This window comes from Tauraco erythrolophus, chromosome 2 (genome assembly GCF_009769465.1).
Source record: "Tauraco erythrolophus isolate bTauEry1 chromosome 2, bTauEry1.pri, whole genome shotgun sequence".
Classification (NCBI taxonomy): Eukaryota; Metazoa; Chordata; class Aves; order Musophagiformes; family Musophagidae; genus Tauraco; species Tauraco erythrolophus.
The window spans coordinates 20,157,323-20,301,501 of record NC_141466.1 but is presented as its reverse complement, the minus strand read 5'-3'; the positions used below and the strand labels follow the sequence as shown (position 1 = coordinate 20,301,501).

General features: G+C 40.6%; 2 protein-coding genes across 3 annotated transcripts in view; one reads left to right on the top strand and one right to left on the bottom strand.

The window, feature by feature from the left end:
* Positions 1 to 47,723, top strand: part of ARMC2 (armadillo repeat containing 2) — a 65,560-nt gene extending 17,837 nt beyond the window's left edge. The window contains exons 6-18 of the mRNA XM_086631969.1: positions 2,348 to 2,418; positions 6,181 to 6,273; positions 9,204 to 9,379; positions 10,686 to 10,788; positions 13,132 to 13,352; positions 19,173 to 19,318; positions 21,442 to 21,541; positions 35,026 to 35,347; positions 36,832 to 36,954; positions 38,834 to 38,947; positions 40,204 to 40,336; positions 42,531 to 42,688; positions 47,566 to 47,723. Of these exons, the coding sequence (XP_086488095.1) occupies positions 2,348 to 2,418; positions 6,181 to 6,273; positions 9,204 to 9,379; positions 10,686 to 10,788; positions 13,132 to 13,352; positions 19,173 to 19,318; positions 21,442 to 21,541; positions 35,026 to 35,347; positions 36,832 to 36,954; positions 38,834 to 38,947; positions 40,204 to 40,336; positions 42,531 to 42,688; positions 47,566 to 47,723 (1,918 nt within the window). The remainder of the gene's footprint in view (positions 1 to 2,347; positions 2,419 to 6,180; positions 6,274 to 9,203; positions 9,380 to 10,685; positions 10,789 to 13,131; positions 13,353 to 19,172; positions 19,319 to 21,441; positions 21,542 to 35,025; positions 35,348 to 36,831; positions 36,955 to 38,833; positions 38,948 to 40,203; positions 40,337 to 42,530; positions 42,689 to 47,565) is intronic.
* A 3,882-nt stretch (positions 47,724 to 51,605) lies between these two features.
* SESN1 (sestrin 1) lies at positions 51,606 to 139,547 on the bottom strand. 2 transcript variants are annotated; one of them, XM_086608126.1, is made up of 11 exons: positions 139,266 to 139,547; positions 61,407 to 61,472; positions 60,284 to 60,484; positions 59,155 to 59,337; positions 57,661 to 57,903; positions 56,302 to 56,449; positions 55,346 to 55,458; positions 54,901 to 55,091; positions 54,510 to 54,654; positions 53,196 to 53,249; positions 51,606 to 52,707 (listed from the first exon to the last, which is right to left on the bottom strand). In XM_086608126.1, exons 1-11 carry the CDS (start codon positions 139,545 to 139,547, stop codon positions 52,621 to 52,623), a joined length of 1,713 nt encoding a protein of 570 aa, XP_086464252.1. In that variant the 3' UTR covers positions 51,606 to 52,620. The 2 variants fall into 2 exon arrangements, with proteins under 2 accessions (XP_086464252.1, XP_086464253.1); XM_086608127.1 differs by lacking the exon at positions 53,196 to 53,249.
* Between the last annotated feature and the right edge of the window lie 4,632 nt (positions 139,548 to 144,179).

Sequence of the window (144,179 nt, the reverse complement as noted above, 5' to 3'; positions counted from 1 at the left end):
TTAACTGCATAGTTCTTAACAAGATATTGCTGCTTAAGTTTCAGCCCTTTCATGAAAGTGAAAAGATAACAAGAAGCAAAAGTCTCTGTAACTAAAATGGAGTTGGCAACATGGTAAGGATATGTAAAGGGATTTTGTAATCCCTCACAAAATTCATAAATTGTACCTACTTCCTAAAGATAAGCCTGCCCATCAGTCCTTCTCACTTATGTACGTATTCAGTGTGTTCTTTTTCTGAAAATAATGGGAGTTCCAGTTAGGCTGTTTAACTTATGAGGATGTTTCCCAAAAGTACATAGAGTTCTGTGAAAACCAGCAGGACGGCAATCTTCTTTCCTACTCATGAAGGTCTCTAAACTGGTTGATATTAGTGTTTAAGAAATCATGAATTCCAACTGAACTTTTTTTTTTTTTTACGCAGGTCAAACTTTGACATGGTCTTACCCTTCATCTTGCATATGTGGTGTTTCTCTCTGATAAGTGTTCAGGTTACCACATCTTTTGCTTCAGTGTCTTTTCCGTTCATCTGCTTTTGTTTCCTATGAAACTTGTAGGATTGTCATTGTTGAGGTTTCTTGGATTCATCCTGTGGATTTACATTTTAGCGGAAGAGGCACAGACTGGATATAGTTACAAAACTCTCTTTCTGAGGAAGGGAAACTCATACATCCATATTCATATAGGCAGATAGTGTCATCGTACCTACATATAATTCTGAAGATATTGATTTCTGAATATAGCTGGGTTAGTATTAGGTGATGGAAGTTGTTATTCTCTTGCTTATCCAGTGTCCTTTCAGGTTATAGCCTTCATTTCAGGGATGACTGAACCTCATAGAATCACTTCTTAAACTTTTAGTGTTTGTAGGACAAGGTATTCACATAAATGGAACCAAATTTTGATTTCTTTTAATACACTGAACTGTATTTAATGCATGCTCTAGAAACCCTCTTTCTTATGAATGTTAGTCTATTTTAGAGTATAGGTGCAAGCACTTGTCTTTTTTTTTTTTTTTTTAAAGCATTACTTCCTCAGAGAAGTAGGAATTACCATATATGAGCTGAAATAACTTCAAGATAGTTTGTGTAAGCATTTAGATTTTGGAGCACTTAAATCTTCATGCTGTAAAAAGAAAGCATTATTCACTGTTAGCCATAATGAAACAAATATTCCTCTGTAATGTAATTGCTTGAGAAATTTTTGACTGATCACAGTGAGCTATCCAGTCCCTTTTGTAGGGAAGTGATCTTACAAGAGCTTTGTCTTTTATTCTGTCTCCATCTGTTGATAGGATGACTTACATCTTCTGTCTGGACTGGCAGACAGGATTTAGGCACCAGTCCAGCAAACCGCTTAAACAACAGTTTAGCTTTAAGCCTTACAGCAACTAAATTAACAGGTTTAAAAAAAGGAAATAATATTACTAACAAACTACTGTTATCTTTAGAATGAAATTTAGGAGATTAGGTTGTATTGGTACATGAACTATAAATGGAATAAGAAGTGTTAAATTAAACATACACTGAGAATAGAAAATAGATGAAGACCTTTGTCTTTAGTACAGAATTTGAAGGAGGAAAGATTCCTGTTTATTAGCAAAGAGAGTCTATATCTTGTATATTTCTTTTAGGTCAGTGCTGCTTGAGCATGTAGCTAGGCAAACAGAATAGATTTATCACAGGTGTATGTAGTAGCTTCCTCTGGCCAGAGAAAGACTAATCATACAATCAGGAGGAATTACGGCGTTACTCACTGTTGCTTTACAAAGAAATGATGACATACATGTTTCTTGTACTAGTGACCAATACACAGTTAGCAATAGTTCATAAGCTGACCTGGAAATTCTAGTATTTACATTAAAGGCTACTAAAGTGTTTGTTTCTTTGAAAATTCTACTCATTAAATATTTTAAAAGTGTTAATTCTATCAAGAGAAATCACTCTCCTTGTGAATGTGTGAACTTACAGGTTTAAGCTAGTTGAGCTTATATTCAGTTAATGAAACTGATAATAAAATAAAAATTGGATCTCTCTGAGTTCAGTCTGGTTCAGCTTTGTTTTATCATACAAGTGGAAATGCTTTAGGTTTTGTGTTCCATAATGGTGACCTCTTGTGGTGTGAGTATGTCAGTATTTCTGAAGGAGCTTTCTGTAATACACACTGGAGGAAGTTGTATTTATATGTCATTTCTAATAAGCAGATAACCTACTAACTTAGTAAAATAACTTAGAATCTTTTCTAATTAGTTATTAATGTGCAGATCTCATACTGAGTGTATGTGAAGAAAGAAGCATTTTCAGCATTATTTTCTGATGTACTTTGTGTCTGTCTATACTGTATCTTTTAGTGACCAGATGAAAAAGTCTGGCACGAGTTCATCATGGCCCAGGAGTACAGGCTGGAAGAGAAGAGTAACAGGTACTTCATAAAGCATTTCAATCTCCAGTCAAAAAATGTGAAATACAGTCAAATAGAAATAATACAATTTTTGTGATTTGAAGATCTTTCTTCTCTATTCACTGAACAATATTTTTATTTTCTAGATGTATTGGTTTTTTTTTACTGTTGTTGGTAAAGAGAAACAATATTCAAGAGATCTTCACTCTAAAAATCTGTTGCTATTTTCTCTCTTGTTTCTCCCATATGTAGGCTTAAGAATTTGCCAATCCATTAACACCTTGTTTGCCCATCACTTTTTGTAAACTGGCATAGTTTCACAGAAACTAATAAAGTTGTGCCAAGCTGTGTTAGCCGAAAATACAGATTCTGGCTGCCCTGTAGGGATGCATTTTGGCAATTTTACATAACAGATTTTAATTAATATTTTCTCATAGCTGGCATGTTTCATACATGGCAAGCGCATATTCGAGAGTCTGATATGGAAACCTGAAGTTTCTACTGTGCTATTATTATGCTTTATTGCTATTTTTTTAGAACTGAGAAGTTGCATTATTCTGGATCATTCTGGTGAAGGCCGTGACATGCTCTGCTTTCATTTCCTTCAGAGGAGCTGAGAATATTTACCATGTCATGGGAGTTAGTATTCTGTGGGGCTGTATTTTCTATGTCTATAAGCCTTTTGATTTATTTGTTCTGTTTTATTGGTGCTATTGAAAAAATCGTGTATTATTAGGATTGTTTCTTTATATATCTACTAAAAATTATGTGACTTCTTTAGTTGGTGCATACTTTATCTTTAATCCCAGAATCAACAGTAGGATAGCAGTAGGAATTCTCAATCGTTTCTTCTCTATAGTGAGGTCCTAGAGGGAGTTTTTATTTACAGATTATTTCTATTTTCTGATACGATTTGTGTTTATACTTTCACATTTTACAGAGGAGGTGGACTGTTTTACTATTGATATATTCGTAGCCACTCAGTATTCCATGAAAATATGGCTAAACATGGTAAGTCAGGCAGTACACAGCTTTTGAAAGCTCAGTGTTGCTAAGGCTCTTGTATTTACATGCTAAAAACAGCAACCAATAAATGTAGACTGATTAGTGATTATTTTTTTGACCAGAATGCAAAGCTGTGGTTAAGACCTATGAAAACTGAGACAACGAACTTCAACTTGCTGAATTCTTTTGCTTGAGTTTTTTTGCTGTTGAATCATGATTCGCTCAATTAGAAGGTTCAAGACAGCTTCCGCGGTATTTTAAATACAGCTAGTGCCATAACTTTTTATCAGCACCTTAAAAATCTCCTAGGACTGAGACACATGCCAGTTTACAATTTATTAGTGTTGCTTTTCTTTGTAATAATTTATTTCCTGTTGATTCTTATTTCTAGGATTAATATTGTTTAGTAAAAACTGATTATCTTTTTTTTTTCCGTAGTTGCAAGAGATGTTTCTTTAAAACAAATTATGCTTTTATGACTTTTAGGTTGCTATATTTTTCTGATGAGTGTGAGACAACTGCAGCAGAGTGGCACAAAAAATCAGTTCTTTCTGTTCTGAACTAAAAATTAAATGGGTTTTTAATTTTTTTTCTAGTGACCAGTTTGATCGAATCTGCAAATACATACATGAACTATTCTATTTCTTGCTTAATAAAGCTAAGCATGTGCGTAGTTAGAAAGTCTCATCTTTCAGGCTGAGAGATAGCTACAAATTGGAAAGAAAAGAAGTAATTGAGTCAATATGTGGGTTTTGTGGCAGGAAGAAACAGTGCAAACTATTCTAGTGTTCTCATTTCAGCTGTGTTCTTATATTATCCAGAGCAGAAGTTTCACTTCATTGCAAATGTTGCAGTGTTTCATTAATTAAGCTACTTATTGATCTAAAAAAGACTATTAACTCCTCTGATCTAGAAAATAAAAAAGTTCTGCAAAATAAGTAATATTACCTAAAAACATATACTAATATGTATATATGCACACACCAACAATATATAGTTATTGTAATAACATACTTACAAGTTTGTTACTTATGAAACAGCAGCATTTTGTATGATCTGTTGAAACAGATATAACTGATAGATTCATTCTGTGTAAAATATAGGTAGATAGGTAAAGTTCATACAGATACACAAAGAGAGTCTGGATTTTTTTAAAGAGCAAGCTTTTTAAATAGTCAGGTTTTTAATTGTTTCACTGTTCCATTTAATGTTCAGTAGACAGTCATTTTTTTAAGGTCTGACATGCTGTTCTCATGATGCAAACCTCTTAATATCAGTGTTCCCAGGTAGTACAGTATTTGTTGAGTTTGATAATCATTATGTTAAGATTTTATATTGTCATTTAAGTGCAAGAGCTAGTGAACAGTAGGAGACACTTTCTGACAAATCTGCTACTTAAAAAATGTATGTATTCTAGTCTTAATGGCTTTCTTCATGTTATTTAGTGGAGTTCTGTGACTTCTATTTTATTTAAAAAAACCCAAAACAAAACAAAACAACAAGCCAAACCCCATTGTTATACAAAAAACTTTGGTTGCTTGCAAGATAAGGAGCTTAACCTAATCTCGAACTCCAAAAATATGCCTACGTGCACCTTGTAAGCAGTTGTTAGATCCTTTAAAACTCAAGCTGCGCAGAAACCCTGGCTCTTCAGCTGTAGTGGAGTGGACCAATGGTAAAGACCGGAATTCTGTCACTTCACACAGTGGCAGGTGAATGTGAAAAGGATGTTCAGCAAGTTAGAATAATTCCCAGTGATATTGCATCCATATGAAAGTCAGTCCTGGAATCCATTTTTTAATAAACAGTGTTTCACCAGCTCCTTTGTCCAATCTGAAAACAGATCCACACTCTCACTCTTCTTTCCAGAAGAATTTCAGACTGATGATGTTTTGGACCAATTTTTAACTTGATGTCTGCTGATAGACAGTTTTTGTCTTTTCAAAGCAAAAGTGTAAAAAAAAAAGCTGAAATATGTGGATTGTGAAGTGGGTGAGGTTTCTGATCATGAACAGTAGCTCTTTCTCAGTCACTGTGGAGGCAATTGGTTGAGAGAGGCCGAGAAAACTGAGAGCTGGTTGCCTTCAAGATTTCTGACAAAATTGGAGGCAAAACATCTTTCAGATATCTGTAGTTTGCTGTTCGTTTCCCAAGATGCTGCGTAAGGAATTGTTTAACATAACAAAGAATAGGAGAGAAACATGTGTTTTACAAAAATTTAGTCGAGAAGTCCTCAAAATTAATTGCACAAAGTGGTTAGAATTGCTAACAGGATGTAATAACTAACAAGACTATTCTTCCCTAACTGATCAGTGTCAGTTAACCAAGCTTAGTGTAATACTGTGCATGTGTACTGGATAAAATTGTACAATCCTAGAGAATTGTCTCTAGTACAGATTTTTTTTAACAGAGAATAAGCTGTTACGTGGACACAGAGCTGAAAAATAACAGGGCATGTTAATGTAAAAGTAGTCATTACCTTCCAATTCAGTGATCGATGAAATATTCATGTCAGCATAGAAAAACAAATCTGGCTTTACAGTGCAGCTTTACATATAAAAACATTTATCCTTCTAGTTTTGTTGGGTAGTGTTTTTTTTGAGAAAATGTAAATAAAAACAAAAGCTCGAATGGGTAGAATGACCCAGAATATAGCAAAATGTGACATTTTTAGAGATACCTTTTCTGACTGATGAATAAAGTATTTGTAGCTATTTATTTGCGTAAAAGTTGAAAGCTTGGCTGAATATGTGGTTTTGTTTTGAATGTATTTTGAAGGCTTAGAGGGTGAAACAAGAATAAATGAATCAGAAGAGGAAGAATTTTTTTGGCATGTAAAGATTCTACCAATTCTGCATGAACTGGAAAAAGGTGGGTAACACTGTTCTTGAAAGGGTGTATTTTCTGTACTGTTTCATGCAGGAAATGTAGGACTCGTTTGTGTTTACTACAAAAGAAAAACAGTGGTTGGACTATGTAGCCTCTTATGCTTTGCTTTTTTTCTTATGCTTTTTCATCATTCAGTGACTTTGCCTTGTAAAACTGGCCTGAACAACTGTCTCTAGGTGGCCCAGCTTGAGCACGTGGGTGGTGCCAGATGACCTCCAGAGGCCCCTTCCAACCTCAACCATTCTATGATTCTGTGGAAAAAAAAAAAACCAACCAGTTTAGAGAAGATCTTGTCTGATTAGATTACCTTATTTTAGACAACATAGTTCTGCCAGTTTAGCAGTCAGTGATGAGGCAATAAGAGTAAAGTACTGCACAGATTCACTGTTTTAAGCACAGACTGTACTGAAGGTCTCAATTAATTTCAGAAAACTAAGGAAATCTTAATGAAAATTTCCATTTGTGCTTGAAGTGTTAGGTGTCTCAGAAAATTATGTAGTGACCCAGAATATTGAAGCAAAATTGAGTAAATTAAGTATGACTTGAAAGATTGAACTCTGAAATCCATTTTAATGCTTCATTCGAAAGATTGTCTAGGTGACTTCTATGGACATTATATTTATTTAAATGATGGGAATATAGAAAGTAGATTTGTTTTTATAAGTGGCTAAAAGTGAGTGTCAGATTAGAGGATTGATTCTGTTTTACAGGATCTTTTGCAGTGTTCATACAGATTAGAGTTGGGTTTTTTTTTTTGCATAAAAATCTTGCAGATGTTGATGAGTTTGAAACACCTGTACAGAACTGAGTGATTCCCAAAATACATCATTATTTTAAAAAGACAGGATTCTTATTTCCACATCTGTCACTGATGTGTAGAAAAACAGTGATCAGGAAATTTGAAAACAGATATGCAACTTCAGATTTTCCTTGCTTAATGCTGAGATTGTCAAATATGAGCCTCTGAGTTAAAAGTTTTGCATAGTGAGATGTTCTTTATAGGTAAGGAAAATATTATTTAGAGATAAAATCTAATCATGTCTTTTCCTTGTCATGAATGTAACTAAGGAAAATCAATTTTCATAGCCCTTTTCTTCAGTCTTTACTTGATTTGATTAGTGTGTTGAGGTTTTTTTAGCTTTTTTAAAAACTTGATTATGGCTTAGTTTTTCTAATAATACATGAAATTATTTAGCAATACTTTCTCACCAGTTGATTGAATGTAGTGTTACAAAAGAACCTTAAAGTTCAGAGTTTTTCTGCTTCTTGAATATTCACACAGATTGTAACTGAATTGCATCATTGCCTCCTGCAGCTGCATGTTATATTGCTTTATTTAGGCTGTTTACTGCACAATGGCGGTGCAGTAATTTTTTCCTATCAAAATGAATATTAGAATACTGTAATTTTTACATTGGTAATTCAATATCTTTTAATTTTGTGTGCAGTCACTTGCTTCATACCCTTCAGATAATTCCCTACACATCCATTTAGGTCACGTTTAGGTTCTTCACATATTAATAGAAAAGCCTTTTTCTTCCCCTTTCTCCCTCAAAAATAATTGCAGAAAACTTTCAATTCAAAAACAAAGCTGAGGTTTAACCTGGAACTTACTATCTTATGATATCATGCTCTTGAGATGATTGTTATATGACAAAAACAAATAGAACCCCAAGTCTCTTTTTCTAGAGGAGCAAATACTTTATTTTGTTACATTCCAGTACTCCAGAGAGGATAAGCTTCAAAATGCCCCATGAGTGACGAATAATTTTTGTTGTTGTTAATTTTGATGAAATGGAGCGGAAACCTTTCGATTTTGGTTCCTTGCCACTCCGCTTTCACTGCTTACTGGAGCAAAGGGTTTAAAATCATGCTGAATTTGTTAAATTTTCTGTCATGATGGGAGTAGAAGTGGAATAGTCATTGCCGTTCCTTGAGTAGGATGATTACAAATTGAGAGCTTCCAGGCGCCGCTCAGCATGAGAGGTGAGTCCTTGAATCTGCCTACAGATTTGGGACCTTCGATGGGGTGGTTTTTGTGATGAAATACATATGGACAGGAAATTATGACAAGTGCTTCGTCTACTTGAATATGACTCTTTCAGCTGTCAAGTACATCCTGAATAAATGCAGAGTTTATACAGGCAGTTTAAGTGGGTTTATATGGTGCTTTATTAGTGTCACCTTGTAGACAAAAGGAAATGTAAGAAAAGAAAAAAAAACCCCACACACCTATTTTAAAAATAGGCAAGACTTTTCCTTTTCCCTCTGAAGTAAACATGTACATGGTTCCATTGTGTTGAGATGCAGATTTTGTAATATTTTACTGCAGGTTTTATTTTTGTATTTTTTAATTAGCGTCTGAGGGGCTCAGGTTAGGAGGAAGATGCCTTCTTTGTCAATAGGCTAACAGTCCACTCAAATATATCTTGCACCTCTACTATGCATTGGAGAGTTCTAACGAGTTTTTGCATTTACTTGTTCTTAATCTCAGCAAGGTTTGATACAGTAGGTTATGCATATGGGCAGAAAAAACATTCCTTAACTGTTTCTTTTTCATATGTAATGTTTGGTGGAGCTCTTTAAAGAATACTTTCAGATTCACAGTTTCCTGGTAGACATTTGGTCAGTCTGATTATTAAGCATTAAAGGTGAGTTTCATTTTAGTTTAGGTATTATTTTGGCTCTGTGATTTCTTGGCTTGAGTCACGTCTTTGTGAAAGAGAAGAATAAAACTGTTTCTGAGGATCGCATTATCGTTTTAAGAGATTTATTGGGCGCCGTATTTTTCTTGTTGTGCAACCCATTCTTTATTTTGTTCTCCTGTGTCTTTGTCTATTGAGATGCTCTGAAAAAGGTGACACTGATAATTATTTTGTATTTTTCTCTCCCTTCCCACCCCCTTTAAGTAGAAGACAATATAGAAAATCTTTGTCTGGCTTGCACCAAGCTCTATCAAGCCTTGAATGAAGGAAATATGCTTGGAAAAAGATTTAAACGAAGAAGTGTGCTTCTGAAGACATTATATAAACTTGTAGACATTGATTCAGATCCACTTTGCCTGAAACTGGCAAAGATTATTCTGGCTGTAAGTGTTTTAAAATGCTGTTTGGTAGAATGTGAAGCTCAAAATTGTGAATTACAACTTGCATTTTATTTTTCATTTCATACTTTTAAACTGTGTCTAAACTAACCCTTTCCTAAGCACAGTTTCTGGCTGTACAGATGCTAGTCTCCCATTCATCCAGATCGACACTTGTTGGACCCTATTTTTTGCAGAGAAATTATGTCTGGGGAGGAAGGAAGGACACAAAATAGGATAGCTGGTGTAGGTGGCAGGAATATTGCTTAGGCATGGAAAAGAAACAGTATCCTAAGCTGGGATAAACATGCAGGAATTTAAACCAAAAAAAAATTTTAAAAATTACACATGGTAATTAAGCTTGGGTTTTGAATAACATCTTGACTTTATTAAACATCTTTGAGAATACCAAACCAGTTTTTTTTTTGAAAGTAATCAAGTATATTATCTCTTTCTCTAGTATTTCTGGTCAAAACTCTCAATTAAGTTGGTGCTTTTGAACCTGTTGGTTCAGCTTCTACTAAGAAAATATGGACAGTCACTGATGAAAGGATACCACCTAGCATTGTGTTGTAGCTATTTTAGTAATTAGTGTGTGTGTTGAGGTGGGGGAATGTGGTTCTCCTTTAAGGTAGCGTGTGTTATTTTAATCAGAAGATATAATTATATATTCAGATACTACACAGTAGTGCTTATAAAAAAAAAAAGTTCTATTACAGGCATTTTTCTGTTGAATCTTTTAAAAATCATGAACAAGAGAAGAAATTGCCCTTGAAATGCAGAGGAAAGGAAGAGATTTGTCATTGTATTTTTAACACTTTTACTTCCTTTACTTTTACTTTACTTTCATGATCTCTCAGTGACTATTAGTACATCTTAAGATGTACTTGTTTTGCGGTATTTGAGAAAAAAATTCATTATGACATATACTGTTATACTGGAGTTCTTTGTGGTATGGCCCTAGATGGCAAATCCTGTGCAGAATGTCTTTGTAAGAATAAATTAGAGAAAAACACCTATGCAAGTTATTGATATACTACCTGCAGAAAATACATAAAATTTTTTATGTCATCCGTTCTTTTGAAGTCGATTAGCACAGTTTGCTGAATAGAGCTTAAACTAGCTAGGTTTCAGAGTCCTTTAATTCTGCAGAGTTTTCAGTTTGGCTCGGTGTACTGTCCTGGCTTCAGCTAGAATTTAATAGTTCTGTGAGATTAAGAGTTTGCCATGGTGTCTGATACTTGTTAAATGTTATGGTGCGTTTTTGTATGTAGATTTTAGTTGTGATTTTTGTCTTTTACTTTCTCTGCAGATGAAAGTGGATGGAAAAAATCTTCTCGGTGTTTGCAAGCTTGCATTTAAAATTTGCAAGAATGAAAAAAATGATGACATCATTCAAAATGATAGATTACTGGGTATGTATTCTGTTCTTGCATATAAGTCAGATGTTGGAAGTCAATAGTTAGATTGATCATCTTTCAAGAAACATTCTCAGAGTTACTTTTACACACGTAAAATTGCCTACAAGGTCACACTAACGGTCCATCTAGTCCAGTATTCTGTGTCTTACGATGGTGTTAGGGGAAGTTGTTTGGGGAGAGCATGAAAGCCTACATGTTTTCTGTGATCTGCTTCCTGTGTACTACCCCAGGATCCAGAATTGTTACATTCTGTTAGGGACATTAGATGGTGCATCCCTGCCTAATCTTTTTTAGTCTCTGTTTACAGATTGTTTGTTCATTAATTTGCCTAATTCCTTTTTGAACTTTCCGATTCTGTCTGCTTTTACAATCTCAGGGCAACAAGTTCTGTAAGTTCTCTGTCTGCCGTTTTAAACCTAAATACTTTTTGTCATGCCTCTGCTTGTAGTTTTGCAGAATTTGTAAGAGTTTCTCCAGTCAGCTTACCCTCCACCTTCATGATTTTTTAAACGGCAGTCATATCGCATATCTCTGCCTTCCCCTCTTCAGACTGAAGCATCTCAGCCTTTAAGCTCTGTCTTTGAAAGGATATTGTTATTCTCTCAGTTGTTTTAGTAGCCCCTCTGTATACCTTCTTCAACTCCAGGAGATCCTTCTTGAGAGATACAGAACAAAACTGTCTATGAAATGTCAAGATGTGTCTGCACCAAATTTTATAGAAGCCAAATAATGCTGTCTGTGTTGTTGGCCATCATCAGGAAACCTATTGAGAACGATCATTGACTTCTTTAGCTGCTGCTGCACATTGAGCCAATGGTTTTGGAGAATTGTCAGCAATGACTCTAAGATCTCTTTTGTGATTGTAGCTGTGTTTGTGTCATACACACACACCTTGCAAATATGAGAAATAGGAAGAAAATGTATGAATGATACTCGGTATTGATTGATGGTCATTCCTTTCATTAAAATTGTATTATGTTTTGTTAATGTAGGCCTTGACCTTGCCAGCATTTGTTGCATGTGCATAAGTTAATGCACGTGTGTACATCTGCTTAAACAGATGAGAGTACTCCTGGTTTTAAAATTTAGTATGTGAGTGTTGTCAGAAATAAAGACCAGATAAGCCTTTCCAATAGTAAGATAACAGGAAAGGACTCAGAGAAAAGAGAACAGCTCAGATTGCTCAGTTGAGCAATCTGGGTTGCTGTAGTTTTGTAGAGATTAGCTTTGTATAAAAATCTAGACAAGTTGAGTAGCTGTGTCTGTGTAAGCATTGGGTTTTTTCCTCTCATTTCCATCTTCACTCACTTTTCTTACACTTAATCTTCTTTCCCTGTATTTTAAAAATACAGGGAAACTTTAGGGATAGTTTAAAACCTAGTGAAAGAAAGAACAGTTTTGGTAGGGTTCTTTCTGTTTATTCACTCTTTATGTTTTGGACCCACTGTATCCAGGCTGAAGACATGAACCTGGGTTATCATCATAATCACCCAGATTCCTGTTGCAGTCACTGGGATATAGATTCAATTTCTTTTTCTTCCTCTGTCCCCGTGAACTATTTCTATGCAGTGGAGCTGCTCCAGTAGAAGAATTAAATTCTTCTCCAGTAGAAGGAATAAATGAAGTGGGAAAATGTTTTTATTTAACTGGATGGAGCACAGGAAGTAGAAGTAAATATCAGTTTCAATTGGTTACTAAAAATTGGAAAGTATAAAATTGGTTAGGATTACTTATCATACACCCACTAAATTCAGAATGTCTCAATTCGTCTGTGAAAGATACACCGGGCTTGTGCTAACAACTGTTAATTTTAACATTTCAGGTGTCTGACAGTAGTAGCATAAAGCAATACTTTTACAGTAACTTTACCTACAAAAAAGTAAACCTAAAAAGGCTACGAACAGACTTCAAATGTGAGATTTGAATTAGGCACCTGTGCTTTTTAGTGCTCCATTTGAGACGCTTTGAGACATTTGATTTTTAAGTAGTGGGAATAAACGTCTTTAGAATGTCTCCAGTTTAGTACACAAAATTCCGGACACACACAATCACTTCTGCAAATCTTGACAGAGGATTTCAATGATTACTGCCATGTGTTTACGACTTATGCTGGTTCTTGAAGCCTGGGAGAACAAAAGTCAGGCCCGTTCTCTTATTCATTGATAATTGTTTCTTGGTTTCAATCCAAATACCCAATTTTTCTAGCCCACTTATTAGAAGTGTATTATAAAGAGTTCAATCTGTTTTTTTTCCCCAATTGTTAATCTCTTCAATGACTGGACTGTATCAAATATAAATGTTAATATTAGGCTTTCTGAATAATAATTTTCCTTTTAGATTGTTTGTTGGAGGTCTTGAGAACTGAAGATCTACGCAAAAACAATGAAGCTCTCCTGTATTGCATGGGAGCTGTAAAATTCATGTCTGGAAATGCAGTACTCCTTAATGAAATGGTCAACAAAGGAGCTATTGAAATGTTGCTGCAATTAATGAAGCAGATTAATAATATAAAAGAAAATGACACATATTTCTCCAACTTGGGCCATCTATTAGTCCAGGTTAGCATTTACTTTTATTTACTGTGTATTTATTAAGTACACACTTCAAGGGCAAATTAAAAATTTAATTAGAGGAGATAAGCTAACCCTGTGTGCCACTGACAGAGTTGTACCTATATTTGAATAGACTTCTTTTTAAGAAGTTTACATGAAGTTGTTCAGGACCTAAATTGTTGATATTTTTCTGTAGTCAATTTTAAAGGCTTTAGAAATTCTGAAGCTAACAGAAATATTTTTGGGTACCTTGTAAAACCAGTTTCTTATTATTACTTTATGGGGCTGACAATGTTCTGGATATTATAGTAAACAGATAAAAATGTGTTCCCTGTCTAAATTATTTAAACTGAAATAATAAATAAAAACCAGTTCTGCAATACTCTAGGAAATTACAAAAAGCTTTTTATTACAAGAATAATGCATTTTTTAAAATGCATAGGAAAATATAGCTACATTTCTTTAACAAAATGTTTTTGAAGAACTGTTTGTAAAAGCCAACACTTTTTGAAGCTTTTTGAAGGCAGCGGGCTCAAAACTATTTTCTCATGAGGTACCTTGATGAGTGCTGGCTGTGAAATCAATCCTTTGCCCCACTACTGTTTAAACTTTAGTGTTTAGAAAAAAATGCTTACGTAGCTAAATCTTAAGTTATTCATAGGTTGTGGGGTTTTTGTATTTGTCAAGGATTTGCTAGGTAGTTTCCTGGCATTTGTCCTGGAAATTATTAATGTAATGATTAGTGCATGGTGTAACTCTAAGCTTTTGGGACTTCACAGGAAAATGAATTGGACAATTTTCTGAGGTAGTGTTTACACTAGATTTCTCTACTAATTATGCCAGATTTTTTTAATTCTCTACTAACTTACAAACAAAGGATTTTATTCTACTTGAGATTATATGAGAAAACATAGCTTATATCATCACCTTACTATTACTTGTTTCTGTCAGTTTATTTTAGTGGAGCTGTGAGGTACGTGTCTCTAGAATAGCGTGTGCAATCTTAATACAAACATAAACAGACTGGGAGATGCTATGAAGCACTGAACGAAATGATGCGGCTTAATGCTTACATTTGGCCAAGTGTCTTGGGTTTGTATGATGGAGTTATGTTAGCGCAGGATGGGCTGCAGGGATGGTTCCCGTGAGAAGCTGCTAGAAGCTTCCCCGGCGCCAAGTGGGACCCGCCTCTGGCCAGGAACGAGTGGCAGAAAACAACGTGTGATGAACTGACTGCAACTCCCATTCCCCGTCCCCCTGTGCTGCTGGTGGGGAGGAGGCAGAGAAAATCAGTAGCACACTTGAGCCTGGGAAGAAGGGAGGGGTGAGGGGGAAGTGTTTTTAGGATCTGACTTTGTTTCTCATTATCCTCTCTGATGTGATTGGTAATGAATTAAATTGATTTTTCCCCAAGCTGAGTCTCTTTTGCCCGTGACCATAATTGGTGAGTGATCCCTCCCTGTCTTTGTCTCAACCCTCGAGTCTTTTGCTATGTTTCTCCTCCCTATCCCACTGGGGTGGAGGAGTGGCAGCATGGTGCTTAGTTGCCAAGTGGGCCTAAACTACGACACTAAGGAAGCCCCAAGGTGGCAAATTGCTGAAGACTGGGAGAATATATGATGACACTGGAGATTTTGTCCTTGTTGTGTTCCTGTTTTCTTTCCTGTCTGGTCTTGTCATCATTAAGTTCCTGTATGAATCACAAAATTCTCTTTTATACACTTGTGTCTTTAGAATTGGGAATGTTAACTTTCTTGTGGAACTGTGAATTTCCAAACAATTCTAAAATCATCTGTGCCGTTTTGTTGGTATCATACAATATATTCTTATATTCTATACAAAAATTGTATATGGGATTTCCAGGCCTTCTTTTTCAAGAGAAAGTGTACAAACTTTAGGTCTGCACATAATCAAGATTTTAATGACCATATTTCCCTTGAAAGCTGCTAGTTAGACTTTGTAAGTCCTGATACTACTGCAGTGCTGCCTTAGGCTATCAGTTTATTTAGAAACCCCCTTTTGAAAAGCATTGAAGCTTTCAGGAGGGATTGGATGTCCAGAATAGATGCTGTTCTCAGTGTAATTTGCAAGGTGATAGACAGGACTTAAAAACCTAACTATAAGAAAAGTAAGCTTAGATGAAGAAGTAGAATGTGATGCCTCACATACAGAAGCTGTGCAGTGATTTGAGTGAGTGGCAATTTAGGTTGTAGTTTTGTGTAGGCATTTTAAAACCTAAGTTAGAGATATGTATCCTCTATCTCTTTTCATGTTTATATAGCTTAAAAATATTTCTCCTTCTGAGAGCAGGAAGGGGATGGTTAAAAGCAAAGCATATTACTGATGTTTGCTGGCTACTGTTGGCATTAAGCATAAAATACATACAATGGGAATCCTGTTGGGTAGAAAGAGATGGAAATTTGTGTTAAATAGATACAAAAAGTTGGGTTTTGCCCATTGGGGCATTTAAAAATATCCAATTATGTCCAAATAATAAAACTAATGAATCTGGTTATTTTCAGTTGTTTGACTAGCTGTCTGAACTTCCCCTCAACTTTGCAGAAATGTTTCTTCTTTCATTATTTGTATGTGGATAAATTTAGTTTTTAAATCAAGGGTCTAATTTGCAAATGTGTGAAAGGAAAATGTTACATTTGACACTTGTGTTTTTTATAATTTTTATCTCTGCTGTTTTCAGTATGACTGGAAGTGTAGCAAAACCATGTCGTACGCTTAAATTGACTTGCTGCTTCTAAGAAGGCCTCAAGTATTTTGTGGAAAAGTCAATACTGACAACTGCCTCTTATTGAGGTTGCTGTTTCACTTGTTTGTATTCTCTTCTATGGTAGTGCAGATACTTCATTTTTCTTCCTCTTGTGAGAAAAGTAGTGATTCCTGCTGCTATGGAATTCCTGTGAGACTTTCTCATATCCGTTTCTTCAACAAATCTACGTTAATGGGCACCATTTCTTCCATGTGAGTTAATTGTTCAGTCATCATAGACAGATGTAGGAATATTTCTGTTTTCAGGGATATAGTATCGAAGAAAGTTTCTTCGGTGATTCATGTCTTCAGAATAAAGGCAGGTTTTGTGGCATACTTGAACTTGTAGCAAAAGACCAAATATCCAGCGACATACAGAAATACTTAATAGAGCAAGTTATACTGCAGGAGAAAAACACCTTAAATAGTCACAGTGGTCTCTGAAGGAGGCTCTGCCAGCTTTTACTCCTGACAACTGAAGTACCTCAGTTAACAGGGACCAACTCTTCATTTTTTAACCATATAATTGCACAATCACCAGATGGCAGTGTTATACATAATCTTGCCAAGTCCCTCTCTGATGTCTGTGTTGTTACGCAACGGATTTTATTCAGAAGTCCCACAATACAAGAATAAAAATGTTTGTAATAATTATTTTTCCTTAATAGGAGACATGAAACCAAGATCATATTTGACTCATTTTATGTTGCTTCACCTAATAGTCTGATCATATTTCTATGAAATATGGTAATGCTTAATTCAAAAGCCAAGGCTTTCGAAGTGTCACTGACAAGACTTAACAAGTACTCCATGTTCCTTAATTGAAAAGCACTTAAATGTCTTCTCCATTAAAAATGTCATTTGTGTGCTGTTAAATTTTCTGTTTGGATGAATTTGATCTTTCACATGGCAACATAAGGATTAGGGCTGGTGGGGATTGCTAGAGCCAATTATTAGGCATTTCTCCCTGAATCGTGGTGACTGCTTGAAGCAATCACAGTATCTCTTGAATTCGTCTGCTGTCTGGCTAGCTTCTGTTACCTCTTAATTTGTACTCTTCAAATTTCACTTGTGTACTAACTGTTCTTTTGTGGCTGTATACTTCTGTGAACATCTGAATTCCATTGTCTCACACATTTAAGAGTATACATTATTTTGCATTGCTTTTGCTTTCCAACCTGTCTTTGTATGAGAACGCCTCTTGATAGAATTTACTGCTGGAGGATTTTGAACTATCTGTCTCAGGCAGTGAAAAATTTTACTCTCTTTTTGGAGACCTCAGCACCATTATCTATTGATAAAAATTTTTAATTTTTTTGGTCATGTAATATGTAAGTTTCTTTGCTGCAGTGAAAGCCCTGATCTTTAATATGTCTTTTAGTATGTGGCTTCATTGTCTTGTGAAGTTTAGCTAGAGCTCAACAAATATCATCCTAGGCTGACTGTGAACATCTTGTGTGTGAGCACTGAATGGAGTCTTCTGTGTCTATTCCATTTGGAAGGAATTTTTCCGCCACAATTTTGCATAGCAAAGTATTCGATCAGAATATTTTTATTTTAAATTATTTCTCCAGTATTGATGGAAAGAATGCATATCTGGAAATCTTTGTGTTTTTTTTTTCCAGTTGTTTCATTAAAATAACAAACAACTCCAGGTTTCTTCTTAAAATATGAGGTAAAAGCAAATGGCTTCCATAGGTTCAGTTTCTGTTTATTCTGAATATAGTATACGTTTCATATTTAGTGCTGAAGTTAAATCCATGCACATATTATATTCACATTATCACATTATTTTTTTTTTCCCTCTCTACCATCCTTCTCTGTTTTGATGCATTATTCCTTTTCCTATTGTTCCATTACAGAACATCTTGAATTGCATTTTCGTTCTTCATTCGTGTGGTAACTGAAGACTTGTACACATTTGTGAGATTTGTTGAAGTAGGACAGCAAATTTGAAAGCTGCTGGAGAATGGATAGAGTAGTGCATAGAATCCTATGAGCAAAAGCTCCTCAAACACAACAACTTCACCTGCTCTTTGTCAGATTTTTCTTTAAAATTAGCAATTATATATCACAGGACAAGCAATCTGATTCAGTGATAAAATAGTTAATTTCTAGCGTTTTTTGTGATTACAAACAATATGAACAGATAGTCTTTGGGCCTTATCAAACTATGTTTAAAACCAAATTGAAGTTAAATACCTTACTAAGAATAAGGAAAATTTGAAGAATTCCCATATTCACATTAGATTAAATGTTTTTGCATTGATTTTACAGTAAGTTCTGGGTAAGATCAACAGTTAACTTACATGTCATTGCCTGTCTGGCCTTGGCATTTGAATACCCTTATCTTGGAAGAGAACCAGAGCATTTCAAAATATGCAATAGCTGATTCGTTTTGCATATCTACAAGTGCCAGATATTTTATGCTTAAAACTCCTTGAAATAGAACAGTATCTTCGGAAAATACTTTGGTTTCTCCAGAATAAACTTGAGAACTTAAGCTTTTCATTTTTATACTGTTTGAATTAGTGGATTTCTCTTGATCTTGATTAACTTTTAATTTTTTTTTAAAAGTTTTGTCTTTTAAAACAAATTAATCTTAGTTTGCAACTCATAGTTATTATCGAGATATATATTATGTATCAGGATTAATTTGCAAGACTTAAATGTAAATTTGCAAAATCAGACCTTATGCAAAAAATCACCTTAACTATCCGCAGCATTTCACCTAATTTCCTATTGGTATATGGTTGTATACATGCATGCAAGATTTTAAAACATATGAAAGATCATGTTTCCCTCAAAGGAGGAGACCATATGCAGACAAAGACCAATATCAATCTTTCATTTTCAAACAATTATTTCAATATACACAGTTTTGTTACTCACACATTTTCTGTAGTAATTTATTGGTAGATACATGCCTGCCGAATGCTCACAGGCCGTTCAGGCTGCCTTAGACGTTACCAATGAGATCTGAGCTTTATTAAATTTTCCAAACAGTGTGGATTGTGTCGTAAACGGCTGCGATTAATAAATCTTTGAACGTTCTCTACGCAGCTGACAGCTACTTTGCGAAACTTGGCTGACTTACCTCCGGCAAGGCGCCAGCTCGTTTGCAACGGCGCAGTCTCTGAGCTCTCTGTGGCGCTGGAGCAGCGTGTGGATGATAAGGATGTGTGCACCTATATAGTCAGGATATTCAGGTATGTATAGAACACAACGCTATTTCTGCATGGAGTCATGTCAGTGTTACTGCTTCAAGTGACCTCAAAGAGGGCAGGATCAAGCACTAAGGTTGGAAGATTTACATTGAATTGGTTTTTTTAAAAGCTCTGTCTATTTTTTAATGATTTGGTATAGTAGTTGTGTGTTTACTACTGATAGAATTGTTTAATTTAGTTTAATTGTTTAATTTAATTAGTCCTATTTTAGGCCATGTTTTAAAAAGTGAGTGAGAGAAATTACACAAACTTAAGTTATATTGGGGACTGTGTATTGTGAAATAAAATACAAAAGAGAAAATGCGATCAGTGTTCCTTGTTTTGAGCTGTCTCAGATTGTTTGAGGAGATTAATCTATGGGATCAGGGCTTCAATGTGCAGATGGAAGCGCTGAAAGAACCTCAGTTTTATGAGCAGCTCGGTGCCTGCTTCCCAAGATGTGCTTTTTAGAGGGAGATCACTATAAGTGAATCACCCAGAAAGATCCGTTTGTAGTCTGAATAGTTTCTTAGTCAAAAATCTTCCAATTAGCAAGCATCAGCTTGCAATATCCAATGCTAAATGGATTTGCAAACAATTCAAGGATTTTTGAAAAGGTTGTGAAATTAACTGTTGGTAATTTCAGGAGGAGTTGGGTTATAAGCACAATTTAGGAATGCCGTTCTGGATGAAGAATTTGCCATTGCTGCTTTGTTGTGGTGTTGAGTCATGTTGCCTGTGGCTCTGTGTTCATTGAGATGTCAGTCTGCTATGGACTTCTCTTCCTGTTCAGCCTCTCCAAATTATCCATTGCATTCTCCTTACTAGATGAGATTGGGTTGCACTTGGAGGAGCAGCTACATAAGGAGTATCATTCCTTCCTCTCCACAGCTAAAAGCAGGCAAATCTAGTCCTTTGCCATTTGTGCTACCTGTAAAACATGTGAATTGCTTCACCAATTCCATGCCATATTGCCCACATCTGTCTTTCTAATTTTGTTCCTAAAATGAGTTGAGTTCTAGCAATGATTACAGCACTTAGAGCATATTTACTTCTTCTAAGGAGAGCATTTCTTTTACTTGGGAAATGCCATGAGAAGTGTGGTAATGGTTTTGTAATTAAATGTAATCAATACTTACACTGTAATTCTGACAAGGACATTTACTTGATCTAGAATTCAATATGGAGCAAAAGTATTTTGTCTTATTTAAAGTTTCCTACTGCTTCAATTTCTTTTTTCTTCAGTTTAAGGAACTGCGTGCTCCAAGGATACAAATTAGCCATAAAATCCATTTAATTATCTTCCTGGAAATTGCAGTCACAGAAAAAAAAAAAAATACTATGCAATACAGAGTACAGATTTGAATTTTGTTTTGTCTTCTAGTAATACAGAATGATTATTCTTTCTCTCAATCAGTAACTTTAGGCAGCTTCTTTGTAGAGAATGTGTTCAATCTATTCAGATTATTAATTTCTTGACATCTGTAAGTCTTGATGTAATTGGTTGTAATTGAACATCAACACAGATACTTGCAAAGGAAGTAAGAGGTTATCCTAGATTAACCTCCTATTGCAGTGTTTCTGGGATGACCAAAGCATGTCCAATTCTCTATTTTTGTAATGGTCAAGGTGAGCAGTGTAGGACCAGAGCAGCTGTTAGGGAATACGCAGAGATGGAGTCATGACTGCAAGAAGACACGTTCTCCATATTTGCTGGTGAGAGACGTGTTCTCTTAGTGCTGTCGCTGTGCTCTACAAGACGTGCATTAGGAAGGGACCCTTTATTCCCTCTCCTGTCTGACTTCCCATGTCATCTTGAAATTACAGTTCTCCCGTTTAACACCAAGAAGTGCTAGTGTTAGCATGCTGTGCCCATATGGCAAGCAGGTTGGGAAGCTCCTTATGTTCGCTTCTTCCCGTGATTCACTGTGTCAAGGATAGCTAGACTTCTGTTGTGCTCTTATGTAACTGCCTATGTCTCTGCTCAAAGTCAAAGTATTGGCACTCATTTGGTTTGTTGGAAAACGTGGCTCTGAGAGTCAAAAGCAGAGTGATTTTTTTAAAAGAATCTTTTGTGGAAAAAAAGTACTTCCATTCATTTATGTTTCATTTTTGTACCTTTGTAGCAAACTTTCTTCCTATGATGACTTCTGTGCAGTTTTAGCAGACTGCTCCAGATGTTACGTCTTATTTTTAGCCCTACTAAACAAACACCAGAGGCAGCAGGTCAGTCTGTTCATCTCTTGATTTTTATATATTAATCCTCTGATGTGTCTGTGTATTATTGTGTGTAAGCTTGTTTTCAGTGACCTACTTTTATGCATTTACCAAATAAAAATTTTAAATGGTTGACAGCATTTCTAAGTAGTAAATAATTGAAATGAAATCATTTAGATTAAAAATTCAAAGCAATACAGAAGACAGATAGTTGATTAACTTGTCTATCCTTTGCATCTGTAGTAACAGTCCTTTCCGTACTTCATTATTTTTCTTAGTTTTAAAAGATACTTTTTAAAGCAAGTTGCAACTGAGCAACCTGATCTAGTTGGAGATATCCCTGTTCCTTGCAGGGGGGTTGGACTAGATGACCGTTGAAGGTCCCTTCCAGCCCTAACCATTCTATGATTCTATGATTCTATGATTTGAATATGTAATAATAGGAAATTGTTGGGATTTCTCCTGCCCTCCTCCCCTATAAAAGAAGTGTGAATTTTCCAGAGTTAAGTAATTTGAAAGCAGAGGAAAATTTGTTCCTTGATAACTGCGTAAGATATCAGAATGTTTCTCTCCTCTACCAGAGAAAACCATATGCCTAGAATACCGCATTTGGAACATTCACCTAGAAATAAGTGTTTAGAGTTTGTCAAAATGCCTTGTATTATGAGGTAAATTTATAAGAGTATACTTGCTATACCAGTTTTGTTAGAACTTCAAGGGTCAGGTGTTGCTGTGTTGTCCGGCTGTATCATAGTGATCTTTCCTACATGTACTGGAGCACTGGGATCTGGGATTTTGGTGCAGGATCACAGTTTTAAAAATTGCCACGTTGGTAAGAGTGGAGTGCCCCATGTATGGCAAATTACTCCATTCTATTGCCAGGTAAGATTTAAGAAGAAAATAATGTTTATGTAAAGCATAGGTATTCAAAGGTGGAGCAAGGTTTTCAAAACATAGAACATTAAATCACATTAAGATTATTCTTAGAAGTAAGGAACTTTCTTGGCTGCTCCAGCAGCTAAAGTAGTTTGAGGATATTTAGTTATCCTATACAATTTATCCCAGGGTTAGTAATTCCTGTAGAATTTTTGGAAGGAGTTCTTTTGTGCTGCTATTGTTAAAGGCAGTTAATGAAGGTAACCAGGTCAGCTACGCTGAACAATCTATTCTTTCTCTTGCCAAATACAAGAATAATTTCTCCCTTTCCTGTTTACCTACCTCCCTGTTTTCTGTGATAATACACATGGAAGAGGAACAAATATTAAGTTGTTTCTATTTTTCTAAATGCCTATGTTGATTACCATTTCTGCAGCATGAGAGGGTATTTCTAGATTCAGGATGCTCTTGCATTGTATAGTCTTCAAAGAGACTTTAGTAAAACGCTATGTAAATATGAGAAATAGCAAAGACATGATATTTTACAAGATTTATAGTTATTTTTCCTTGTAAGCACTGTATTAAAAACGCAACAAATGGGAACAAGGAGCTTAAATTGAGTAACATCTTCCTCTCAATCTTGATCTGTTATTTTAAGGGGAACTTTTCTAGGCTCCTGAGATAATAGCTTTGTGTCATAATGAATTGTAGGCTTATATATAAATTCAAATTCTTTGTTGTCAGGTAGTGTTCAGAATTTAGCTTCTCATTTGTCTACTTTATTAAGTGGTCCTAAAAAACATCTTTCTTTACTAGATTAGCATTGCTTTTTGTGTTAAACTGTCAGTTGTTTTATCAAAATACAAATTAGTAAAAAAATAGCTTGTGTATTAAAAAACTTGGTTATTATGTTGTGATGATACATGCAATGTCTTCAGAATAGTTATTTCTTACTGCAGTTTTTAAACAAGCATGCAACTGTCAGTTGTCAGCTTAGTGAAGCCCGGCAGAAACAAGAAGAGGGACACAGATAATGTAATGCACCATTTTTTCTGTAGTGTAAAATAAACACTTGAGCTGTGAGGAGTGCAAATGTTTTTCCTGAGGTGTAGTTGGCACTGCTAATCTTTCTTTTAAAATGCTGACAGCCAGTGAGTTATAGAGTGAGTTGGTATGTGTTAAAAACAAAACAAGTAATAGCAGTGTGAGTAAAATTGTCTGCTGTGGGAAGAAGCAGCAAAGAGGAGGATAAATCATATTATTAACTCAAAGCATTAAAAATCCTCTGGACTAAGAACTGATATGTTAAGAAAGGAAGTGTGTGTGTTTTCCAGATTTTCAGGTTGCAAAGTTTGTGGGATCAGGTTTTTTTACTGGCAGTTATGGCAGCTAGAAACATACTGGGGAAAAAAAAATAAAAGAAAACCAGCATTCAGACTTTCTCAAGTGCTTTCGTAACTGCGACTTTAAAAATAAGCATTAGATATTGTGAAAATAAAAATGTGAGCACTGGAAAGGGGATTAATGACTTGCTCCCACACCACACACTGAATTCCACAGCTGCCACCCCAATAATCTCTGTTCTTCTTAGCACACTGCAGATTCAGCTCTTTTTTTTTTTTTTTTTTTTTCTCAGCTCGTTTTCTCTCTTGGGTAAAAGAGTCAGAAGGAATGGGAGAGTAGTAATTTAACTCTGTGAGAAAGACTTTTGGGGAAATTGAGTTGGCAAGACTTGCTAAATTCCATGTGTCATAGTCATAGGTAAGGAGCGGAGTGCAGAAGATTGAAAAAGATGGATCTGCAAGGTAGGACTGAGGAATTCAGCAAGTGCTTTTCTACGCATCTGCAGTACGTGTTCTGTTGAACTTCACTCGTGGTTGGTTTTGGAGCTTACTTGTGTGGAGTAACAAAAATGTCCTTGGTGGCTGCCAGATGCCGTGAAAGCTGTCAGAAGTGTTCTTATAGAGCCTCTATCTTGCAGGATGAGCTTTACATGCTGCTGTTTCTAGTCAGTGTTGTAGACTTTTGCCCATCGCCAGAAATCTTTTAACAAGATGCTGTTCCCCTTTCTGAGATCATTATAATCTCTAAGCTTCTCAGATAAGCTGTATAAAGGATGACTTTCTCAGGCTGTGGTTAATGTTGTAAGTCATGAGGAGACCATGCTTGTGGAACAGGGAGGTTGCTTAAATAGGGCAGTAGCTTCTGTCAGTAAGTCAGGCACTACCTGAGCTGAGGTGGCCTTTTGGGACTCTGCCAGCTTCCGTGTCATCTTTTATCAGTGCACAGTTACGACTCTATTTTCAATCCTAACTGCACAAACACAGGGTGTGATACTAAAATTTGCACAGAAGAAGTCTTGTGCCTGTTGTGTAGAAAAGTCCCTTTATACTTCACTGTAGCCTGCTTTTTTGATTAGGAAACATTTGTTCAGTATCTGACATCACTGGATGCAGCAGTTGCCTATGCAGCAAAAGAATAATCACATTGGGTCACATGAAAGGTTCATCCAGCCTACAGTCCATACTTGGCAGTGGTGAAAATCAAATGCCTAGAGAACAGTAAAAACAGAGCAAGTATATACTTCCCGTGTATACTTACCAAACCTCCAGCTCTTTCCAATTTGGAAACTTCCTCAGCCAGCTCTGGTCCTCTGTGTATGAAATGAATCTCAGTGGATTTCTTTTCCATGAAATTCTACAGTCTCCCTTCTACCCCATATAAACTTCTAACATCTTAAACATCCATTGGCAGGGAGTTGCTGTAGCAACTACCCATTGCACAAAGAATTCCTTTTGCTTGTTTTGAATTGGCCTTTACTATTGTTATTTGATTCCCTCTGGTTCTTATATTGAAAAGTTGGTGAATATTTAATCCCTAGTCATTCATTTCACACCACTCCTGACTTTCTGGACCTTTATCATATCCTCTTTGAGTGTTCTTTCTTTTCCAAGCAAGGCTGAAGAGTCCTTGCTTACTTAGTCCTTTCTGATGTAGAGACTATTCTATACCACTGTGCATCCATGTTGCTTTTCTCAGAACTTTACGGTCCTGTATCCTGTGTCTTTTTTTGAGATGAGGAAGCCAGAACATGGCAGTTAAGATGTGGCCATATCATAGATTTGCGTGTCTGCGTAAGTTTATTTCCCAGTAATAGCCCAAATTTTATTTGCTTTCTTGACCTCTTGTAATCATTAAACCCCCATGAGAAATCTGTCATTAACCCCAAGATTGCTCTCCAAGTGGTTATGGTTGCTTCAAAAGCTGTAATTTTATACTTGAAGGTATTATTGTTCTGTGTTTTTCCACATCCATCATTTCATGTTTATCTGCATTTAAATTTCATCTGCTATTTTATTACCAGTTGGCTACAAACCCTTTTTCTGCTCTTCAGCCAGCCTTCATCTTTGCTGCTTTGCGTATCTTAGTGTCACTAGCAAACTCTTCCAGCACAGAACTCCGTGGAGAACCACTGGTCATCTTCCACCATTACAGGACCTGCTGATTACTCTATTTTCCATACCCTAATCGTTTATCTATACCAGGACATTCTCCCTTACAGCACGACTGCTTAGTTTCACTAGGATTTTGGTGAGTGACACTGTCAAAAGTCTCCTGGAAAGCCACATGGATTATATCAGTTGGGTCTCCTTTACACATGTTTGTTGATCCCTTCAAAGAACTCAAGAATTGGGTAAGTTAGGACTTAGGAGTCTTCAAACTGATTGCATTTATGCAACTGTCCACTAATTTTAGTGTTCTTTTTTATGGTTTCTTCTAATTTATCTGGTACAGACAGGCTTGAAACTCACTTGGATATTTTTCTAGTAATAGATTTCACATTTGTTACCCTTCCAGTCCTTGGGTGTCAAGGCAGTTTTGAGAGGTCGCACATCACTGTAAGTAATTAAGCGATTTAATTAATTAATTCTTTTAGAACTGTTGGGTGATTACCCTGTCCTGGTGATTTGTTGCTGTTTGTTTTGTCAGTTTGTTCCTTAAAATTGTTTTTGATCACTTCAGTTTTGGACAGATCCTCTGATGAATCTTCAGTGGAGAAGGCTGTAGCATTGAGATCTCCCCAGCTGCTTTCACAGTGGGCATGAATCAATGCAAAGAACTCATTTAGCTTCTCTGCAATAACATTTTCTTCTCTGCATGCTCCTGTTTTATCCTAATCATCAATTAGTTCTGCAGATTCTGGCAAACTTCCTGGTCCTGATAGGTTTGAAAAGATTTGTTATTATTTTTGCATTTCTTGCATCAGCTAGTAGAACTGAACTAATTTACAATTATAATTTGCATGCTGCTTTACCTGTTTGATTTAACAATCAGTTTCTTAGAAACAATTTATTCAATGAACAATAGACTGATGTTGCCTTGTCGTCCTCTCTTAAGGAGTTGCCTGCATTTATGGGCTTCACCGTGCCTGGATCTGCTCAGCTTTCTTCTCAAATACATCTACGAGGTAGCAGGTCCCAAATCAGTTTATGGTCTTCTGTGAGCAAGCAGGCTTCTGCTCTTGAGACTTTTTGTTGACTCTCTCTGAGAAAAAGACTCATTTTGAGGGCTGTTGAATGTCCTTTTTGCTCTTAGAATTGCCGCAGCGGGGAGGATTGTCATAGATGGGGCCTGTAAATGCAGAGAATTTCTCTACTTTGTTTCTGGCTTTATTTATTAGGTGAAGGCTTATCTGCATGCAGTGACGGGCCTTTCTGTCTTGTTTTTTGGTTGGCTTATGGAAAATTCTGTAGTGGCCTCCCAGGAACCCAATATCTGTCTGGTTTGGTCAGTCATATAACATAAGTCATGTAATACCCCAAAGCAACCACAGGCATTTAACTGTAGAGTCTAATGCTGCAGGTGTGTTTAGTTCAGATTTGCATATTTGCCTCTTAAATGCTCAGAGAGTATTATTGGTACTCTGCTCAGTGGCATCATAGTGCAATATTTTGTCTTAGTCTATTGATATTAATTTCTGCAAAAGATGCTGAAAGCTTGGGAACAGTTCTGAAAAGAGCTAAAGGAATGATTAGAGTTAAAAAAACAAACCAAGGTTAAGCAAATGAATTTGTCAATGACAAAGGTCAGTCCATTAGCAAATTGCCTATTAATAGAATCTGCATAAGGAAGACATTTCTGTTAGTAGACCATCCTTTAATCTAGGGAAAGAGACATAATAAGAAATAGTGACTGAAGCTGTACAAATTTAAATGAGTAATAAGAAATCATTGGAACAATACTATGGGAGATATGGTTTTCAGTTTTTTTTCAGTTTGTGATTTCTGAAATGTTCTTTGTTAGACAGTGTTCCCTGCTTTTCATCAAATGTTGTTCTGGTGTCAATATGCTTGCTTTTCTTCGTTACCTTTCCCAGATCTCCAGATGTCCACAAACAAACCTAAGGACATGAGTTCTTTGTTGCTAAAAGTCAGTAAGTGCCAATGAACCCTTTTCTGAAAAGTTTAGTAAACAGATCAGACTTTTGGGTGTAGAAATTATTAGGTAGGGTCCTGTAGCGTGTGATACACAGAAATACAACTACATCTTCTAATGGCCTCTCATTCTCCTCAAATGCATTCATATTTGCAGGGGAAGGGGATTCCTTCTTTACTGACAAAGTACTCCCTGCTCTCACTGTGGCAAAGCTTCTCCTCTGATCCTCATTTCAGGTCCCTCAGTCAAGAACTTCTTCATTTGCTTTTGATGCTTCCAGGGTATTGTACCCCGCCCCCTGCCTGCCTTTTTCTTCTTTAAATCAAGTTTCATTTTGGGTCAGTCGTTATTTCTGGATTTGACCAGGACTCTTCACAAGATGAATCCTTACTGTGTTTGGAAGACATTAGCTCCAGGATGGCATAGCTACTTTTATTTTGTCTATAAGTAGACTATCAGACCTTGCAAGGAAAACTCTCAAATCTTCTTTCCAAGGTACATAATAATGCAGAAATACAAATTTGAAAATGAAGTGTAAATTAGATTTGAAAGAGAATCAGTTCATACTGCTGGACAGGCGGTAGAATTTTGACTACCTCCACTAAAGTTTGTGTAACATGGAAAGCGTATTTCATTTACAGCTGGAAATTCAATATCGACTCAGGTTCATAGATTCATAGATTTCTAGGTTGGAAAAGACCTTATAGATCATCCAGTCCAACCATCCCTAATCCCATTAAACCATATCCTCAAGTAGATCATCCACCCTATTCTTAAACACATCCAGGGATGGGGACTCAACCACCTCCCTGGGCAGCCTATTCCAGTGGCTGACAACCCTTTCAGAGAAGAAATACTTCCTAACATCCAACCTGAATCTCCCCTGACTGAGCTTATGCCCATTTCCTCTTGTCCTATCACCCATCACTAATGTAAAGAGCCCTTCCCCCACCTCCCCACCATCTTTTCTCAAGTATTTATAGGCCGTAATCAGGTCTCCCCTCAGCCTCTTCTTCTCTAGGCTAAACAGCCCCAACTCCCTCAGCCGCTCCTCATAAGTTTTATTTTCCAGCCCCTTGACCAGTTTAGTCGCCCTTCTTTGGACTTGCTCCAGGAGCTCAATATCTCTCTTAAAGCGAGGGGCCCAAAACTGGACACAATATTCCAGGTGCGGCCTCACCAGTGCTGAGTACAGGGGCAGGATCACTTCCCTGCTCCTGCTGGTTACACTATTCTTGATACACGCCAGTATCCCATTGGCCTTTTTGGCCACCTGGGCACACTGCTGGCTCATATCAAGCCGGTAGGCGACTAAGACCCCCAGGTCCTTCTCCGCCAGGCAGCTTTCCAGCCACTCTTCCCCGAGCCTATAGCGATGCTTGGGATTTTTATACCCCAAGTGAAGGACTCTGCACTTGGCCTTATTAAAGCTCATGCCATTGGCCTCAGCCCAACGATCCAGTCTGTTCAAATCCCTCTGAAGGGCCTCCCTACCCTCGAGCAGATCGACACAGCCTCCCAGCTTGGTGTCGTCCGCAAATTTACTGAGGGTACATTCAATCCCCTCATCCAGGTCGTTGATAAAGATGTTAAACAGAACTGGACCCAGCACTGAGCCCTGGGGAACCCCACTGGTGACCGGCCTCCAGCCAGATTTAGCCCCATTGACCACCACTCTTTGGGCCCGGCCGTCCAGCCAGTTTTTAACCCAAAGGAGGGTGTGCCTATCCAGGCCAGCAGTTATCAGTTTCTCAACCAGAACACTATGAGAAACTGTATCAAAGGCTTTACTGAGGTCTAGGAAAACTACATCCACAGCCCTTCCCTCGTCAACCAGGCGAGTCACCCCATCATAGAAGGTGATCGTTTGATTGGCAAGACCTGCCTTTCATAAACCCATGTTGACTGGGCCTGATCACCCAGTTAACCTGTATGTGCTCATTAATAGCACTCAAGATAACCTGTTCCATGACTTTGCCCGTCACCGAGGTCAAACTGACAGACCTGTAGTTCCCTGGATCCTCCTTCTGCCCTTTTTTGTAAATGGGGGTAACATCCGCCAGCCTCCAGTCCAGCGGAACTTCCCCAGTGAGCCAAGACTGCCCAAAGATAATGGACAGGGGTTTGGCAATGACATCCGCCAGCTCTCTCAGGACTCTCGGGTGGATACCATCAGGCCCCATAGACTTGTGGGCATCCAGCCGAAGGAGCAGATCCTTGACCCGTTCCTCTTGGATCACAGGAGCTTCAATTTGCTCTCCCTCCCTGCACTCAGACACCGAAGGCCAGCTCACCTGGGAACTGCTGACCTTATTATTAATGACTGAGGCAAAGAAGGCATTAAGGACCTCAGCCTTGTCCTCATCCCTAGTGACTAACGTACCCCCTGAGTCCAGTAGGGGCTGGAGGTGATCTTTAGCCCTCCTTTTGTTATTAATATATTTATAGAAAGACTTTTTGTTGTCCCTTACGGAGCAGGCTAGTCTAAGTTCCAATTGGGCTTTTGCCCCCCTGATTATTTCCCTGCATGTCCTAACTTCCTCCCTGTATTGATTCCTGGATGCCTGCCCATTCTTCCAAGACTTATAGACATCCCTTTTTCTTTTGAGATGTTCCCAAATCTCCTTTGTCATCCAAGCTGGTTTTCTACCCCGGCGGCTCGACTTCTGGCACACGGGGACAGCTCGCTCCTGTGCCTCCAGAATTTCCTTTTTGAATAGTAACCAGCCCTCCTGCGCCCCCTTACCCTTGAGAGCTGTCTCCCATTGGACTTTGTTAACCAGACTTCTAAACAGCCCAAAGTGAGCTCTCCCAAAGTCCAGCTTGGCCGTTTTAGTGTTCCCCCTCCTAACTTCCCCTAGAATTGAGAATTCTATTATCTCGTGGTCACTATGCCCCAGGCGTCCTCCAACCTTCACATCTCCCACAAGACCTTCTCTGTTCACAAACAGCAGGTCTAGGGGAGCACCTTCTCTAGTCGGTTCACTGACCAGTTGTGATAGGAAGTTGTCCTCCACACTCTGCAGGAACCACCTAGACTGTTTCTTGACTGCCATGTTATACTTCCAACAGACATCAGGCAGGTTAAAGTCACCCATAAGGACAAGGGCTAGTGAGCGCGAGACTTCCCCCAGTTGTTTAAAGAATAGCTCATCAGTCTCACTGTCCTGATAGGGTGGCCTGTAGCAGATTCCCACTACAATATCCGCCTTCATAGGCCCCCCTTTGATTTTCACCCACAGACATTCTACTAGGTCATCCCCAACATTTAACTCTAAACAGTTTAGACCTTCCCTTACATACAGGGCAACCCCACCACCCCTTCTACCTCTCCTATCCCTCCTGAAGAGCTTGTAGCCATCCATGGTAGCACTCCAGTTATACGAGTCATCCCACCATGTTTCAGTGATGGCAACTATGTCATAGTTTCCCCGGATAACAAGAGCTTCCAGTTCCTCTTGTTTATTGCCCATACTGCGTGCGTTCGTATAGAAGTTGGGCTTTCGACCCCACTGCACCCCTAGGGGGGGAAGTTTTATTACCTGAGCTGTTATTTTTGGGATTCTCTTTTACCTCTAGGCAACTTGTGTGTGTTGGCATCTGAATTTGTGTTTCATACTGCCCCTCCCATTCTGAGGGTCCAGACACCAAATAGACTAACAAGAGATACTTGGCTGACATGCACAAACTCTAGAATGGATTCCCCTCCCTTATTTATCTTGTTTTAGTTAGAAGTCACTGACCTAATTGGCTTTCCTTTCCTACTGATAGGTAAACCTGTACTATTTGTACCTCTGATTTGCACTGAAAGGCAGGTACACTTTAATTGCCAAGTTCTGTGTCTCAGCAAGTACATTGAGTACCTTTGCTACTAGGACAGTGCAAGGAATAGATTTATAGAAGTAGATAAGAAATATTTTATATCAGTGATCAAATGAATATGTTCCAGTTGTCAGAAAAATAAGAGTTAAATGCTGACTGAGTATGTGGTGCCATTACCACTTGAAAAACAAATATGTCATAGTTTCTTCTCAGATTGGAAGCAAAGAAAAAGATCAGTTCTCCTCAAACTTTTCTTGATATTTTTCTTCAAATTTGTGTAAGTGAAGCTATGTGGTCTCATATGTAACCTTTCAGTCAGGTTTGGGTATACTCTCTGGACAGCATGTCTCACATGAGTGCCTTGTTACAAAACAGTGAAATAACTGAGTGTAATTCCCGTCTTTAATCTAGTTTGCCTCTAGTGCCATACATGTTAAAACCTCCAATATTATACAAATTAATCTGATAAATGTAATTTTTCTGTAAGTGTGCAAGAATGTCTGAAATTCAATAAGCAGTTAATACTCCAAACATTTGGAGATGCATAACAATCTCATTTATTATAGTGATTTTTTTGATATGTACAGAAGGGCCCATGGGCCTCATACAGGTTTAGTCTTGCAAGCAGTTTCAAAATGCCATTCCTCTTTACATGTATTTCTTTACAAAACAATTGTAAGCTGGTGTTTCTTACTCTTGCAGTGCTTACACCATGAGCATTTAAAACAAAATATAGCCAAAAATCATACAAGCTCTTGAGTATTACATTACTCAGGAGGAGTTGTACTAGCTTTGCTCTTTGACTCTGCTGGTTGAATTTTCACTGAAAGATAACAAAACTTCAGTAATATGCTATTAAAACCAGATGTGCTTAGCTAAAAAGAAGTATTTTCTAAGTTTGTTTTGCTAGCCTGTAGGTGGAAAGCGCAGTTGAGATCACACTTCTCAAAATACCAGTTGATTGCTGTACGGTACCTGTTTGTCTGTTTTCTGATTGGGTAGAGCTGTTGCTGGGCTGATACTGTTTTGACCAAAATTAGAAAGTCAATATAAACGAGTCAAACTAGACTGCCTGCTTTTTTCAGTTCTCTCTTCTGATTCATCAGTTGTTTGTTTCAAATTCTGACAGCCTTTGTGAATTGGGGGTTGTGCCAGCAAAGGTGAAAGCTCTTAGTGGTTAGTCAGTAAGAATATTTGTAAAAATTTGTCTTGATGACATTTAGATGCTAGCAAAAATATGATGCCTAGTTAAAAAAAAAGTGGAAGTGAGTCCTACGGAGTGATCATAATAAATGCGTGGATGCGAGAACGTACTCCTCACTTAGGAGGCTGCCTGCTTCTCATATTCAGGGATGACATCCATCTTCTTGACCCTAAGAGGATGTTATTGCCAGTGTCTCATGGCAGAGGCTTGAGATCTGAAACTTACTGATGAAGGCATGCGCGAAAGAAGGATTCACTGCTTACACACCTTTTTTCATTCAGTATTACTACGTGTACTTGTAACAGGCTGGACTGTGCCTGGTTAATTGACTTTATTAATACCAAGGATTAGAATATCTGTGAATAGAACTATTACATTTGAAGAAAAATGGCATGTGAATTGTTTAGCAAAATTGTAGGTTGGTGCAAGCACAGCAGTTTCACAGCTAAGGGTAGATGGCTGTGCTGTACTTGAAGAAATGCTCTTACTTTACCTGTACAGATAAAGCTACAGACTTTCTTTTTGGAAATGAATAGATTTTGATGCAAGTGACAGAGGCAAATGTTTTAATTAGTTTATACTTGGGCTAGTTCAGACTTTCAGAATTTATTTTTTTTCTTCTTCCATACAGGTGGGTAAGAAAAAGGTGGCGATGTTGTTGAATTCCATTCAGTTAGGATCCACTGATCTTGCCAAAAAAAGGCTATTTCTCAGTATAGAATCATAGAATGGTTAGGGCTGGAAGGGACCTTCAAAGGTCATCTAGTCCAACCCCCCTGCAAGGAACAGGGATATCTCCAACTAGATCAGGTTGCTCAGGGCCTCGTCCAACCTGGCCTTGAACGTCTCCAGGGATGGAGCATCCACCACCTCTCTGGGCAACCTGTTCCAGTGTTCTACAACTCTCATGGTAAAAAATTTTTTCCTAATACCAAAAGGAAGTAGGAAGTATGAAGTATGTCCAAAGTGAAGCAACAAGACATGTAATTCTATATCCCACTGAAGGACAGGGATAGAAAGTGCTCTAAGAGAGCAACTTGGTTAAATCATAAGATCTCAAGATACCGTATAAAAATAGAAAGTAGGTCTCATTTAGCAATGATAAGAATAAATGGGTAGCAAGAACACGTGAAATAGAAAAAAAAAAAACGAAGCACAAAAAGAGATGCAACTAGAAAAGGACATAAAAAGAAACAAGAAAACATTCTAGAGTACATCAATAGTGAGAAGACAATAAGGAAATAATTGCTGCAGTGTTCAGAAGAAGATGAGAATTATTGACAGATGCCACTGTGAATAGTGGAGTGCGGAATGCCTTTTTTTTTTTCTTCTTTTTCTGAAAGGGTTAAGTATGGTCAAATGACTAATCTCTACTTTAGCCTGAGTTCTTCTACTGCTAAAAAATGAGCTGGAGCATATTTAAGTGTCTTCAAACCAGCTAGGCCTGACGAAATTTACCCTTTGGTGCTTACAAAAGGACAGAAAGGGTAATGTCTCTGGGATTCTTGAAAAGTTATATGGATTGCAAGCTTGTAGGGCACCTCTCTTTAAAAGGAGAAAGAGGAGGAATTGGGTAATAACAGACTGGTCAATTTAGATTACATTTCTGGTAAAAATCTGGAACAAATAATTCAGCTATCTGTAAGCGATTAGACTTAACAAAGACATGAGTAAGAGCTAACATGGATTTTACAGTAACAAATCAAGGGGAAGTAGTTTGACCTCTACGACGAGTAACAGGCCTAGGGAAGAAGGGCAGGTGGTGGTCTTTGGCCATCACAAATAACACTTGTTTGCAAGATTAGTAAGCTCTGGCCCATATGATTATTCTAGTTTATATAAAGTGCTGTTTTAAGATGTTTTAAGATTACTGTGGGCCTGGTAAAAATAGATGACCTATACTAAGTATATCACATTAGTAATTACCCCAATGCTATACTAGTTCTGACAGATGCTTTTGATTTCTTCTGTAGACTGAGTTACAAAAAAGAGTAGCTTAAAAAAAGTATTTCTAATTGCTGTATTTGGCATTCCATCAGTTGTTCTGGACCTACTATTAACTGGATTGTGAAGCAAATTAAGTATTATCTTCTTTTTAAGCAGCTAATAGCTTCTGATGTTTTCCGTGTAATATGGTTTGTTTATTTTATTGCAGGATTTGGTTATCCGTATCATCTTCATTCTTGGTAATTTAACAGCAAAGAATAACCAGGCCCGTGAGCAATTTTTTAAAGAAAAAGGAAGTGTTAACACCTTGATATCATTATTCCAAACCTACCATGAACTTGATTTGAATGCACAGAAGTGGTATCATGAAAGAGGAGGGGAAGGACAAAACCACCCAAAGCATCCTTCAGAAGCAGAAGATGTTCTCATAAAACTGTTAAGAGTGCTGGCCAATCTCACCATTCATCCCAGCGTAGGAGCAGCTCTGGCAGCTGCCCATCCTGTTGTAGAATTACTTGTTACGGTACTAGGTAATAAAATCTGTGTTGTGTTTGTTATCTTTATTCAGTCTGTAAGGAGAGTTTAGGATTTTTCTACTTGACCTTCTTATCTAGGTTGAGCCATAACTGAATCAGCTCCATTGCTAAATTGACAAAGTCAGTCTGCTGATATTCATAAACTGTTTTATGTGGAAAGCCTGTGTGAGGCGGTGGAAGCATTGCTGCTTTGGTACTGACTTTGCAGTGTCTGGGGAAAGATGTAGAAGCGTTTAATTCAGTGATCGGATTTGCAGATATAATCAGTAAGGATAAGCAAACAAATTTTATTTTAAATACATCTCACTGAGAGTTCCTATGTAAGGGAAGTCTGTCTTATCAGGTGCTACACAGATGTGTTTGGTGGTGGGTTTTTTTTAAGGTTTGCAGATTTTGTAACTGCTCTGGATTAACTATTCTTTTTGTTCCCTGCACCCTTAACTTTGAGCCTTCTCAAAAAATTTCCTCTTATTTTTTCTTCTTTTTCAAATTTCCAACCTTTATCTCTTTCAAGTGGAGAGTGTCCCTTTGCCTCCAAACTGCAGTTCCTTTACCACTTACTGATCCCTCTGTAAATCTAATTACAGGCTAGGACTGGGCAGTCTATTCTCCCTATAACAGAGTTTAGCAGAGACAAGATACATCTCAGAGAACTCAGTATATTTTAGTGTGTATGAGAACATTAAATATTAGGTGAAGACAATCAACATGATTACATGCTGGCTTACCAGTCCTACCCACCAGCCATGGGGGATTAGAGAAGGCAAACTCACAACTTTGTCCCTTCGGTCTTAAGCCCTGTAGGAGCTTCTTCAGTTGGAACTGTCTTAATCTGTGTGTAAGCGCTTTTGAACCTCAAAGCTCCTCTTTGCCACTCTCCCTTCTTGAGCACTGTATCAGTTGGTTTACTACAAGATGTTCTCTCTCTCTATGAACTTACTCCTCTTTTATTTCCTTTGCTTTTGGTTTCTGAGGCTAGAAACCTCAGATAAATTGGTATACACAACTTTCAGACTTGCTGGTGTAATTTTACACTGGTTAACATTCTCTCAGGAACTCAGAGAGTTGCTAAATAAGTTTGTTTGTTTGTTTTTCCAGTTTTTCGTGGTTCCTTGGTATTTCTCTGTGTCTATCACACACGCCTGTTTCTGCATGTGGATTCTCCTCAGTTTCATCTTAAAACAGCAAATAGGATCTGTAAAATGTCGTAACTAAGTAGATTTTAAACCGTGGCACCTTAATCACAATGATTTCTGTAGATGAAGAGCTGGAAAGAATGACTTTCTACTACCATTTTTAGATCAGCTGTTTCTGTTAGCTTCTGCCATGCTACTGAAAACCAGAATGGTTGTCTGTAATAGCGGCCATCTAAACTGTGATTCAGTTCACTTCTGAGATATAATGCATTGCTGAGTTAGACTCGTGGGTATGTGTATCTACATGTGCATGTGTGGTTCGTTTTGTTTTTTTGCTATCAGAATACAAGTCAGTTGATGACTGTGAGGAGTTGGTCATCAATGCTGCAACAACAATCAACAATTTATCCTACTACAAAGTGAAGGGTTCTGCTGTTCAAGACAAGAAACTACATATTGCTGAAAGTAAGGACTTTTAAACTAGTACTTTCTGAATAGCTTTTTGAAAGTGGGAGTTATTCATGCTATACTTTGACACTACAGAAAATAAAGACACTGGTAGCATTTTGTGGTATCATATTGCAGGAATAAAAGTTCATAGGGCTAAATTCTTTCCATAATGATTTCTCATTCTTTTGGAACATAATTCTATGACTTGTGTGAAAATAGTTAGATTGCTGTCAAACCCCCTTCTTTTCCTCCCGAAAGGAATTTGCCATATTGTTTTCTGTTTAGCAATTTTTTGCTAAACTTGTTTAAAATCCATATGTCTGAGCCAAAATAATCATATTGCTTTTTTCTTCTAATCAGAGTACACTGAGAATATTTTTTAATTCTTAGTACCTTTTCGTCCTGCAAAATCTAATTTGTGTCTGTTTCTGGCTTATAAATCCATTGGTAGTATAGGAGTTGTGTGATTCTCTCCTCTCTGACAGTATGGCAAATTTTGGTGATGAGTAGGAACTCTGAGCTCTGGGACTCACTGTGTCAGTGTTATAAAAAAGGCAGAGTCTGCGTGTTGCATACCTTTCTCTCTAAATAGATAAGACATGGGGGAGAGACGGAGCCTGAAGTTCGCATAACAGGTAGAACAGGGAGTAGGAAGAAAATATTCTGGCTGTCAACCTAGTGCCCTGACTGGTAGACATCATATTCTCTCTAGGTAATAGTTCTACTGTTCTGTCACGAATCATTTTATTACCCATAAGCCAGCTGTCTCTTATTGCTAGTCAGAGAAACGTGAAAACAAGTGACTTCTCTGCCTGTCCCATTCGCTCTCCCTCTCCTGTTTTTATTGCTAGCGTGTAGAACCAGTCCCATCACCTTTCCCCTGCTTGAACTGAGGAAAGAGAAAGCCTTTTGATGGAAGACCAGCAGGCTTCCTCCTCCAGGAGACATTTTGAGAGTATTCGCTGCTTGATAGGAGTGGTGGATCCCAAAGACAAAAAATAATCATTTCAAATGTCTCTTTAAGACAAGTTCAAGGCATGTTCAGTATTGCAACATTCAGAGACGGAAGTAATGGGAATGAGGCCAACCTCTTTTCTCTATTTTTTTCCTCTCACTTTTCTGTGGTAGAAAGGTTAAGGGTTGACTGATACCAGTCCTTTATATGATGGACTGATTTCAGGGGTTCACTTTGTACTCACAGAAGACTGATAGATGTTAACTTCTGTAACATTGTTCCTTTGCCGTGCACTGAAAACCTAAACGATGGTAGCTCTTCCTAGGAAATGCTGAAGGTCTCATTCCATCTGCTGAAGTTACACACTAATCATATGTGAAACTGCTAAGCAGGAAAGCAACAAGCAAGTAGATGCTTCAGACCAGGGGCAATATTAAGTAGCTGTGCAGATAAAATGTGTTTGCTTGTTATAGCAGCACTGAGAGAAAATAGAGCTAATGTCAGAAAATAATAAGCATTTTAAGAGACATCCCACCATAAGACCATCTGTTCAGGATCTAAATCAATTCTCTTACATGTTACAACATTTTTTTCTTCTTTGTTTTCCTAGTTCCACAGGAACCCACTAAAAAGTGTATAGCGAAACTGGCTCCCATTATTACAACGTGCTTAGGCTGTCTTCATAACTCCTCATTTGTTCCTTTGCATTTAGCCCCGTATTGGAGCTCTTTGTCTCATCTTCAAAGCCCTACACAATTTTGCTCTTGTTCCACCATCAGCTCACCCCCTTCACTGCAGCCAGCCAGCCAGACAACTGTTCCCATTTATTACGTTTATTGCCGTTGCTGCTTGCATTCTGATATTTATTGATAAAAAGCCAAGCACATGTTTGTGATGTTCAAGTAATTGTTTTTATTTCATTTCTCTGCAAACCAATAGTGCTTTTAAAGCTGTTAATGAGCAACAACATGGATGGAGTTGTGGAGGCTGTCAGAGTCTTTGGCAATCTTTCCCAGTATCATGAGATCTGTGACTTCATCATACAGAAAAATAGTGAGTTACTTTTGCATTTTAAATGTCTGTAGTTCTAAAAAGGACAGACTGTTAATAAGCTGTCTTGGTTAAGGGGTAGAAGCAATTTTCTCTGATGCTTTGCAAATTAGGCAAATCTTAGAATCCAATCGTAGTCATTATAAACACCGTTTTATTTCCGTTTCATTAAAATGGAAATATTGGAGGAAAAATATGCCATGGTGCCTTCACAAAGATAAATACTACAAAACCTGTGTTTTTCATGAAGATTTTTTGAAATTTGCCTTCACCCTTCAGTTTTTCAAATCTTACAGGTTAGTAGTGATATGATAAAAAATGAAAACCCACCTAAATTCTCATTTAGGTTCATAATCACAGAGTTTTGATTCCCATGTTCGACAGCTTGTTAGCACTTTGCAACATGCATTTAAGATGTTTAACTGCCTCAACAGAGACCTCCTATTTGCCTCTGGGTGAGTATGATACAAGTCTTCTCAAGTCCTTTGCTTTGGGTGTCTAAAGAGCTTTGGGAAAAACGGCAGCTCCTTGCTATCCACAGAAGGTGTGTCATGAGTTTAATTAAACACCAGTTCACTGTAAATTTTCTTTCTGTCTACCTGTCAGTGCTGAAAGTGAGGTGATATGCCACAATATGCAACCCCTTCTTTCCAGGGTGGACATACCACCGCTTTTGGAGGAGAAGGTATCTGCAAAGGGAGAAGTGACACTTAGTAGCTGGTCAGGAAGCGCCACGAGATGCTGCACATCCAGCGTCTGCTTCTTGCCCGTCTCCCGCGGGAGTCCCAAGCTGCAGCAGTTCCAGCTGGACTTGGTGCAGTCTAGGGCAACCCTGCCACTCACAGAGGTAAGAACTTTCCTCTCTGAGTGCCAGATGCCAAATCTTGGAAGTTTCTGCTGACTGTGTGATTGAAAGGAGGGTGATACTTTTAAGAAATAACGTGTAATTCAGTTTGGTCAACTTAACCTCTTCTGATTGGATTTTCACATTACTTTGGTGTATTTTTATAACTAGAATTTTGTTATGTCTCGCTTTGAAGAAAACTGGTGTTCAGCATGATGCAATAATGGCTGTTAACATCTGGGTCACGCACCTACTCTACGAACATCACAGAAAAATGCTACAAGGTTAAATTTTTGGGTAGGGTATCCCGCATTTGACTGCTTTCTAAGTATACATGTTTAATAAGTATGTTGTAATGCCACTTGTATGATAAGTCCATCTTCCTAGTAATATCGTTTCCTTCTTTACAATCCAGTACACAAGTTCGTGATTGCTCTGCTTGATGCCAAGAACCAAGATGTCTGTTTTTCTGCCTGTGGAGTTCTGCTCAATCTCACAGTAGATAAGAACAAACGTGCTCTTCTGATGGAGGAAGGGGGAATCGGAAAGTAAGTTCCTGATTATACTTTGAAAAAGGCAATTTTGAGTAGTAGTAGTTTGGCCAAGAGTTTCAATCAGGTTCTACTTTACTAGAGCCAACGACTTGTAATAAGGATACATACTTAATAGATATTCAGCATCCAATGTTCTTCAAGAAAGAGCCTTTCATATTCTTTTACATGTTTTTTGCAAAAGCATTAGAGTGGTTTAGCCTACTGCAGAACCAAAACCCGTAGCATAACTTCCCAAAGATCCTCCTGATATACACAGCAGAGGAGAGTACCTTACAACCAGGCAACTAAGGCATAGCTTTGCAGGAGCTGCTTAGGCTTGGCTTAGCTGGATCCTGTGTGGGCTACAGTTAATAGGCATCTGTTTATAAGTCTGAAGATTCCTTTAGGAAATGTGATATCCCACATGGTCTCTTGCAATTTTTGTAACGACTTAGCACTGTAGGGAAAACTGTCTGATGGTAGTCACACTCGGCAGAGCATAGCTCCTGAGTCTCCTCTCTCCAAGAGTTCAAGTTTAAGGCACTTGAAATAAAAGTGGTATTAGATCTTGAAAAACCACTGTGGATGCAACACTTGTGGCTTTGATGTTCAGATAATAGCGGACCCAGCTTAATTGGAGCAACATGAAAGATCATGTTCCTGTGCTTGTAAAGCAGTTGATACAACCCACGTTTATGAAACAATATGTCTAACTTTGAATTGCTTTCCTGTTCATACATCATATAATTATTTTTTATACAATGTAAACAATGAGTAGTCTGCTCACCTTTCCTTCCCATGTTCTAGTTAACTTACAAAATATAAAGCGGAAAAAGAATAAAAATAAGTTGCAAGCAAATTGAATAATAATTGTGAGAAAGTTCTATTATATAGAATATAGAATATTCTGTAGAATATAGAATCATGTAGAATTTCCTATACTCTGTCTACAAATTTGTGAGGAAGGAAGGAGAAACAGTAACAGTATGGAATAAATCTAGATAACTTGGAAGTGATTGTTAAGGAGGTCATCCTGACTGTGCCAAACCAGCTCTGTGGATTTTTGGAAATGAGGTTATTGTACCAATATATAGTGGCCCTAATTCTCATCAGAGAGTTAAACTTCAAAAAATTAGGGCAAGTTCTTTTGGCTTTTCATTAGGAGAGAAAAAGCAAACCTCTTTTTGGTTGCTTTTCAGTTACTGCTGTTTTCAGCTATACCTGAATGTAATAGTTATCCCATGTTCCCTTTACTAATCACCAGATTATAAATCTCACAGTGGAGTAGAGAAGTGAGGGAAAAAGGGGGTCGGAGTCGTAGCAGGAAAGGATCACTATTAAGAGAGGTCACTAGGGACAGCAGGTAAAAACCATTTGCTCCTGCTGCCCCAGGACTTGTAAACTCTGCTGTTGGTAGTGGGAACTCTGGAGAGCTGCTGTACATAAGCTGGTGCAGGCAGAAAAGTTACAGCTTAATTTCAGAGTCCTGCTTATGATCCGGCCCGCATTTGGTATCTGCAAGGAAGTGAGAGTGGGAGAAAGGTCAAGATCCTAATGGTCCTTAGTAAAACTGGCATTTCTGAGAGGAGTCCAGTGGGAGTACGGACGGAGGAAATACAAGAAGCGGTGAGATCTGCAAAATAGTCAGACTTCACTGAATGTAAAAGGTAATTCTGTGAGTTACGGAAGCAGCGAATTCCTTTGGATTTGTCTTCTGGTCAGATCCTCTGATGTGCAATAAGGTGGATGTTCCGACTGAAGCTTTTTCTGCATTGATACCATCTTTTCCAGATGAATTCTTGGTGCCTGATAAGGTTTGGCTTGTGTTGCAATCTCTGCTCTAGTGGTAGCCACAGATTCGGGACAGTCACAGATTGTCCTGAAATTTGATGGAATTCTAGTGTCTGTGAGGTGGTTACAGTTGTGACGTACGTGATTGAAATTGGTCAGTTGGGTTAAAAAGCTGCAGGGGATGGACAGGTGCAGGCAGGCATGTGCACATGTGTGACAAGAGGCACATTCACATCCTTAGGGAACTAGACTAAATGAAAAGGGGGACGTTACTGAGGAAGAAAGTAGCATCTTAAGTTTATTAACATTTGCCTGCAAATTTTCATGGAGTCTGCACACATTTCTAGACGGCCAGCTTTTGAAGGGCTCAGGAGAAAACTACGTGGAGCAAACCACTGTTTTTGTTTGATGCTGGCAGGTTAGTTGAGTGTTTACAGGACTTTGGGCCGTCGGACTGGCAGCTGGCTTGTTTGATATGCAAAACCCTGTGGAACTACAGTGAAAACATCGCAAGTGCGGCCTCATGCTTTGGAGAAGATACCGACACGTTGCTGGTGCTGCTCACATCACTCTTAGGTGAGATCCATAATTTTGGTCTCTTTTCCTTAATAAAAGAAATAGAGCAAAATCAAAGCAGTGTTAGTTTGGGTGGGACGTCTGTCACGCAGCTTGAAGTGGTTGGCTGGTACAGACTATCCAACAGCAGAGCGGTCTATTGCCATTCAGCACGTTCCCTCAGATCTTACGGATTGCCAAGGTGGAACTGGCAGCTGTCACTCCCCGCTCCAGTTTGTCTAGTTAGCACGGCACTAATGCTTTTCACCAGCTGCCTCTTTGCCTGCTTGAGCCAACTATCCCATAGACCTTCAGCGCAAAACATACTTTTCACTGGATGTGGGGCCTTCCGGCCTCAAAGGTCACTGCCAGGGACTGACAGAAGCAGGGGCTCAGCTGTGGTGCACCTGGTTACTGCCCGCCACGTGCTGGGCAGTCTGGGGAACGTGGCTTTTCCCGTCAGCCGGAGGGCTCTGCGGTGCACCGGCCTGAGCTTGCTGCTTGTGACCAGAGACCCCTGGCCACCCTTCTTTTCTCATCCTGATCTCCTTGTGGGCGAGGACAACATCCTGACAGTTTCTCACCTGCTCCCTAAAGCTAGGGAGAATGTACTCCTCCACAAATACAGGCGAGAAGGTGCCTACAAGTGAATGTTAAGACCCTGATTCACTTACCCAGTTGGATCTTGTCATCTGCACATTTGTGTTTGCTTCAAATTTTACAGAGCTTGATTCCTATGTGATAGTGCTATAGTCACTATATGTAATTTTCCTCCTGTATTTTATGAGCACTGCTTTGGTTATGATTTTATTCCGGGTAGGTAATTTGCAATTATCTTTAAAAAAAAAAATCTTTAAAATGTAAATGAAGTTGAAGCAAACCTTAACTAATTTGGATTTGGTTTTAATTGGAAATTTGCTAAAGATGTATGCTTGCTGTGGAGAAGGCTGCATGTTAGTCAGACCCAGACAGAAAGTGAGGTCCTCGTGGTCTCTTGTTTTCAGACAATCAGAAAAGTGAGTGGATTTATGAGGATTTTTTTCCACTTACAGCCGGATTACTGTTACTCATTGTTGCAATCAGTCCTGGCATTGCATTCCTTGCTATGATCGGGCATATCTTAATGTGAGCAGTAATTCCATTTATTTATCTGAAAATACTCATTGTTTCAAGATCATTAGAGCACTTTTTAACATTCTGCAAACAGAACTGCTAACTTTACATTTTCTAGTATGAATTTTCTAGTATGCAGCAAGGAATATGTATCTTTCTTTTTTTCCTCTGCATTTAACACTGCTTACTCCAGCAGTTAATTTGACTGCAGAGCCCAGGCTGGGTCGTAATTGGAACTCTCATTAACTAGTACAGCTTTAGTGAACTGGAGTTCATGTACAATTGCAGTTGCAATTGCAATTGTAATTGTAATGCAGCTGTAACGACAATTAATTAAACGTAAGTCAGAGTTAAATCAGAAGGCTCGTCTTTCTTCCCACCATAGTCAGGAGAGTAGCTGTAGAAAAAGCACATCTTATTCGTTGGATCTGGTTCCTCTCTGTGTTAAGAGCCAACAAATTTTAGTAACAGCAGCTGGTTAATATTGTCCTACATCTTCCTCCTCCTATTGTATCCCGTAACAGCCTTGAACCGTCATTGCTCTGATTCTATCATTCAGGAAGCAGGAGGCAACTGCTGACAGTCCGTACTGTACTTCACCATCAGCACGCCCTCAGGAAGCGGAAGAAGTGGAGCATGGCACAGCAGACACCTCACTTCACCTGCTGTGCTTGGCCTCCTCCCCTTTATTTTTCTTTCCCCTACCTGGCACAAGATGACAAAAGATGGGAGGGAGCCAAAAGGGAGTAGAAATAGCCTGAAAAGATGTTGGGCCCGAGAAAGGCTGGTCAAAAGGCATCATTTGTTTTTCTTTATCCCTGCCTGATCCCAGAAGCCTGAGACACAGCAGCTCTGCTTTCCAGTGGCTCTGTCATTTGCCTTCTTTCAGCTGCTCCGGAGTTTCACGTCACTTTACTGGCTCAGAGCTTCTGGAGGCTGGTGTTTCCAGGTCCCTGGCAGCAGCTTTTCCTTGCCCCGGTCCCTCAGGAGCAGCAGTGGAGATGAGCCTCTGTCTTGAGAACGTTCTTCTGTTTGGTGATTCAGTGAAATCTCCTTTCTCCCTCTCTTTTTCCAAACTTCTCTTCTGCTTACCTTTACCTCCACTAGCAATTTGAGGAGGTTATTTTGGAATCTCAGTACACATGAACTCTTACATGGCATGGTCATGGCTTCCAGGGCAGCTGGCCCCTGCCTTGCCGGAGTTACAGGGATGAGTAGCCCCTGCAGACTGCTGTCTGTACTCTAGTTTTCAGCATTCCCCACGGTGTGCTTTGCCTTGTTCCTGGGCTTGCAGCCAGTTCATATGCTGTTTGGCCAGTACCCAATTTTGTTAGTTTTGAGGAGGGTCATGGGAAAATTAGATTATCTGAGGAGGCACGGCTTGCACGTGGGACACTGATCCTCACTGATCCCCAGTGTTACTCACATTCTGCTTTGGGAAATTTACTGGTTTGGTTCAACACTTCAGCTTTTGAACTGGTTCTGACTCTTGTTCTTGTAGGCTGGAATTCCTGACCTCAGAGATTCCATAAACATTCAATTAACTTCTGGGGGGCACAGCTGTATAATAAAAAGGAGAAACGGCTCTTGTGCCGTTAGAAGATAGTTCATTTGGGTAGTAGGATCATATCAGGAGTAGGCAGAGCAATTCTCCCTGAAAACAAAAAACATAATCCCTTATCTTCCTCCTCAGGGTATCTCACTTCTCTGCTGCTGAGATTCATTTTAGATATGTGGGGCTACTGTGCCATTGATAGGACAAGAGCTAATGGGCACAAGTTGCAATAAGAAGAATTCCAATTAAATAATAGGAAAAGAAGTTTCTGCCATAACAGGAGTCAAGCGCTGGAACAGGCTGCCCAGAAAGGCTGTGGAATCTCCATCCTTGGTGATGTTCAGTACTCAATAGTACATGGACCAGAGCAACCTGGTCTACGGTGACTCTGCTCCAGAGGTGCTGTACCAGCAAACACAGATCTGATGTCTGGGGCTGGATTTTACCTCTGGTTACAGGGTTTCTTCCTGCAGAGATATGACATGTCTTCCTTTTTGAACGAATGGGATTTTTTCTCTTTATGTTGTTACAAAAACCTCGAAATGGCACCTTCTCTTTATGCGGAACCCCTTTTGGAATCTACCTCACAATCAGCATCTCTTTGATTTTGGTCATTTAGAAACACTGTAGTGGCACAGAAGTCAAGGGTTGTTTGCAGTTGCCAGTAACTTTCTATGAATTGGAGCCCGTCTTCATGCAAGAGTTGTGTCACCTCATCCGTTGCAGTTGTTGCCGCTCAGGCCGTAGGCTCTGCGCAGGCCCCTCGGCGTTCTTGTAACTGGGAATAGTTGCTGTTTGAGCGTCTCTTTTCTACACAAAGATTGACTCAAAATGAGAGTAACTGAGCTTCCTCTTCAGCTCTAAGTTATCTTTGTCCTGCTGTGAGCGTGCAGTAAGGTCGCTTACGGAGTTAGTTTTTAACAGATTGTGAGTCTCATGCTCTTGCATAGTCTAGGACGAAGGTAAGTCACGCTGCCCATTGCATGCAGGATTGTGTCTTTGGTTTAGGTCTGTTTATGGCCTAAAGGCTGTCAAATATCCTCCTGGTAAACTGTAAGAAAACATTTGTCCAGCATTATCGTTTGTGTTTGCAGGTTCCCGATTCAGGAGCATGCTTCTGGCTGCCGAAGGGTTTGTCTCTTTGCCTCCTCCAATGCCAGGCAAAATGGAGGAGGAAGAAGGAATGATGACTTCCTTTCGTTCCTAACATTGCTTGTCTTTATTCGGAGTGTCCTGTTATTTTATGTATGAAGTTTGTGAGGAAGGGAGGGCATCAGCAATACCGTAACTAGTGTGGTTCAAGTTCTTTAAGTACGACAGCAGATACAGTTTGAGTCTCCATGAACCAGACGAGCAGAGCCATTTGTGACACAAACACACAGTTGTAGTGAGATGAGTCGATTTCTTACACTAGCAGAAGTGCTGTGGGTAATGTTAAGACCCAGAAAGGTTCCAAGCTGACAGTCACAGTAAACGCTTGATCTTGGAGACACAGTTTAGCTACAACCGGTGAGATGTGAGAATAAATGAAGCTGCACTATCCCTTCCACTGTTTTACTGACCTTAACATCCTTTATTAGAAGGACATGGAGCTGCTGGAGCAGGTCCAGAGGAGGGCCACGAAGATGATCCAAGTGCTGGAGCACCTCTGCTATGACGACAGGCTGAGAGAGTTGGGGCTGTTCAGCCTGGAGAAGAGGAGGCTCTAGGGAGACCTTCTAGCAGTCCTCCAGTACTTAAAGGGTGCCTACAGGAAAGCTGGAGAGGGACTTTTGATGAGTTCGTGTAGTGACAAGACAAAGGGCAATGGCTTTAAACTGAAAGAGGGTGATTTAGATTAGATATAAGGAAGAAATTTTTCACTGTGAGGATGGTGAGGCACTGGGACAGGTTGCCCAGAGATGTTGTGGATGCCCCATCCCTGGAGGTGTTCAAGGCCAGGTTGGATGAGGCTTTGGGCAACCTGGTGTAGTGGAGGGTTTCCCTGCCCATGGCAGGGGGGTTGGAACTAGGTGATCTTGAAGGTCCCCTCTAACCCAAACCATTCTATGATTCTATTTTCAATTAAATCTGAGTCCCTCAGGCAGTGATGCTTAGTTTGTCTTAAACATAGAGTTGTTTTTAAGACATCAGCGTACACAACTGACAAGTTTTGTGTGCTGTGGTCATAAAATACATGGTTGGGTGTACTTTTATTCAGAACTGACGGCAATATTTTCCTTGATTACAGATGGAGAGCTAGCATTGGATTACAGCCTCGACGGAGATTTAAGGGACTACCACAAACTATATTGGGAAAGAGAGTTCAAACCTGTGGCAGAAAAACTTCTTGACAGAATTCAAAGCCATCACTCCTTTCTTCCCACTGTGACTATAGCTCCACTTTAATCTGTCATTATTCTCTTTTTGCGGTGTCGATCGTACAGCTTTGTATTTCTAATGTACCTGTACGTTGCCATTGGTAAGCATGTTGGAGAGCATGGGAAGTTAATTTTTAAAAAAGTCAGTAAAGCCTGGCACTTACATACCAGGTACTATCTTTTGAGAAGCTTGTGTGAAGTTTTTGCACGTGTAATTACTTTTTACAATATATTTGAGCTGATCAAGCAGCTGTTTCGTGTGATTTGTCTATTAATTGCTTAGTATCTTGGCTGGGAAAAGGGAAAAAACTATTTGCTGAACTTTTAATTTTTAAAAGGTAAACTACCCCCGAGTACCTGGACCTGTGTGGTACCGAGTGTGCTGTGCGCTATGCAAGTCTGTTACAGGGCAGGAGCCACATCTCACCTGCAAACCTTGACACGCTTTTATGTCACATGAAATTCTGTGACAGAGTAGCCCAAATGTTGGGGAATTCTGTGTTAGAGCATAAGCTTCACCTTCAGACAGGGCTGCCAGTGGGGAGGGGGGAAAGTGTCTCCCTTTTCCTTCGGAGATCCCCCTCGCTTTACCTGGTGCTGTGGGCTAGGGTGTCCCAGCTCCTCCCTTGGTCCTCATGGGGTGTAGGTCCAGCTGTGCTGGAAAGAGGCTTTTCTGAATTGGGACTTAAGGCAAAACACCCCTATCTCTGATGTAAGAGAAGATTTTTAGCTAGTCTGGTGTGTTCTTTCAGCTGTTCCCACGATGCCAGGAGCCGCCTGTGCTTCTCAGACCATCTTGTCCTTCTGTCTCCCCTGGGCTCGAGTCTCTGTCCACGGGGCGAAAGAAAGGCTGTTCATCCTTCACATTCCTTCTCACTGCTGCTGGCTTGTTTATTGCTCAGTTTTCATCCTTTCAGTGTGTAGAAGTCCCTGCTGGTAGCCCATGGATTAGCTCAGCAGATGCACCACTGGCTCAAGCGTGACCAGTCCGATTGGCTACAGGGAGCTCTACAGACCCGACCCATTTCTCTCTTTTCTGACCTCAGATTACTGACAATAAACGGCTGTGCAGGGGCTGCCGGGCTCCCAGCTCCGATCCTGAGGGTCAGCAGCCTCGCACAGTGCTGTGTGCGCCACGGGAGCAAGCCTCCAGCCTGGCAATCCCTGCAGAGAGGCTGGAGGAAGTTGTTTTTCTGCGGCAGCAATGCAGAGCTCCCTCCGGGGCACCGCTGTACTTTCGGCAGTGCCCGACCTCTGCTTCCAGGTGAGATGATGGGAGAAGGCTGGGAAAGAGAGCAGTAGTAGAAGGGCAGGGAAACTGGTTTTCCTCGTGTAGGTCCCTGTTTCTACATTCTTTGGGACTTCTTTACTGTGGATGGGGCAGGGGAGATTTCATGGTCCAGGTTTTGGGAGTGGTGAGGAGGAAACTTCAGTGAAGGTAATGAAATTGGCAACGTTCTTTTGTGCCAGCAGCTCAGGTATTTCTTGTGAGCAGCAAGGCTCAGCCGCACAGCGGATTGCTTAGGAAGCACCTGCGGCAGCCTCCATCGCTGCACCCCACCGGAGAGAACTGCTCCGCAGTTTGGTACGGCTTGGCTCCAGCAGCAGCTCTGCTGAGCTCAGAAAGATCTCGGTTCTCATTCTTTCTTTTGCCATTTCAATTTTAGCTGCAGTTGAGGGGAAGAAAGATAAATAGCTTAAACGCCCCATTTGTTTCTTGAGGAAAAAAAAGAATGGATTTGCTTTGTGGGGGCACTGAAGAAAGGACAATGGATAAGTGCTGCCCTGTGGGGAGGGAGCTGGAGGCATTTGTTTGTTCTTGGCATTCGCATCAAGGCAAAAGGCAGGTGAGCACCAGGCTGCGTAAGGCAGGGTGGAGATGCAGTGGGAAAGGCCTTGCGGCCAGCTCCTGTCAGCAGGAATAATCAGAATTGACCAGCGTCCAGGACCTGTCAGAAGGCAGCCTGAAACTGGTGCTTTGCTCAAGACAAGGTGGGTACGCAGGCAATTAAAATTTGTTCAAAGAAAACACTTGTTATGTTGGTCATTACTGACCAAACTGTGACCTGGAGCACGCCGCTGTGTGCCCCGTGGCGTGGGGCAAATCTGGGCATCCTGTAGCAGGGAGCAAAGCTGGGGCAGCCACTGAGTGTTTGTGGGGTTTTTTTGGTAGTGTGCCACCTGGGCCCACGCAGCAGCCTGCCTGCCATTTAGCCCCCTTTGCTTGTGCTGGCACACACCGTCTCCTTCCATGCCATGCCTGGCCTTTTGGACAGGATCCCCCACCCACATGGTCTCTTGGGGTGCCCACAGCATCTGAGGTGTGTGAGACGCTGCTGAAGCGCACGCAGGAGCTGCTGCACGTTGCAGCCACAGGTGAGGCTCTGCAGGAGCTCCCTGGGAGCCGCTGGGGCTGAGGGCCTGCTGCGACGGAGGGCAGCCCACGCCTGCCAGTGGCAGGCAGCACCCGGGCTCGTTCCTCATGCTCTGGCATGGTGCACGGCTGCTGCTCTCTGCAGCCATCGCCACTTTCAGGGAGGATCGAGAGACTTAACCATTTTCTTGTTTTGAAGGCTAACCCCACCAACGTCTTCGCTTGTTCTCTTCTACTTAGGAACGCCACCGCCTCAGCATTTGTAATGGAAAATCCCGGTACGTTTTCAGGCCTTTTCTCTGAAGTGAGTCGCTTTGTGAGTCGTCGGGATTGTGTGCGTGTTGCAGTTAGCGCTCTGTTTGGAAATGTGACCGTTTCGTGACACAGCTGCAGCGTTCACTGCCTGGGGAGGGAGAGAGTGCCTGCAGGTACCTGCATGTGGCTGGTGAGCGTAGGATGGAAACGGCCAGTTCAGGCTTCGTGGAAAATTTCATGGAGGGGAATCAGGTGCTGCAGAAACTCCACTTACAGACTGGGAAGACACTTCTCTGTGTCCTTTGGCATAGCTTAGCTTTATGATATGCCCTTAGACAGGAAAGTTTTGCTCAGGTTTTGGAACATTAAAAATCCTGTATTTTTAGTGAAGAGGAAATAGCAGATGCTTCCTGTTAGTCACAATTTTTGACAGTTTATTAATCTTTCTCCCCTAGGTCATTTTAGATATTTTAGCTTCTTGGACTGTAAGCTTAAAACTGTTCTCAGAACATTCTGCGGAAAGAGAAACCAGCCTAAGCTAACTGAGAAACAGGCCAGGGGACAGAAGTCCTAATTTAATTCCACCTGTAGGCTTAGGAAAATCCATTTCTTTCCTGCCTTACAAGGAAGGCTCCTGCCTTCCTGTAGGCAGGTAGGGGTCTCTACACTTGGGTGTACTATAACCCCCGTTACAGCCAGCTGTAGGAGCGGGCCCAAAAGGGCATGCCAGTCCCTTGTCACAAATGCCCGTGCCAGTGCCTTTTGCTGTACATTCCTCAGCCTGACAGCGCAGACATCCTTTCGGCACCAGCCTGTGAAAATCAGCAGCCTAATCGGGAAATAAGGTAACTACTGCAGGATTTAACTCTCAAAATAACCTTTAGGCCTAGTTGTTGAAAAGAATTGATTGTATGAACGTACAGCTGGAGGCTCCACTCATACCACACCCCTTGCCTGTGACAAAAGAGAAAACCCTGTAGGACACAGTATTACTTGGAGAGAGGATGGAGATCCATGGGAGGGATGAAAACACCAGGAGTGTATGAGAGGTGTTCCTACTATAATTTTAGTGAAGATCTGAATCTATTTTTTAAACTTTGGTTTCTCCATCATTTTAGACTCAGTTGAAAAAGTCACAGTTTGTCATTTTAAGTACGTTCGCTCAATTACTGTTTCAAACATATTTTAAAATGGTCTTTGAACCAGTAAGTAAACCAGTAAGAACAGAAGCATGAAGTTAAACCACACAAAAACGCCAAGAGAAAAAGTTGTTACCTTTATTTAAAAAATACCCATAATACTGACAAATTTAAAAAGCAATTCACACTCATACAAAAGTATTCATGTGTTCTCCAAAACCACTGGATATTAAACGTCAGCATTTTAATCATGTTTTGATTTACTAAAAATAGATGGTTTTTAGCCTAGTTACTTAAGCAACTGCAAAAATCAGTAAGACCAGCGCTGGGCATGTAATACAGTAGGACTGTTTGGCAGTCTAGAACAACATTCCCACACCTTGTCCTAGCTCCTGACCAGTATCAGATCATCCTTGAAAAACAGGACAAGAAGCTGCTTGACGTAGTTAGATCTCTCAAAAGCTCTGAGGAGGGAAGTCCTCTTCTTTCCATAGGAAGACCATTGCACTTTGGAGCTCACCAAATAATGCTGAATGAATGTCCTGTAGCATTTTAAGGCTAAACTACTTGAGAAAATTGACTGCTATCTTTCAAATTATCAGTGTGGACAGAAGAGGTTTAGTTCTGATTAAAAAAGAAATCTAAATAACAAGGCTTTTTTGAAACGACACACAATAAAGGCTCAGACAACAGCAGTGCTCACTTTCACTTTCAGCTTAACTGGAACAGCCTGTGTCTGTTCACTCCACCAGCACAAATAGCAGCATCAAGATTTTCTAAAATTATTCTCGTAGGGAAAGCAAATGCCATCAAGTCCCACTTCTTTGCTCACTCCAACTCCCGGAGTATTTGCCTTAACGCAGGATCTACGTATCTATCATTTGCTATATTGCCACAAGTTCAGAGTGTCCCGTGCTGGCGAAAGCCGAAATACCATGAGCAGGCAGCGCTTCCGCACAACCCTGTCTTTTCAACTGCCAAGCGTTCACTGCCGAGTGGCAGCAGCGATATTCCAAACACGGAAATAGCTGAAACTAAAGGAGTTATGGCACAATGGGCATCTTAACTTATAGCTACCGTTGGTCCTGAGGCTTCGTATCTTCCTCTGCCATACTGCAGCTGCAGAACATTCCAACGTCGACAGGCAGCCGGAGATATCAGGTCATATAGCGAGTAATAGCTCTCAGAGCGTAAAGTAGTTCGGCTTGCATCCGAGCTTCTACCAGAAGCAAATTTACATGGACCTGCGGGAAAGAAGAGAAGTTACGCTCCAACGGCACGCTCACAACAACAGACTCCAGGGAAAGGAAGCCTGCGGGGCCGCCGTCTTCATACTAGTGTTTGCCACAGCAGTGGGGGAGCTACCGGGTAACGAGTCCTGTCTGTGAAGGCTGCTGGGGGAGGAATGACTGAACACGCACTGTGCGCGGTACTGCAGCGCAGTGCGTCACGGGTACCCCCGAGCAGGGCCAGCTTGGGAGGAACAACTGAACACGCACTGTGAGCAGTACTGCAGCGCAGTGTGTCACAGGTACCCCCGAGCAGGGCCAGCTTCATCGCAAGAGGCTGTCCTCCTTTAGTAGACCAACTGGTTTAGCTGGAAAAAAACTGACAAGCTTTCAAGCACACAAGCCCTTCTTCAGCAGCAGGCTATGTGCCACTTGAAAATAATGGTTCCAATTTAGCTTGTTTAAGTTAATGGATTAGTTAAAGTCAAAAGGGTGGCTGGTACCTGTGGAGCAGAGGGGGTTGTTAGCAAAGGACGAGGTGATAAGGTCATTTGCCCCTGTGAGACAGAGAGAAACACACAGGTCATGATCACCTGAATAACACAGAGTAGTTAGCTCAGGTGAAACACAAGAAAAATTGTAACATGCCATAAAACTATTCTCTTTATTGAGACAGAGGTGTTCAGTAGCTACTGGAGCAAAGAATTTTCATTCCCCAGCTCATCTCCTCAGTGTCTTTACTGTATTTCTTTGAGGATGAGACCAGAAACCACGTAGGGGAGGGGGTGAAAAGTCTCTCACTGACAGCAGGTTAGCTGTGAGTGTGTTCTGGCATGAAAGGGCTGTGTTTGCCGTCATTCGCATGATTTCCATGAGGGTGAATGGTCACTGGATTCAGTGACACAAACATGTGTGATCCATGGATTTTGATGGTTACGGAGATGCAAAGTTTTGGGCTTTAAAGAAGAACATGTGTGCTTGAAAAGCTCGTCTGTATCAGCCTAACCGGAACAACCCTACGTAGGATATACTTGAACAACCTTAAACCAGTTACAGCACCTCTGTTGTCACGGTATCTCTGAACTACCTTCTCAAGGAGTTCAGCAAGAAAGAGAGCCTCTGATAATGGCAATACCAGTTAAGGCACAGTAAAGTTTCAGCACTGTGTCAGCATTCATTTTAAGTGGGGTCTAGAAATATTTTTCCAAAGAATATTGGATATTTTTCCAAATATATTCTTTTCCAAAGAATATCCTCCATCCAACTGGAGAATGTGAACTTGATGGAGCAGCCATCCAAGAGTTAACAGCAAGAAATGTGACTGGAAGGTGCAATTCAGGCTGTAACCCAGCAGCAGGACTTCAGGCTTCAACATGAAGCAACTGCTTTGGGGCCATCTGCACTAAAAATAACTGTAGGACTGCAAGGACTGTGGGCCAACAGGGAAGCTGCTCTGGCTCTGAGGCCAAGGGATGGATCTCACATCGCTCCCTGCCTCTCTGGGGCACAGGCAGTACCAGCCCAGGGCGGAGGAGACAGCTGCCGTTGAGGTGAAGCTGCACCATGTACACATCTGACCTCCCCGTGCAGTTCAGAGCTTGCACAGTCCGTATCAGCTATTCGCCAGCAAACATGCAGTGGGAACAGAAAAATTATTTCAGCCTGGGAAGTCCTACACCTCCTAAAAAATTTACTGAACGTGAGCACAATCCCGGTAACATCAGCTAAAGCCTGATCGCCAGCTGGGGAGCCTGTGGGTGTCAGCGTGGCAAACGGGTCTACCGCCCGAGTCCCTCAGCACATGTGCGAACTGTTACCTTCTCAGAGTGTTCAAACTGCCTCCAGAAGCTATCATACATTCTTTTTGTGGTCTTCTCGGGAGTGCAAACCACAGTCTTGATATAAACTTTAAAGCTGCGGTCCAACAACTGATTAATTTCACCATAGTCGTAATCATCGTATCTGTTCGGAATCGAAAGAAAACACACTTTCATTTTCAAGAGCCAGTTATTTTACGTGCGTCGTTTGTAAGTTCCTATGGCAAAATAAATTATTGGATAATTCATACCACTGCCGGCCTCTCCCCATAACTAAAAATATGTTTCAAAGTGCATGCACGTTTGCTTAATGAACAACTTTGCTTCAGTCTGAGAAAGAAGCCAATGCTAACACGTCTGATGTACATAGAACAAAAGTAGGAAAACTGACCTTATTCCGAACATACAATGAATATAGTTCCAAATAGCTCGTCTTAGCATTGAGGTATCCACATCTTTGTGCATGGCCATTGTGTTGTAAGTCAGATTATAAGCAATATGAAACTTCTCATCAAGTAGTTGTCCCACATCTGGGTAAAGGCGATTAACTAAGGAATAGCCGTGGTCTTCCCAGGAATAATCCTTAGGGAACAAGTAAAAACACAGAAGGGAGCATTTCAGAAACGAACTTCTGAAGGCCTAGTGCTTTAATCTAATTCATCTCGGGGCAGATAACCCAGGGTGGGGGCTAGGCTGGGTGTTGTTCGTTTGCTTGCTTTAAGCTTTCTCATCCATGGGGCAGGAAGTTACAGCACAGCAATTTCCAGGTTTGGCATTTGGCACAACAAACAAATTGTGCATTAAGCCTCCTGATAGCAGCCCCCCATCCTTGTTACCTGAGCACGAAAGGTGGGCACGTGCATTCCATGTCTGGAGAAGTCTTTGTAACCATAGCTGGTATCCTCAAAGTGACGAGACACGTCTCTTGTTGGTGCCGATTCTTCATCTTCTGTTAGTTTCAAACAGAATTTCACACAATTTCAGTAAGAACAAGTTGGAAGCGTACTAGCAGAACTCTTGCAGAAGGATGGGCGTGTCTGTGCTTTTTAAATAAACCGTTTCACTGGACTACTGTATTAAAATTCTTTGATGCAGCTCATATGATTGCAACTATGGTTTTTAGAGGCAACTCCGTGAAAAACACTCAGATACTTTCTCATGGACAAACACCTTCTTCTCCCTTCTTTTGTCTACCAGTCTTCACTCTGCTCCCTAAGACGAGGGAACACTTTGCTCCTAACTCAAGGGGTCTGCAAAAATGTCACGGGAAAATCTGTTTTGCAACAGAGAGCTTATTAAAAAAAGAGACCTCTAAGACTCCCATGCCAAGTTTATTTTAGAGGAAATTCTGCTGAAGAGCCCACAACAACCCTAAGCTTGTAACAGATTAAGTATTACTGCACAGTCACCTGAAAAGTACTGTTTCATACACTTAAATAGCTACGTTTGTTAAAGATTTCATTTTACTATGTCTTGTGAGATTCTTAAATCTCTTGTGAATCTTTTAAATCTCGAGAGAGAGATTCCATTTCTGTTAGAAACTTCTATTAAACATAATATTTGTCAGTGAGTATTATGGTGTGTTTGAGAGAAGTCACAAATCTTGGCACTACTTTGCTTTTAAGTGTTCCAGGAAGAGAACAAGGCAACCCTAATCTTGATCCCTTCAGAGAAACTGTAACGTTTTTGAGACATAACACTTTTTTTCCTCTTGCAGTAGTAAGTATTTCTTCAAGTGATTTGGAAAAGTCTAAACATATGTATACACACACACACAAAAAATATGTTCTACCTGAAGAACACACGAACATGCTTTCTCTCTTCTCTCTTTCAAAACGTGTAGCCATCTCTTCTTGGCTGGCTTCCTCTTCATCTCTACACTCCTGTAGCTGCTTCATTTTCTCCATAAGAGCTTCAACTTCACAGACAGACTCTGCAGACTTGAAAAGGAGAGGAAAAAAAAATAATTTCATTTCCATGTAACAAGAACTGACAATGATGGCAGAAATCATCGAGCCAGAAAATTTAAATGCAAGCTATGTCCTTAATTTACAGCTTTAAATACTGATTTTCTGAGGAACACCGTTCTTGCAAGAAATCTATACTGACCCAACAGTTCACATTTAGTCATCATCTTTTCCCAATTAGATCTCTGGTATTTTTAGCATATTTTAAGACTCACAACTTTTTGGAGCAAGTGGTTCTGACACTAAAATTGAAGTAATTTCTCTTACTTAATCTAAATGTTTAACAACTGAAAACAAGGAGCTGTTAACAGAAATTCTGATAGGGGAAGCAACCACAATTTACTACCCAACTGTATTTTTCCCTTTCTCTGCTCACAGAAAAATATTGAAGGAAAAAGGAAGAGTGAGTGTAAATGCAGGTTTAATGAAGCCTCAAAGGAAAGCTAGTGCAAGATAATCTTGTTTCACAAGAGCTGTTTTAACACCACAACACACTATTAATTCAGGATCTGGTCTTGTCAAAATCCATCAGCATAAGGCAAAATAAAGTTATCTTCAATTTATACAGGTCTGCCCTTTTCCTCTGCCTTTTGCAGTTTGCTCCTTCAGAGAGCTCCATCAAACAAAATTTAAATGCCACCCACACCACTGCAGTAAAGTCTCGCAGGCAAGGAACTGGCACTGAAAATACCCTGGTATCTCTGTTCTTAAACCAACGCTTAGTTCACATCATGCTTTTCACAAAGTGGAAGCAGGTACAGATCAGTGAGCGTAAGCGCTGCAGGCAGGAAACACTGTTTCAGAGACAGAGTCAGAAAATTGTGAATGATCTGTTGTGTGATGTATCACAAACAATTCAAAAGAACAAACACTGAAACCAAAGGAAGGGCCAACTTTCCACTGCACCCGTGAAAAAAAGCATTCTTGGCCACTGCTGCTCAGGACGCGTATCATGAACTAGATGAGGCCAGGAGTCGTCTCCGTTTGCCTTCAGTAACTTCCCTCAGCTTGCCAGTGTCATTTCAGCTTCTCCTAAACGTATCTTTTCAACAGGTTGGCCCTCATCTGGATTAGGCTAATCAATCCCACTGTCACTGAACGAAAAAGGATGGCCATCCTCCACGTATTAAGTTTACAAAGAAACTACTGCTATTGGAAGAGATCTTTTGTTCAGAGATACTTACTGGAACACTTCCAGTTGGGCTGGCGTGAATTTCATCCACCGCATGGTAGCCATTTGTAATATCGCATATGCAGTAGTTGCTGACGGAAGGGGGCCTGAAGGTGTGACCCCCCTCACAGTCAATCTCCGGGCTGATGCCACAACCAAACGTGAAGGAAGCAAGGGAGTGGTAGTGTGTAAGGAGAACAACTGCGTGGATCAGCTCTGCCAGGGACCAGCTGTTCTCTTCAGTCTTCAAAAGTTGCTTTAAAAATAATGCAAGACAAAAGCATTCGTTTAAAAAAGTCATTTGAGTGATTCCACCTTAATGCAGTTTATCAACACATTTCTTTGCCAGATAAAACTATTTTTCTGATGTCCACACTTGCTTCCTAACTCTCTGCTGCCACGAGCGTGTTCACTGTCCTGTTACCAGGTTACACATGGGCTCATGTGGTTGAGGAGACACAGGAGACACCACTTCGCTCCTCCCTCTGGCCCTCAACTTTCAGTCAGTCGGGGTTTCTAGTTCGCACCAGATGGTTTATATTTAGGCCAGACCGACTTGCATGGAAATTTCACACCTCTGATGAAGACGCAACCACAACACAGTCACGTCTTTCTTCAACTGGTCTTCACAGTCTCAGAAAACCCTGGCAACTCCTTGCGCATCAGCTGTGTAAAAACCTGGCATCAAGGCTGGGCTCCCTCCATCTTGTCCCTGTGGGTGGAATGCTCCACATTTGACAAGAAACTTCAAACCCTCAACTTCCCCTTCAGGCAGGAAAAGTGTGGGAGGTTTGGGGCTTTCTGGCAGAGCACACACCCTCCCCCACAGCCCGGCGTCCTGCCTCCCAGCAAGACCTGCCGTTGCCTCTCCACCTGGCAGGCAGCGCCGAGAGAGTCCCAGCACCCACTTCCTCCTTGCTAAGGGTAAAGAGGAGAGCAGAGGAGGAGGAGGAGTTACTCCAGTAACCACAGCCAAGCCCGGAGCAGGCATGCCCCTGCGAGCTGCTGTTGCTGCACACATGCTGCACGCACCCTCGAAGCTGGCTGATTCAGGTAGCCCTCAGAGGAAAGAGCATCAGAAGCACCTTGTACCACCATGGCTCCCCTGGGCTGTTCTGCCAGCCTGAAAACTAAGCGCTTCAACCAGCAGCAATTGGAACAAAAACATGGTGACCAGCATTCAGCCGAACCTCTGGCAGCATCTCGGAAACGCTCAGGGCGTTGGGCTACTGAAAGCAGATGAGTTGAAGCGCACATCTGAGCACATCCTCATCACACCAGTGCGCTGTAAATTAAATTTGTTAGTCATTTAAGACCAGCTATGATCATGTTAGTTTTACAAAGGCACAAGTGCTATTATACCAGGCAGTATCACAGTGGTGTATCGCCGAGATGAAAGTCAGTGATGTAGAAAACCTTTTGCCCTGTCTGGCTCTTAACCCTAAGAATCTGTGATTGCATTTACTGAAAATAAGGGTACATTCACAATACTCCATGAAAGATTTACCTCGATATGTTCCTTGGTGATAAGCCAGGGCCGGTGAGCCAACATTTTGTTCAGTTCTCCTAAATTTTGCAGTTTTTGAGGTGCATTTTCCAGACCATTCAACCACTTACGGTCTCCACCGACATGAAGGAAGTCATTCACATGGAGGTTAACAAGGTAAGAGCACTGATGTCGTGCTGCAGCCTAGAAAGGAAAACACAATTGTGATACAGAAAACAATTACAGTAAGCTAGTGCTTCATGACAAATACCATAAGTCATCATTTCCTCAAAATATTCGAGAACAAGACTTGCAGTGATCAAAGGCTGAAGCAAAAAAAAAAAAAAAAAGAGAGATTAACACATCAGCCTGTTTTGATGATCATTCTCATAACATAAGTACTTCTCATTCATATTCATTATTACTACGCTGGCTACAGGTGCAACATGCCTATATCCAGGGAGAAGGACAGGCATAGATTTATTGTATGTCCCGAAGCAAGTACGTCATACTGCATAGTACTCTCTAGCAAGGAAGAAGCAAGGCTGCCTCTAGGTGAATTTTGATCAGCTAAAGCAAAAGCGGGGTTTAGAACACATATAGCAAAGAACAGACCCAGTATCGTTTGTTCAAAGAGTAATACTTTCCCTATCAAACTAAGACACGGCCCAAAACTGTAAGTAAACTTCAGCAGGCAAAGATCATTGCACTGGCAGATTGAAAATTATGAAATCAACCACTTCTGGCAGAAAACTTGCTTTGCTTAGAATTTTGAGATTCAGAAACGGATGATGGGACTACTGAGTTGGAGGGAGGTGTATTTGACAGGACACACACAGACAAGCTGTCTTGAAAAACAGTTTCTGAGATACTAAGGAAACCAAAAATAAACAGTTGTCTTATTTTTATAACAGATCTTTTTCCCTTCTTTCTCCCAGACCTACCAAAACTAGGAACATGAAGTATTGGTCTTATGAAACAATTTGTAAAGCAGACACAAACAAACCTCTACTCTGCTTTTCCCCTTAGCTCCTGATTAAATGCTTCTCCAACTAGAAACAGCAAAACATGGTAATAACTGCTATTAAACAAGACCAGAGATTGTTGCCAAAGTGGCTGTCTCTGCTTGCTGCTCTGTGTTCCAGCATACCATTATCCCGATGTAGTGCCGGTAATGAAGCGGGAGCGGACCATCCATTTGCAGTAGATAGTGCTGAGTTTTCAGAAAGCTTTCAAGATACTGTGGGTGGAAAACCATCACCAAGGTAACATTGTCCAATCTGCCCAGCGTAGCAAAAGACTCTGCAAACAGCGTGTGCATCATGGCGTCTTCGTTCCCCACTTGAACCGTCTGATTGAACAGAAAGAGCAATTGGCAATATTGTCTAGGAAGTACCGATAAAATAGTACATAAATGTATTACCCACAGCATCCAGAGGCCCCAGTGAAAGGAATTACAAATCTATTAATGGCATTAAATCAGTGCACATAAGGCAGGGCACATAAAATCCCTTTAATATCTGTCATTTAGGAGATCACAAGTGGTTGTATCAGCAAAAGGAGATTTTTGGCTTTACGCTTGCTTCTGTACAACACTGACTTCTAACTTTTAACTCTCACCTTCACTTTCTTGAATGCCTCAAACTGATCTAACTTAGTTTATTATAACAACAAAAAGCTAATTGAATAATTATTTTTCCTAAGGGAACAAAAGGGAAAGGAGTAAAAAGCTAGCTAAGAGGACAAATAAAAGGAGAAATAAAAGGAAGCTGAAACTTAAGGCTCTAAAATTCCTAGAAAACCACAGGCATATTACTAATGTTTCCTCTGCTCCAAATTCTCTTACCAGACAATCAGGAGAGAAGCACCAGAAATGCTCAGCCACAGCACCTTGAAGCTTCTCAGATTATTCATAATGGTAGAGGCAGCTTGAGAAAAAGTAACCACAGACCAGGGGGGCAGATGCCTTGTGGACAAGTAGGAAATTACATCCGGATGTTCACAAGGACACAGACACTCTTACAGAAAACAGTATTGAGTTTCTGTCATGCTAGATAGCAGTGCAGGTGTCATAACTATTCCAAAGCTCCCCAGGGCTGTCACTGCCTTCTGTACTCTACAACAGTGGCCAAAGTCTCACCAGGACTGAATGTCATCACGACTGAAAATGTTTTGCACCTCAGCAGCTGTCCTGAAACTAAACGTGGGTTACTACTGAAAGGGTGTTCCTTAAAAGCATAAAGTTCACTGTGTACTTGAAAACACTACCACACCTCCTTCTCGGGGATGAATCTGCTTGGTCCGTGTCCCAGTGGTCTAGGAATTCTTATTCCAAGTTCCTAGAAAAGAAAATTACACCGTCTCAGCACTTAGTTATAAACAGCTTTTTAGCTGCGCTTGCAAGAAAGGAAAGAATTCTCCATTCAGAGCTGGGCTTCTTTGGGTACTTGTGGTACTCTTACATGGGTACTTTTACCAGCACCATTTGTACAAATGCAAATAATTTTTTTATACAAGTGCTTTATAATTAGCCACACTTGTTTACAGTGTACTGCCCCACTCCAGCAACAAAAAAAAATTCAACAACAAAGGCCCTGCCAACCAAAGAAAACACACACAAATTTCTATGCACACACACACTACAACCTGGTTCGCAGAAAATTCTGCATAAAGCATATTTTGGCAGGGTGTCCAGGACAAGGAGTTCAGTACACAGCCGGCTGCTGTGTGGTTATGCCACTGATACGAAACGAGACTGGTGTGTGTGTACATCCGCAGTACGCCAGCACATAACACTCTGTGCATCTGTCAGGAAATGAAACAGCTGTAACCCTAATCAGATTTCTTTTTCCAAACCTCAAAGAGCTCTTAAACTGCTGAAAGTACCTGATCTACATTTGCATCTGCTTTCTTTTCAAGACAGGATAAATAGCTATTCATGCTGGGACGGAGGGAGGGAGGGAGGGAGGGAGAAGATTTTGTGCAATCAGAACAGCAGCAGCCACGTCCTTGCACATGCTTCTATGGACGTGTTGCCTTGCAGGTAAGAGAGGCCAGATACCCCTCCAGCAGTTCACTACTTGCCCTCTCCCTCAGGTAGATGAAGCTTACTGCCACGACTACGGCACCCAGGGCCTTCCTGCAGCCAAGGAGCAAACTGTCTAAAAGACTTGGATGCGTTTGTGTCCTGCCTTTTAAACTGCTCCCTTTACAAGGGCGGGAGCCATGGGTTCAAGGGCAGCTTCTGCACTTGGCACGGAGCAGCCCTCAGAGAAGGCACGCAGGGTCCACGGGGCACGTACCAGAGCAGGACACGGCCTCACCTTGCATGTTCACAAGAGCCCACCACCCCATCACTACAGAGGCTCGCTCCTCCATGTGTGCACACTCGCTGCAAACCAGCTCTCCTGAGGGGGTTATTCCCCAGCCAGCAGCATGACTTCCCCAGGAAAGATGGGAGCCCTGCCACCCAAAGCAGCTCCCAACAGGGCAGCTGATGGCACAGTGCTCTTCCAGATGAAGGGAGATCTGGGATTAAAGCTGGGGATGGGGCTGAGTATCTAAACACTAGGCTGTATAAAAACTAATGGTTTAGGCTCCTTATCTGTTCCCCCTCCCCCGATCATCTTTTAAAACACATCCATTGCCTCCATTCCATAGCCCAAACCGCTCATTTTCTGATGATACCAACCCAATCCAGGTGCTCCACTGGGTTTATGATGAACAGATAACCATGTATTGAGTCAGTTCAGGCCACACGGAGCGTAGGGGCACCTTCAGCTGTTTTAGGCCTCAAGAGCACATGAAGTCCCTAGGAGCTGCCTGCCAAAGGCAGTTTTTAACTTTGCTACGTTTTACCCACACAGATAAAGGCTGTTACAAACAAGCAATACTGGTCGCACTGGCTATTGCACTTTTTCTGTCTTTAGCTGAGGTTTCTATTTGCACGAGTTCATTGTACAAGAAGCAATTTTATTAATCAGTTACCGTTCCCTGAACTTTCCCCTAAGATTAAAAACCTGCTTCAGAGAGCTGAAAACAATCAGCACAGGTTTAAGTTGGAACTACCAAAGCCCACCAGACTCTGCCAGTCTCCTTAAATCCTAAGTCAGATGCCTTCATATCTCAAGCCTGATTTGGATAAGGTGAGATCAAAGGGCAGCTCTCACTAGTAGTCTTTTCACGTTCTCCCTGGGATGGTAAAGTTTGTCATGTAGCTTCTTCCTGCTGAGGGTCCCAACATTCACAAGTAAATTTGGCCTGTCAGCCAAGTCTCTAGCAACTCCACTTGTAGAATGGAATTTTTATCTTAAAAACGTCTTCTCTCCTCAAAGCTCTAGCACAGCTTCTTATCTCGGCTACAACTACAGTAGCCGAGATAAACATATTTTACATGGTAAAATCATGGAACAGATTCTCTTGGTAGCTGTACTAAGGCACATAAAAAGTAACCAAGTGGTTGGTGACAGCCAACATGGCTTCACTAGGGGTAAGTCGTGCCTGACTAATTTAGTGGCCTTCTAGGACAAAGCTACAGCGCTGGTTGACGTGGGTAAAGCAACAGATGTCGTTTTCCTGGACTTGTGCAAGGCGTTTGAAACTGTCCCACATGACATCCTTGTCTCTAAAATGGAGAGACACGGATTTGACAGATGGTCAGCAGGTCAAGAGAGGTGATTCTCGCCCTCTACTCTGCTCTTGTGAGACCCCACCTCAAATACTGCGTCCTGTTCTGGTGTCCCCACTGTAAGAGAGACATAGATTTGTTGGAGCGTGTTCAGAGGAGGGCCACAAAGATGATCCAGGGGCTGGAGCACCTCTGCTACGAGGACAGGTTGCGGGAGCTGGGATTGTTCAGCCTTGAAAAGAGAAGACTTCAGGGGGACCTAATAGCTGCCTTCCAATACCTGAAGGGAACTTACAGGAAGACTGGGGAGGGACATTTTACAAGAGTGTCCACTGATAGGACAAGGGGAAATGGGTTTAAGTTGAAGGAGAACAGATTTAGATTAGATCTTAGGAAGAAATTCTTCAGTACGAGGGTGGTAAGACTTTGGAATAAATTGCCCAGAGAAGTTGTGGATGCCCCCTTCCCGGAGGTGTTCAAGGCCAGGTTGGACGGAGCCTTGAGTAGCCTGGTCTAGTTGAGAGGCGTCCCTGCTCATGACAGGGAGGTTGGATGAGATGATCTCTGAGGTCCCTTCCAGTCTATGCCATTCTATGATTCTATGATACAGTAGCAAATTAGAGAAACATCTTACATCCAAATGACAGTAAGGAAAAACAGTCTGTATGCATCATTTAACTTAGCATATATCTGCAGCTGTCTGTCAACTCAAGCACTCCAAGAGAAATACCTTGAGGTTTAATGCTTGAACAACTATGTATCAGTCTTCCCTTTTCCCAGAACAGTTACAGGAAGAAGAAAAAACAAGATTTAAGAACCTGAGATCAGCAGGCTGCTAACATTTTTTGCCTCACCATCTAAAATACATCAGTATCAATACACTTTACATTTTTTTCAAACATGCAGAAGTCAAACTACTATGATGACGCTGTATGTAACAGGCTACACTACTTGAGTAACCAAACCCTCTCTGCAAAGTGAGTTAGGGTTTTTTGGAAGACTGAATACGTTGCTTTGTTTTCTCTCAGGAGAGAAAGTATCCCCCTGAAATCATGGCACCAGTCTAGTACTTGAGAAGCCTCGGTTCAAGTTTCTGTTTGGACACAGACATCACAAAGGATTTGTGTAGCTGAGTCTCAGTTTCCCATCTGCAAAATGAGGGTAAATACATTTCTTCCAGCGGATGCTGAGAACAGAAATAAGCTTGTTGTCATTAAGTGCATGGTTACCACAGTCAGGAGAGTTGTACAAATTCTGACCCATCAGAAATCTTCTGAAAATTGTTATTCTTCAGTTACAAGCTACAGCAGACTTTTTAAAAACTGTTTTCCCCTCTTTTTCAGAAGAAGCGTTTAATTGAGTTCTCCTAGTACTTGAGGAATAGCAGACATCTCCAGCTGCTCCCAGTATCCCAGCATTTCAAATACTATATAGACAACACAGTAATAATTCTCAAAACAGTCCTAGAGTATCTTCCCTTCGTTTCAAACATATTTCTGTGCTCCACGGCTGTGTGGAGTTTAGTTGCCGGATCGGCCTAAAACCACTACAACGATGCCCTTCACTAAGCCTCCATCCTCCAAATACAGTCAAGGAGCACTGCTCTGCAGCTTTCCCTCTCAAAGGCAAGAGCTGCATCCTGATCAGCCACACCACCACATCTCTCTCCAGCAACTTCCTCTCAAAACAAGCACCTTACCTGGAACACCGACAAGCACCTGATGAAGCAGCCGGGGCTGGGATGAGCAGCAGTTGCAAGCAACCGATATTTATTTTAGTATTTCAAAAGCATAAGCAACTTTCATGCGATTCCAGACCACCGAGTTGCACACCAAAGTGACCTACTTAGTGTCATGTTTTCTGCATCAAGTTTCTCCTGGCTTCTTTCCTCCTGTTTGTTAATCTTGCCACACCACTTCCATTCAGTCTATAAACTCTCAGCTGAATACAGGTCCAAGCTCAGCAGAAAGCCAACCACAACTGAGGCTTTAGGTGCAAATAATATATTGCCATAATAATAATGCATCGGAGGCACTCCATGTTCAAAGTCAGAACATAAAACTCAGATGGCTGCAAAGCTAAACACCAAGGGTGGAACAGATTTCCCCTTCAACACCCAGAAGCTCACAGCTAATGGCAGGAGGTGGGCCTCGCCAGGTGGCAATCCACTCCGCTGCTCACCTTCCAGACGTATCTTGACAGAGAAGCAAGACTTTAGCCATACAAATGCTGTATCACCATGCTGGCTGAGACGACCTCAGAAATCACAGAAAAGCCTCCTCTTTCCCCTTATGTAATTTGTATTTCTGTACAGCCACTATTATTATTTCCACGGGAACTATGTTCACCAGATACCTACCATTTCTGAATCTACATGTCCCTCAGCACTGCCACATCTGAGCATCTCATCTCATGTGTTTAATTCCTGCAACATTCCTGTGAACTAGGGCAAGTGTATTATCTACCATTTGGAAAAAAAACTGAGAAACAGAAAAGCTGCATGTCTAACAGAGGCTGCTACAGCAGACTGGCAGCTTGAGTTGAGATCTCTCAAGTCACAGGCTAATGCTCTAACCATCAGACTGTGTGCCTTCTCAGAGACTTCTCAACCAGGAAACATGTTTTATGCAAATTTACACCAAGAAACAGCTCTTCAGAGCTGAGACAGAAGAGTTAACGAGACAAGTCTGCAAACTTAATTACATACTTCCCAGCTACCATTCTTTTACCAGTCTGGCCCATTTAGTCCATCCAATTACACAATACCCACCAGACCAAAAATCTGTACCACATGCACATATATGCAGAGAGAGGACCACTCTAAAACCACAAGCATGTATCAATTGACTCTATTCATGGCTTTTCTGTATCTTAAGACTCTGTCAGTCAAGCCCACTTTTAGGCAATTTTTTAAGTGTCTTGTCAAGAACAGCATTCCTATCAAATTTAAGTAAAAGCTTGAGATGGAAAATTGAACTGCAAATGCTTAGAAGAGGTTTTTAATAATTAAAATACAAGGAGCATCACCTCTGTGGTAACAGAGCATCATTTACTTTGGTTCTGAAACCCTTCAAAACATAAGTGAAGAAAAGAAAAAAAAAATCACTTCTAAACAGACACCCGATATCAGAAATTCCACCTAGAGCCACTGAAGCAAAGTTACAAGCTGAGACACAGGGTCTCTGTCTCAAACGGGAACCTAACCTCAGCTAAGGAACCTGACCTCAGCTACAGCTCCTGCTCCACAGTGCGCCTAAACTACTTTTTCAGATCCTTGTTCCTCCCCCAAGTACGGAGACTGTTACCAAACTGTCAATTTTCAGTCATTCAGGATTCAGGAGCTGAGTACTAGCTATGAACTGTCTTCAGACTGCTACCCTGGTGTCAGCACAGTTAGTCACTTTGCTCCCTTCAAGTACAGTCAGTATCAATATAAAATGTTTTACGTCCCAGAGAGACTTATTTACATACTTAAACCTCCTCTAAATGGCAAAAAGAACATTTTATCATAGATAAGCCACAGGCAAAGTGAAAATATAATTATCAATTTACTTCACTAAACCACACTTGGATTAACATCTTCATCTGAGTCATCTGTGTCCTGATTAAGCTCTAAATACTGCTAGATTCAAACAAAACTATATGAAAATCACACACTATTGCAACATAAAACAATCTAAGGGAAGGAACCAGAGAAGGGGAATGAGTTTGAGGTGACCTTTCTTGGAGGTAACATTTTCCTAGACAACCAGTTATCATTTTACATAATCTAAGTGCATTCATACCCAAGATTAGGGTTAAGAAAGGCACAATGAGCTGTGGGTTAAGAACTCTTCAACACAAACTCCTAGTAGAACTAACCCCTCCAACGTGACAGTGCAGAAAATGCAGGTTAGTATAGTATGGTATACATTTGAAGCTGACATTAAAAATACCCATTTAGACCTTTATACTCTTACAGGCTAATGTGCCCCAAAGCATCTAAGTGTCCAAGAAGCCCACGCTGCATTTCCAAGGGAGACTTTGGCACTTACCAGTCTAACAGGGTCTGTGCTGCTGCCGCTTCGGTCACTGCAGTAGTGAAGACAGAACCACTGTCTGGTTCCTCCTTGCCCTTTAAAGGTCACCAACAGCAAAACCTCACTGGTGATGACACTGACTGGCTACAAATGTGGAGTTTCCTTGTTTAGGATCTTAACAACAAGGACTGGCACAACTGGCCTCACAGGTCAAGTTATTTATCATCAAGCTGATACATACTCATCTTAAAAGCCATATTTTCAGTTCTGCTAAATGCAGTAGCTACTGTAGTCTCCTTATCAGATGAGTAGCTCTTGGAAATTAAGGGATTAAGAAACAAAGAGTAGTGATTAAATTATATTCTTTTCCTACAAATACTAAACAAACAAACAAAATCTCATAAATCCTACAGCTTTACTAAATGTAGGGCCAAGCACAACAGCGAGTTTTTCCTATTTTATTCATTTATCTAACCCAGAAGTAGCTGCGATTGTGGTTTTTTCAAACAAACTGCGTTAAAACAACAAAGAAATTATCTTTAAAATGCCCATGTACTCTTAAATTTTTGTGCTGGTTCCGTTTTCTGGGTATCTCAGACTGTCATTCAACTGAAGCACTAGACATGCCTGCACTTGCATGGATTTAAAGAACTGAGAACAAGTACTCCCCCTTTGCTGCTAAGCACTTTGTTCCACAGACCTGCCGCTCTTCACTGGAATTAGAGCACAGCAAATGTTGAACTGCTTCTATCTCCCAGAGACTACATTGGTTTTATATGAACTTAAATACTTAAATTACTTTATTTTAATTTAAATGTTAGTAAGTATTTTCATTGAGTGTCTCAAAGTCCTTTGAAATATCCGATTTTAAAAACATCCCCAACTAGTTTATGCGACTTGATTCAAGAGAGAAATCAAGGCAAGCGAGTATGTGCCTCAGGTCACACACACTGTTCCCATCGGCAGGAATAAAAGCAAAAAAGCCCAGACTCTGCAGTCTCGAGATCTTAACACCTCTTTTCTGGTCACCTTATAGGATCGAAGAGTAAGAGCAGGTCCAACTGGAGTAGTCTCAAGGCACCTAAGTGCTACCTATTCTTCCTCAGCAGTAATAGCTCTTCCTGAAGTGGTTTAGTGACACAACTGCCTAGAGACCACAACCCAATTTAGTTTTGATATGAGCTCACTGAAACCAAGAGGCTGAATTTCAATGATTAGTGCCTAGCTTTTCTATATGCCAGTTCTGTAACATGTACAATGAAACAAAAAGTATTAAAGGGCAAAGGATTTGGAAGGAACATCTGCAGTTCCTATGCTGTAAACGCTGTTTAAATACCAATAAATCAGTGACACAGAAGGAAACAAGTTAAAACGTGACAGTTACCGTTCACATTATGTAGACTGTACTGCTAGATTATGTCAAAGCAAAGCAATTTGTATCCAAGAGGTACTAGATGCGTGCAAACCAGAAAAATATAAAATAGTTTCTGTGGCAACCTGAAGCACTTCGAGGATTTAAAAATTTCCTTTAAAAGAAAAAGCTTAACGTGGTGACACTAAGAAACTTAGAAAAGAGATCCAAAGCAGTGTTTTAAATCCTGTCTAAAATAATGCTGCTGACTTGCAGTTGTTTACAATTACAGCAAGCTCTTCTCTATCAGTAACAGAAGACCAGACTCACTGTTTCAAAAGGATAATTCAAGTCTGTGCAAGAACGAAATAAATACCAGGCAATTCAGAGGCAGAAATTACTCGAATGAGCCTAAAACCCCAGCAGAGACTCCCCACCACCACACACAGAGGCCGTGCACAGCCCTTCTGGGACCCGGTGGTGAAGGGGAGGCTAACGACAACATCTGCGTTGTCACTGTAGGCAGTACCTGGATAACCCTTAGAAGGGAGCTAGGAAAGACCTGCAAATGCCCCAAAGTGACCCTTCAGTAGCTCTGAACGACGTCTTTGCGGGTCGAGCGAGGAGCCCGCAAGCAAGCGTCGCTCCTGCCTCTCCAGCCCCGCAGCCGAGCCGGGACCCGCTCGCTACTCGGGCCCCCGCCTCACCTCCCAGCAGAGATCTCTCCCTGGGGATGCGCCCGGGGAGCAAGACCGCAGCGCCTGGGGAGGGTCAGCCCTGCGGAGGGCGGACGGTGGGGGCTCCCCCCGCAGTCCCAGCCCCTCGCCACCCGCGGGGTACCTGCTGCTGGGGGCCCGGCCTCGCCACCCTCATGCCAGCGCTGCGGGGCCGGTGCCGGACGCGCTCCCCTCGCAGCCCCGCCGCGGCTCTGCCGCAGCGCCCCGCGCCGCCGGGGCGGGCCCTCCCCGCGGCCCGGCCTCCACCCTCCCTCCGCCCCTCCCCGCGGGCGGAGCGGCGGGCCGGGCGCTGCCCCGTCGGGGCGGAGCGGCGGCCGGGGGACAGCCATTGGCTGCGGAGCCCCGGTTGCAACCTCTCCCCGTGCCTCCCAGCCACTGGGAGCACCGACACATGCCCCGGACCGGGCGAGAAGAGGCAGCAGGCGCTGCCGCGGGGAAGCCTCGGCCCCGCGGAAAGTGCCCCCGCAGAACCCCGGGACTCCCCTCCCAGCCCACCCCGCTCCGCTCCTCCGTGCTGCCCCCGGCCCGGCTGGAGGGCACGGCCGCGGTGCAAGGGCCTGTCTCCCCCCGAGCTCCGGTCTCCTCTGCTCCGCTCTCCTCCCCGGCACGGAGAAGCTCTTTGGACAACACTTGCCCCCCGGGTTCCTTATGCAAGAGGTTCTACCTTCTCTTTAAGCAACAAAGTAATTACGGGTTTTAAACGGAGAAATCGCAGGAGGTTAACGTTTTGCAGATATTTGTGTGACTAAGTATGCTGCTGCAGAAGTCTGGCCTCCTGCCTATTCCCAAGATCATAACAGTCCTGGGCAAACATATGTTTTGCAATCACATCAGCAAAACACTCAGCCTTTGTTTGCAGCAGGCTGTACTCCTCTCGTCGACCCCCCAGGGCTGTAAACTCTGCCAGATGCCTTACATCTCCCACCTCTTTTGGTTCGGGATTTTATGGCATCAATTATTTCAAAATAAACAAGTCCTTGGCCCACATGATTATTTTATTTATTTATTTTAGTCTTCCAAAGCAATCTGAGATTGACAAAGCTAAATTCTGTTAGATCCTTTTCCTTGAAATACTTGGAATTAAAATAAAATGACAGACCCTAAAAGGAGAACTTGCACTGCAGTTTTGACGGGAGGAGGCCAGGACAGCTCTGAACCCCTGAACATACTCATCTGGGGGAGGAAGGCTTCCACCTACAATTCAGGCTGCTCAGTTTTGAGTCCTACCGAGCTATCTAACAATCAAGCAGGGAAATTCCATGACACTGAACTTTACACTTCTGTTAAATGTAAAACTGAACACTCAAAAACTGTTCAAGGGCCATTCCTGTTACGGGTGTACGAATCTTGCAGCAAAACTCAGAAAACACCAAGGACAGTGCTGTCAGGAGAATGTGGCAACATGACTCAAGGCAGCAGTTCTGTACATTTCTAATGGTAAAGCTTTAAATGCTTCCTTTCCTCTCCACTTTGGAAATACCACCACCTCTCTGGGCTATGCAATTAAATCTGGAGAGCCTAGGGATACTCTACTTCTGAAGGCTTAGCAGCAGTTATAAGGTTAAATTACCTAGAGATGCCCAGGTACCACAGCTCCTCACTTGGGGCCTTGGCTTTAAGCTGCTAAATTTCTCCAGAAGAAATGAAGTGTGCTTCATGCCTACTTGCACGTCATCAAACGCTCAACAGAAGCATGGAAAAAGAAGAAGAATGCAATATTAGCAAGGAAGGTTGCATTTTGTGAGCTAATAAAATAAACTAATGAAGAACACTGCTTAATTCCCACTGGCTACTTCCTTACTTCAAGCCAAAACATAAAAAAAAAAAAAAAAAAAAAAAGAAGGAATGGGCTCCTCTTGCAACACAGGCAAAGAACTGGCTTGTGCTCAGAAAAATGTTGGAAACGAGAGTTATTACCTGAAAAGCTGAAATGCAAGAAGATGCCTCATCATAAGAGGTCATGCCCTCCAATTAATTTCTTAACACCATTAGAAAAAGGGGGAAGGGGTGGGGGGGAGTAAGGCAGCACTCCTTAGTTCCCTGGAGCGTTTTTCTCTTTCCCCGACTGTGGTGGATTGCCCTGCCTGGATGTTTGTGACTAAGCCTGTTTATGTTAACACTTGTTCCTACACAAAGAACCTTGGCAGATACAGATTTTTCTCTGACATTGTCCAAGGGACATTATCTCTCAAAACAGCCAACATCAGCAGAAAGTAGCAAGTTCTGCCACGTTCTCTGCTTTCTCTAACAGGACAGATGAAGGCAGTGACAGCATGTCAGAAAAAGCATGTACAAAGGGGAAGAGGAAGTAGCACAGCCATAGCAAACAAATAATAATGGTCTTAAAAGCTCTCCCATATGGCCTGAGTACACAAGCTCTGCTCAGGCCCCAGGTATGTCTCTGTCTTAGCAGAGTGTCATCACCCCAGGCTGCTGCGAGCACTTTCTCCACCCCAGCCCTCACACAAGTATTTCCAAAATGCAATTCCCCTCAATTGAAGAACACACAAACCTGGGCCACGTGCTCATCTATAAATCATACGCAATTGTAGACTGAAATTATTTCCATTTGGGGCTAGTAAGACAAGCTATCCCATGTTACATGAGCAATTTCATGAGGGAATATCGTTTGACACTGGCACAAAGCCTGTTTGGGTACTAACAAGTTCAGAACCCAGCGCAGCCAGGGGACACGGGGACAGATCTATGGTACAGTTTGCATAACTTGAGCATTCCCCTGGGGAAACACAACAGTATGTTTGACCATGTATCGACGCAAGTAAACGGAGATCGAGTGAAATGTTCATAAGGGAAAAACAACTGTGTCACATGAAAATATAAAGAGATACCAAGTTTCCTTTCACCCAGAAAAAGTGTATGATCATGAAGTCACCTAAAGCAAACATCACCTGAAGTATGGAAACATACTCCTTCATAGCAAACACTCCCATAAAAGCTGTTTGCGTAAAAGCATGGCATTTAACATCTGTGCTCTCTAGGTTAAGTCATCAGAAATGCAATTTTTCCTTATTGCTACAGTCAAAGAAATGTCCTGGTGAAGCTAAAAGCAGACCAACCAGTTACAATGTGAAAAGCCTTATCCTGCCAACACATATGTCTGCACTTAGCTGCTGTAACTTGGAACAGTTCCACTTCAGTCCAATAGGGCAACTTCTTTGAGTCGAGTTCAGCACAAACAGATGACTCTGAAGAACTGGCAAACCGAGATCTTAAATTCTTTCCATAGAAAAGCTGGCCAAGCAGGAGCACTCAAAATGCCTGTTACTGCAATGCCCTGGACATCAAATGAATACCTCTGAGGATGATCAGATGATTCTTTCCCAGGAATATCCACAAGTAACCAGATAATTCTTCACGGCTCTAAGCTACCTTAGGACCAGCTTTCTCTCTCTTGTGGTTTCACAAGGTAGCACCATCTTTGGCAAGATGCAGCAAGCTTAGCAGAACGCATGTAAATACCAGCATTCAGGTCCAAGTGTCTTTGAACCCCCTGAGACAGGTAACGGCTGCAGATGCATGGTGTCTCCCATCTGCAGCTATACCAGAGGAAGAGGTAACTGCACTAACCCGGGTGTCGCTGCTCCAGGGGGAACGGGTCTCTCTCCTAAGACTTGCCCACCCAGCTGCCGAGAACAGCATTCACTACTGCTTACAGTCAAAGTAAGCGATCAGAGGACTATTTCGGGTTGGAGGGGTTTTGATTGGTTTTTAAAATTCTTTTAGCTCATTTTGACAGACAGAGGTTAGGCATTACGAACAATGACCAGATCTTAGGGGATGTAACTGCTAGTGAAGTAGCAGCAATAAAAGCTTGGGGGCAAGAATCTCTTCAACCAGAACAGCTCGAGCAGCTCCATCTACTCTGGTGCCTTAATGAAGTCACCAGGTGTTTCAGCAATGACTAAGCAGCCCCACACCGCCTGCTCTGAAAGTTTCCCTGTGGATTCCTCTCGTTCCTCATTGTCCACAGCCACTACCCTTTTCGTAACAAATTTCAAATGTATCTCCTAATCTCTTCTGTCCTTTTATTATACATTTGTTATTTCTAAAACAGCAAAAATCTTTATCATGATAACAATATGGGAGGCACAGCAATCAAACCATTCATTACAGTCAGGAAAGAATTTTAATTAAATAGAAGAATACATGATCCTAGCATGTGAGTCAGTCAAGAAAAAACGGTCAGTATTTCAAAGCATTCTTCTTGATTTAACCTTAACAGTCTTCAAAAAACTCACTCTATTATTAGAATTAATGCATAATTCTAGGGAAGTGGATAAACTGTATTCTTTGTAAAATCTAAATTCTTGCTCTACGTGTCAAAAAGGATCAGCCCTTAGGAATGGCATTGCACCCACTACCTTTATAATAATAACAAAAACAAGTTATTTAGGAGAATGGAGGGCTGACAATTGGCCACATCAGGAACTAAGGTTAGACCAATATATAGAAGCTTTCCTTTTGCAGTCTTTAGGATTGCAAAGCTGGCTGAGCCTGAATATTTTACAATATTCAGAGATTGTTTGTTCTTTGAACCTTATCCATCCTTGAAATGCTATTTTTCTATTACTAGCTCTTTCTTAATGGCCACATCTTCAGCTTTACTGGACAGATGACTTGCAAGTAATCAAGGGGTTTTGTGACTAATTACAAATCAAGTGATTCCTACCCCACTGTATCCCCATCGAAAGACCCAGCATATTTTTTCTCAGAGCTGCAAGAGGCTGTGAGACTTGGGTGTTACACCTGAGCTGTTCTCACAGTTGACTGACTTTAACTCACCAGGCTCCAAGAACTCCAGTGGCTTTATCTGTTTGTTCCCTGAACTATTTGGTTTGTCACCCAGGACTCTTATTCCCTCAAAACAGTCATTCTTCTGGTAGTTTCTGCCCTTAAGATTTCTACAGCTCGCTCCCACCTCTAAACCACAAGTTGTTCTGTTTTTTTCTCTCCCCAAAGCTTTTCCAAATTTAACATTCCCTTCTGCAGTTATTAGGTAGCAGAAGTACAAAGTTTAATTTAGGGAGCTGTAAAAAGTTGAGATCGTGAGATTATTTGCGCTTTGGCAAGGACACGAAAACAGACTTATGGTTTCTAAGACTACTACAAATAGGTCGATTAAAGATGCATATCTAAAGCTTAGAAGACTGAAAGAAGGTCTTACCAGACTATTCTTCTCACATTTTATGAGGGTACACAGCTCCTCCTAGGCTGATAAACAGCAGCTAAGCTATAAAAGTTGTTTGTCTGGCTTGCTGTGAATATCCAGCGTCAGAGAAGTGGGTTCTTCTGACACTGTTCTGAGGTTTCTCCAGGCTCTTGCACTATGCAAGAATACTCTGGGGTTAACAACTCCCCCCAGACTCAGCTCTCCCAAAATTAAAGTCCATGTTAACTAGTTTCAAAACTGACCTTACTAACTCACAGGTAACTTCTGAACTTTTGGTGGCTAGAGGGTGTATGGAGAGGAGATCAGTTGGACAGCTGCGGATTGCCACTCTCTGGGGAATGGAATATCTGCAGCCTGACAGCCACTCTGCAGTCTCTTTCAGTACTAAATAAACATTAAGGTTAAAAAAAATCCTAGTTTAACCTTAATAAAAGAATGTATTTGGAGTTCAATCAAGAAAACTAAAATTTAACATAGCTCATAGCTGTCTAGAACTGTTTTGGCCTAAAGAGGTCTCCTCTCTTCCCTTCAGTTAGCAAACTGCTGGGTCACATCAATGCCCAAGACATTTTGCACAGCTCCTTGGAGCTGTGATCCATTTGACTAGCTTTTTCTTAGGCTCTCTCTTCCCAAGATGAATGCTGAAAAGGGACAAATATCCTTTCTCAACTGAGTGAAAATTCACCCTTGGGAACTTCCTGCAAATACTAGTACTCATAACTGATTCAGTTAAGAGCAATGAGACAATGCAGTACCTTCCTTGCTATGCTACCTGGAATGCTGTCTGACTGTGCTTCACCACTAGCATGTAAAGATACTGCTGGATGGCCTGTCCTACATGGATGGAAGTTGCCTTATCACTCTGGGCAATCCACTGCAAACGAAACCTTTTACACAATGCAAATGTGTGCCTTCAAAGCAAGGGAAGGCCAGCTGAACCATCTCCGTGTGAGTTTAAGGCTTCTGGGTTTTTTAAACTGCATTTGACCTCAGAAATAGTCTTTATGTTAAAACAGAAGAAAAAGCAATGAAATGTAGCTCATTATTAGCTTCTGACAGAAATCAGACACAATAGCAAGCACATGGGGAAAAAAAAAAAGCAAGCCTTTAGGAGTACTGGATTGTTATGCCTGGCTTACCAGAATTGTGTGAGACCACGACAGCAAGTGGCCCAGAGCTGCACAGCTGTGGGGTTACAGTGAGCATGCAGGAAATGCTGTGCAAGTGTCCTGTGAAGGAGTTGCAACTAAAACCTACTTTCACACTCTGGTACGTATAGACATGTAATCCAGAAGCTCTTGTCGTCACCAGACGCTTTCTGTCATCTTTACCCTTGGGGGCTCAGGTGTATTTCTGGAAAATTGCTTGAAACTCAGACCCGAGGCTCACGCTTGACTTGATTTTACAGGTACAACAAACAAAAAGCTTATTTCTGTAGAGCCTTTACTAAGGAACAAACTAGCAATTTATAAAATGCTTTGTCAGACTACAAGTCAACCCTTAACCTCACATATATCCACACTACAGCCAAAACCTGAGTGATTTTTTTTTTTAAATAAATTCAATGCTCTACACCATAAAAAGACAAGTAAGAATAATGGAATGCAACAAAAGCATGTCATGTAATTTAATGCATTTCAAGAAGACTCTCAGCTATTTTTCTATAGCTTGATTGTTACAGTGAGATAAAATCAAGTGAAATAGTACTAAACAAATGTGGGAAGTACTGCTAAGAGATTCACCAACCTCTACATCAGTAACTGCTGTTTAGGGAACTGTTTTGTGGCTTTTTTCTTACATTTGCCACTTTCAGGCATATGCTCAGTGTGCCTCAGAGCAGCAGAGAGGAAAAAAAGAAAGAAAAATGAGTTCTTTTATTTTCAGTTTTCACAGTCTAGCTGCAACCCAAATAACACATTATATATCTGAGTTTGTGAGTTTTGGAAAACCATCAAAGTTTTTTTTATTAGGGAAAAAATTCAAACATCTATAAAGCTGTATTCACCTTGCACTTTCTGTGATGACCTATCCTGATGGTAAGGTTGCAAGTTCCTCAAGACTGAATCTCTCTCCATATTTATTTAATAGATAGAGCCAAGCACAATAATATTATAGGATTTATCAACTCCTTTAGAATATTATCTTGGCAAAAAGTTAAGTACAAAAGTAACATCATCCTAGAAGAGTAACCCATATCATTGATTTAACAATAGCAGTTACAAAAACAGATCATCCTCCAGGTACTATTCAACACCTGATTGTTTTAAGGAGATAAGTTAAGGAGATAATACCAGATCTGCCATTTTTGTTTCTTTAACTTTTATATTCAAAGACAAACCCGTGAAGACCTCTGTTTGAGGAGAATCATGAAAACAAGAAACAGATGAATCATATATTTCTTGCCATTTTTGGCAGTTAGTATTGGTGTTTTGTTTAAATTCAGACAGCACTGTATTCTTCATTCTTCCCTATTTGAGAAGATGTGGTGGCTAAGACATCTTGACCCAAATCAGTTTATTGGCCTTTGCTTTCTAAAACAGAAGAACTGAAAAAAACCACTGCTTTCCTGCTGATACAAATCCTAAAAGATCTGGTCTGTCTCCTACTCAGCAATCAAGATCGTTTCCTACAGTGGCTTTTACTATTCTGACACTTGCATTAATATGCCGTTTCTTTCTATTACTGTAAGTTACAAGGACACTGACACCTGCCCAGGAGGCACAGCAGGGAGAAGCAGCCCCTCAGCCCATCAGGGGCCACTCTTGAAATTGCAACCTGAAATGCCACTACCAACACGTGCCCCAAGGACATGGTACACGCGTCCGCATTTAGCACAGTGCAACTTCTGCATCCTCCTAAATCTTAGATTTCTCTGGATCTTGGAGAGCTCCCTCAAATCCTCTGGGACAAGCTGTCCTGCCACCAACCTGCCTGCAGAACCATCTCCTTACCCTCCCACCTCCACTGCCACCTTGGCACTTTTCCACTGGTGACAGAGCCTTTGGGTCCCTGCAGGACAACTGTAAAATTGCAGGGAGATTTCTGCAACTGAGCTGCTTGGGATCTCAATAAACCCACAAACTTTTCTGGGCTTTGCAACGATGCCGTCTGCAATGGTGACATCTAATCAGTGGAACTGTTAATACCCTCCCCCACCTACCTCCTCAAAATCTGCCAGGGGAACTAAGTCAAAGCAGGCTTGAAACCAATTCTAGCACTTTCTGTTCAGATACTGTTACATGTCTGTCTTTGTGGGGTTTTTTGTTTGTTTGTTTGTGCTTGCTTGTTTGTTTTTTTTAAAGTTAACCACAATATTGGAACTCAGTCTTAAATCCACTGTTTGTTAACAATCAATTTTAAATCAATCGCTTGCTATTGTGAGAGAGAAAAGGCCACCTACTGTTGTTGGACCACCCTGATTACTTACTATACAGCATTTTAAACATACAATACTTCAAAAGTCCTGGGAAAGGCCAGCACTCTTGGTGCAGCCCCTCAGATTCAAACACACTGAAATCACACACAAAATACACACACAGACGTGCTGCAGAAAACATGGTGCTCTCAAATTTCCATAGCAGAATCAATATTTTTCAATCAAGCTAGCATTAAAGTCTGATTTACAGCAGTTTTCAAATGTAAAATAAAGTACAAGTAAACAAATAAAAATGCATCCATACCCTACTAAACACACACAAATTTTACTAAGTATTAAAATAGGCACAATGTACTTAAACAAGGAGTTTGGTGTTTACAGTTGACATTTGAGCTTGTAAATCTGTTTTACTGGCTATAAAGCTATAGCATCAAACACCTTCTGTTCCTCACCAGTCTGACAACTGCCCTCTGACTGCTCAGCAGGGATTTCAAGTCAGCAAAACAACACAGCAAAGAAACAGGCAGAACCGCACCACATTTTCACTACCAATGAAGATACAACAGTGATCACTGAAGCCTGGAAACTCAACTACTAGCAAAAAAACTCTGGCTCTTTTGCCGACATGCTTGTATTAATAACAACAGAGAGGATGATTTCTTTTTATCAGGGTGTGTTTGTCATCTTCCTGAGAAGCCCTCCTCTTGAGAGAGACTACCACAAAAATAATTCATTCTATTATTTTTGTAAATGTAAAGATAAATTTCATAAGAGCAGCAAATGATTTATAACAATGTGAAATGTGACTTGAAAGAAATTTACATGTATCATCACACTCTTCTGAAGCTGGTAGGGCTGAGGCTAAACCAAGTTTGGATTGTAGCCAACAAGGGCCAGAGACCAACTCCTAGAGCTGCAGCAAATAAGGAATTACTTGGCAAAGTGTAGGTCTGGAGCAGTCAAGGATCACTGCACGGTGGCTAAAACAAACAAGATTGGGATGAGTCCAGGAGAAATAATTTGTGTGAGCTTACACCTGGGGCTCACAGAGAAACCAGAGCCAGAATCTGTGTTAGGATTTGAACCAGTGGAGACTGGCAAGGCAGAATTTGAGCGTTGGGCTAGGGAAAGAGAGAGGACTCCTAAGGATCATGAGTCTAGATTTAAAACTAAGCCTGGTGGCAGCAATTTTGCTAAGGCAAGATGTTTGCACGTTCACAGCCAGCAGGTGAAGTTTAGAGCTTGCATTAACCAGGATCTAGAAAGGGAGGTTTAGCTGTGGCAAGTGAGAGGGGTCCCCGGGCCTCTCTTGTTGTTTCCAAGAGGCTGATTCTTTGCTCTGTAAGAATACACAAATAAAACCCTGCATCGCTGAATTCATAGTGCAAGATTCATGCAGCATTACACACACAGGCAGGCATTTTCTTAATAGCTGTCCTGCATTAATTCTTTTGTTGAAAAAACAGTCAAGACATTGCTGGGAGGGAATGTTATATACTAGGGCCACTTGAGACTTCAGGTTGTTTCTGGCAGCATGTTGCCCTGGCTGAGGGAAATGGTCTTGTACAAGCAATCAAAATTCATCGTCCAACCACGCCTAAGCTGACCTGAACAGGAAAGAAAGATAACCCCCACATAAACTCGTACAGCAAATACGTTAGGAGTGGAGGACTTTGCCCTGTTCCACATGATACAGCAATTGGACAAATTCTCCTAACGGCTCTGAATCTTTCTCAAACATAGCTGCTCCAAGAGGCAGATGGAAGGAGAAAGAAGCTGGAGGCAAGCTGGGGAGCTGGTTCACAGGGAGAAACTCAATGAAAGAAATCACTGGATAGGAGTCTTACACTTCTGGATGGGAATGTGGGCACAGCCCAGGTGGCCACCACACATCATGTTAGCTCAACAAATTTTGAAAATAGAAAAAACATGAAAAGTAATTGCAGTGCATCCAGAACACATCTAGCTCTCTGGGCATTGTCTGACCATCCAAATACCGCGCGTCACAGGTCTGAATGTGCCTCAGAAATATCAGACACCTGGGTGTATACATGCAGCATTCATTTTACAGAGACTATGTAGCCAGCTACCAGAAGCCTCAAATGACCAAATTCCTTTTTTCCCTTGTCTATACAATCTTCCAGGAGGGGAGGGGAGGGGAGGGCAAGGCAGGGGTGGAAGGGACAGGAATGTGTGTGGGTAATGACAGCGCTATTTATGGGGTCTTAAAAACAGACTAACTCTCTGCATGGGCACTCACGGATGAAAAAAACACCAACACAACTGCCGGCTCTGCCTCATAACAAGACAGACGTTCACATAAAACAAAACATACATTTAGATTTTTGGCTCAATATTCTTGTCTCTGAATTGTTGCTCTACATATCAACAAATGATCCTTTGTTTTAAGAAAGCCTCACCAGCCACAAGTTTCCCAAGAGAGGGACACTACATCCTCAAGCACTGACAGGCCTGCCTGGTAATAAGCAACCAGTGTGTATGGGATTGCTGGCACAAATCCAGGGCTGAGTATAGAGGAATCACAAGAATACTCTCCAAGAGAGAGGGTAAATTAAGAAGGCATATGGATACAAGAATGACAGAAAGGTACTGGCCACATTTACCCTACAACTCTGCTATGCTGCCTTGCGTGCCAGCTTGTTGACCTTTATGTGGCTATTAAAAAAGAGAGAACAACCACAAACAAGTCCACAATGGAAAACTTTTTTCTAAATGTACAACACTAAGGAACATTGGACGCAGAGGTGTCCAAGCCAGTCTTAAAGCAATCAGCTTCATGTTGAGAGTTACTGGCTAACAATTCTCAGTCAACAGAAGCTGAAAACATGCTCAATCCCAAGCACCTAGAGCATGGGAAGAACTGCAGCCTATTTAAAAGTCAGGAATATCAACAAGAGCTGCAGTAGAAACAGAAGTTGGCAAGTAAATGCCTTTTCCACTCCTTTTTAGAAGAAACTCGCTTGATGGAAGTTGTCTATTTTAAAGTAATTGAATTTTGCATGAGTATCCTACTAAATTCTTAACTGAGCTATGTGTGGTTAAAATGTATTTCTTTTTAATAAAATACAAGAATATCATGATAACTGGGGTTTTTTTCTTATGAACAGTTTGTTGACAGAATAGAGCAACAACATTTTACATTATAGTATTCAAACAGTAAATAAAACCTCTAAAAGCAAATTTATTTCATGTTTTCTCTGTCAACTAGCAAAGTATCAACTAAATGTTAATGGCATTTCTCCTGCTATTTTGGTCACCATCAGATTTGAAGGAATACAGCTGTATCCATTTTCCCCATATGTTTTACACAAGTCTCTCCCCTAAATGTGTTTTCCTCCTCTCCTCACGCAAAACTTCCACCAACTGTTGGAGAAGCTATGCAACTGCATTTGACACTAATGTGAACTTCCTGATCAGACCATCTATGACCTTTAGCCCATGCTCCCACACTTGTCTCAGGGGGCAAAGGGAGTGGGCAGCTGCTCAGAAAGTTTGTAACTAACAGTACATTCTGAAAGGTCTTTGAGGTCCCTTCCAACTCTAACCATTCTATGATTCTAAAGGAACATGAAGGGAACTAGAGTCAACAAATTAGATTTGAAAATTTACATGAACTGCCCAGAGAAGCAGCACATATTTTTTAGTCTGGTAACAACCTCAAACATTACATAAGTGGATTGTGTACATTACCCTGGAAAGCATACAGTTCCTGTGGTGGAAGGGCGCTTAATCTCCATGATTTGCTGCTTGTAAACAACAGTTCACATCAAGCAGAGGATCCCATCTTAGGTGCCCTTAAACCAACTTGAAAACATATTAAAGCAGTGTTGCAATTATGTGAAAAGTGGGTGGGGAAACACCCAGAAAGAAAGCTTCCAAGTTTTCAATTAACTTCTAAGCAACACTTATTCTAAGAATCAGCATGTTTGTTCCATACTGTGAAATTATTTTCCAACTTTTTCCTTTGCCCAGTATTTTTGCAAACTGATTAGTACAGCCAAATGCAGATAGGAAACTCAGAGTGCACACATTTCAGCAGGATCCTGGGTTCATGACCCAGTTTATGTAATTGAAATCTTAAATATGAATCAAATGTACACACCAGAACACTTTACATTTAGATGGTATCAACCTATGTGTGTATCCCTTAATACACGCATACTGGTAAGGCTTGCACACCAAGTTCTTCCCTGGTAGGAAGCCCTTTCAACAAACAATCACAATATTCAGAACACAAAAGCCAGCTACTGAAGACAACACCTAAAAGAGATGAGAATGTATAGACAACAGCTGGGCTTTTAGATTCGCATCAGTGCACATTAATCACAATTCAGTCACAAGCTGACTTCCCTCTTCTCAGCCTGGGCTCCCTCCTCCCCACATCATCCATCTTTCCTTTCTCTCACTGTTCCACCTTCCCCACCATTACTTTTCTACTTAACTTCAACAAATCAGAAATTACTGTAGATCAAATCTGATTTTCCTTTTCTTACTACCCTGTCTTGAACTGCTCACTGTTAGCCTGGCTGGGCTGTAATTAAGTGACTTGTGATCTGGATCCGTACAGCAGCCCTGCCTGCTTGCCAAGCTCGAGACACTACTACCACGAGCACTGATGATCACTTAGTGGTGCCATGGGCAGAACAGAGCATGTTCTCCCTTCAGAGCACGTGCTAGTTCCAGCAAGCACAGATATGAAAAGTCACTATGATTTGGGTCATACAAAACCAGCTATTACAGACAGAAATCAGGATAACATGTTACTACTGTTTTATTGTCTTCAGTCTCTCTTGCCCTCACTGCTTCCCAAACTAGGACGTCAGCTCTTCCCTGACACGAGAACTAGAACTGTAAAAGGGATTAGAGTGATGTACTAAGCTGCAAGACAATGCCCCGCAAGCAAAGCAGGCCCCTAGTACTCCTCTAAACCTCCACCTGCAAAGACTTTCTTTCAAGGTATGCAAGACCCTGATTTCCGCTATGCTACAGGTTGCTGCTGTTTCCAAAAGACCTCTAGCTCTGCAAAAGCAGGTTATTACTTTGCTCATGGCTCATTATCAAAGTCACTTGCAGATTGAAAATGTCTGATCTGCCCCAAGAAACACAAACCCTGGCAGAATTTAGCTGGGTTTGAGCTTATTATGAACCTGAAACTGGTTCACTAAATGCAGGCTGAGTTTCAGCTGCTATCACGCCACAACTTCCTTCTGCCTCCAAAGAACTCAGCAGGCAGAGGTTGAAAACTCTCCCTGTACATTATATAAATGTAAAAGTAGAAGAAAACAGGCTGCGCTCCTCCCTAGTGCCTCACAGCTGGATCCACTGGTCATTAAGGACAGGGGAGAGCACAAAGCCAGAAAAGGCAGTTTCTGGAAATGAAAGATGGCAAACCAGAGGCTTAAGTGGGGAGAGTAAGAAAGAGCATCTGGGGACAAGAACTCCTAGGGAAAAGCCTCTCCTCTACTTGTCTGGTTTACGGACAGTCACCTTAATATAGGGACTTACCCAGGGCAGCAGCTTCATAAATTGCTGTGTATTACACCAGCGATGAGCAGAAACCACCTACCTCAGACTAAAAGTAGTTTTCGGGGGGTGAGGTTTGGTATGTGACTCAACTTCATTGAAGTTTCAAACAGTGAAAGTTTAAGATAGTGCAGGCGCTTCACAGAAAACATGGGTCTACCTGAGTCTGTGACCAAACTGCAACAAAATCCTTCCCAATGGCCTGAGATAGTTGCTGTGTAACCTCTGCAGATGGATTCAATTCTTAGAATTGAACTTTCAAGTTTTATTACTAAACAGAGCTGCTAGCCAACAGAAACACACAAATTCGAGGTGGAAACAACAACAAAAAAGCGTATCTATTCCTTCTACTGCAGCTACTGTACTTGTTTTCTCTCTTTGGACAAACACTCACCCAGGCTTGGGACAATTCCAGCTGGTTATGTCAGGGGTTCATACAGCAGCAGTTACATACAACAACTAGTCTTCAGTGTACCTCTATGGACTTTATTACAATTTTCTCCTAAAATCAGTAACATTATTTAGAGACAACCTTATGTGCCATTAAATATGTAGCATCTGACAAAATCCAAATGCCTGCCTTTATTTCTCCTCTTCAGAACGAATACAATAAATCACAGTTACAAAGAGCTTTTAATTATCTACACAGAGTTTCAGAGACATCGAATTATCATCAACTTTGCAATTAACACTATGGGCCAGTGACAAAAGATGTAACAGTACCTGCTAACACAATTTAACAATAACAGTTAAGTCCTAAGATAAAGAGGGACTCAAAGCCTTTCAGCAGGCAAGAAATAGTGGACAGCTGGCAACACTAAGAGATTTAATGAATACAGCAGCATTCAGCAGCAATTTGAAAACTGTCTGCTTGGGTAAGGCTGAGTTATTAAAAAACAGTGTTGATGGGATTTAAACAGCCTGTCGAAGAAGGATTAAAAGTCAATTGAAAAGTCTGTACAGATAAGAAAGCAAAAAGAAACTGTGCCCTTGAATTCTGTACATACTGTTTAACCTTATCTCTGTTTCAGCCCTCTGGCACACAGTGGGGGGGTAAAACAAGCTGCCTTATGCATAGCGGGTGAGGTGGGCTCCGGGTTAGGGCTATTTAATGCTTGTACAGTGCTTTGAGCTATATTGTCCCCTCACTCCCTCTCTTAACACTGTAGACTAAAAATCATTTACGATCCTCATCAGGTACAGCTAGCAGATACCAAAGACAGACATAAATTGCAAAAGTCTGTCCAGGCATGCTATATAATCAGGTGTTTTCCTTCCTTTACATAACTGATGATCTTGCTATTCTCTGTTAGACTTTTATAACTGTACACCTTCAATTAAACTAGAGTAAATATTGACATTGGGGAGGCAAGTGGGGATTTCTGGGAGGAGGAGGAGGAGTGGGTGGGATATGAGAACTAGGCTTTAAGGATTTTTTCCCCATCTTGCCTCCAAAGTATCCTGTAACATTCTGCTTTACACAAAAGTTATTATGGCTTTTAATTTATGTATCACTTCTTAGAAAAAGAAGACAGAAACACACAAGTAGCTCTTTTCATTCATTAATCCCTCCCCTATCCTTTCTCATCTTCTCATCCCATCCAAAATCCAGCCTATTCTGGTAACGTAAGTTGCCTATTTCTGATGTGCCTTTTGTAAGATGGCCAAAGCTAAAGAGCATTCAAGGTGAAAATGTACAATACCACGTCTTGTCTTGGTTTCCCTAGCCTGTAACATAGCCTAACGTTTGATTTGCTTCCTCTGGCCTCGTCCAGGATACAATAAGAGCTTTATGAAAAAGCCCCGTAAGAATCTGGGCCATTGATTTGAACAAGGACTGTTTAGCCATGACACACAGCACCCAAGAGAACTGCTCAATGAGCCAGCTCTGGAAGCAGAATTGCCGTTTCAGGGCAGGGCTCTAACAGCAGTGCAGTGCTAGGCAGCAAAGCTGGACAGCTTCTGGGACCTGAGGTTCTCTCTTGGCATGGTCTTTCACCACACTGTACCAGCCTGTCACAGCTAGTTCAGGTGCGCCCAACATAGCACCACAAAACACCTTGTAAACATTCTGATTACCTATCTGTGATATTTATCAGCCTATTTTTTTCCAAGGGATGGCACAAATCATTACATAAACATAATCAGAATATTACTTGCAGAAGGGAACAGCTATTCCACTGGGAAGTAGAGTTATATTTAAGAAACAAACAAACAAGCCACAGATATTTGGGAGTACATTGACTCCAAGCAAATTTAGGGCGGAAATGAAGAACATCAATATACAATAGCCCCAGGGAAATTCAAATAGCTTACTTGCTGTGTTTGTGTAAACCACACAAAACTCATTCTGTAGATCTACTTTCTTAACTCTAATGGCTGCAAAGTTAATCTTTCAAATGCAGTTTTACTATAAGTCAACAGAATCCCATTTCCACTTGTCTGCTAGAGCGTGAAACTACCACGAGAGCAGCAATCTTCTCACTCTCCCTACCTTCATGTAGGTGAGGAAGCGAAAGCCCTAGTACAAATATTGCTTGATGAACGTCTGCTTCAACAGATTTCATCATGCAGTTGTTATCTGGTTACTGTATACTCTCTGTATTCATGAGCATTACTCCTTGCACTTTGTAATATAGTTTTATATCCTGCAGAGTAAGATTGATATTGTCATTCAAATCGCATTCATGCCTATTCATTTTGCAGGAACATGTTCATGGTCCAGTCCTTACTCTGGATGACATATCCAGGAAATCCACATCAAGGAGATGGAAATAAAAGTAGCGAAAAAAATTCCTCCTTAAAACTCATCACTTTTATGCAGTTCCTACTGCTGAAAAAAGGAGGGCTTATTGGAATTTATTTCTGTTTGTGCTGCAAAATCAGCACAGATAAAATAGCTGGGTCTCCCTATTTATTAGTGCCCTTATCTGCTTATATGACAACAAAAAGGACTGGGCTGCCATTCTATAAGGACTATGCTATGAAAGATGAGGCGAATCTTAAAAACTGAAAGACCACCTTGCATCTGAATGCACTCAGGCACCTGCCTCACTGAAACTCCTCAAAAGCATTAGTCACAGGTCCCCTGCTTCAGTGCACGTAGTTAGAGGATTATGATCTAAAAAAGTGCATCTGGCTCCCTCACTGTAACCTCATGATGTCATTTGGGCATTTATGAATAGCCAAATCTTCATGCAGCAGAGCTGCTAATAGCATGGCATGTACCAATCACACTGCAAAGCAAGTGATCTCACCTAGGTGGCTTGTGTCAACACAGCACAGCCACACAAACATGACAAGCTTCTGAGCATACTTAAGGTTATTCTATGAAGAATATTTACTATATTGCCTGGAAACACGTAAATAGGACTTTGAGGGTTTTCCTCCCCCCTCAAATTTTCCATAAAGAAAATTTACGGAAAAAACAAGGATTCCTTCAAACAAGAGGTTTGCTATTGTGGTAATTTAGTATACCATACTCTGAAGAATAACTTTTCTAAACAGTATTTCCACATACAGCCATTTTCCTTTGAGTACCCATTTCCATTAGGAAGTATTCTGCTGCTGTAGGCAAGAACTGATGGCACTTCAGTGTGCTATACTTGAACAAATGGACACTGCTAGAACAGGACAGATTCTCCCCACAAATGCATTTTAGAGAAGTACTATTTAAAGCTCCCTAGACATGAGAGTGAAACTGAATTTAAATTCTGAAAGAAAAATGAGTTCAAACCCTTTGAAAGAAGTTATTAATATTGGTGTACTTTCTTGCTTTACCCAATAGATGTTACTTACTTGTCAAGCTGTCAGGAAAATTAAGACCTTGATTATCCACAACGTCTACCAGAAAGCCACTAAAAAAACCACGAATAGGTAGATTCAACTGTCTTGTGGTCTCACAAAGAAACAGTTAAGCTCCAGTTCTGCCCAAATTAAATAAGAGTAAATCCTGTTTACTTGTTTTCCGGTTTGGTAAATATTTACCAAAGAATCCTGTATGAAAAATAGGTTTATTTTTAAATAATGTATTTCATTAGATCAATTAATGCAGTTGGAAAACTACAGAGGGTCAGGTCTCCTTCAGATCAGGCTTAAAAGCTTATCTACTTTTATCAATTGGAGGAGCTAGTCTAAGAAAAGCCACTACCTCTCCCCACAAGTCTGATTTCTGTTATCACTGCTACAACACTACACTATTTTTATTTGAAAAAGAAAGAACAAGCTTAAAACATTTGCTAAAACTTTTTAGTTGTTTTTTTTTCTCCCCAACAAAATAGCAATGAATTCTCTCCTTAAAGCCTCCACTCCTACAAATACCAGAGCAGAAGAAATACTGGTCGGGCAACTTATTTTAGAGATACATGCTATGGATTAAGTGGGATTTCAGAGAAAAACTCTGGGCTAAACCTCTTTATCACTTGGCTAGCAAACAGCTTTGCTATTTTTGAAGTAACTTTGTAAAGCGAGCGGGTCTTTAGTTTCAGTACATAGTTATTGAACTCTTCCTGGCTTAACTGATGAGTGTAGAAATGTTTTATGGAAAGTGACAGAAAATTATTACATGTTCCACAATGATTTAATCTGTGTGACCACTAAGAGAAACACATCTGAAATAAATTTGCACAGCACACCATGCAGAATACTTAGGAAACAGTCGCAAGGAAATTACACAATTATCCCAGCTATAGAAAAAGGACAGATGAGACCCTTGAAAGCCTATTCAAGGCTAACCTCCTGCTTCAGCAGAATCAACTACAGCTTTGTCATCCTGACAGATGTTTGCCTAACCTGTTCGAAGGCCTCTAATGACAGACGTGCCATGACTCCCAAGGAAAACAGTGCTCGAGTATCTTTATTATTAAGATCTAAATTTTACCTGGTACCATTATCTGGATTAATCTGTGAACACAGAATAACTCTTCAGTGTTAGACAAAAAAAGTTATCTACTTTTTCTAAAAGCTGAAGAATTTAACACACCACCAGTTCTCACAGAATATATTGCTAAGACAGACTTTTATCTTGCTGTTGCTGTGTGCCTACAACTGTCTTTTCATTCAGATATAAAGTGAAACAAATGCAAGTGTAGGAGCAAATAGCATCAAATATAACGCATGACAGAGTACAGCTGACAGCAGGTATTTCAACTTCAGCATGGCTCAAAGCATTATTGTGCTCAATTCTTTTATGGCCACAGTGGATTTGTGACTGAGAGGCAGAGGGACAAGGATAAAGAAAAGCGTGATTTAAAATTTCCAAAGAACAACTGCTTTGTGATAAACTTTTCAGAGCAGGGGAATGAAGCTACTAGGAAAACCATCAGCACACAACCTTACTGCTCCTGAGAACAATGCTCTGCAGAAGATAAGGGGGGAAAGAAAAATAAAATTAAGAAGAGAGTGCTCTTCCTACTCCCTAATAAAATCAGTTGCAGTACACCACTGCAAAGGGTGCTTCAAAAGGCTCAGATGCCATCTCTACTCACTGCCGCTTCAGCACCAGCTGTTGTTAATTTTTGAGCCTTTCTTGCTCTCCTCCAGCAGCCCCACTACTACTTACTCTAACAGGGAAAGAGGTTACTTCTTCAAGAGACAGATAGGTAATGGCCTTGGACAGCAAGTTAGTTACTTCATCTTTGCCTCAGAAGATGCGGACAAAATGTTCTACTTGTTCTGCACAACCTTCTGCTACCAAAGAAGAGAACGAGTAGTGGCTAACGTACTGCTGCAAACTACTGTTGCAGTTTTAAGAGGGAGAAATTATATTCCCCTCACCCTGGCATCACCGTAGACAGAAAGTCTTCTCTGAGTAATTTTTCTCGATGTCCAGTTCTAGCTGATTGAACAAACCCACTGGTTATCTACTGGAGAATCAGCTCCTACATTTCATATCTTATTCTCCATTCTCAAGCCAGAGACTAGACCTTTCCACACTGAGGAGCAGCAGCAAGAAAAGCCTAGTGAGAAGTCCATCGCTGTGCAGGTTTAACAGTAGCTGAAGTTCAGAAGAAACTTTTCACTTATGGTCTCTTACATTGTTTTTTTCACTGGCAATTTACTGCACTTATGCCCCTAGTCCCTGCTCACACCAACTCTGCAAATAGAAACCAATGCTGTCCTACATCCTGGAAGGCCTGTATTTTTTTTTCCTCACACAACAGTAGTAGCCCTATCATCACATCAAAGAATAGATTATTATCAGCAAGTCTCTCAATGCACACACAAAAAGGAAACAAAAATACATAGCTGTTTAATATAAGTCTTGTTGAGAACCCTCAATATAGATACGAGAATTCACACAAAAGCAAGACCAAGGAGTCTCCAAGCAAGACTTCACCCAAGTGCGTGACATTCACATTACAAAAAACTTGTCACACTTGATTAAGCGAAGGAATGCATGGAAACTCTTTTCAAGTTTCCATAAGTAGAGGTGAAACAGAAGCACCAAAGTACAGATCCCAGCTAGGGTGAGATGTAGGTGAGGGATGGATAACAGTAGGTTTTTGCAGGAGTCTTACAGAGTCAATGTGAAAGGATATTTCTAACTAACTACTGCGGAGGAAATGCAGGGTAGAAGGAAAAGAGCCTCCATCAAACCTGAATGGATAGGAAAGTGAAGAGGATCCCAACCACCTTCTAGATGAAAAGACAAAGAGGAGGATGAGATGGAGAAGGAAAAAAAAAGTCTCTAGTTAAGAGCTGAGCCAGGTGGTTAGACGCAAGCATCTATAAAAGATGGCAAGCACTTGGAACTTATAAAAGCCAAGGTAGGCACAAAGAGAAACAAGACAGCCAAGGGAAGGAAACTGAAGGTGATTCAACTTGACAGAAGCAACACTTCTTGTCAATCAAGACAGCCAGTGCTGCCTTAAAAAGAACCAACTCACACAGTCTGTTCTAAAGGAAACTAAGAGATGTACACGAAGATCCCAGAAGGGCCACTAGCTCTCTTTGCTGCAGTTTGTTTCAACATGCAGCTCTACAGAACATTCTGCTGTGACATTAAAGAAAGGCCTTTTTAAATGTCCCATGATAAGCTCCAGTTGTTTTAGCTGTCACCTCCAGTCTATTCCCAAGGAAGGAATACAGATAGACAGAAACTTGATACATACTGTGCTGGGTATGCTCATTTACATGAATCTTCAAAAATGTCGTGGCTATCTTAGGACAGCCAAGTAGGATACCATTCAGTGTGTCCAGCCATAGCACAGCTACACCTTGCATGCTATCCACCTGCCTATGGTAGCTCAGAGATGCTACTTGTTGCTCACCTTTGGGTGTATGTGACAACAAAAATCAATCCCATAGCTAAAAACAGGAGGAAACAAGGCTGAGTGCAGTTCTGACAGAAAATGGTCTACCTGAGATGAGTACCTTTCCCTCCACTGGAGTCTTGGACTAATTTGTGAACATTTGCTCCAGAGAGAGAATGTGTGTACAATAGCACAGTAAAGATGGGAATTGAATACTGTTGGAAGACTGGAGATCTCTCAACACCCAATGTTACTAGCCCTTTCCTCTCGTCCTACAAGTAACTTAGGACTCTCTGCCTCCTTTCAAGAACTTACACAAAAAACATTGTGCCTGCGCTGCTGTAGTCATGCACATAAGCCCTATTTCCACCTTTATTTGTCAATCAGTGCTAGGTTTTCTTCTCTGTTAAACTGGCTTCTTGTTCATCATTATGGCTCAGGTTGAGGCAATGATCAGGCACTTCAGTCTACATGGAATAATTTCCCATGAAGACAAAGTCTTAGAAAGGCACTTTTTTTTCCCCCCCTACGTACAAGCATACAATTTCATTGGACAACAGCACAAAGAAAACATCATGCTAGAGCAGTTACCACAGTGGGAACCCTGTCAGTGACTATGAGTTCTAGGAGCTGCCATTACCTAATACCAATAAATGAATACCTAGGGAAAAAGACTGAAATCTGTTGTTTGTTAAATTATAATATGAATTAGTACACTAGTCCACCAAGGAAAAAAGCCTACATATGTAATCAAATTCAATGTGAAATCCCACTCTACAAATATCTGATAGAGATTTATTAATATTATTGTCCTCTTTAAACATGTTGATCTTATTTATCCAAGCACTCTACTTATCTGAAACTGAAAGCTTACTTTATCATCAAGAGAGGCAATTCTTTTTCCTCATTTTATGTTTGAAAGAGTTTTTACATCTGCTTTAAAATGTGTGTTCAAGCAGCACTATTAGGTTGCCCTTTCATAAAGAATCACTGAGAGATGGTGCAATACACTTAGTCCATAAACAAATGCATTTTAAAAAAAAAACCCCACTTTTATACAGCTGTACAACTGGGCTTGCAAATTCATCTGGGTCCAAAAGTCTAAAGTACATGTCTAGAGAGTGCAGTCCTACACTTACTGTGCCAGCGCAAGGTGTCCGAACACAAGCCAGTGGCAGTGCAGAAACATACAACCATGACACTGTCATCACCATTTCGGAGCTAATAAACTCTGCCTCTTGATGTGAGAAAGAGGTCTGTGTCTCCTGGAAAACACTCAACCATAAGGAAGGTCAAGTTACATCCCAGCAACGCACTTCAGTATCACTCGGTTCAGATCATGAACAGCCACACAAAACTAAAAATGGTACCAGATTTGAAGCAGCTAGAATGGCTTTGCTGGTGCTGCTCAATCCTGGACGACCACCACATTCATTCTTACTCTACCAGAGAGTTCACCAACCGAACAGGAGGCAGAAGCAGTGAGCATTCATGCAAGTTGTTACGCTCAGCAAATAACTATATTGTGAGAGGAGACAAGATCCGCTGAGCAAGCAGTCTTTTTATAGCCTTAGCTGTATGCTGTATTTGTAGTTAAACTGCTACCGATTATTTACATAATAATGTAAATATTAGAAGCTCAACATGAGCCAGCAATGTGCGCTGGCAGCCCAGAAAGCCAACCATATCCTGGGCTGCATCAAAAGAAGCGTGGCCAGCAGGTCGAGGGAGGTGATTCTGCCCCTCTACTCTGCTCTCGTGAGACCCCACCTGGAATACTGCGTTCAGCTCTGGAGTCCCCAACACAAGAAGGACATGGAGCTGCTGAAGCGGGTACAGAGGAGGGCCACGAAGATGATCCGAGGGCTGGAACATCTGTGCTATGAAGACAGGCTGAGAGACTTGGGGCTGTTCAGCCTGGAGAAGAGAAGGCTCCGGGGTGATCTTACTGCAGCCTTCCAGTACTTAAAGGGGGCCTACAAGAAAGCTGGAGAGGGACTTTTTGCAAGGGTGTGTAGTGATAGGACAAGGGGCAATGGATTTAAACTGAAAGAGGGCAGATTTAGATTGGATATAAGGAAGAAATTTTTCACTGTGAGGGTGGTGAGGCAGTGGAACAGGTTGCCCAGAGAAGTTGTAGATGCCCCATCCCTGGAAGTGTTCAAGGCCAGGTTGGATGAGGCTTTGGGCAACCTGGTGTAGTGGAGGGTTTCCCTGTCCATGGCACGGGGGTTGGAACTAGATGATCTTTGAGGTCCCTTCCAACTCTAACCATTCTATGATTTAAAATGAGTTTGGTTAAAATGTCACAAGCTATGCGTGTACCTTTTAAAACACTGTTTACAGATGGCTTAAACAAGAGATTAAACCAATTCAATAAGAAGCTTTTATAAGCCTGTGTACATTTATTTGCATCAGGACTCAAACCGCTTATATTTTACAGATGAGCTGGGTTATATATGGAACAACATTTGCAAAACAGACTACTGACAAAACTATGTAAAAGTATGCTGTCGTTCTTGCAGTACTGTCAAGTCAGCCTGGGAACAGCCACTGCTGTGGTTTCCTTGTGAAAGTGTAAGCATTTAAGATCTGATAAGAGACACTGTAGGAGTGTATTGCAATAAAGACAGAACTTCAGCTTCCATTCTTCATCCTCATAAATTCACTAGGATAACAGAAGTTCTGTGTGACACACATGCAAGTAATTCTGAGCTTTAAACATAAGAACTGTAAGTTTGAAGCTTAAGTATTTGAACTTGACACTGCCTATAAAATTCTGGATGAGCCAAGCAAGATTCCAAATTTTGGCCCTTTTCAGTTTCAGACAACATAGTTATGGAAAGCTTAATTTCCAAAACAGCAAATTTAAATATGCATAGTCCAAATATCTGCATGTTGGTTACTTGCTATTCAGAATTAGCATACAGTTGTCTGTAACTTCATTCAAAAAATTCTGCTGGATTACTGATGTCAGTTTATTGCTGAAATGCTAATTTCATACAATGAGTATAAATGCAGGAGGACAGAAAAGAAACTCAAAAATCATTCACTCAGTCATTACTTGGGCATCCACAAAGTTTGTATGCTGAAGAAACAGTCTCCTTTATTTCTCAAATAGAGTAATACACTCTCTACAACAAACAACACATTACCTGAACTGTAATAATATGGTTTCAGAGAGATGCATAAGCAAAGCATGAAGGGGAAATGGCACTCTTCACTGTATATCTTCAGGTACAATGAGGAAGTTCTAGAACTGACAAATCCTAAACATCAAAAACAAAGAAACCTGCTTGCTGTATAGCCTCTGTGATAACAGCTCAAAATTATACAGTAAATTTTGGTATATTCATAGAATCACAGAATGCTTTGGGTTGGAAGGGACCTCAAAGATCATCTAGTTCCAACCCCCCTGCCATGGGCAGGGAAACCCTCCACTACATCAGGTTGCCCAAAGCCCCATCCAACTTGGCCTTGAACACTTCCAGGGATGGGGCATCTACAACTTCTCTGGGCAACTTGTTCCAGTGCCTCACCACCCTCACAGTGAAAAATTTCTTCCTTATATCTAATCTAAATCTGCCCTCTTTCAGTTTAAAGCCATTGCCCCTTGTCCTATCACTACACACCCTTTTAAAAAGTCCCTCTCCAGCTTTCCTGTAGGCCCCCTTTTAGGTACTGGAAGGCTGCAATAAGATCACCCCGGAGCCTTCTCTTCTCCAGGCTGAACAGCCCCAACTCTCTCAGCCTGTCTTCATAGCAGAGGTGCTCCAGCCCTCGGATCATCTTCGTGGCCCTCCTCTGGACTCGTTCCAGCAGCTCCATGTCCTTCTTGTGTTGGGGACTCCAGAGCTGAACGCAGTATTCCAGGTGGGGTCTCACGAGAGCAGAGTAGAGGGGCAGAATCACCTCCCTCGACCTGCTGGCCACGCTTCTTTTGATGCGGCCCAGGATATGGTTGGCTTTCTGGGCTGCCAGCACACATTGCCGGCTCATGTTGAGTTTCTCATCCACCAGCACTCCCAAGTCCTTTTCCTCAGGGCTGCTCTCAATCCATTCTTCGCCCAGCCTATACTTGTGCTTGGGATTGCCCCGACCCACATGCAGGACCTTGCACTTGGTCTTGTTGAACTTTATGAGGTTCTCACAGGCCCACCTCTCCAGCCTGTCAGGGTTCCTCTGGATGGCATCCCTTCCCTCCAGCGTGTCCACAACACCACACAACTTAGTGTCATCTGCAAACTTGCTGAGGGTGCACTCGATCCCACTGTCCATGTCTCCAACAAAGATGTTAAATAGCACTGGCCCCAGTACTGACCCCTGAGGAACACCACTCGTCACAGGCCTCCACGTGGACATTGAATCGTTGACCACAACTCTTTGAGTGTGACCATCCAGCCAATTCCTTATCCACCGAGTGGTCCATCCATCAAAACCATGTCTTTCCTGTTTAGAGACAAGGATGTCATGTGGGACAGTATCAAATGCTTTTGATAAGTCCAGGTAGACAATGTCAGTTGCTCTTCCCCTATCCATCAATGCTGTAGCCTCATCATAGAAGGCCACCAAATTAGTCAGGCAGGATTTGCCCTTAGTGAAGCCGTGTTGGCTGTCACCAGTCACCTCCGTATTTTCCATGTGCCTTAGCATAGTCGCCAGGAGGATCTGCTCCATGATCTTGCCAGGCACAGAGGTGAGACTGACTAGCCTGTTAGTTCCCTGGTGGTTCTTTTTTTCCCTTTTTAAAGATTGGGGCTATGTTTCCCCTTTCTAGTCAGTGGGAACTTCACCAGACTGCCACGACTTCTGAAATATGATGGGTAGTGGCTTAGCAACTTCATCTGCCAGTTCCTTCGGGACCCACGGATGCACCTCATCGGGACCCACGGACTTGTCCACCTTCAGGTTCTTTAGATGGTCTCGAACCTGATCTTCTCCTACAGTGGGCAGTTCTTCATTCTTGCTGTCCCTGCCTTTGCCTTCTGTGACTTGGGCTGTGCAGCTGGATCTCTTGACAGTGAAGACTGAGGCAAAGAAGTCATTGCCTTCTCCATATCCTGGGTAGCCAGGTCCCACATTTCCTTCCGGAGAGGGCCTATGTTTTCCCTAGATCTCTTATCACTGACATATCTATAGAAGTTTTCCTTGTTGCCCTTGATGTCCCTGGCCAGATTTAACTCTATTAGGGCTTTAGCTTTCCTAATTAGGGCTTTAGCTTTCCTAATATACTGTAATTAATCTTTAGAAATGCTGTCTATGACAAACACTTGTATAATATGAATACTTCGATGCATACAATTTTTCAAAACACAAATTAGCAAACAGACATTGGTTATATTACTCCAAAAACACATGCTGCATTGCTCAATGAGACTAGCACAAAAGTTTAAATGGATCTGCAACAGTCTTTAAGGTAGTTGAGAAAGCCTGTGTGATATGCTCTTCTTTCCCCTTCAAAAAAACTCAAAATGGTACAGGTAAAGGAAATTTTATTTGCTAAGCTTGGAAATTCAGGCCTTGTCTGCCTGAGCCACTAGTACAGCTACACTGCAATTTTAATTAAGTAAAATGCTGGTCATAAATTACAGTGTACATAGCCAAGCTTGGCATGACTCATTCATTTTGCAACTGTGCTTTGAGATCTAAAAGACCCTGCTATCAGCCTGTCTCCAGGAACACCATCTTTTTTGCACACCTGCCTGAAGGTTTACAAATAGAATTTCATGCTTTTGTTTTCAGCAAAGCAAGCCTGAGCTCTAGCACAGTTCTCCCTTCCAAGACCAGCTGCGTCCAGCCATGACATGGGCATACAAGCGCGAACGTGTCTCTGCTCTAAGTGGCAGCCTTGTTGACAAGGCACTTGCCTCCAGACTCTTTGGTCCTCTGGTCCAGTCTTATGCCACATGACTTGACTGCTACAGAATAATACTCATCTGAGTAAGCACAAGGAGAAAACTGTAATAAAGAGTGGCTACAAAAGGATTTCATGCTGGATGAAAAGGGGATTTACAGAAAATGAAGGAGGAAAGAATCACTGGTAGCCTGCACTCATCTTCTGTTAAGAAAATATTCTTTTGTACTTTATTTAATTAATAGAAATATATTACAAAGATTAGATGCAAAATATACAGTTATATCTCAAAAATTAAATGCATTTACAGTTTTATTCAGAGTTTAAATTAGCGTGATTCAACCATTCCTTTATAAGGGAACTTTTATATTCACTTTGGATAGGACATTTATCTTTTCGTTTTCCACTTAATCAGACAACAATTGTCAAAGTCTATTACCAAGAAAATTTAGCTGTTTTTCAAATTCTGAAACAAAGATTCACCTTTTCGAATACACCTGTGTAAACAAAAAAAATCTAAATCTTTAAACATTTTTAAAGATTCCTATAATTCGTCTGATTGTAAATTACTAAGACTTTGGTAAACGATTCACAGCTATTTGATAAATACAGGGACTACTGCATTGTTTAAGTGCTACTAATAAATTGAGAATATCTACTTCCACAAAAATGTAAACTCAGAGATCTAGCTTTAAAATTTGTGCTATCCATAACATAAGGTGTGAGTATATGTGTACACAATATGTTTTTTTTAAATAAAAGCATTTTCCTGACAAGAAAACTGGTCTCAGCTACAAAAGCCATAGCTGACTTGCTGCTCTTTCATTAGACCTAAATAATAAGTCAAGGTAAATAAAAAGGGAGAGCACACTGCTGCTTCTCTAGGAAAACATTGGTACAAGCCCTTTAAAATTCAGTTAAAGAGTTCAAGCATCAAGGCTAAGCTAACCTGAAACCTTAATAAAAATTCTTGTCTGGATCTTCTGTCCATATTCCAATTAGAAACAACATTATCCTTCCTTGCTTATCGTATTTCGGTCTATATTGTTAATTATCAAAAATAACTTTATTTGCTACAGCTACTATTTCCACTAACATATGCAATTAGGACCTAACAAGATGTTGTGACGTAGGCAACACACGGACATATGGCTGTATCATGGAACTCACACTTACATAGCCCTGAAAGGTGAAAAGACTGCCAAAACCTCAGAAATTCAGAAAGTCCAGTATTTCAGCATCTATTGTCCTCCTAACCTGGAATTAAAAGCAAAAATTTTGAAATTTGGAGATAACAAGAGGAGGAGAAAATAACAAAAAGGTAACACTACTGATACAAAACCATCTGCATTTCCTTTTCTAACCCTCGGAGATCAACATCAACACAAATTGCCAAACTAGAAGACAAAGTCAGGCTAGAGAGAACTGAAGTTACTTTTTAAGTTGGCTGGGCTTCTTTAATGTCACCTTAAACATATAAAGAATTGACTGAAATGGCTAATGTTACTTTCAAGAATTTATGGAGGATGGGTGAAGTATCAAAAAACAGAGAAATAAGAAACAGTGCTTTTATTTAAAGAACGAAATAAAAAAAGAACCAGTTCAGCCAGCTGAACTCCAATTCCTGAAAAAACTGGAACAGAACAAAAACACAAACAAAAATTCGGCAAAAGAGTTTGTAAGTGCCTAGATGATAATATGCAACTGAGTGAAAGCTAAAAATTAGTTTGACATGCATGTTGAGGACAGATCTTCAATAAATCTTTCTAACTTGCCTTCCACAAGAAGATAGTAGGTTTGAAGAAGGGAAGACACTAGTACATGTTACAATTACGACTTTGAGCTAAGGAAACTTTTTGTCAATGAGACTACAACAATATGAGCACAAAAATGTCTTATGCTGAAAGAGCAGCCATCAACCCCTCCCTGCCAGCATGAAAACATGTAGCACATGGGATTCCATAGCAAATGCCCCCTAATCTGGTTCTACACAGAACGGCGACCTGAATTATGTAATCGAGAGCATGCTTACATTAAGGAACCAATAATACAAAGTTTTTAAGGACTGAAGGAATCTGAGTGGACAAACTTGAACTTCTAAAGGTTTTTGACAAGTTGGAGAAATGTTCCAGAATTACCTAAAAAAAGGGAATACAATTCTTAGAGAAGAGATTTAAATTATTACTCTCCAATAGGAATTATCAACTATACAAAGACCGGAAAGGAAAACAAGATGCTAGAGACAATCTGCTTGAAAAGAGTTAAGGTTATAAAGGATTATGGTATCATGAGGTCAACACGAAAAAAACCCCAACAAAATCTTCATGCGATTCATACACGGTAATTTAGCTTGCAAGACAGAGGAAGCAAATCTCTCTGTTCTGCTCAGCAGGAATACCCCATCGTTTTGGTCAATACGTATCAAAGATGTGAACTGCATGCTGTCCTCTCTATTCTTACCAACAAAGTGATCAAATCCCTAGGAAAGACGACTGACAAAGAAAGACTGAGAACAGGGAGTAAAGCTAAAACACCACAAAGACGTTTGACCTAAGAAGGAGGAGAAGAAAGGAGATTCTGTATTCTTGACTGCTGGTAGTCTTTAAAACAGGCAGATAAACATCTCATGCACAGCCTAGATATAATAACTGGTTCTTCCCTGGGGCATCTTGATAGATCTAACAGATCTCTTCAAGTCCTCCCTGCCTTCCCTATTCTGTGGTTCTATGAAAACACGTTTTAATATAGCTAGCTATCCCACACATAAGGACAAAGAAAATAATCAACATGTACACATGGGAAAGTAATTTGGAAAGCACTGTCTCCAAAAAGAACACTGGGAACTGCAGATCAGGCTCCACTATGCATTTGTAGTGTGGTTCAGCTGCCTAGAGGCTAAGTTTGATCTACAATGTATAAAAGTAGGAATATCAGGTAGAACAACCAACCACCTTTCTTTCCTGTATACGCCACGCTGATATGATCTGACTGTTTAAGAATATGATGACTTACCTGCTGTCAAAAATTATTTGGAAATAACCAGAAGGATTTTTATGGCTCCTGTTTGACTTGATAAAGAAAAGAAGCCTCTTAGTATGCAGCTTAAAAACCTCATTACAGTCAAATTATGAAAGACAAAGTTGAGGGATTTTTTTTTTTTTTCAAATATACATACATTTACATATATATTTATACACACAGCCCCCCCCCCCAACTCGTTAAGATGTTTAAAAAGGAGAAAAAGATTGGAAAAAAAAAAAATCAAGATTTTTCAGATTCATAAATTAACTCACAGAAAACTACAATGAATGGAAATTGGCATTATACAAATGTATCTTGCAGAGATATCACTTCCTAGCAGCGAGAACAATTAAACTGTGAAAGCTCTTACTACAGGAAATGGACACCACCGCTTCAATATTTTAAGCAAGATTAGAGATCTTTTAGAAAGATATACTTGTATTCAGCTTCTGGGAGAAAAACAAAACTCCATGATCTACATATACAAGATTATCACAATTCTCTAACCTGGCCTAGCAAGCTAAACACTTCTTTCCCTCAGCTATTCTACTAGATGGTTCCTAGTCTACATGTTTTGCAGCAGAGGAGAGCCAAAGGGACTGAATATCAAAAGTGACCTGATGCAGAAATAGGCAGGAAGAATACTGTTTCAGGTGCCTCAAAGGCAATAGCTGTATAAAAATAATACCTTAAAGTCTACAAAGCAAGTAATTCCACTTTCCCTAAAGGCTGCCTGACATGTTTCACATTAATTGTACCTGAGGCTTTGTGTTGTCCCTCCATAGGCTCAGACTTGCCTGACAAAGCAGTTCCAGAGTCACTTCACTTTCGGGGACGTCACAAAAAGTAAGCATCCATTATATTGTTATTGCTGTACTGATTAATCCCTGTCTAAACCTACACTGTACATTACATATAGTCAGTGTTTACATTTTAATTACTGTATTACCTGTTCCAAAGGAATCTTTCCCTTCCCTATAGTAACAACCAGGAGAAAATTTTCCAATAACAGATTATGTTTCCAAGTGTGGTTATTGTCATAACAATTTAACCTTCAGCCCATCCTAACAACTACTGCTAGAACAAATTCTCCCTTTAGCCAGAAACACATCAAATCATACTCCAAAACACTGTCAAGGCTGCTACTGGATGGATGCTCAGCAGAAGACTGCAGGAATAGAACCAATACATGCTACCTGTCTGCTAAAGAAAATTTAAGATTGCTCATACAGATGAATCTTTTCTGTGACAGCAAAACAGCATATTTGACATGCTTATAACTTACAGTTCCCAGGCTTAAGGCCTCTTTTTTTTTTGTCACAATGTTGTCACAAAAAATTAGCAATAAGGAAATTGCATATGTAAAAAATAAAGTGGTCGGACAACAGAACTTAAGTTAAATAGAACTAGTTTTTTAATTTAAGACATTACTTTAGAAAGGATTCCTAAAAATGTAATGATGAGAAAGATTTATTATGCTGCAAACATGTATGACTCCAGAGTAGCCAGGACAAGATATTCACTCATAATAGAACAGGGGGAACCTTAGGACTTTTTTTGCTGTTTTGGAAGATATGTCAGAGTAAGTTAAGTTAAAAGAGATACAGAATACACTTGTGCTCTATAACCTTCAATAAATTTATTAGTGACATTAAAAGAAATATATACTTATATTAAATGATAGATTAGATGCATACTAGAAATGGGACAAAAGCACTCGGAAAGGAGTCCTAGGGGATGATGACCTGGGGATTGGAAAGTCCCCAAACAGAAGAATGAAAGGATGTTATATTACAGGGTTAAGCTTTTGGAGACTGCTAAGAAATGCACGAGAATGCAGGAGGAACACCCAAAGAAAAGTAGCCACAGACAGGGTTACGTATGATACGTTACACAAGAAATCAACTATGGAATGAACTTCATTATTTGGGGCTGAAGTCATGTGCAGAAAAATAACAGGAGATCCTGAATTTCTTCAGAGTGAAAATGTGATTTCATAATACCAGCTAGGTCTATGGTTTTCTTACATTAATCTCAATAATAAAATAATTAGGATTTGGAATCTTATGTGTATCTACCATGCGTTTCTATAGGAGTGCTCTATGTCCAGGCACCCATGGAGCAGAGGGTGATACAGAGGAAAGGTGCCCTTTAAAAAGTAGTCCTAGAGCAGCTCAACCCCAAAGTCCCATTTCTGCCTGAATGAAACTTTGATACAGAAATACCAGAATGTGGAAGAGTTTAGATATGTGAGGAAATATATGCGTATATATATATAAAATCACAGAAAGCAGAGAAGAAGAAATTATAACATGGCACACATTACGGACTTGAATAACAAAGAGAAGCAAAATGTCACCAGTGAGGCATACAAGAAAAGAACAAGCTGACTATGTTAAAGCACTTCTGGAGCTGAGCCATCTAACAAACATGGGAAAGATTCAGAGGGATAAAACACTCCACGAAGCATACCGAGACAAAGTGTTTGTTTAGGAGACGAGACTTTTTGCAGTATTGTAAGGTAGGTTCTGCTCCTCTTTACAATGTTTTGGTTACTTTATAGCCACCTGAACAACTGGCAATTTAATACTATCATCTTCTAAAACTACTAAGATTATCAAAACCTCTAAAATCCAGATTTTAAGCATTCCTAACATTTGAATTGAACTTCAAATGTCTTATAAACAGTGCTTCCTATGTACAAGAACAATGTAGTATCACTAAAGCAGAAGTCTGAATGACAGTACAGCCAATGACATTAAAACAGAGGCATCACTTTCTATTTTGGAGAATTGCTTTTAATGTAGATTATTAGCTTGTATTTATTGAGCTCCAATTAAATGTTGTAAATATATATATTTTTTCTTTTTTTTTTTTTTTAAAGCCAAAAGTGAAATTTAAAATTCTTGCTGATTTATTACCCAAGCAATACCTCCTTACTGAGCTAGGACTTAGCTATATTACAGAAAAGAATGTGCAAGCCAAACAGGCCAACTCAGAGTTGCCTGCTTTGGTTAATACTTAATTTTCACATAGAAGCTAAGAACATATGTAGCCTTCCAAGGAAGAACAATTCTAAACTTTGCAAAAACAGTCAGGCTATCATTTTATTTTTTTATCCCAGTATCTGTACCAATACTGACAGGAGCATAGTTGTTTCCTAGTCAAACTACCTCACCAGCCAATATAAAATTCCTGGGAGATCAAATACTCAATCCTCCAGAATCCAGAGCAGGTTTGAGTTTTCTACTCAACATTAAATTCATGTTGCAATGCTCCTATTCTGGGAAGCAAACTGCCATTTCCTATCTTTTTTCCTAATTCTGAATCGGTGAACAAAGAAGCAGTACCAATAGGCTTGTATTTTAATTGCTAGTGCAAAACTGTTTGGCTTACCAATTACCAATTCATAATGCTCTGACAGTCCTAGGAAAGGTTGTAACATATTTATATTTATGATTTTCATATGTAAATCATATATTAAAATAGGGCTTAATTACAACTTAAATTCCCCCTCTTCTCTCCATGATGAAGAGATACAGTACAGAGCTTTCACTGTAGGATAAAGCTGATGAAAGTGATGAAAATAGAACTTGCTGTACAGTTGCTCAAAACCACATTCTTGTTTTCTGCAGTTTCAGCATTTCCAGAACTTGCAGGAAGGCATAAATAGACTACAACAATGTAACAGAGCTCCACCAGAGCTCTGAGACAATGTACGCAAATACAGCAACTTCCCTTTTTCAACTCCTGATAGTCTCTGATCCATGCAATATCCTACATCAAAAAGTTGAGGAGATGTAAGAGTTGGACATGGGAAAATGCAAAACCTGCCCTTGACTAAAATTTCAGTTTATATTCTCAGAAGTTAATCTGACAGTGACTGTGGTGAGGATCATGTTTACTATGTAAATGAAGAGAATGTCAGTACTCAAGGGGACAGACTTTAGGTTACATGAATGATTTCAAACACAAACAGCACCCTGCATAAACTGCCACTAAGCGTCAATCCTGGAAACTTTGGCACTGCAGCACAACGCTGGTGCCCCAGGCTACAGGGATAACTTTATTCCCAAGCAGAAGTTTCTTTACAGATCACAAGCTCTCAAGACTCCAGGAATTCTAGTGAACAGAAACATTTATTCCCATTTTCCAACTGTAATGTTCTTCCCCCATTCCAGCTCCACTGGAAAGGAAAATCTACCCTGACCACATGATCAGATTGCAGATTTGTGGGCAGAGCCCAGTTTTACCCTCCTACACCTCCAACCTCACAAGTGATCTGACAGCTCCCTCCTATTCCTAAGCAATGCCTGCAACTGCTGCAAAGTTTTCAGAGGCATGTAACTGCACAAAGGGAAATCCTTCTTTTTAATACTTATACCCCGACAAATCCGAGTGCTAGTCATGGAAAAAAAAGAAAAGGTCTCTTGTGTAGCTCAGCTGCTCCTGCCAAACATCAAAAGAACTGCTGCAAAAAATGGATAGACTCTCTCAAAGAAAAGGTCACAACAATCCTTTCCAAGGAAAAGTCAGGGCATATATATGCAGGTTTTGCACATAATATTCCCTCAGTAATACAAAGCAATACTAATTTAGAAAGAAATACAGGTGTAGCTATAAAACTCACAAAGACATAGCAATGACAAGACACGAGTACTTCTATTGCTACAGTTTATAGCAGTGGATAAAATGGAGAAGAATTTGTTGTGTGGAAATTTCAGACTGACAGAAACATTAAAAAAGCCCTAGAATATGCAAAAACACCACAACTTTTCTTGATGCATGGTGATGTCCATGTTCTATTTGATTTATAAGCCAACCAACCAACTCAAATTTTTGAATCATCCACTTCTTCCTCCCAAATTAAACCATATTCAGTGTTTTCTCCAGCTCTGATTTAGTGACCTCAAACACAGATAGATTGCAAGTGACTAATCTTTTTAAGTCTTTCTTTACTCTTAAGTACATTTACTTTGCGAGATTTCATTCTTTTCCTTCAGTTTTTCAATACAGAGTTTACAGTCACCTGTCTGCATACATAAAGACAGACAGGAGGGGGTTTAAGCTACAGTATCTGGAGCTTTAGTGACTGAACAAACTGTTCACATATTTTTGCCTTAGTTTCCACTTGAAGCAGAATGGTGTAACTCAGTCCAGTCCCTCTGTGTAGAAGGCAATTATTTATCAGCTTCCTTTTGGCAAATATTTCTTTCACCTCTTATTTTAAGGCACTGAGGGTACCAAGGTGTTTCCTGCTCAGCCATTTATCACAGCAGGCTTATGATTTATTTTAACAAGAAACACAAGATAAAAAGGCTATCACAGAAAGTCTATCACCCCACAGTACAGGGAACATAATTCTAATAGCCACCAAAACAGGGTTCCAACTCTGAATAATTCTCCTAGCAAAGTAAGTGCTGTTAATGCATATTTAACCACAGACTGCTGGTATATGCAGGAATTGCTGTCCCCTCTCCATTCTTCCCAGTTAGACTGTTCACAGTATTACAAGCAAGTTATGTCTAAGTGCACAGAGATAACTGACAGGGGTTTATATATACATATATATGTATGTATATATACACACACATATATAGACACACGTACAAACACTCCACACCATGTTACTAGAACTCCAGATTTCTTCTGTCAGATCTCACCTTCTAACAGGTGTATACATGCTGTTCCAAAAACAAGCTTGAAGAAATCAACTTCCATGTGGCTTTCACCTCCATTTCTAGATTAAGATTCATCCTTGTAAGAAATAGCACCAGCTGATGAAGATAATGCTTGGCTGAGCTTTGAAATTAGTACTAAGTTCACATAAACTTTGAAGTCACTATAGATTTGATAAAATCCATTTATTTAGTTTTTAGTTGCTGACACAACAGATATGTTCCTACTTTCTCCAGGAGACATGTAATTTAATTCCAGAATACATTAAATGTATTTGCCTATTCCCTGGGCTGCATGACAAAAGATCTTGGACAAGGGAGCACAATTGAAGCCAAACACTTCCCTCATTCAAGGATAACATTTTGGCCTCTATCTTCTAGGAGAAATCCAAACATTTTTTAAAACTTCACCTTTTCCTTGAAGATTTAAAAGAAATTTACACACAAGAGAACTTTGCACTATTTTTGCTCTTAAATTTACCTTTATTATTTGTCAACTACTGTATCCTTCCAGCACAAGGAATTAATCAGTTCTCTGAGTTACCCAACCAATCCACTTTCCATTTTCCCAGCCAAATGTCTGTACTTGCTCTCCCCCATCTGCTGTTCTTGACCAGTTAGTTTACCATCTCAATCACTGCAACTTCCTTTCAGTTTCACTAGACGATAGATTGGTGCTTTCCTGAATGAGGATGCCTTCCGTCTTTTCTATCGCTCCATCTTTTTCCCTTCACCGAACTGAGGTGATAAGATGAAGCACCACGAGCAGAGGCTCGTCTCCTCTGCTTAAAAAGACAAATCACTTTTGTTTAATTCTTGGTAACTCATACAAGCTAGTTTTTCCAAGATTAAAACTAAGATATTTAATAACAAAAAAAAAAGACAAATGCAAAGACAAGCCAAGAGCAAGGAGTCCAAATACATATATATTAAAAATATATGCTACGTTTGCTCTAAAGCAGACTAGAGAGGCCATTTACAAGAAATGCAAACACATTCTTATGAACTACTGTAACCATTGTTAAACATTTACTTGTTTCTGCCTGCATGCAGCGTTACTCAATTGGCCATTTCAATTTTATTTAATAAAGTAAATGTGATGAGATGCTACAGTACCCAATGTTGTCAATTCATAACATATTTTAGCCATATACGTATTGCCCAGGTTATAAAAACCTCTAAATATAAGAACCTTAAATGAAAAATAAAACTAATCTGTAGTATATGAATCCTACAGGCTGAAGAACCAGAAGGCAAAAAATAAAACCTACAACTTATTTGTGCAAGTCTCACTGTTCTGGGAGGTTGCTGGGAGCCAAGAATGGACTAACGAATCAGACTGAGGAACAGAACTTTCCCCAGCGCAGACTCGAGAGCTTCAAAACCAAACCACTCTATCACTTTATCATATTGATGTACGTTAAAATGTAAGACTTAAAAGAATTTTCTTAGATTGCAGTAAAACAAATTTAAATAATTCCTGGTTTCCTTGCATCTAATGGACATGGCTAACATCTGAAGTGCATTTCCTGGGTATTTTTATTATAATTTGAATGGCGTGTATACAAATGGAACTATAAAACTCAGTAATGGTTAATTCCAGATTGACCTGACTCAAACAAGGGTGCTAAACCATTTCTACACAGACTTTCTGTTCTGCTTTGTGTAGGATCCTCTTTTGCCATTACCAGCACATCAGTGCCTTACACAGCAGTATGCAAAGTGTCATGAAATTTAGCTACTAATAGTCCGTATTCCTCTCTAACCTTTCTCCCAGGAAAAGGGCTGTATGTGTAACATTTTCTTCTCATGTAACTTTTTATTTTTTAAATTAGAAGCAAGCTCAATGTGTCCTTATAGGGAAAAAAACAGGTGGAAATGTCCTTGAATGTACTTGTTTCCCCATGGGCATTTAATTCACAATCTAGAAACATTCACCTACAAAATTAATAACTCTATACTTCTGAAGTCCTCCCTATGCCTCAGGAATACAGTTTTCAACCAGTCTTGGGTTTCAAGCCTTTTGCAATCTAAGGACTCCTTTTACAATGGTAAACCTTGTGCATCTTAAAGGCTTGGAAATAACTGGTGATCTGACAAAACCCAGGACTGTTCTACAAATCAAAAAGAAAAAAATTATGAACTTTTAATAATAGAGACAGATGTTACACTGTTTAGGTCAAATGTTAGGTGACAGCCTCCCTGAGGAAACAAAAAAACTAATCAACGCTACACAGTGTGGCTCACCACAGTTTCTCTGTGTTTCTGAGGGAGCACTAGTCTTATGTTTTGGATGAAGGCACAGTCATCCCTTGGTTAGTGCTAACAGGAATAGCAACCAATACCAGAGACCCAGAGAACAGCAAGAAGTAGAAGTTTCACAGCCCACTTGCTTTATTAATGCACTCCTTGCTTGCCTCCAGCAGCCTGCCCCTCAGACTGGGCCAGAGGTGGGCAGTACATTCAGTACCCTTCCAAAAACGTCTCCTAATTTTTATCTAGTTGTCAGGACCAGTATAAGCTACTGGCAGCCGTACTAGCCTACAGAAATAAAGTTTCAAAGTTTAGTTGTGCCTTATTTAAAAAAAAAAAAAGCCATATCATTTTGCTTGCAACATACTATCCAATAACAATATTGAAAGCTCTTTATTTTTTCATATGAGGATAAAACAGAAATGCTGTTCCCATTCTCTACGCTACTGATTTGAATACGATGCCATACCACTCCTTCACAATGCTATTCCAACCTGATTCTCAGTCTGTTTAAGTATTTTCCATCCTCCTGATCATCCTTGCCTCACTTCTCCATTCACTTTCCTTGTTATTCTATACTTTTGCTTTCTAACTAGACTATACCTTGGATTAATTGCTATGATGTTTATTTCATTCTTTGTCTGCTATTTGACCAAGAATGTGACAGACAGATCTACTGTAATTTCACTGTTTTCTGAGTAGTAACCACAGAGCACAGCCCACCACAGTACATAAAACAAGAATTTGTTTCCCCTTACATGCATGTCTTGCACTTGTCAGGATGGAATGCCATCTGCTATCCAATCACACTTTAAGCTCTGCCACTAGTATTCAGTTTTACTAACCAATTTAGTATCAGCAAATATTTTAGGAGGTTAAGAGAGTGTTACTTAAGATAACAAAATAAGAACTCTTAGAATTTCCTCACTAGCTCTTCTACACCTGAAGAAAGGGAAGAGATTTATTCTGCAAAGGGGCTAAACAGCAACATAACTGATGTAAAGGGAAGGGCTTTGTGTTAAGGCCTGCACTACTCCACATCAGCTCGCCAAGTCTCAGGTTATGCAAGCAGAACTGGTGAACCAACAAAACCCAAAGTTGTTATAGCAGCCCTAAGGCTTAGATACAGAAGGTTCTTCTCAGGACTTCCTATAGCTTAGGAAAGAAAACTAGGGGTGAGGGATGCAGGCAGAGAAGCCCCTTTTTTAACCAGGTCTTCAGCAACCTCTGCATCAGTGAACAAGCTTCCCTCCTTCACACAGCTATCCTTAATTACACTAATTTAAAGATATTCCAGTCACCAGTTAAAGTGAACATAAACAAAGCGAGGTTGCTAGCTCACCTACCCAACAGGAAAAAAGGCTTTCTCTACAGCAAAAGCCACCTTTGCTTGTTACATACCTCGTAACTAACAAAAACAAATTTAGAGATCAACACCACAATTCCCATTCCACTCCCCGCTGTGCAGCTGTTGAATTACAATTTTTAATTATATTTTTTTTTTAACCTTTTGAGAAAGGCTTTCCTCAGCCCCTTTTCTGGGTTAAGAATTTGAACAAACAAAATAAAGAGACTTGTGCATCAGAGAATGTGAAGTATCTTTTGCTGGTAATTCCTCCATAAGTGCAGTTGTTATTTCCTCACCACTTCACTCCAAAGAGCAAGAAATTTTAATGGAATAACGTGAAAGCTTATAAAAATCATCACTGAGGGTGCACAGATTTAAGAGCAGAATGTTTAATGTTGGTTAAGCAACGCCAATAGTGTAGCAAGGCTAGTCTTTTCAAAAATCTTGAATCACTAATTTTAGATAGATAAGGAAAATACGGGTGCTTATTCGAAAGCTGACTGGCAATTTAAGTATTGCCAACTACTGACTTTATCAGTATTTAAACATACCAGAAGCAAAAACAATTATTCAGGTGGAAAAAAAAAAGCTGAACTTGGCTTTAAAGAGCTTTCTGGTGGTCAGCTTCTCTTGCCTTTAATGTTCCCTCTGATACATTTTCCTTCTTATTCTCCTACGTATCTTCGCCTCTACTTCCTGAAGGCAATAACCCCTACAGACAATATTCCTGTATTTAGTGCTTGTCCAAACCCTTGTTATTTCATAAAAAACAACACACCCAAGTTCCTGCTTCACAAGCTAGCTTTTCACAGCCTTCTGGTTCTGTAGGCATCTCATTTGAACCACAATGAAAATCATATGTATTTTCCATATAATTTTCTTCTCTTGAATTCTTTTTTTTTGAGAGGAAGTAGGTTAATGAGTTCTGATGTATTCAGTTATGCCAGATACTTACTCAGCAGGAACATTCACTGCAGTTGATCAAATCTCTCACTCAGTTATGGTCTGAAGTTAATTTACATAGGACTTCACAATGGTTTAAGTCCCGTACTTCCAAAAAAAATTGAAGAAAATTCCAGATCTATTTAAATTTATTTAAATGAATAAAAGAAACCATGGCTCACTAAAACACTATCACAAATAGTAATTCCATATTTACAAAAACAATGAAAGACATTATTGCAAGTGTAAACAAAATTTTACAGAGCAGACATAAAAACTGCTTTAAAAAAATAACTGCTTTCAGTATAACCTGAAGTCAGTACATTATAAAATCTGAAAAACAACTTTCAGCTCTAGTTAAGATGCAGGAAAGTTCTTCAATATCATATATACCTACCCAGAAAAATACAAACAACACATCTAGACAACTCACACAGTCCTCATGGCACTGAGGAGAAACAAAAAAAACCACACAAACCTGAATTCATTCCACTCATTTAGCTCTAGTATTACAGCCACTCCAAAGAGGTTAACTGTGTTTGCTCAGGTTTATTTGGCTATTAAATGCAAGATAAAAGATCCCTAGATGAAATGCAAAAGATTGTATCTTATTTTTAGGAAATAAACAGATTCCAGAGGTGTGTTCCTGCCTGGCCAATCCCGAGGCTGTTGTGCAGCTCTGCCACCTCTCCAAGTCCAATCGCAGCTCTGATGGAAAACTCGTTTTGCTGTTTGTCTCGGCAGTGCTGATGATGAATGGCTGCTTCAGGGGAAAAGATCAAGCTGTGTGGTAAATCTTTCTATTTGTTCCATCTGCTTTTCTATTTTAAACAGCTGCAGTGATCAGCCTAGCACCCTATGTTAAGTACACAAGAATTTCTTAAGAGAACACATTTATGTAAGTGAAAACATGGCTTAGATTTGTCCTCCCATTCTCAAACTAGACACTGGAACTTCTACAAGCAGCTGCAGAAATTTACTATTATTTTGCATCTACCTTCCAGAAAAGGTATGGCCTAACATAGCTCAATTTTACAGTGTTTAGAAGGTCATAGCAGGTTTTGCAGTCATAGCAGGTTTCAAGATGACAGCATGCTCCACCTTTCTTCCTTCTGCTAGCTCCACTTTGCAATATGACGTGTAAGACGGCAGGAGAAGTAATATGCAAGCAGAGCACATCTATTAGAATGTGCCCTTCAAACTCATGAAGGCCTGACATACAAGCCTTAGTTACCTCGCAGTTGCGCAGAGGCTGTGCTAGCACGAGGTACACCGATCTAGCCTGGCTCCAAAGGTATTCCATAAACAGATGCTTTACAGTAAAGCCCACTACTGATTTCTAAGCTGAAGAGAGACTGTAAAACATACTGAGACAAGCAATGGGGTTTGTTTTGTTTTGTTTTCAAACACCGTTCTTGACTTAAGTCCATGCTTTCTGTCCAGATCCCAGTTTGGCAGAATCCTGCTTTCCCTTATACTTTTGGTATGTTGATATTCGTATCCTGACATACTGTGCAGCACTGCTGTGTTCTGATAAACAGCTTCCTTGTTTCTCAAAGCTAGCTACCTACACGTCAATGGCTAGAAAAAAAATCTCAGTGTCTTCATGGAAATATCTATCCTACTGCCAAATTCAAATGTTTTAGGATTCTAAGGAAAGAAAAATGCAAGCACATGTGGATGTAAAGACTGTAAAATAGTTATTTTCACCTCCGTCTATTACTCATGCTTTATTTCTCTCCCCCAACTTAAATTCAGTTTCTTTGAAAGCTTGAACATGTTTAGCTGCTTCCGAATTAAAGCAAATTAAAAGTGAAGTGAAATGGCAATAAAAGGAAATGAAAAGGCAAACACCAGCACTGTAGGTTGCCTGTTCATAGTATTAAAAGAAATTATTACCTTAGATGAGAACTTCCACCATATTCCATTTATATATAATTTTCTTCATATTAATATGTTATGCTATAGGAGTTCTCTAAAGTGTAGTGTATAAAAGTTAACTGAAAGTATTGCAACTTCAACTAAATATATCTCTAACTTTATCCTAGCAGCTTTTCACATAACTTAAAATTACTGTTAAGTTCCATGAGCATTATTTCCATTTTGCAGATAAGCAAACTGAAAGGGGGCTATAACTCATCGAAGATCACACAGCAAATCAGAGAGTGGCAGGGCCAGGAACAGAACTCATCTGTGCTCCCAGGCCAGTCCCAGAACTATTATGCTCGTTTCAATATTACTAAAGAAGCAGAAGGTACATTTTGGGGAGAAACGCCAGAGGAAGATTTCTTAGTAAGGATTCTTGAGAAGTCAAACACTCACGTGCCATATCCTTGAGACATCAAAGTCTCAATTACATTTCTGTCCCCTCCTTACCACAAACCAACACAAAGTACCTTTGAATAGAAGGACACATGAATGTGAATGTAACACCAAGTTGGCAAAGGCTTCAGAAGTTAAGATATGATCTTAAAGGCTACCTACAACAGCTTTGATTAGCAGAATTTGAAGGCAACATGCTCATAGATTCAATGTAAATCTTCACAAATACAATGACTGAATGAAAAAAGAACCATAATCCCAGTGTTAATCTCTTAGGAAGAAATCAAAACTATTTTGTTAGAGAAATGTCTATTTATACTTTACTTAGTTTATATTACTTTGTAAGTTTCATTTTAGAGAAGATTTTAGTCTTTAAATCAGTTTTAAGATTGTTAGAGAAACTTAGCACCTATAAGAATTCCAGGACAGGGATTGTCACCTTCGGTGTTCATACAAACTGGAAATTTGGAATAATATTCTAATGGTAACACAATACACAGTTCAGTCATGCTACCAAGGGGTTTTCTTTTGGTTCCCCAGTAAGCACGGGAAAAACAGTGCAAAAACTCTCTGCACAAACGTCTTGAAAAAGTCATGCCAAAGAAACCTAGAAGGGAAAAAAAACCCACCACAACATACTGCTACGTTTTCATCTCTTAAAGCTGTATCTTAGATTTATGCAGATGCTATCAAGTTGTCTTATTCTGTCAAGCAGCTACAACAGTAAATTGGGACTTCCCACAGGCTGACAGTTTTTCTTTCATTTGGGATTTCAGACGGTTAAACATTGTTTGTTTTATTTCCTCACCTCCCCACCCCCTCATCCTGCCTCAGCAGTATCTTCCTCTATTATGCTATCCTGCGTCAGAGGGATGCATTGCAGCAGACTTGCATCCTGCATGATGCAAGTGTGTGCAATCTGGAAGGACTGTTATTGATATAGGCCCAAAGTTAGAGAGATCCCATCTGTACAGTCAATACAGAAATCAATAGCTTCATGGGGTAAGCACCAGGGAACTACACAGATGTTTTAAAAAACAATGTGCTGATTTCATGATACATCAGTAGGTAGCATGAGATACTGTAGGAAAATAGTAAGATGATGGCAAAGTAGTAAGCAAGAGCAACGAGAAGACTTGCTGAGTTGATGAGAGAGTAGCGAAAGGAAAGGCTGAAAGGAGTTCAGTTTAGGATATGCTAACTCGGTAGTCATCAAGTGCAGACATTAATTTGATCTATGCGCAGCCAGCTGAGACAGAAAATGAAATCTGCAAATCAGACACCAGAGATGGCCCACCTCAAAGAAAATTAATAGGGAAAACAGTGATGAGTTTGCTGGTGTAGAGTAAGTGTAAAAGACGCTACAAGTTTAATTAACATGGACATAGAGAACTTGCACAAAAACACTAGTTAAAAGAAATCTGTAGTTTTTTGAATTTATTCAATACATTTATTCATTTATTGAATGGATTTTACCATTCATGTTGCTTTCATTTCCAGATTCTACCAGTCTAACATTTGCAGGTTCTACTCTTCCCTGCCTGTAGACCTTAGTGAAATGATCAATTGCTAACTGCCAAGTATTCTTGTGCCTTAGCAGGATATATGCTACTTCATTCCAATATGATGTTATTTGGCAGCTGGTACAAAAATACATATGAAGGTTATGATTCATTACTTGGTTGTCTCAACAATCTAACATTCAATGAACTTCTTCCTCCCTGCCATTTGGTAATCAGACCATTAAAAGGCTAAAACGGACAAAAAAGTTTCAGAAACTTTTTCTACAGAAATCTGCATATTCCATGGGGCACTTTTCAAGTACAAGAACGCTAAACAATCAGCTAGAAGTGCTTAAATTCTAAAGCAATATTTGTTACGTGACAATTAGCTATACTTTTTCCTCATACTTTTCCCTACTGCCCCATATAAACACCCACACAAAGCTCTAACTTACTGCAAAATACTGCTTAGTTTTGAATACATTCTCAAAGCTTAATGTTTTTCACAACCTTTATGGAGTATGGAATTTTCATTTGCCTAAGTGTACCAATGAAGGGGAGATAAGACTGAACAAGCTTCAGAAAAATCTTCCTAACTTCACAAGCTACTGTGTTGATCCCCCTCACCAGCCTATACCTCTCTCTTTCCCACTCCAGAAACAGTATCTAGACTTCCTCTCTTGCTTCAGCTCTATCTTCGTAGAAGAAAGCAAGCAACATGCATTACAAACTCTGCTCAGTTCTGAGCACTGGTCCACCAGCACTGCTGGACAAGGCTGTCCCTGGCTCCAAACTCACCTGAAGCAGCCTCTGTCCTCCAAGAGGCTGGATCTCAAGCCAAAGGTGCAAATTACTAGACTATCATTAACTGAAAAACACATCTCAAATTATTCTACCCTAAGAAGGAAGAAAATAAATTACTAGAAGCAATAGGATTGTTAGAGTTGGGACCATCTCCTCATTACAGGAAAGCCTAATGCCAGAGTTGTCTGTTTTCCCCTTCAGCTTATAATGTAATTCTTCTAAAAGTTCGAGCTCACAAACCAGCTCACAAATTTGTACCATGTAAACTGTAAGAGCCCAAAGAGCTTGTTACTTTTTATTTACATCTCTGCTATTCCTGGACTCCATTTGGTCCAGACACAGGTCAAACTACATTCACTCAGGTCTCTGTAGATCAACCCCTTCCCAACCAACTGGGCCTAAAAACCCAGAAGGCCTGGCCGAGTAAGATCTTAAGCCCACAATGGAACAAGCCACTGTGGGATAGATCTGTTTAACACACATACATCGTTTAGGCTGGGGAGATTCCCAGATTTCCAGCAGGGAGACATCAAGCACTAGCACTGGGTCATTACACAAGCACAGTCCCACTAGATTCCACTTTGCACCAACTGCTGCTTTCCCTGGTTCCACACACTAGATGTAATAATCCACAGGAAAGGACCAAATGGAGTCTGTCCCTCCTTTCAAGGTCACTGATAATCTTAAAAGGAAAGCTACTAGTTTTTGTTTTCCTTCAGTTTCGTTGCTTGTTTCCCCATTTGATATTTTGAAGATTAAAACTTCACAGAAGAGGGAAGGAATCACCGCAAAGGAAGCCTACTAATCTGAAATTGGGCCAATCTTCAGTTTTATGCTAGCTGTTCCAGAAACAAAAAAACCCAAACAAAAAAAACTCACACCATTTTGAAGTTCCATATTTATAACTCTAGGCTTCTGATGTTCATAAAAGCTTTTACAACCAGAAGGTCATTAAACAGTCACCCCAGGAATTGTGTAAAGAATTCATGTTATTTGGGGAAGGTGAGGGGGAAAACTATTAGTCTGGTCTTGTGGGAAAACAGAGAAAGAAGTGGCCATCATCTGCCATCTTCTTTAATCTACTGCCAATAGATTAAACCAATAATTGTCTACAGCACCACTTGATGTTTGGCATTTGCTACATTTCCTTCCTTTCCAAAATCTTTTTCTTAAAAGTTTTGAAAATGATAGAATATATGCCTTAGCATGCAGGCATGCTTTAACACAGAAGGCAAAGTAAACATTAATAAGAGCTGTTACCAGAATAAGTTCACACAACTGCAAACAATCAATCTACCAGTCTTGTGAGTTAAATCTTGTCACTTCAGCCACAGCAACTGACAGTACACTCCCTGCTTGACATGTTTTACACAGCAAATCAGACAAGTCAGTTTTTACAGAAGAGCTACTCAGAAGGTCATGGTAATTTAGTTCACATGCAGTCCTGTGAAGTTACCCTAAAATCAGAAGGCCTGAGTATGAAGGGAAGTGTTACAGCACACCCTGTTGAGCTCAGTCACAGAGAAAGGCTCGGTTGCTCTTCAGGTTGCAGATTTCCACAGTACTGTTCACAGAACCTCTGGCATTTCAGGATGCTTGTAGCCATCCACCATGAAATAGATTCAGCTGCACGTAGATCTATGTTTGAATGAAGTTCTATTAAACAGGTTTGAAGCACAGTGTCACTAAAGGGGCATGTATTTCATCTCCTATTCTTTGATACAGTTAGGGGATGGGGAAACAAAAAAGGCCTCTGCACGTTTAATATATGCTATTATGTCATCTAGTTGCATGTTTGCTAGAGGCTTACTTCATTTGGCCTGAATATAAACTTGGAAGAACTTCAGGTTCTTTTAATGGTAATGATCTAGTTCCTGTATAGTACAGTCAAGTGGAAAGGCTTGGCATGGGAAAACTTAAATAGCAAAAAGAGTACACATTTCTCTCCAAGAAGAATTTAAGCTTCACTATGTATTAAACTCTCAGTGTAAAGTACTTGTTGACACTGTTTTGCTCTTCCTCCTGGCTGCCTTGCTGCTTCTGTAACACTATTTCAGCCCCTTAGCTGCAGTCGTGCAGGTTACACACGTTTTACTGCACTTGGGTTTTGAAAGCAAGTTGCAAGTCCACCCGAGACCAATTATTTCCTTTCCGGGTGCCAAATTGTACTACAAAGTCTTATAAAAACAACACTGATATTTTAAAGAACTGCTGTTTTCCTATAATGGAAACATCTAGATCAGAACATTTTTCTCCAAAACTAAAGATAAATAAAGAGAAAACTCAAAAAATAGTTAAGAGACACCCTGTTCTGGTTCAAATCTCCACTAAGAGCTTGTAGAGACATTCAAGTATGAAGGAAGGAAGAACCTACAGTGCCCTCAAGTGTGAGGGGATGTGAAATGGAAGAAGTCTGGAGATCTACTGGAAAAAGAAAAGCTCTCAAGCCTTCAGAAAGGACCATCACTGAAGAAAAACAGGCTTACTTGTACTGGAGCGGGGCGGAGTTGTCTTTATGCATTATGGACAGACTATGTACTATAAACAGGTGCAAGAAACAAATGACAAAACATCTCGACTTTCAACTGCCTTTTCAAATGCTTGTGAGCTGGAAGTTTCGTGTTCATTCTCATCACAGGAACACAACAAAGGCAGTTTAGTTATCTAGTCTAAAAGCCTTTAAATGGTATTTAAAGGAAGAAGTATCTTAGTGGAAGCTCAAATTTTACACTGTAGAGACAAGTCTAATAATGCTCAAGACAACACCACTTCTTCAGTGCCTGAATCTCTTAACAAAGATCACACTCTTCAGCCTATCACCAAGAAATGCAAAAGTTGTATTTATTATAGTTATATAAAAATTGAGGTTGGTAATGAACCTTAACTAGCATTCACAAAACCCTGCAAGTGAAGTCAGAAGTCACCTAAATTAGCCAACAGGAAGCACCGAAGACGGGTGCATCTTCGGTGTCATCTCTCACTGTGCTAGACATTTCTGTCCACTACCCAAAGGCACCTGCATCCATTCAAGACCACAACCTCAAGCGCAGAGACCGGCGCTCTCACCTCAGCAGTTAAATCACTTAAAGCTAGAGGCCAAGTTCAAGTCATTAATATGCCTGAGGTGATTTCAGCTTCTCCTCCCTAAACAACAAAGTTAAACTATTAATGATGGCAACACCATCAGCACTTCCAACTGCACTAGTCCTGCTTTACATGCAATCCTTAAGGTGTTCACTGGCCCAGAAATGAAAGCAAAAGCTAGTCCAATTCTCTCATCTTGGGAGCCCAGGCATGTAAGAGGCATGACTTTGAATTCCCTCAGGCAAAAAGAGTGCTGAAGCTAGACTCCTCACTCTTTGAGAATGCTCTAACCACTAAGCTATTACTCAGGAGTGGGAGGGGAAGCTCTGGTTTGTTTTGTGCAAAGCCCATCTGATAGGTCTCCAATAAACATGCTCCGAGAACACCGTGTTCTGCGAGCTCTAAGAGGAGATAGAAAGGGAAACATTTAATCTCTAGATCCAGAGTTTGAGCATAGGCATGGAACTATTGCCCACTTTCAAAACTGAAACACTCTTATGCATGGCTGAACATCTGATGAGGTTCTGCCTAACCGCTCACTGACTTTACTTACAGGGTTAGAAAGATCCTGAGTTTTGAAGCTCTGAGTTGGGACGTAAACACAAACTGAACTCATCTACAGTCTTCGGGCTGCAGAATCGTCTTTTAGTGACTTAGTGAAAACCAGGACCTTTGTCTTGCTGAATAATTCTCATATAGGACAGAGAAATCCCCATGTTGCTGACCATAAGCGCCACAAATCTTAAGATAACTTATCCCATTTAAAACACCTGTACTATAAAAACATCAAGTCTGAAAAACAAAGCATTCTGGTGCTAGGAACTACCAGAAGTTGAGTCTACCTAGATAATTCAAACTTTCAACTCTAAGTTTACATTCTGCTACAGGGAAAGCTTTTTTCTATTAACATTACCTCCTCCTACAGTGCTGTCTGTTGCAGAACCTCACCTCTTTTGTTGTTACTGTGATCTTTGTATCACAAACAAGCAGGGACAAACTGGTCAATGAAAATACTGCACAGTAAGCTCTGTCACAATCATGATCTAAATGTACACCAAGTGTCTGAATTGCCATTCAAATCATCTGTAAGAGGCCATCCAATGTACACAAAGAGCTCTAAGAAGTAGTACAGTATTACATATGACAACACCTCAAAGATACAAGCTGTGTAATTATTTCAGTTGCATACATATAGTACAGGAGTTGAAACAATTTGAAGAGTATTTTCATCTGACTAAGAGACCACAAGCTCCAACACTTCCCCCCCCTACTCCACAGCCCTTTCTTCTTTAGTTAGAAACACCATCTATGTTCTAATGCATTAGAGCCTGCTAGTAAGACTTCGGGGATACATGCAGTCTGTCGGGTCGTTCCTATTGCCGCAGTTGAAGTAAGTTGAGCACCCTTCCAGCTGGAGAAGGCCTTGCGGTCAATCATACAGCAGGAGAGAAGCTAAAATGCAGCACAGTAGCCAGGAAGTTTCTCCATGCAGGGTCCCTTTTAGCATGCCTGAGCAAGTCCTTTGTAACGCACCACAGTCACTGAGCAAATAATCTAGTTTCTTCTAGCAAGCGTGGACTGCCAATGACAAAGAATTATCTTTTCCACTATCTTTCTTTATAATAGTGCACAATTAACAGTATTTAAATAGATTTTTCCAAAACTCAGCCTGGACAATGCAATAGTTTTACTCTGCTTGTAAAAGGGAAAAAAAAGTAGCAAGCAGCAACATTACCATGCAACACATGATTTTACTGATAACAAGAGTTTAAGCTATCACTAAAATAAAACAAATTTTTCTGCTAAACACATTCATTGGTTAAGTTTTGTTTAATATGAGCTAAAAAGTCCCAAAACATTCGATGTCAGCCCTTTCCCTCCAACTATAATCTACTCTTTTGTGATCTCTCAACTTAAAAAATTAGTTAGCTGCTATATGTTAATTTATAATTCTTCATTGGTAAGCTCCTAATTAAAGTTAAGAGTTATTCGCCTAAGTTCTCTGACAATTTCATTTCCCTGTCTTGCTAGATCCTTCAGAAAAAGAAAACAGACTAATTATAGATTTCATAGATTTAATAGATTTTCTAGGTTGGAAAAGACCTTAGAGATCATCCAGTCTAACCATCCCTAATCTCCCATTAAACCATATCCCTAAGTAGTTCATCCACCCTTTTCTTAAACACATCCAGGGATGGGGACTCAACCACCTCCCTGGGCAGCCTATTCCAGTGGCTGACAACCCTTTCAGAGAAGAAAGACTTTCTAACATCCAACCTGAATCTCCCCTGACTAAGCTTATACCCATTTCCTCTTGTTCTATCACCCATCACTAATGTAAAGAGCCCTTCCCCCATCACCCCACCATCCCTTCTCAAGTATTTGTAGGCTGTAATCAGGTCTCCCCTCAGCCTCCTCTTCTCCAGGCTAAACAGCCCCAACTCCCTCAGCCGCTCTCCATAAGTTTTATTTTCCAGCCCCTTCACCAGTTTAGTCGCCCTTCTTTGGACTCGCTCCAGGAGCTCAATATCTCTCTTAAAGCGAGGGGCCCAAAACTGGACCCAATATTCCAGGTGTGGCCTCACCAGTGCTGAGTACAGGGGCAGGATCACTTCCCTGTTCCTGCTGGTCACACTATTCTTGATACACGCCAGTATCCCATTGGCCTTTTTGGCCACCTGGGCACACTGCTGGCTCATATCAAGCCAGTAGTCAACCAACACCCTCAGGTCCTTCTCCGCCAGGCAGCTCTCCAGCCACTCTTCCCCAAGCCTGTAGCGATGCTTGGGGTTTTTATACCCCAAGTGAAGGACTCTGCACTTGGCCTTATTAAATCTCATGCCATTGGCCTCAGCCCAACGACCCAGTCTGTTCAAATCCCTCTGAAGGGCCTCCCTACCCTCGAGCAGATCGACACAGCCTCCCAGCTTGGTGTTGTCCACAAACTTACTGAGGGTACATTCAATCCCCTCATCCAGGTCATTGATAAAGATGTTAAACAGAACTGGACCCAGCACTGAGCCCTGGGGAACCCCACTGGTGACCGGCCTCCAGCCGGATTTAGCCCCATTTACCATCACTCTTTGGGCCCGGCCATCCAGCCAGTTTTTAACCCAAAGGAGGGTGTGCCTATCCAGGCCAGCAGTAACCAGTTTCTCAACCAGAACACTATGAGAGACTGTATCAAAGGCTTTACTGAGGTCAAGGAAAACTACATCCACAGCCCTTCCCTCGTCAACCAGGCGGGTCACCCTGTCATAGAAGGTGATCAGGTTTGATTGGCAAGACCTGCCTTTCATAAACCCATGTTGACTGGGCCTGATCACCCGGTTAACCTGTACGTGCTCATTAATAGCACTCAGGATAACCTGTTCCATGACTTTGCCCGTCACCGAGGTCAGACTGACAGGCCTGTAGTTCCCCGGATCCTCCTTCTGCCCTTTTTTGTAAATGGGGTAACATCCAGCAGCCTTCAGTCCAGCGGAACTTCCCCAGTGAGCCAAGACTGCCCAAAGATAATGGACAGGGGTTTGGCAATGACATCCGCCAGCTCTCTCAGGACTCTCGGGTGGATGCCATCAGGCCCCATAGACTTGTGGGCATCCAGTTGGCAAAGCAGACCCTTGACCTGTTCCTCTTGGATCACAGGAGCTTCGATTTGCTCTCCCTCCCTGCTCTCAGACACCAAAGGCCAGCTCACCTGGGAACTACTAACCTTATTATTAAAGACTGAGGCAAAGAAGGCATTAAGGACCTCAGCCTTGTCCTCATCCCTAGTGACTAACCTACCCCCTGTGTCCAGTAGGGGCTGGAGGTAATCTTTAGCCCTCCTTTTGTTATTAATGTATTTATAGAAGGACTTTTTGTTGTCCTTTACGGAGCAGGCTAGTCTAAGTTCCAGTTGGGCTTTTGCCCCCCTGATTATCTCCCTACATGCCCTAACTTCCTCCCTGTAGTCCTCCCTGGATGCCTGCCCATTCTTCCAAGACTTATAGACTTCCCTTTTTCTTTTGAGGTGTTCCCAAATCTCCTTGGTCATCCAAGCCAGTTTTCTACCCTGGCGACTCGATTTCCGGCACACAGGGACAGCTCGCTCCTGTGCCTCCAGAATTTCCTTTTTGAGGAGTAACCAGCCTTCCTGTGCTCCCTTACCCTTGAGAGCTGTCTCCCACTGGACTTTATTAACCAGACTTCTAAACAGTCCAAAGTCTGCTCTCCCAAAGTCCAGCTTGGCCGTTTTAGTGCTCTCCCTCCTAACTTCCCCTAGAATCGAGAATTCTATTATCTCATGGTCACTATGCTCAGGCATCCTCCAACCATCACATCTCCCACAAGACCTTCTCTGTTCACAAACAGCAGGTCTAGGGGAAATTAGGGGAATAATTATGACTATTATTTTCCCCTAGCACCTACACTAGTATTTTCTCACTAGATCAGGGAAAGTCTATGCCATGGCCAGCAACAGAAGACACCATCATACATACTCAGAAGACTGATTTCCTTCACAAACCTCAGCTTTTTGACCTCAACTGTTTCAATTATTAAAATGTCACTATAGCTGGGGAGGGTTGGGGTTTTTAATTATTTTTTTGAATATGTAGGAATGTCTTCTGTCTTTAGAAGAGGTGAATTCTTGCTGTATGTGCGTTTGTGTTTGTTTTTTAAAGACATAGTGATGCAAAGTCTTGATTAACACTATAGAGATCAAATTTGGGAAGATAACTTCCCTATAAAACTGAGATACTGAAAATCAAGAGTTAACATAGAAATAGGCATGCAACTTTCATATAATGGTGAGCATTCATAACTAACGTATGAAGTGCTACAATGATCTGGTTCACCTACTATCATATAGCTTCTCACTGATGCATGCTCCTCTTTTCCCTTCCCCACGACTGTATCGCTCATTATTTCTATCTTATCTAGGTAGAGAATTCAGTCAGTTACGATTATATCATTTTTAAAGAAAACTTGCAAGTTATTCTCACCAATAAAAAATACCTAAAAACATGCCCCATCTCAAAAAGCTTTCAGGTTACCGTTCTGTAACCAGAAATAGCACGAGACAGGAAGTTAAGGACAAAAGTTTCATTTTTTGAGAGTTTTAGAATAATAGATCTCAATTCACAGTGACGTTACTTCAAACAAATCAAAAATTCAAAATAAAACATGAGACATGAAGTCTCCCCCAAGCGTTCCTTCAAATTCATTACATCTTTCCCCAGCAAGCGCATCAGCTTCAGCTCATTTATGTCACCTGCACATCAACAAACCTGTGTATGAAACAAAAGGATATGGGTACTAGTCAAAGAGAATTGTTTGCTCCGGTACAGCTGCGGATTTAAAAACTGCTATCCTTGTCTTCAGGAAGCCTGGTAGAGCTGAACTGTAGCGAGTTGTCATCTCAAGACTGCTACCTGCTATCAAACCCTTTCTATGTGAAATTCCGTGAGGCATGTTTGAGTGACAGTTTGCTTAAGCCAATTTAACTGTAAGCACTGGCATGGACTAATCTATTTACTGCTATGGTAACTGGCACACCTGGTAGCCCACAATCAGTGAGCCAATTTGGTTCTGAAAACACTGCAGCTGCATTCATATGACATTACATTTATTTAACCTCCTAGGCCTTGCTAAAAGGTACACCACCACGCGAACAGAGATATGGTGCTTCCAGGCTCAATACGGCACACTCAAAATGTCCTGCCTGCATTTCTCTACTCACAATGTAACTTCTCAGATTAAGAGACAACCATGACTATCAGCTTGGCACAGTGACCACAAACCTTACAGCCACAAAAGATTCAGGAAACCTGAAACCTGTAAGAGGAAACACAATTGTTCATAATAAAAGGAAATACTAATAATGTTTTCAAATGAAATCCTGTAGCAAGGTATAAAGATGCTTTTGGACAAACCAACCAGCACACAGCCTGGATCCTGCAAACACGTGTACGCTTTGCTTTACCACAAATAGGCAGTCCTGTTAATTCAGGGCTGCTCCCAGTAATAACATTAAGCACTTGTGAATTTTTTCAGGATAATGTCAAAATTCTCTGTTGCACACAACATTTTTAATGAAGTGCCTGCTGGTTTATTTTTCATCCATAATTCTTTGAGCGTCAGATAGTAATAATGTAACTACCCTCAGTAAATAGTTCCCATAGCAAATGTGACAGTAGGTGGCCAAAATAGTACTGCCAAGACAACAAATACTCGAATTCAAAATTAAAATCTTAAGGGGGGGGGAAAAAAAAAAACACACCACCAAAAAGCCATCTGCAACAATCTTCTAATTAAACAGATTTGTTTGATATCATAATAAGGGCCATAGGGATACAAACCTTTCATCTGACTAAAGAAAAAATGCTTTGCCCTTATGGTACAAGAAAATTCTGACCTATTTCTGTAGCACATCATCTTCCCCCCCCAAAAAAAAAAGATCCCAGTAGCTGAACTTTAAATAAGCCATATAAACATTTACTTCATCCTAGTTTTCTGAAGTTAACATATTTAGAAATGTTCTAAAAAAGAAACATGAGATAAATACAGAACATTGATTGGTGGAATTATTTTAGCATATTTCAATCTTCACCAAAATCCTTATTCAGCTCACCTCATTAATCTAAAAAAATGTAGTACAGCTACTTAATTGGGTAAAATCCTTCAACCCACCTCAGAGGGCCTTAAACTTCCTCACCACTTTGGCTTTAATATAAAGCATTTTTGCTTTATATTAAATGAATTTCAAAGCAGCTGGACAACAGGTATTTTTTCCTAACTTGAGGAAGTTTTAAGACCTCAGGTACTTATTCCTCCATGCGACCTCATATCCTATTCATGCTTGAATGGGATACTCACACATCCAAGGCAAGTGCTCTAAGATATTTACTACTTTAAAGAAAAATATGCGATTTCTACTGCTTGAGAAGATCTACTTTATCTATTCAACTGGCCTCTCAAGTTGCTCATCTCAGAGAGGCAAAGGACAGACTGGAACGTGAGACCTTCATGCTCACAGTTTTTGGCTATTCTAACCCTATTCTTTCTAGTCTTCATGGGAATTTCACTTGTTACTGAAGAAGCCTTCCCCTGCAAGCCCTTTGTCAAAAGCAGTATATTTTCACAAAAGTGTTTTTGTTTGATATGCCAGTTGTCTTTGAAACAACAAAGCAAACACTGACATCCCAGCAAATTCTAAACTTCACTCTCTAAAAACACACCAAGGAACTAGATGAAATACAGAGCCAAGGGGGTGGGGGAGAATCCATTCTTTAGTAAACAACCTGTCCCACACATTTCCTAGACTTATTTCCACTACAAGAGAGAATAAAAAAGATTGTTGTAAAACCCTTCTAGAGCTTTGTAATTTGCTTCAATAATGACAGTAACCCCTTTAGGATACTCTCCTGCAGATGACTCTGGATTTCCAACTCAGAGTATACTCTGTGAAGAGTCATTATCCTGTCTAATTGAGTGAAGGAAAGCAACTGCCACAAGGACATAAGAGCTGTTTCTCTTCTATGTTTGCTTGTAATAATCAAACTGTTGCAGCAGAATATTATACAGCATGCTGGTTCAATTCTCTAATCATTCTAACCTTCAGAATTGTTAAGAATTCCAGTAACTTCTTAGAACAAGGTTCCCCTTGCCATCTTAAAGTCTCAGGGTTCAATACTTCCCTAACAGAGCTCAATATTCAGAAGTACAAACTGCATAAAAGGTGTTGCTAATTTTGAAGAGGAAGTAGTTTATAGATTCTATTATCCATATTAAGACTGTCTTAATCTCTAAAAGATGGAGTGCTTGATTTCAGGGAGCATCAGAATCTGTTATGAAAACACTCACATGACAATACAGATTTGTATGTTTGTTTGTTACAGAATTAAGAAGGTATATCCTTATAGTTGTCTAAACCAACTACACATAAAGAAAAACCAAAAATCTGAGGTTTTTTGTAATATGATTCAAGTACATAATCTTTTAGAAAAATGATTGCATATTCAGTTTCCTACCAGAACTGTCATCAGATGAACTACTTTCACCATCAGGAAGTGACAGAGGATTTGTCTCGGTAACAAATTTGCCCAGCATTAGACAGCAAGGTAGAGCAAGCCCACTATGAAATCCTATGCTTGACCCTGTATAGTTCCATTTAGTTGAGCACTAGTGCAACCAAGGTGAGACTGTTACATCCAAGGGGCTAATTCACAGCATATTTACCTGGCAAATCCAGAAAATGTGTTGCAGCAACCCAGAAGAAAGCATATTTTTCTCTTTATTCCATCCTTCCACAATAACAAGTTACTTAGTAATAGCACTGAGACAAGTTTTAAACCATTCCAGACAGTGCCAAGTACCAGTATGGCCAGACAGATTTCTGCTTTGGCTGGACTGCTACCGCATGAGAGACTGGGAGAACACAGCGAAGGTCACAATCAGATTACCAGTCTGGCATCTGGCACACTTGATCTCCTGACCAAGGCATATTTCGGCCAACTTCAGTGTGCAAATAGGAAATAAAAGATGCAAAGTATTACCACTGCAGAATCTCCACATACAGACCAGACTTCATCCCACAGGACAGAACCAGACAGGTTACATTTGCAAAGGATGACCTAGGATAAGTTTCCACCAAAGCCATAGCTTCAGCACGAGGTAGTAGACTTTGGCGGAAACATACTGCTTTGACCCTCCCTTGCCAGCATCCCTGAATAAAGAGCAAACACAGTTACAACCGCCAACTGCAACAGGCCATTACAACCTCGGGTGAAACGGGCCTGGCGCTGAAAAGTCGGTTGTCATTGCTGCATTGATGGATTTGCAGCATTAGTCTGGTTTATCAAGACGACATAAGCACTGAGGCATTTAGGTAACCAGCTCTGAATAACAAAGGTCGCAAACAGTCCCCAGAGAGCACACCGTTTAGTCCTGAAATTAAGATGAGATGTTACAAGGATTTGGGGATGTCTACATTTTGACCGTGTACTTCAGAGAAAGCTTCTCAGGTTGTATAATAAGTATTTACAAGGACTCTCAGAAATTTTTGATGGGCTGAACTGAGATGAGCTGGCTGTCTGAATCAACAGGGAAAAGTTCAAGACTTATTTCTGGCATGTCGACACCGAATGGTCCACTTCAAAGCCCTATTTTGTCCGAATTCTTCCTCCATAGTCATGCAAGTCTACAGTAAATTTTTCATTTAGAGTTAACTATTAAGTTTTCTGAGGAAAAGAAATATATCTTGGAACAGTATTTGACCTTAATGACATTTCTGTTTATTTAAAGAACACTGTTACTGATGTACATATGTCACTAAGATCTATTTGCAAGTCTATCGATATGAAAAATTAAAATCCAATTATCTTTCCTTACTGACTGAACACACTAACCAGAAGGAAGGACTTCTTGTCTGGCTTCATATGTAAGTTATTTCTTAAGACAGAATAATTCCTCCATCTGGTCTGCCCCCTACATAAAATCTGATATTATATCTCAGAAGACATGTTTATTCCAGAAGTCATCTTCAAACAGACAATTTGAGTGTACATCTGGAGAAATCCTCAAGTTTCCCAACCCCATCAAGAACTGATTTATAAGATAGTATTAAAGTCTGAATTTATTCTTTGTGAAGTGCTTTGTTTTTTTTAACCTCAGGACATCTTTCCAAGTGTTTTTTAACAACTATTTTTTGAGGGAACGGCAAGTCATTCAGCTTCCACGTGAGATTTTCAGAAGAACCTTCTTAACTATCTTAGCATGTTTTTATGAACCTGCATGAAGATTTATTGCTATAAATGCAGCTACTCTACCCCAGAAGATCTGAGATATAGGAATTGTACCTCCTCCCAAAACATGCAACACATTGCACTGCTGAACTCCCTAATGGAGGCCTCTGGCTCTGAGAGGAGGAACACAGGTGTAAGCCACATAAATGGAAAACACAACACAGCCTATCACTATAAAATTAAATTTTGCACTGGAAGCACCATGAAGCAGCCTGATTTTCCACTGGCCTTAGCAGTAATGATTTGCACCCTGAATTCAGAGTGTATGAAGACTCGACATCCCCCAAGTCTCTTTTACCAGTGTAAGCAAACATACTAGCTAACTCTAAAAAGTGAAAAAACCCACAAAACAGTCTAAGCTTCAGTATCAGGTATTCACTTAATGCATAAGCTATAAAGAGTTAACTACTACTTTTAGAATCTAAAATTTCAAGATATTTTACATTGTGCAGTACAAAAAAAAGTATCTTCTGCATTAAAAACCACAGCTATCATTGCTAGCGAAACCTTACCCAAAAGCTTGAATCCTTTAACAGCAAAGACCTGACACCAAGAGAAGCAACATTTGAACTTCACAGTTTACACATACTCTTCTTCTGACAAATGCCAGACAATATCAGCCAAACAGAGTCGCCATATTCTGAATAGTTAGAGAAGCAGAACACTAGAAGCCAAGATACCAATATGCCTTCTAAAAGCCAGACAAAATCATTTCCATTTGGCTTCTTTTCCTGTGTCCTGGAAAGGACAGTAGCAATAAAAATATCAGAATTAAGCTTCTCTTACAGAGCACTATTTATACGTTAATTTCTAGGTAAATATAAGCAACTGTTATAAACATACCGGCTGTGTTTGTTTTTTTAAAATGTTTCCAAAACCTTTTCTGTAACACAAGTGGGAAGGACAGAACAGACACATATGAAGTCAGGGCAAATATCAAAAGCAATCTTGTCCTGATAAGGACTTATCTTTATAATATGACAAGCTCCAGAAAACATTAAGTGCATGGCAGCTGCCAATTATTTATTACTGTTAGACAGACGCAAGCTTGCACTCAGCATTAATTTGAAATTCAGAGAAATAGAAAGTTTAAGAAAAGCTTCTTCCTCTCTTCAGTCTTTCTTCTACATGGAAATCAGTGCAAATCTAGATTAGAACTAAAATTTCAATAAATGGAAAATCCAAACAAACAGTTTAATCTGAGTGGAATGTGCTGCTGGCAAACAGGCTGCATTTTAAAGCTAAAAGTTTTGTTGCACCAAAACACGAAGAACAGTGGAGGCTCAGCAACAAGCTGCAATGGAAAAAAATATCTTTCAGAAAAGAGGTTCCTCTCCTCCTTCAAAAAAACACAAAAGCACACAGGAAGGGCTTTAGAGCTTCAAGTAAGTTTCCATTTCAAGTTTGTTCCTCCTCTGAACACATATCATAGTATTCCATGTTTACTCTCTAGGACTTAAGGAATCCTTCACTAAAATACCTCTTTTGGAAGAACTGTTTAAGACCAATTCAATAGCAAGCAAGAATATCCCAGGGAGGAAAATTTAACTAAGGTTGTTCACACTTAGAGTCTCAAAATTTAGGCTCACAGAGCCAGTCAGATATTTAGGTAGACAAAGGACTTGCCTGGAAAGACCTGCAACTGAGAAAAATCTTACTGCTGACTCCAGAAAGCACAGAAAAGTGAAGAAAAGTTACAATGTCTAATTAATTTACAGTAAAAAACAATCACGTTTGCAGAAGCACTGTGCTTTACTTTAGCACAATGCCTGGATTGAAAGTAAATTCCTGTAGTTGCACAGAAGGAAAACTTATATCCAGCTACATGACATATGTAGCAGTATGTGTTCTAGCATCACCTTTATTTTTAAGATACCAGCCCAATGCATTTTGGGGTCACATTCAGGCACTAGTACACAACACTGGGTGATACTTTTGACCCAAAATGACTTGAAAGAACAAGTTTGGTTTCTACATAAAGCTGGAGTAAGTAAAATGATTAATTGTTTACTAGGTTTAACTAGAACTAAACCAGTTCACCTTCTCAATCCAACTTTTGGCAGCAATCTAACCTAAGCTTTCCAGAAGAAAACCCAAAGAAAAATAAACTCAAAGTCATTCAAAACACCAAGAAAGCGGTAAATGAGAAAAACCACCACTTACTTTTTGGATTTAATTCATGTATGTAGGTCCAAGTGAAGATTTCCATGTTTCACTTGATTTCTGGAGAGAGAGCTAAGCTTCCCACCCCCTTAAACTGTAAACAACTTACTGGAATAGAAAACCATACTGACAGCAAAACATATTTTTGGAAATTTAAACACTCAGTATCCACAGGAAAATATACTCAAGCTTTCAAAACTATTTTTCTGTCCCACAATGGTATATTCAGTAGTTTTCCACTATGTTTATTTTAAAAGGAGAAACCCTGACCTGAAGAAAAAGTCAAGAGTAAGATGACAAAACAGCAAGTATTTCCTCAATGCTCATTTTGCACTTGTCACAGTAAGATGTGATTTTCTTTTAAACAATGTACTTTGGTTGAGCCAATGGAAGATGTATTGTTTTACATAACCTAGGAGTCCATACCTCTTTTTTACTTAATAGTTTGCATATTATATGCTAATTTCTAAACCTTTCCAAATTTTTAGTGCTTTTTGCTTTGATTGAGCATCTCAAGATGCATAAAATTTCTCCATATGTGAGCAAAAAAGCATCCAAATGCATGCCAACACCCCAAAATGAAGACAGATATTTACATATCAAATGAGGAAAACAAATTGTAGGATTTTATTTTTTTAAAGAAAATAGAAATAAATTTGCTTTTTGGCAACTGAAAGCAGAGCAGAACTTTTAGCAAAATCAATGCAGAGAGGGGAAGGATCACTGCTACCCATACACCATTAGCATCAGAGTGAGAAGAATAATTTAAGATAAAGGACTAAGTTGACACTAGAACACATGGGTGTAGACTGGAAAGGATCATCTCCAGCTATGATGCTAAAAGAACAGTCAACTTCTAGAATTACCTCTCGAAAGAGAAGCAGAAGCAAAAAAAGAAAAAAATCTAAAACAGAGCTCATGTGACTTAGCAACTGCTAGATCAGGAGAACAGATGCTGTTATTTACAGAATGCATTCAAGCTGAAGCATTTCTGGTTTCTACAGATCTCTAGATACTAGCTCCTCTGAAAAAAAAAAATAAAATCAGGAAACAAACCTGTTCTTATGTAAGCCAGCAATGCACTCCTTATGGTTGCTTACCTCATTAGTAAAAAATAAGAGATGAGGAAATGTTTGTGTTCAATTTCTTCAGTTTAATGCATTTCAATGCAGTCAAAAAAAAAAAATGAAGCCAATATTATCAAATGTATGCTTCACTCTTCACTTCTTTTGAAAATAAAAATTTTAGTTATGATGTCCTGAAAGAAATCAATTCAGCAGAATCAGTAAACCCATAAATTTACAGATCAAGTTGTCCCAAACAATTATAAGAAAAAGCTGAATACACAAAGCTCATTTCCATACAAGGATAGCATACAGCTAGCATGGAAAATTATGGAAATGCTCCTCCAAATACAGAAACAGCATTTGAAGTGACCCAGCTATCCTACTTTACATCACTTTGAGAACCTCCACTGTTTTCAAGCCACTCTTTATTGCAGCCAAAGACATTCTCAGGGTCAGGCAATTCTGCAATTGACAAGCTCAACAAAAGAAAATTCCCCTTCCTCTCTCTCAACAAACAGTGTGAAGCCTGCAGAAAGGAGGCAAGTAGGCTGAAGGAGGGAGTCAGACAAGGCAAACTAAGGACTACTGACAATTTAAGTTTTCTAAAAAAATATGTTCACACCCCAGCTCAGAACATTCCCTGACAACTGAAGATTAAGTCTTCTCCCTTAACTTCTCCAGGCAGCCTCACCACACACGTGATACAGACCCGACATGATGTTTACGATAAGTACTGTGGAGGCACAGCTCTTTTCGTAGGCTAGCAGAAGCTGTAAATGAGACTAATCATGTAAGTGCATCATGTCATTACTTCGGTATCTCTCCCAATATTGGGAAGAGCGAGAGTATCTGAACACCACAAAAAGAGCCCTAACAGAGAAATGTTTTCTCAACTAGCAATCTGGCGAAGTGACATGTGGCTTTTGAAGGGAGCACCCTACAATACATAATTAAACCCATTCCACTTAATGGCTGGAAGAGACAGAACATACTTTTGGTCTGAAGTTAACTCAAAAAAATAGGATGTTTTCATTCTCTTTACATAAGAGCACTATGGGAAACAGAAACCGATTTGGGTATTGGCATCGTGCAAGGAGACTAGTCAGCTTCCAGATGGATCAGACTTGCCACCACCAGTGAGGATATTATATTAAAATTTGTAGGCTTGAACAGACTATAAATTTCATCTGAGACACCTTTTCATGGTGACTGACCAATTGCAAGCATCACAGGGGAACATCACTATTATGCAGTAGGACACAGTCAAATTAAGTCAGACAAAAGAGATCCCACAACCTCACAGATCTGCCTAGCTACAGATTTCAAAGTTCACAAGAGGAAGTTACTTCTGTTGTGCAGGAAGGCTAAAAAGACTGAAGACAAAGTTATGAAGTCATTTATCGAAGATAACACCAAAAGTGGATTAAAGATTTGGAAAGCTTGCCAGTCTCTTGTAATACGAGTCATCAGGACAAACCATTTGAGAGCAAGGAGCAAATCTGAGTTTCACTCTTAGTACTCTTAACAAGCATGCACCGAAGAGCTCAGACATAATACACACACGCAAAGCAAAAAGAAAGTGAAGTCTATTGTGAGAAAAATCTAGCAATGGAACAGAAAAGTAACTCCTATTTTATCCTTTATGGACATACATAGGGAAACCACTACTTCCTCTCCTGGCAGAGGCTTTATTTGTCTCACACACTGTGCTGATGGAAGAGGACAGGATGCCTGCTCCGGCTGTAACTAGAAATCTTCCCATCCTTTCTGGAAGCTCATTTAATTTAAACCTGTAAAATTATTTTGCCAGGATTTGGAAAGGTAAGGGTATTCCACTCCACGTCCCCTACCAAGCAAGTCTAGATCACCAAAGGTTTGGATTGGACTAGATGATCCTTTGAGGTCCCTTCTAATCCCTAACATTGTGTGAAAGGTTGGAATATGAGAGGATATATATTGGGTTGCTGACACGAGTCCTCTCTTCTTATGTGCCATACAGCCCTCTGCAAACCATGGGATTCTGTTACATTTGTCCACTAGAGCAGTAGGCCGAAGAAAACAAGGAGGTACTCAAAGTCCTCCCAAGCGCACTTGCTGCTTTTCAGTAAGAGACAGAGGTTCCAGACCACCAGTTCCAGTGCTACCTATCTGGTAAATACTGCCTTGGAGATCAAAGGGAAAGCGCTCAGAGGGTACCCCTCTCCAAGCAGTTACCAACACAAAACACAGAAAAAGAGGCTGGAAGGAAAAATCGTCCCTTTAGTAATGTTCTGCCTTTCCCAGGGAGAGATCAAATAAGGATATCACTCCTGCCTGATGTTTAAGAACAGTTTAGATGAAGAGTTCTAGTTATAAACATGACTGGATAGTCTATGCCATTGCTTTACTATCATAATCCCTGAAATCTTCCCTCAAATGTCTAACTCAAGTCTTGCTGGAATTTAGATCAACTGACCATTCATTCCAGCTCACGTTTCCTTTCTTTTTGCAGCAGTCTCTTCATCCCCTCCATCCCCCATTTATTAGGGAACATACTGTCTTAGCCTCCTTTTTAGCTGACCAATTTCTTCAAGTTTTCTTCACTAAAAAATCAGAGGTCTAGAAGAATACAACACAAGCTCCCACAAACTATTAACATAACTTTAAATTCTATGGCTGCTCTCCAATAGTCTCCTTCCCAGCTTGTAATCTGCAATTCAACAAGCACAAAACTTTGTTAATCAAGATTGTGCTGGACAGGACTTTGCAGAATCTGTACCAAGTACTTGCCACCTGACCTTGCTCACCTCCTGGGGATGATTTTCCAGCTTATTTTACTCACTGCACAGTAGTTTCTACATCATTCTCATTAACAAGCTAGGGAATTATGTGAATATTGAGGGCTCCAGTATATCAACATATTAACATCATAACATCTCTCTGCACCAGAAGGCCTGTTACTCCATTATAGAAGAAGCAGAAATGCTGGATTTAAAATAATTTTATCCTGGCTAAGTCTGTTTGGGCTGTTGCTCAACTTTTTCTAGGCGCTAAAAATGTGTTTCATCACTGCTCCAGTATTTCTCCTTTGCGCTAAAGTTAAAATCCACCAGTTTCCTCTTCATCCCATCCCACTTAGCCGATACTGAAAAGGTGTGCACCATTATTCTTTTTGAGTCTGCTACTTCCAGGTCTGAGATTGCTTCAGCTAGCTGGTTTAGGTTGTTTTTTTTTTTGTTTTTTTTTTTTTTTTTTTAAAGAACCTCAGAATGAATTTCATCAGGCCCTACCAGATTGAAAATCTGTTGCTTATCCAAGCAACCTACAGTTTTTTTCCCCTGCTGGTCTAGGACAATTACTATTTACATTTTTATCATGGCTATTAACTACACTGGCTGGATTAACCATTTCTGAGAATCATAGAATCGTTAGGGCTGGAAGGGACCTTCAAAGGTCATCTAGTCCAACCCCCCTGCAAGGAACAGGGATATCTCCAACTAGATCAGGTTGCTCAGGGCCTCATCCAACCGGGCCTTGAACGTCTCCAGGGATGGAGCATCCACCACCTCTCTGGGCAACCTGTTCCAGTGTTCTACAACTCTCATGGTAAAAAATTTTTTCCTAATATCCAACCTGAATCTACCTCCCTCTATTTTAAAACCATTACCCCTTGTCCTATCACAACTGGCCCTCCTGAACAGCCTCTCCCCATCTTTCTTGTAGGCCCCCTTGAAGTACTGGAAGACTGCTATAAGGTCACCCCGGAGCCTCCTCTTCTCCAGGCTGAACAGCCCCAACTCTTTCAGCCTGTCCTCATAGGAAAGGTGCTCCAGCCCTCTTATCATCTTCGTGGCCCTCCTCTGGACCCTCTCCAACTGGTCCATGTCCTTCTTATGTTGAAGGAAATGAGAACATTTCAATCACCTCAGCATTATCTGTTAATCCATTAATCTATGCATCTTTTATTTCTTTCTTGCTTTCTTCCAATATCCCTTTCAGCTACACCTCATTATGTATTTGATTGTCCCAATTTTATTCATGCATCTCCATGCACTTTGTGTGCATTTTCAACAACATAGTTCTCCCTTTTCTGTGTTTCTTAAATTTACATCAATGAGGAGATCAATACAGAGTCATAGAATCATAGAATGCTTTGGGTTGGAAGGGACCTCAAAGATCATCTAGTTCCAACCCCCCTGCCATGAGCAGGGAAATCCTCCACTACACCAGGTTGCCCAAAGCCTCATCCAACCTGGCCTTGAACATCTCCAGGGATGGGGCATCCACAACTTCTCTGGGCAACCTGTTCCAGTACCTCACCACCCTCAATGTAAAGAATTTCTTTCTTATATCTAACCTAAATCTGCCCTCTTTCAGTTTAAATCCATTGCCCCTTGTCCTGTCACTACACACCCTTGTAAAAAGTCCCTCTCCAGCTTTCCTGTAGGCCCCCTTTAGGTACTGGAAAGCTACTATAAGATCACCCTGGAGCCTTCTCTTCTCCAGGCTGAACAGCCCCAAGTCTCTCAGCCTGTCTTCATAGCAGAGGTGCTCCAGACCTCGAATCATCTTCATGGCCCTCCTCTGGACCCGCTCCAGCAGCTCCATGTCCTTGTGTTGGGGACTCCAGAGCTGACCTCAGTATTCCAGGTTGGGTCTCACAAGAGCAGAGTAGAGGGGCAGAATCACCTCCCTCAATCTGATTGGACACTCAGTCCCACTGTCCATGTCTCCAACAAAGATGTTAAATAGCACTGGTCCCAGTACCGACCCCTGAGGAACACCACTCGTCACTGGCCTCCACGTGGACATTGAACCATTGACCACAATTCTTTGAGAGCAACCATCCAGCCAATTCCTTATCCACTGAGTGGTCCATCCATCAAAAACACGTCTTTCCAGTTTAGAGATAAGGATGTTGTGTGGGACAGTATCAAATGCTTTGGACAAGTCCAGGTAGACGATGTCAGTTGCTCTTCCCCTATCCATCAATGCTGTAACCTCATCATAGAAGGCCACCAAATTAGTCAGGCAGGATTTGCCCTGCCTGAAAAAAAAAAGAGTAAAGTTCTCTTTTTTTTAATTTTAATTATTAATTTTTCTCTTCAATGAAAGTGTGTGGTACTATTACATTACTTCTCAAAAAGTGTGTGGTACTATTACATTACTTCTTAAAGAGGTCAGGACCAGTTTCTTTATTCCTTCCCCCCAGTCAAGATTTACATGCCAAATTCTAAGCTTTTTGACATTTGTGGGTTTTATTCTGCTATTCTGTCATCTTTTATCCTACATAGGCTAATGTCTTGTCACTCCTGCAGAGCCTGCCTCCCATCTATGCATTCTTTGTTAATCTAAAAGACTGGTTTTATGAATTTAGATAGCTCAGCATAGCAGTATGTTCTGCTCAGTCTTTTCCAAAAGACATTGGATGGTTATGAGAGATTTTAACTGGCAAATCTCATACTTTCAATGATTCTTCTCCAGCTCTGACTTACACGTTGTATTTATACTCCAGTCACATAGATCTAATCGATCGGATTGAAGCTGGGCAGGACACTTTTAATGATCACATGTTAAGACCTTCCACTGCTGTTCATCCCCCACATATTCATGTTGGTGTGCAGACACCTAGCACACTAGGTGGGACAACGCACTATTCTGCAAGGTCAGAAGCAATACGCTATAAATACCTGCAAAATACTGCATATGCAAGAAGTCCTCAAAAAGCTATGATATATTTGGGGTTTTATCTCAAAAACCACTCATCAAATATTTTCACACACAAACATTCAAACTCTTTTTGCTTAGTTAAAGCACTGCAAACGAAATAACTTTAAAACATTTAAAAATATATATATTTGGTCAAAGTGAGTTTATCAACCTCTCTTTCATTAATAAAAGCAAGAAAGTCTAAATTAGAAAAGAGGGGATTAGTTTGCTGATACTGTCTGTAATAACTCTGCAAAAACAACTTGTCTAATCTAAATGAGAAATTAGATATATTCTCTTAGGCTAAAAAAAAAGTTATTAAATGTATATAACCTATAATAAGAAACTCATTATCCTGAATACCAGTCAAACCAACAGAAATTTACCTTAAGCAATAATCTATTTTTATAGATTCTGATACAAGCAATACTAATTATTAATAATAGTATTAATAATATTATTTATTAATATTTATTAACAGCAAAGAAGAAAGTTGCACACTTAGGATTCCACCATGTTTCAGAGGAATTTTTCTCCAGAGGACAAAAGAGAAAAAGACCATAACAAAGGCAGACTCAGAGGGATGCCATGCTGACACAGGCTGCTGCCAAGCCTGCAGCTTACACCAGCCATATAATGTATTCTACCAACTTGCTCCAGACACCAAGCTGCAAAAACACCAGCAGCACAGTTGCTCATACCTAAATATTTGTTAATTACCCCAACTGGCAAGAGGGCACTAGCCCCAGAAAGAAATAGCTATCAGACTGCATGGAAAATTCAAATTTTTGATTTCCTCACTGACCTATCATGGATGCAGGGCAGAAAGATGCAGAAAGCATATTTTCCAGTTCTCCATTTCATGGAGGGGGATGGGAACCAAAAAAACGATCTTGTGTTGGACCATCCCACAGGAGAGATAAAGAGGGCAGCAGGAGTTCCCTGGGGAACTTTTGGGTTCAAAATTGCCTTTTCCTGCCCTGGGCTCTATGTCCTTTAATAACTTGGCAGAGAATAAGGTTTAGACAGCATAAGAGTACATATTGCTGTGGACTTAAAGAAAGTTTTATATCCCAAAATAGGGAGATAAAGTAATACAAGTGAGTCCTTTGATACTGCTCTGAATAGGATTTCACATTTTTATAATGTTACTAAGCTATTTACCTTTAGAATCACTGCTGAAAGCCATGAGTTCTATGAGATAATTATATTTAATAGTTTGCTTTATCTGCCATCTTCATTGCAGAGATTTGAATAAAATTCCTCTTGGCCATTAAGTCAACAGAAAACCATTTCATGCCTGACAAAAGTTCAAAGCATCCAAAATGGAATACTTGGACTGGATTATTTCTTCCACAAACGCAGATCCAAATATTATAACAAGAATTTTCATTCATGAGTACAGCCATAAGAACTAAGACTTGCCACTCTATATTCATAGAATATAGAATACTTCTCTCTTAGATCCACTACCCAAAAAGAAAGTTACAAAAGCAGCTTTTAAAGATTTTCTTAAAGAAATATTGTATTTGATTTTATTTTAACTTGTTAAACTTATACTGCAGCTTGTGTGTGTACAATTGGTTTCATATCTATTCTATCTTTCATATTTTTCATATCTGTTATTACTAATCAAGCCAGCTACGACCATGGGATTTGAACTTGTACTTGCTGTATCAAGACGGACTTATTTTCTGCCAGAACTTTTAGGCCTATTTAAAAAAGTTAGTAACAAAGTTTCTAAACAAGGCTAATAGTTGAACATGCCAGTAACTTCATATATAAAAATCTAGAAAGAGTCATCAGATCATATATTCTGACCTCCTCCAAGACCTAGGTGAGAGATCACCACCTGTTTGGTCTTTGAATAGACTCTGATGAACTTGTGCTGGATAAAAGCAACCCTTAGCAGTACCTTCCAGTGACTCATCATTCTCACTGGTAATGGGCTCACTTCTCACTTGAATCTTTAACAGGGAAGATGCTCATGCAAAGGTGCCAGATTAAGTTTTCAACTTGAATATTAAGTCGAGTGGAGGGTTTGTTTAATTGGTTTGGGGTTTTTTTTAAAAAAAACAGTATACCTGTCAAGCCTTTCACATAGGCCATACGTTGTATTTATAGCTTTTACTGGCAAAATCCACTTTAAGAAAAACACCCTGTACAGCCCAAGCTGTATAAATTAGATTATACTGTATTTATCACATTGCACACTATTGAGAAGTAAGACAAAATAAAACAGAGCCTCTCTCAGGTTCAGTAATCTAAACCCAGAATTTCTTTGAACAAGTTCAAAGCAGGATAGAACAAAATGGAATCAGATACAAGTGCCTTTAAAATACATATATATTTTAATATATTATTATATATTGGTTTATATTTTTAAATATTTTAAATATATATATTTCCCCTCTACTAAGCCTGTTGATGTTCAGGGAGGAAAAGCACAATAGGCAGCTAACTCCATGCCACTCTCTCCCGGCCCCGTCCCACGACGGAGGTGGGGTCTGCCGTGCTTACCTGCACCTCGCCGAGGATCGCCTCGCTCTTCTCCCTCACGTCTGGGAAAGGGCAGCGCTTGGAGAGCATCAGCAGGCGGGCCAGCACCTCGCTCAGCCCGTCGCGGGCGGCTGGAACCAGGAGCCCGTCGGCGGCCCGCGTAAGCGGCACCGCCGCCACGGGAGCGATCGTCTCGCTCCGGCGGAGCACGGCTTGCCCGATGGTGTCCAAGGCGGCGGCGCGGGTGGCAGCGTCCCGGCTGCACAGCCCGTCCCAGCGCACCTCGCCTTCCCGTTCCTCCATGAAGAAGCCCGGCTGCTTCCCCACTGCCTCTTCAGCAGAGTCGAAGCGGCCGCCCCATGGCAGGTCCCCGGCAGCCGCCAACCCGCCCACAAAGACGACGAACGCGGCAGCGAGCGGAGAGACCGCTGCCTGCGCCGCATGGGGGGGACAGGGCAAGTGGGAGCTCCCTCAGCCCCGGCGGGCGTCCCCGCCAACCGCCGCCCACCGACGTGGGGGCTGCCGAGCGAGCAACGCCGCTAGGGCTTCGCCTCTCCCGGCGGGGAGCGGGGCAACCACCACCCCGCGGCGCCGGTAGCTCCTCCTCCCCGCCTCAGGCATGGAGGGAAGGGGACGGCCCCGACCCTGCCTCTCTGTCGCGGCGCGGGGCGGCTCCCCCAGCTCTCCCCGCCGGGACAGGGCAGAGCGCGGTCAAATCACCACAAAACCCCCGATGAACCCCTCAGCTGTGGGGAAGAGTAGGGGTAGGCGCCCACATGACGGACGCTCCCACCAGCCAATCGCCTTTCAGCACTCTCTACCGGCGGGCCAATCGCGGAGGGGCGCGGCAGCGCCAGGAGGGGGTGTTGGGATGTGTAGTCCGGCCGGAGGGCGGCCCTGCGCCCGCGGAGCAGAACTACGTGTCCCGCCAGGCAGCGCGCGGCACGGCGGGCGGGGCGGGGCGGGGCGGGGCGCCCGAGCGGAGCTGGCGCCTCCCGGTGCGGCGAAGACCCTGTCGCGGTTGCCCTCGCCTGAAGCTTCGTCTGCCGCCGTCAGCGCCCGGGGGCTCCGCGCCCCGCCGCGGGGTGCGGCCGAGGAAGGGCGAGAGACAGCGTTCGCTCCCTTTTCTGCACAAGTTTTTCCCGTGATGTTGTTGGTTTTTTGTTTGTGGGTGGGTTTTTTTTGTGTGTGTGTGTGTATTCCACAGCAACAGGTTATCAAAAGCAGATGGCTGGCAACAGCCGGGAATAAAGCAATTCCGGTAAGTGGGATTTGCTTCAGAAACTCGCATTGGCAAAAAAAAAAAAAAAAAAAAAATGAAGCACGCACGTGTTTTGAGCAACTGCAGAAGGCTCCTCAGAGACGCGCTCCGGCAGAAGCCTTTGATGTAGCCTAAGTAAACACGTCGGCAGAAAGGGAAATAAAACGTGGACGCAAGCGAAATACAGCAACTTCAACACTTGAAAATGAAAGGCGGGGAAAAAAATCCCTGGAATATTAAAATTGGGCAACAGTTCCGCCGTCTTTTTATCCAAGTTAATCCAAAATGGTTTTAATCCAAATTATGCTGGGGCTGATGAACCTGGAGAAGAGAAGGCTTGCGGGGGTCTTATCCGTGCATGTAAATACCTGAAGGGAGGGAGCAAAGAGGATGGAGCCAGGCTCTTCTCAGTGGCACCCAGTGACAGGACCAGAGACAGTGGGCACGAACGGAAACACAGGAGGCTCCTTCTGAACATCAGGAAACACTATTTCAGTGTGAGGGTGACCGAGCACTGGCACGGATTGTCCAGAGAAGTTGTGGAGTCTCCATCCTTGGAGATTTTCAAAAGCTACCTGGTCCTGGGCAACCGTCTCTAGGTGGTCCTGCATGAGCAGGGAGTTTGGACCAGATGGTCTCTAAAGATCCTTTCTAGCCTCAACCGTTCTGTGGTTAAGTGCAATCTGCCACCAAATGGGCTGGTGTTGCTATTTCCCTTGCATTTCCTGTGGGGTAAAAAAATGTACTTTTTCGATAATTTTCAGCCTACTCAGTTCCTTGATCCAGTTCCCCTCTTGGCAGAGAAGAGGAGAGGGAAACATGCAGACAAGAGCAGAACCACCCATTTGCAGCTGTCACGTTAAAGCAATCCTAAAACTACAATTTTGAGTACGCTGAAAGCCAAAAGAACGCTTACAAGTAAATCAGAAACAGGACATTGGGCCTATAGGGTCGTGCATAATTATTTTACATTTCGCATGTACACAGTTCCCTCTTTTGAAATTCAAACCCCAAAACTGAAGTTAAATGCAGAACGAGCTACTTGCGTACTACAGAAACTGCTTCTGAGTCCAGGAACAGAGCTTGGGCTGGCTTACCAACACCAGCTATCAACAGCTCTTTTATTTGTAAAGAGTCTGATTCCTTCATCTGACATTTCTTTTGTTTTCTGGCATGGTTTCTCTGGAGCTTGCAAAGTAAGTGTTATTCTATCATTACCTATACCTTTCAAGGAAGACCAATCTCTTTTTCCCATAAAATCCTTTCTACGAGGAGTCTGCGAACCATTGTTCGGCAGCGTGGACAGGCCTGGACTGCTTTGTGCAGCTGCTTCCTCTAGGCTTTTGGCACCCTAGTGAACAATATATCTACCAAAATCATCACTACCTGTAATAAATGTGAGTCTTGGCTTCTCTAAGCGCTCAAGGCCTCCACCCATTGTAACTGATGGGTTCAAAGAAAATAATTCTGCCAGTGCCTTTTATGTTTTCTTTTTCTTTTTTTTTTTTTTTTTTTCCCTCCTTACATTAGCTACCACTTCAGCTTCCCCTCTTGTTCTGTCATCACTCGTTGTGGTCTCTGGGTTTTCCTGTGAATAGGCATGTCACGTATGCTTGCTTTATTTCTATCTGCATTTTGATCTTCAGAAGCTGGAAGGATCTCATTTTTCCCGTGATAAGTTTGCACTTGCTAGTTGTCCCTGACAATGGCTGCACTCGTCCGAGATCGATAAAGCGAGCCAGAATCAGAACTGAAGCGTTGGTGTTAGACTTTGGTATGGCTATATTCCCACACCGAATGCTAAGATTGATTGAAAGTCACAGCACTGCCTTTTATCTTTTAGAAGTTGTTTTTTTCCACTGGCTGCAAATGAACTCTGGCTACAGGAAACAGATTGTGAAACTGGCTCCAGGGCCTAAACTTCAGATTTTCAGCCCTTTGTTTTATAGATTTTAATGTAGCGCTTTGGTAACAGAGATGAAGGTGGCTTTATTTTTTCCAAACCAAATCTCTGCAGTTTTCCGATACCAGGTCAAGCTTCTGTATATACTGCAAGACACTGTGGAAATCAAGGTCAAAGGCTACCAGCAGAATTAATCAGAGCCTGAAGTTAGAGGGATGTGTTTGTCTGATTTGTGTGTTCGCTGACTGAAGTTAATATGCTTGTTTTTGATCCCTAAAGAATGGATAAGAGAAAGGCAGAATTATGAAGGAAACAATCTGGCAGCTCATCCAGAATTACAGCATTTGAGTTTTTTAAATGATAAGCTGAAGAAAAACAAATTTGTGGCGGTTTTAAACCTCAGTGTTTCCTTCCTTGATGATTTATCAACTTCCCTCTTCTTTTAACTAGATAAGGACTTCTATTGCTGTATGCAAATGATACCCAACGGCAGATTTATTTTTTGAAAATATAATATATAGTAGTTGTATTCCTGTCCTTTCTAAGATATAAGATCTAAATTATATTATATTTACTTTTAAAGGTGTTTTCCAGTTTCTGTATGTCACAAAAGAGCACTTTACTGCAGAATACACTTAGTCAATTACTGGGGAACTAATAATAACATCGTAAAACTTACACAACTCAGAAGGAACCGCTTTTTAAATCAGATTCCTTCAACTGCTTTTATTTACACCTATTTTTGTTGAGGCTTATTTCGTTCCAGCTAGTAAATATCTAAGATGGGGTCACTCTCTTTTAAAAGTTCACCCTCCTTTTTTAGATCTGGATTTTAGCATGTTGCCACAATAAATGGGCACTCCCCAGTATTTAATGCATTTTTCCTCAAAGCAGCCCTCTAAGGAAGCAAAGCTATGTGACTCCTGTTTTGCAGAAACACCAGAAAGCCAGAGGCTGCTCCTCTACTGTTTTTGAACCCAGGCCCAAGCTTGGTGTCCAGCCCAGACTCAGGTATCATCCCAATAGACTGGCCTCAATGATCCACCAAACTACAGTGTAAGATGTGTGAGAAAATGTGGCCTTGGTTTACTTCTGAGCATGTGTTTGTACATCTACCGTGTGTTCTGGCCCACTGTGGGTTGCATGTGTATGTTTGCACCAAACTCTGCCACCCTGCCTCCTTAGAGGTCACAAAGGCAGCAGGGATGGGTAAGTTAGCTTCTTCTTAGGGGAGCAAATCTTTCTCGCAGAAAGACTATGGAATAGTTTCATGTTGAAGCATGGGTTGTTTTGAGAAGAGCTGGGCTATAACATACCAGAACTGCAGGCCACAAAAAGTCCTGCTGTACATTGCCAACCCTCTGGCTATACTCAATTTAACTGTACAAATGTGACCTGAAAGAGTAGGAGCTGGACCCCAGAAAAGAGCATGGTTAAGCTAAACAGTCGGATCTGAAGAACTCCATGGAGCAGCCACCTGAACTCTGTTAGTGTGTTTCTGGAAAGAAGTATCCAGAATTGCCCCAAGCTGGGCATCTTGTCACCTCTCTCCCCTTTGTGACTGCTTGTGGTCTAGGAAGTAGGTAGAGTAACTCCAAGAGAGGTACAGCTGAGAGGAACCTCTCTGAGCTCAACATGTCAGGCTCTTCTGTTACAGCCACTGCTGGCTTCAGTGCCCGGCCACATTTGGTAGACTGCTCACCTTCAGTGCAATAACCCAGGGAGGAGAGAATCGGCTTTTAGCCCCAAGGGATCTACGTCAACATCTCAT

Coding starts and splice junctions, on each gene's coding strand:
- SESN1 (XM_086608126.1), bottom strand. CDS start 139,547: ATGGAGGAACGGGAAGGCGAGGTGCGCTGGGACGGGCTGTGCAGCCGG. Junction 60,485..61,406: donor GATTCATCCCCGAGAAGGAG/GTGTGGTAGTGT, acceptor CTGTTCAATCAG/ACGGTTCAAGTGGGGAACGA. Junction 53,250..54,509: donor AGTTTGAACACTCTGAGAAG/GTAACAGTTCGC, acceptor TCTGTCTCACAG/GGGCAAATGACCTTATCACC.